Source organism: Tinamus guttatus, unplaced genomic scaffold, assembly GCF_059628265.1.
Source record: "Tinamus guttatus ecotype Peru unplaced genomic scaffold, ASM5962826v1 Tinamus_guttatus_pri_ptg000522l, whole genome shotgun sequence".
Classification (NCBI taxonomy): Eukaryota; Metazoa; Chordata; class Aves; order Tinamiformes; family Tinamidae; genus Tinamus; species Tinamus guttatus.
This window is the reverse complement of record NW_028289056.1, coordinates 98415-223993: the sequence shown is the minus strand read 5'-3', so window position 1 is coordinate 223993 and position 125579 is coordinate 98415. Positions and strand designations below refer to the sequence as shown.

The following is a 125579-nucleotide window of genomic DNA, read 5'->3' as shown; positions in this document are numbered from 1 at the left end:
GCGTATGCGCAGCGCAGCCCCGTGCCTCGGCGTGTGAGGAGGGCGCATGCGCAGCGTAGCCCCTCTCCTCGGCGTGTGGGGAGGGCGCATGCGCAGCGTAGCCCCTCTCCTCGGCGTGTGGGGAGGGCGCATGCGCAGCGTAGCCCCTCTCCTCGGCGTGTGGGGAGGGCGCATGCGCAGCGTAGCCCCTCTCCTCGGCGTGTGGGGAGGGCGCATGCGCAGCGCAGCCCCTCTCCTCGGCGTGTGGGGAGGGCGCATGCGCAGCTCTCGTCCACCCTTCGGCGTGTGGGGAGGGCGCATGCGCAGCGCAGCCCGCGCCTCGGCGTGCGGGGAGCGCATGCGCAGCCCTCGTTCCTCAGCGCGCGGTGCGCATGGCCAGGGCGGCGCGTTGGCGGGAAGGGCGGGCGCCGCTCCGGGGCGCTCAGAGCGGCTCCCTCGGGGCGGCTGGAGCTGGACGGGGGCTCCGGTCCCGGGGCTGGAGGACCGAGAGGAGGCTGGGGTGCAGAGCCCCCCTCCAGGGCACCCGGGGCTCCCCCGGGCCGTTACAACGGGGCCGCTCCTGTGCTTCCCCCAGGAATCACCTCCCCGCCCCTCACATCAGTTACCGACGAACACAATGTTTATCTTTACTTTTTAATCATTAAAGCAGTAAGATGGGAAGCGCTCAGTTTCCCCCATAAGGCAAAGAATGGGTATTGACAGCAGGCAAGTCTTAAAGATTTATGCTCACTATCCCATCAGCTTTTTTAGCCCTTGCCTGATTTTATACTTTTAAAAGGGGATGGACTGCTTTTAGTGGTTGGCAAGCTGTCTCCTCTCTTTTTGCTCACATATGCATGAGCTTTCAGATAAGCAGCTGAAAAAACTGTTACAGTTTCCATGGGTAGACAGTGGAATATTTTAAGTTCGACAAATAAAAAGGCACAGAGTGAGCATACAGAATTTTATTGTATTACATTCTTTATAAATAATGTACAAGTTGGTTCACTTCTGAGCTTTACCTGATTTCATAAGGACAATATATTACACTGAAACAAAACAAACTTGGTAGAAAAAAATATACAGTTTTTGTTTATACATAAGTCATTTATCATTAATGACAGCATGGACAGGGAAAATAGGAGACTAACGGGACGTGAGAGACAGCACAGCATGGTCACGACAGAGATGTCATTTGCTGAAAGCTAAATAACCTGTGACAGCCCAGCGGTCCCCTTCTGCACCTCACAGTCTCTAAATTGATAATATCAAATGTGTCACAATCCCCTTCTGCATCAGAATTACAAGAATTTAGGTTTTTTTGAATTTAGTAATTGGCAAATGCGTGGCAACGTGTACTTTTAAACCGTTCTCAGTGGACAGGTACTACTTGAGCTGTGTAGATTTAACTCACATAGATGTGACTTGGGCATACGCTGCCCCTGCCTCTTCCACCTCCTCGCTCAAAATCCCAACGCCGAACACCCATGTGCTTCTATTTTCACAGTGATTCAAAAAGCAACAGTTAACAAACATCTAAAACACCTTTCAGTAATACAGCAGTTAATAACTTAATTGGCAAGACCTCTTGTGTGAACGAGGCTTAGGAATTCAATAGGGGTTTTTTTTGACTGCATGTTATGATACTGTTAAATACTTTGGTATTGTTAAAATGCATTTATTGCATAGGAGACACTCATGCATGAATGTTCGCAAATGCCTAAGAGTTTGTGTGTTTAAATATTTATTGTTGCTAGCTTGGACTTTGTAATACCAGCTGCTTAACTTCTGAGCTGACATATTCCACTTATATACAACATAACACTGGTTTGTAAGCAGCACTGTCCTCTGAGTTCACCCCGTTTTGGAAAGGATTGTCCTGAATTGCTCTGTAGCAACAGAAAATACAGTACAGAAAGACTCTATCTCACATAATTACAAAAGGCACTTTTGAGAATTAATTCACAGAAATATTCTACAGAAAGTGGAATTTGGTCTAAAAAATATTTACCAAACGTGATTCTCCTCCTCTGTCCTTCTCCCCCTGTTCTCTTCTATGATCAGTTTAATTTTTTAAAGCTAAATGAAAGAAATGTAGGGCAAGATAGAACAAGATGAGAGCAGGAGAAATCAAGTTCCCTTTTCTGTGTTTCTCCTCAGTATTCTGCTGTTAACCTCTTATTACGGTTCCCTTTTTGGCATCATATTTTAGAAATGTCTGTGTGTTTGGTTAAAAACTAAAGCTAAAAACTAAAAACATGAGGTGAGTAGTCTGCTCTTTATAATGAGTTATTTCAACTTAATTCCACAGTAGTTTAAGCAAATACTCATTCTCTCTGTTCAGTTTTCAGACGTTGGTCCCATGTGGGTATTAGAAATAAACCTAGGTCAAGAAGTGAAATGCTCTTTAAGAGTATTAACGTTTGTTAACGTTTGAGATTACTCTGAAAAACAGTCATTACAGGTATTTAGAATAACCCAGTTGTGATACATTGTACAGAGATTTGTTACTCCAAGGTAATTTTCCATTATGCTTTTGATAAATCTTCAGGGTTTTTTTTTTTTGAAAAAAGATTTGTTTGGTGTAAATATATCCCAGTATACTCACTGTGACCTTTCGATGACAATAAAAATAGCAGAGATTCCTTACGATTACTCTTTCCACCTGCATCTTTATGATCCATTCTTGCATGGATCTTAAATCATTGCAAAAAAAAAAGAAAACCCTGAAACTGAAACTATTCAGTTATTCTTTTAATAGGCCTTAGATGGTGTCCAGAGGGGGAGCAGGGAAGGGAGACGGAGGTCGTACCCAGATGTACAGTTGGGTTCCTTGAGTCTCTCGTTAGCAGGTGCCCTTTAGACTTTAATAGCATCCGTAGAGCCCCGTGGAACCGGGACCAAGCGCCCCACTTGCCGTGGGTTCCTCAGCAGTCCCGGGACAGAGCGTTTTACCCTCTTCCTCTGCATACGCTCCTTGTGCAGCATATAGAGAGGGCCAGTTTCAAGTACTGCCCGTGCAGACCCTTTCTCCAGTTTTATTTACAGCTAACGTGTCTTATTACTGCCCTGAGAGGGGCAAGGAGTTCGCAGAGGGGGCGACAGCATCTCTGGTCAGACTGCAGCAATGGTTTCTACAAGCATACGAGCTCTCTTGCAGCTGCTGCTCTCTCAGGCCTGTCTCAAATCTCAAGGATGTTCCCAGAAAACTCACATTCTGTAGTCTCATAAATTGCTCCCATGGGAAATATTACCCATCACAAAGCAGGCTGTTCTTTGACCATCCTGCTGCACCATTAGTGCATGTTCATCTAGGAGCATTGTCGGGTAATACTCAACCAAACACAATTTGGTTTATCTTCCTTTTCCTGATGCGTGACTTTTTTCATCCATGGACACTGATATCCATGTTCATAACAGTGCAGGAAACTAGTTTAGTTATATCAAATAACTAGTTGTTACTCCCTGAGTTGTTCATATTCACCTTGAATACGTTTCCTCACAATTAATTACAAACTTAGATCAGCATCTAATACAGTTTAACATTTCCTGGAAACAACAGGCACGACCCGAATGGCAAAGGGCCCTCTGGAAACCCTCACGGCAGGATCCACCAAAGAAATCCTGCAGATCCCTCCCTCCTCCTAGGACTTGTTTAACAAACATACCCCACTGCTTTAGGGAATTTACAGGAATCTCTTGGCTTCGGTTTGGCCATTCTTCCGTTGTTTAGGATAACTTATTTCCACATGCAGAAACTTTAAGGCCTCTACAGTTTAAGTTGTCTGGCAGTGCAGTTGAAAACAAAAACACGAACAGAAAAAACCCCAGTGATCTCTTGTTTGCCAGCTGGGTAATTTCTTCAGATGAAATGCTGTTGTGTTTAGTGGGAGGCAGTAGTCTATTTACATATTTCTAAGCAAACTCTTTCTTTTTTCCTGAACTCTGCAGAAATGCAGAAGCCTAATGCATATTTCAGAGCATATTGCTTCAGATGAATAATAGTTTGCAGGATATGGACATCAAGGAAGGCTGGTTTTCAATAACAGTTATACTGACAGGGCTCAAATTAATCCATCAATATTAGTAGATTTGAACTACAAAGTACCCTAGGCATCCAGAAATATTTTTAAGCATTAAATTCATTGACTTCTGTTTGCTTTAGAGCCTAGTTTCAATCTAGATTGGAATAACAAATTCAGCACAGTAAAATCACGTTTCAAAGTCTATTTTCAAAGGAAAAACAAAATATCAGAATAAATTAACCTGTCCTTTTGCACATCTTGAAGATCACTTTTAGGCAAAATTTAGAAGAATAGTTGGGGAATAAACAGAAGTTGGCAGTGACCCGTTTGGAATTTAGCTCTGTCCTCTCCTGTTAACTAAAATCCAGCAGTACAAAAGGCAAAACTGTGAAGAGCTGAAATACTAAAATTTCAGTAAAGTGCATGGGCCTGTGGCATACTCACGGCTTTGCTACGGCCTTAACTCAGATGCTGAATTGAAGGAGGGGGAAGCCAGGTTCTTTACTATTTTATTGAGGTTAGCAATCTTTTCTTCTAATAAATAGTTCTTCTTTTCTGCGGTTTTCTGCCGCTGTTCGGTCATCTCCAGCGCCTTCAGCAGTTGTGCGTTCTCAACATAGAGATCCTTGACCATTGCATCTGCTTTAGTGTTTTTGGAAAGCTAAATTGCAAATAAAACATAATTACGCAGAGATAAAAGGAAAAAAAAATAGTTCTGGGAAAAGCAGGTGACTTTACTGTAACAAATACCACAAGGGAGGCAGTAGTGGGAAATGCACATGGATTAATCCTGTCAGTAATCTTTAGGAATCATTTCCTCTCCTTCCTAATCTAAGGACAGCTCTTTCCAGTTAAGATAATTGGCCCAAATTTAATTTTTTCTTCCTGACCTGAAGGATACCAGCATGGCAAACAAGCATCAATTTTGGAAAATAGGCAGTAGAACCAGTTCTCAAGTTGGGATTTTTAGGAATCTAGGGGCAGACATGCTGTATTTTAGCTCTAAAACCCTAAAAGCAAAAGGAAAAACACCTTTTACTCAAATCAAAACCCTGCCTTAGTGGCTTTTGCTGGTTTAGCTATTTACAGAAGTTACAGATAGAATTTAGGGAAGAGTAAGACTGCTTACTTGTTCTTTCAGCTGATTTACTTTATCTTGGAGAAGCCTCTTGACAAGCCTGAGTTTCTGTTCTACATCCATCATACGTTCTTCCATCATTTTTAGAAGCTGCTCATGACCCCCCTAGAAAGCAACATTCATGTGAGAACCAGTTAACAAAAAATAAAAATAAAATAATAATAAAAATCAGTTCACAGGTGCCAGTCTCCTCTTTTCAGTCCATGCTTTCGAGAAGAGCTGGGACTCCACATTGGGGTCTGTTTTAAAGAGGGGACTAAGTGCACAGCTCATGCAAGCACAGCCTTACAGCAACACTTAAAGAACACACACAGCATTAAAACAGCTTTCCAAGCCCGTGCAAATCACCCTTTAGATTACCAGGTCAAAGACAAAGTGATATAGAATTAAATTCAGGTTGGACTGCAATAATCAGATCTAGACCATTCCCTTTGCTGGTTGTGAGGTGTTGCTACCAATTGGTTGCATTTGGGAAACAAAGTACTAATTGAGAGCTTAATCACTTTAGAAAAAAAATTAAGGGAAAGCCCTAAAGGCAGGTTAATTTGATAGGATAACTCTTCCATGTCGAAGAGTAACTCAGGCATGAGTGTGCTTTTTATACCACTGAGTTTTCCCTAAATAATTGGAAATATCAAGAAATAGAAGGAAGCTTGTTTGCAGTGGGAACACCAGAGCATGAGTGCAAGGGAAAGGGGCTCTTTTAATGCTGTGTTGTTACCCTGATTCTAGGAAATCATCCCAAAAGAGTAGCATTCATAAGGCACTGCCCCTCTCAAGCAGCCCACACAAACAAAGCACCTTTATTGTTGTGGGGGGTGATAAATTTAAAAGCAAAACAAGCAGGAAACTTTTAGCTAATTAGTTGTTCATCTAAACCACTGTAGAAAAATCCTGAGGTTTACTCAACATTTCATTTAAGGGGGCACCAGAAAGTATATGTATAGGGTTATATGTCCTTATAGGTTGTAAGGAATTTTAAAAAGTTAATTTTGAGACACATAGAAAGCAGTTTTACAGAATTGGACAGGATGTTTTACCAGATTAGAGAAATACAGTACTAAGTAGAGCTTGCAGTACTTCAGCCAAGTTATTCTCTGCTATCTTCTGTAACTTGATTGGAATTTGAAATCCTGGCCAAATAAGTTTCATTTGGTTGCAGGAGCTCCAAGTAGGTGAGTGGAAACTTTAAGAATTGGTAGTGTCAAGCTTTGCAAGTCCCTTTTTTGGAGCCAAAGTTAATTTGACAATGTTTTACCCAACCATTTTATTCTTTCATGTTTATTAGAAGAAACTAACTCAAGCATTAGATAATTAAAAACACGAACTAAAATACCTTTGTAAGTAGAAAACTGACAAGGCTTATTGAGAAAAATGAGAAGCTGTGTTTTGCTGATCTCTTAAAATATTAAAAAAGAAAGCTTAGCGTAGTAATTTGAGACAAAAGAAAGAACACCAAGGGATTGTTATTGGAGAAAGTAATCAGAGTAATTTCCCCCTTTGCAGGCCTTCCCCTTGGTACTTTATAGTCACAGTAACAGGGCACATCCATGTCCTGGGAAAATTCTGTTCGCAAATACACAGGCCCAAATCCTGCTGAAAAGCAGTTGAAAGCAGCACAAGTTTGTCCTAAAAATCCTGATGTGACCATTCTCAGCATCAAAAAAAGTCTCAGATCATCTAGCTGTATTTTTCCATAAAGCCGGAATTAATACTAGTAAGACAAGAGACATTGTTTAAAAAAATTTTATTTCTCATTTACATCAAAAGTGTCATTTTTCCCTTTTAAAAAGTTTATACATCTCATACAAAAAAGCAGTATAAATACCCCAGATTTTCTCCAAATCTCTTATAAAATTAGTACCATTTGAGAAAAAAATAGTTTATCTCTTTCCACCGTGAACAAACCCACTTTTTAAATAACATAAATAAAAATGCTTTGTAACAAATTAAAAAGGACAGGCGTGACCTTCCACAAAATAGCTTCTGGACAAATAAATAGGAAATAACACTGGAAAAACAGATAGGAAGTGCACGGAATCATTGGATCCTTGAGTTTCTCAGCTTATGCCAGTTCGTGTGTGTGTGTCAGGGGAAGCAGCGGGATCGTGAGCAGCCAAGCGGTCAGAGGTGCCCGATCCTCCTGCAGGAATCTGCATGCACTGCTCGCTGCTCCGGGAGCGAGGCCTAGGGAAAGAAGGGAAGGGGGATACTTCACCCTGATATCACCATTTTAATAGAAATAAAAACTGCACGCACTTTGTTAAAGCAAACCACAAACGCGAGCGAAGCAAGCAAAGCGGGACAAGCGAAAACACACGCAAGAGAAAGCATGCAGAGCACCACGGGTTGTATTTCTCTAAATATTAGTATTGGCACTAATGTGCAGCAGAGGAGATGCTCAAAATGCGTTTTCTAGATGCAAGGACTCTTTGGAGGGCTTGTCAACACGTTGGGGTATTTAACTAAGGCCAGGTAACCTTAGGAGATGATTAACTGCAGTTAGCAAAGCTGTTTAATTTCCTCTAAGAAATTTTCAGGAATTACCTAAAACCTTAACTCGTTGAATAACATTTATGAAAGCCTAACTGACCTCCTCTGGAAAAGGAAAAACCTCACTTGCATTTCTACTTTAAACAAGGTTACAAGTCTTTTTTTGTTGTTTAAGGGCAGGTGAATAGACTGTGGGCCAGAGGGGCTGCCATAAAGTGTTATTTGAATTAAATAAGAGGACTAGCAACTCCAGGTGCTTTGAATACAAAGTATATCTGTTTTCAAAGGGTCTAATAGGTAGCACTTTTAAAACTAAATGGGGTAACAGGTCTCAAGTCTAGTTACAGAGTAGGGAAAATGAAAACAAGGGTAGTGATAGTTACTGTGTGGCAGGAAAGTATCTTAAGACAAGAGAACAGAAAAAAATACCTAGAATTCAAAGAGTCCAGACAGATTAAAACAGCAGAAAAGGGTCAGGAGTTTCAGTTCAGTGAAACTTGAACTTATGACAGACCAGCACAGGGTGATTGCTCAAGGATGAGTGGGAAATGGATGAGAACACAGACCAAAGCTGTGACCGAGAGGCAATGAAAGCTGCAAGGCATGAAGAACACACAATATTTCCAGAAAGGAGGAGATCACTTTGGATACCTCTTTATACAGGAGGACTTGCGACCCAGGAGAGCTGCAAAGTACAAAGCAGCAGCAGCAAAACTAGGTGGTTAAATTGACATGGAAAGCAAGGATAACCTCACATGGTACTCACTGGCAAAAGGATGAGGAGGAGGGATTAGGATGCAATTTTTCAAGATGCTAAAGGGGACATTAAAATGGACATAAGCGCAACTAAATGTTAATCCTAGAGGTCAAGATGACTAAATAAAAGTAACAGTAATGACAATTAAAGCAAGATATGCTGGCAGAAGCGCTTTAGTTTGTACCCTACTAAAAGCACTGACAAATTTGGCCCTGTTCGGAGTGATATAATATATAAATATATATGTAACAACAGGGATTGTAGACAGTTATCTAGAAAGCCCATGAAAACAACTGTAGCAGATGTCACTAACAAGAATCTTGTTAATATCCATTCACTTTCTTTTTAATATTGATTTTAAAGTTCAAAGCTATAAGGACATTGACAGTAAATATTTACAAAGACTCTAGAATGATTTTTAAAATCAAACCTTTCCAAGACAAAAGCTTTTATTTTATTTAACATGGGGCACATAAGTCATCTGCAGAACAACAGTTCCAGGATGTGACTAGTTTGTAAATGGATTCTCAGGCTTTCAAAGGCAAAATTGCTAAATCATTGCTCTTAATGCAGTGCACAGCACATTTATCTGCAGATGCTGTTGCTGCAATATGGCTCTTATTGATTTCCAAATTAAGCCACACACTTTACTTTTCATTGCAAGTAACCAAGTGCATCAGCCAGTGATAATGCACTTTGATTGGGACTCAACTGAGACACTTGTATTTATTGTTACTAATCCTCTATTTGCTGTCTTTTGGGGGGAACTTTTTTGATTTGAAGGCATAAAATCAACGACAACGATTCTTACTCCAAGTTTAAAACACTTCAGAAAATATCGCTATATATAGTGGCTCCATAATATCCTTTTCTCAAAATATCTATTGGCCTCTCCAGAGATTTTTGACCTTCAAAGTCTTGGACTCTGAAATAATGTGTTTTAAAATTTCCTGTTAGGAAAAAAATAAAATACTGCAAGCCACTAAACCCAGTATGTGCCACGTCTGCATTTTTTCTTGGCATTAGATTGTTTTTCCCCTCTGAAAATGTCAGTGTTGAAATTTTTGTATAATAGTGTCTCCAAACAAAGCCCTACCATGACCAAATAATAAAGACAGGCCGCCCTTATAAAAAAAGGTTGTTTGGTTGTATTATTCTTTACTGCATCTGATACAGCAGAAATCCATGAGACAGCCATGGCCTGAATTTATATTTTGTGTCTCAGGTATGTGTGCTTGTGCAATATCATTGTATTTTTAAAAGACAAGTATTTTCAGATATGAACATTAGGTAAAGAAAAAAGCTTTAAAGAGTTATTGCACAAGGATCAGAGGGAGAAAAGCCAGTTAAGTGTGGATAGGAGTGTTTACTGGAAGAAAATTAAGAGGACTGCAGATTAAGCTGTGGCTCCAGCTAAACAGCAAAGGTTGTGCTGAAGATGTACACAAAGCAAAAGAATTTTAATTTTTGAACTGGCATAAACAGAGAAAGGATCTCAGAATTCAAAAAAAAAAAAAAAAACACACAAAAAAAGAAACTTAACCAAATGCCCTTTCAAAGGGGTAAGGTGCAGAGTAAAGGGAGCTTTACCTGGGGCACGTTTGTGTCCGAGGGTCCGTTTTGGAGCTCCTCCTGAAGGCGCTGGCTCCTCCTCTCCGCGTGCAGGAGCTGCTGCTGGAGCTGCCGGAGCTGCTCCGCGGGCACCGCCGCGCAGCCCGGCCCGCGCGCGGACGGGCTAAGCATCACGCTGGCGCTCGCCTGGAGCATCTGAACGGCAAAAGAAACCCGTCCTCAGCAGCGGGCAGCGCTGCGTCCAAAACACCTTCCCGAGCTTCGCCCTGGTCATTTACTGCTATCAACTCAGCCTTGAGCGGTTTCTTGTAAGCAAGGGGCAGGCTTGGGCGCAGGAGCTAAAAAAGACGACTTCTCTTTCCAATGATAAAGACTTATCTTTATGTGCAGCTTAAGTCTAAAGGAAGCTGAGTTTTCTGTAATAACTTCAGCCCTCAACTGTAACGCACTGAATTGAATGAATTCTATAGCATTCACTATAGCATGTTCCCTATAGCATGACTTTTTAATTTTAATCATAGAATGATCAAGGTTGGAAGGGACCTCTCGAGGTCATCTAGTCCAACCCCCTGCACACGCAGGGTCACCTAGAGCACGTGGCACAGGACTGCGTCCAAGCGGGTTTGGAAGATCTCCAGAGAAGGAGGAATCTTCATCTTTGGAGCCGTTATGAATATAGAGTCCAGTTACAAATTAAAGTGCTCGCATGAGGTGGCTTGTCTAAAAGTGTTATTCTTTTCTAGCCTTTCATCTAGGGTGGGAAAATACATTCCTAAAAGCAAAACAAGTTTTCAGTTATGATGATTTTAGTAATTGGATGCTATTCTGATCAGAGTTCAATATTTAGAATCTCTTATCTCTCTTCATCCAGTCTTATATCTATAGATTAATAGCAGAATTTGACACGTCAATTTATTATTATTATTATTTTTAGTCATGCCACAAGCAGAGCTTGATAGCAAGTCTTCACACCTTATGCCCATCGGTGCTACATAGCCAGAAGTACAGGCCTGCAGGGGCCCTAGAGATATGGGTGCATTTAGTAGGCTGAAGCAGATAGAGCTTAAATTTGGAACTGCTTTCATTAAAAAAATGCTTATCTAATGAAATCAGCAAGTCTACAGAAAAGTTTTCATGCCAAAGCATATAGTGGCTGTCCCCTGTGAGATGAGCTATACCAGCAAAAGAGCTTCTGTGACAGTAAAACCAGGACTCGGGTGGAAGGACAAAAGGATCACATTCCTAGATGTCCTTTCTGTAGCGAAGCACCAAACCTGCCACCACAGAACAGACTTGTCCCCAGAGGTTTAGCTGCCCCTCGCTTTAATGCTCCTGCTCCCTGGCAATGATCTGACAGCTACGGGATGAAGGTGACTAGAAAAGAGCGAGGCATTTCTGGCGTCACCTTCTTCTGGTAATGATCCAACCATGAGAGCCCAGTGCTTGATGAACTCCCACAGGGGTAGAGGACCTGTCAGACAGCACTGGGAGCTGAAAACGAGTTGTTTGATGGGACTATTAGCATTTTTGTAGACTAATATGAAAAGATCCAGGAAAGCCTAGTCCACAGCTATACTAGGTTATAATACTATCCCCCCAAGAAGTGATGTTTCAGATATGCCAGTCTGCATCTAGAATGTGCAGAAGATTAAAACTTCCTATAAAAAAATCTGCTAGCCATATCAAAATTCTCACCTGAAATCTCACAACCTTTAGTCTGTTCCTGTAGGAAAAGGTATCTGAGATTATGCTAGTGGTTTTACTTTCTTTCCCACATGGCATCATTAGGGCCTTAACTAGCAATTGTACTTTAGGTATTGAGGACATCTAGAATGGAAATGGTTGTAAGGTCATAGCAGTCCACCTCTGTCAGAGTGACAGAGTATCAGCCTGTTGCTGATGCTATGGTCTTGTTGAACCCATTCCTGATGGCCCAGCTAAACAGAACGTATGCTTGCATGTAGTTAAAAAACAACAACAAAGTCTGATTAAAAAGCCTATCAAAAGGTTGGTGTATCAACTTGTCTATCAGTAAAATACTAATAGCTCCTTTACAATGTAACCAGAAGTAATGCTGAATTTATCTAGGGTTTCTTATGATATCATGAAATACATTAATAAGGTGAAGGAACTGAAGAGACAGTCATTAAGTATTAACAGCATCTGAATACCAATTGCATCACTGAGGAAAAACATAATGTTGCCATGCTCATCTGTAGGAGAAAAACAGTAATGAACTTGCTAAGCTATTAGGGATGACGTTGACTCTGATCACACACCAGCTAATATTAAAGAAACATTTGGCAGTCCAGTGAAAAGCATGCAGGATTATCAGAGGTAAGTATGAAAACTTTAAGTGTCACAGTCAATGGGTTAGAAGGAAGGGGTTGAGCCACTTTTCATTTTGTTATAGTTCAGTATTTTTGAATGAATTTTATTGTTTCTCCATTTCCATAGCACAGCCTTAAGATAAGGCCTCTTCTTGGCCTACAGGATCAATCTCCTAATACATTAGCTGCAGAAGAGATGTTAGTGCAGCTGCCAAAGAATGAACATTAGAGTAAAATGAATAGTGGCTCCTTGACTTAAAAGGATGCATGGAATAATAAAATAAAAATGCTCTCTAAAAGAAATAAATGTATTTTCTCCATGCTGTGGTGGTACATTGAAAATGATTGCTCTACCTTCGCACACTATTTCAGAAAGAGAACTGCACCCTTCTCTGCTAGTTCCAACCACTGAGTTCTAGACAGGTTAGCCATGAACAAAAGGAGAACAGGCACAAAAGAGAAAAGTTAGAAAGCACTAACCGAGCATTACACACACCTGCTGGGAAAAGGTTATCACGAGCAACAAAAATCTCTCATGTTGTGAAACACGCATTTCGGGAGAAAATGCATTTCCATGCTTGATACTTATAGGAACAGGTTTAACTGTTGGGAATTTCCCCACAGCTTAACTGAGACAGTTAAGCATAAAGACACAGGGCAGATAGGCAATATTTTCAATAACTTTTCAGTCTCATCTCTTCTAACAAAACTTCACTTCTAATTACATAATTATAGGGTTTAGCATAAACACATTGCTCATTCTCATTTGATGAAAACCAAGTCTTTTAAAAGAAGAAATGTTGTAAAAGACTCATCTGAAACATTTTCATTTATGGAACAAATTTTGGTTTGTCTAACTCAAATTCAAGGCACCAAGTTTAAGCAAGAGTGGAGAGAACCCGTTCCGACCTTTAGATATACACTAGCCTAATATCTTTAAGTATGCCTATTTTTGTAGACAAGGGTACCTGAGAAAGACAGTAATTTAGTATCCAGCACAATTTGACTCTAGTAATAAGAAACAAGCATCTATTTAAGGCTGGTTTCTTGGGAAGAAACTCAATTAAGTTTCCATTCATGCCTTTGGACTAACAACAAGCTGCCCAACGTGTTATTCTACCATGCTCTAGGTAAGAGAGGTTTAAACTCACCAAAGCATTCCCATAAGGGCAATTTTCTACACAGAAGCAAATTTCTTTGCTATCTGATTTCTGAATCTAAAGCCTTAAATGAATTATGATAAACCACAATGTGCTTCACAGAAGCATCTTTGTCACACTACAGCATCTTGATTGTTAAGGGTGATGAGATTAGATGATGTTAGAAGAGATTAATTTGTCTGGCTTTTCCTATGTTTCTACACATTTAGAAAAAATGAAAATTCATCGATTCAGCAAGATCTCCACACCATGCAGTTCACATGATTGAAAGTACCTCCATTAACTGATCATCCAGCTTGACTTGCTTTTTTCTTAGCCCTTCATTTTCTGAGCTGGTTTCCAGTTCACGTTCAAGGGAATTCATCTGACTGATCTATTAGAGACAAGAACTTTCCTTAGAAAAGCAACAGTTTCTCCTTTTGCCCATTTTATTCAGTACAAGAGTCATGAATCACAGCCCATCAAGACAATACATGATTATAAGCGAACATTTGGACAAGTGTAACATGTTTTGCTAAAAGCGATATCCAAGACTAAATGCAGACAGCGTGTTTGATACAAGTGCCAGAGACTAGGCAGGGCAACTGCTTCTGAATGTGAAAACAGAGCATATGGGAATCAGTGCAGCATATGGGAGCTGTGCATTGCAGAGCGCTTGGAAAGAGCCTGCATTTTGTTTACAGGTCCCACGTTCTGCTCCTGAACTGTTTGTACTGGCAGGAACTACTAGAGCATATTGCATAGACAGAGCACGTTACTGCAGGGCTGCAAAGGTGCAAAACAAGAGATTGCAGCTTGAGACAGAGATTCACAGTAAGAGACACAGCACAAGACTGAGTAAAAGAAGAAAATTACCATATTAGCTCTCAGAAAAAGCTGCACTACATTGAGGCCATGGCCAGATTTACCAGCCAAAACTAACCTTCCTGTTTGCAGAGGACAGCTCTTTCTGAAGCTGCTCACATTCTCTCTTCAAGCTCAGTTTCTCCTGTTCTATGGCTTTGACGATACCCGACTGGCTTTGGTGCTTTTGGTGCTTCAGAGAAAGGACAGTAGATTCCAGCTGTCGGATCTAAAGAGACCACAGATGAGAAAACACAGAAAGTCCATTGAGCAACAGTTTCATAGTGAGGTTTCCAACGTATAAATATGTTAGATATAGCTTTATAATACATTGTGAAAATGAAGTAAAACCAAATGACTAAGGAAATAAGAAACTAAGGAAGTCAGAAAGTGTTTCTCCAGGTTGAATAGTTTTGAAATGTTCATGTTGAAATTGCCCAACTCAAAAATGACAGTCTGCTACAAATCAAACAGCATCTACTTCATCTAAAATATCAAGTACCAGCTTCCATTTGTAGCAGTTTCTAGTATTTTTTGGCATTTAGCTTTGAGCACTGTGTCATTCTTTCCTTTTTTCCTCCCCATAATTCGCCTAACACTGAAAGCCAAAAAAAGGAAAAAAAAAGCCTGAAGGATGCTAGGAATATTAAGAATCTTTTAAAAATGTGCTAACCAAAATCTAGACCAGAACCTTCCTTGAGTTACACTCAGGTTTTTCTTTTTAAAAGAGCCATTGTGTGAAATGTCCTAAGAGCATCTGCTCTCTGATGAACACAGTGCAAATACAGAAGAAAGCTTTCTTGTTATGCCATCTTTCTGCAGGCATTTCTGCTCCCGACTATGAACACCGCTACTCTTCTGTGTCATTTACTGCAAAAAAAGGAATTGTTCAGGTTTGCCCAACATGCAGGGACCTCCGGTTGGGGTCTGGTAGCTTGTTCTAGTTACCTTCTCCCTGGAATGGGTTAGATCTGCTTTAGTGTTCTGCACTTCCCTCTGCAACCTCTCGTTCTCCTGTTTTAGCAGCTGCTGCTCCTGTTTCATCAGCTGGTCCAGTTGATCCCAGTGCAATTTCTTCTGTGGCTCCTGCAGCCCTGAGGAAGGCACAGCCAGTGCTAGAACCCGGTTCTTAAGACAGACAGAATTGCAGGGTTAGGCCTTAAAGAAAGCAGCAGACATTTTTATCTATTCAGAGGGGGCTTTTTAGGCTTCCAGTAACTGAACTCTTAAGTTAAAGGCATCCCGTCTTCCCCCCAGCCTACAGATGGTTTTTCAGCAAGGGACCCCATTAGCTAATCACAGTGCAAATCCAAAGCAGTTCCCTTAGCCAAAATCATAGATAATAGCTAAATGCCAGAATGGTTAATATGAGCGCACATAGCTCAACAATATAAAAAAGCAATTTGCACTCTATTTCACAGCCTCATCAACTAAATAATAGAACTCAGTATTATGTATTATTCAGTAATAGCTGTAATTTAGCTCCTGTTATACAACTCTGAAACAGCCTCTTTTCCGTGTGCACATTAAATATTCCTTAATTACATGGCAAACAAGCATAATTACTATCTGAATTCATAATACTAATCACGAGATTGCAGTCTACAACCTCCTTCGGTTATAGCTGCTCATCAATTAAAAGCTGTTATAATACTGTGCTCTTCATCTCCCTGTCAGCCACTAGTTTGGTTGTTGGGATGTTTATAGACCGACATCTGTGAATTCACATTTTGTCTACAGATATTTAGGGGAAAGGCTTATTTTGAAGAAGCATAAACACTTGCAGAGAAAGCAAGAGTTAAAATGTAAGAGATTGATCACGACTGCCCTAACATCTGGAGAGAGTTTTTTTTTTTTTTTTTTTAAGACTAAGTTATATATATATAATGTGCAGATTTATAATAATCTTGCAAGTTAACTTTTTTAAAAATGGAAAAATTAATAAATCCAGAAAACAGGATTAAAATAGGACTTTTCTGTACCCATCTCCTTCTAGCTCTATGAGGCTATTCATCACTCGTGTTTACAAGACAACCTAAAAAACCTAAAAATACAGCAAGAGGCTACAGAAAAGCAGCCGTTAACATATCCACAAGTTCTGGCACGCAGAGCTGCCCAACTTTGAGGCAGTTCCATTCAAAGGCAGTGCCAATTCAGCACGCCAGGCTCCTGAGAAGTCGGAATTACCTTTTCCTGGGCGTTCTGCAGTTGCTTGTGCAAGGACACGGCCTCCTGCCGCAGGGTCTCCTTCTCCTGCTGCGTCACCCGTACGTCTGCTTTTAGCCGGGACATTTGGAGGTTGGCATTTTGCAGCGTTTCATCTAGACTCTGAGCCTGCAACAGAGGAATGCAGCTTTGCATGTGCTGTACGGAGATTCCTTGTGATTGACTCATTTGAAGGAAAAAAAATGGTTCTATTATACCAACTACTTCAATGGTAACTAAGTTGAGTAAGTGGTTTTATATGCCAGGATATGCATATAACAAAAAAACCCCACACAAATATTTAGGATCTCTCTGCTAAAAAGAATGAAGAAATTGGTGCCAGCCTCCTAAAAAAATGCTGAATGATTCTCTGAAATCATCTTCCAAAATTACCAGCCGTACAGGCTTTGTAATGGCAGAAATGCTGCTTTCAACAAATATACATCTCCTACTCTGGGCTATTTCATGTGATAATTTAAGAGAAACAGAATTATCTTGAATTTTTATTCTTTTCAGCAGCCTCATGGCCACCAAGGAACCCCAAAACAGCCAAGCAGAAGGCCATTCCTTCCTCTCCTTTCACCGTTAGGAAACAAGCTATGAAAAAATTCTTCAAGAGATTAAAAAAAGCTTTTAATCCAGAACTATAAAAACTCACTATTATACCTTTTCTTGTGAAACTGTGAGCTGCGTTTTCAACATCTGACTCTGTTGTTCCCAGGACTTCTGCTCCTGCTTCAGACTGGCAATTGCGTTCTCTAAGAAGCTTACTTTGGCTACCTGAAATAAGATTACATCCGTAAACCAGAATCATCCAGGATTTTCTAACTCAGTTTGAGTGTTAAGCTAGATGGAGTAACAGCTATGCAAAGGAAAAGCAGGAGAACCCTCGACTCCCCTTTCTTCCCCAGTTTCCACACAACAGGATTAGCTATGATCCACGCTAGAAATCACTGCTTAAGTTTAGAATTAGGAATTTATAGCACATGAGGGTTGCAATAGAAATGTGAGAACACAGTCTTCCTCGTCCTGTTACAATATTTGTATCCAGCCTTATGTTCCTTTGCAGTGTTTGGAAGTTGCTACCTAATGAAATTATAGTAAAGCTGTACTCTGGGTTTTAAGCTTCCTCTAAGATCAGCTAGGAAAAAAAGGAGGAGATTAGGCATTTATTGGTGTGTAGGTAAGAAAAAAAGTAGTTTTACAGCTAAGTGATACAGATAGTGGTATAAAGATTTAACAGTTTGTAGAATTAAGTAGCTCATTTAAGAGCATGCAGACAGGGACGTGACTTTGCAGAGCTTTCCTACCTTGTCAATGCACCTGTTTAATTCCTCACTCAGGGCTTCTTTTTCTTTCAGCAGCTTTTCATTTTTAGCAAGTAAACTAGAAACTTCATTTTGAAGGTCGGAGAGATCAGAACATCTGGGCAGCTGTAGAGAACAAACCTCTCAGTTACATTTCTGTGCCATTTCTGAATTTTACTTAAAAGTGCTATAAAAGGCTTTTTCCTGCTCCCAGGACAAATGTGACACTGGAGAGCATTAGAAGGTAGGAACATGGGGCATATTCGTGCCCCATTCATATGATCCAAGACATCACTCCAGGACATCCTTCATATGATCCCTGACCAAGCCTAAGGCTTCCCCCAGGTGCTCGTGTCACCACTCAGCTCAACCTCCGAGGCAGAGGCGGATTCAGATACCAATTTCCAAGGAAGAGGGGAGAGAAGTCCCTGCACCGGTCACTTCTTCGCTTCTAAACGAGTCCCTTTCCCATTTAATGCTCAGCCCTTCAGCTTAACGCTGTGCCTCCTCCTGCACTGTCTTCGCTCAATCTTCTGTCTTTAATTACACACAAGCCCCAATTCCCTCTGCACTGAAGGGCCTCATCTGCTTTTGCTTTTTAAGGCCATTATCAATCCTCAGCACTGGGTACATCAAATTAGCGCTTTGCTCTAAAGAAAATTACTTTGTGGAGCCCTAATAAGGGGGACGAAAACTCATTTGTAGTCTTGTATTATCTATGATTATTAACATATATTCCCAGCTTACTGATCCAAGCTCATATCATCTCCCAAACACACCATGAAGTTTTCCTTCTGAAGTGAAGAGACAACAGTGTCTTCAGATGGATGGCAGCAGCAGGAATGCTCCCTTAAAGGACATGCTGGAAGGGAGCACCATGTCCTTCTTCAAAAAACCCTAAAATCCACCCAGGCAAGAGAGCAGGGCACATTGAGAGCCACATCCCTGCTGGCTGTCCAAGGAATAAACCCAGTATCTAACTATATGTAGCCAGATAAGCTGTACCTGTTTTGCTTTCTCCAGCTCCTGCTTGAGGATATGGTTTTCCTGCTCCAACATATGAGCTTGGACTTTCATTTTGGACAGCTCCATCTCCAAAGACGACACTAAATTTGAAGACTGGGAAAAAAAGGGGAAAAAAGGCTCAGATTGAAGACAGGCAGAGATTAATCAGGGCAAGCTCCAGCCTGTGACATGAACTAATGCTGGGATGGCCCCAAACTGAGCAGAACAGACAGGCTGGAACACAGGGGTGGAAGTATTTAGCACTGCAGAGATCCATTTGCAAAACAGAGCTGCATACTTCTGTTTCCCTTCCTAACAGCACCCAGAAAGCAGCCTCTGCCTTCCCTTCCCATCCCTGTGGGCACCTACATTTGCAGTTAGCACTTGGAAAATTTCGAATTGGAAAGCCCATGCACAGTTTGAGAAGGGGCTGACATCTATTCATACTTAAATGCTAGTTTTTGATACCATTAGCAACAGTTATTTTGAATTTTACATATATATACCTTTATTTTAGAGTTTTCCAGTTCCTCTTTCAGCAGCAATCTCTCCTTTTCCCATTCTTCCAAGGAACACTTTCCTGCTTCCCTTTCCTTTTGTTTGAGCACCTTTGCCAGCTGTTGATTGAGATCCTGCACATCCGCCTGGTTTTTGGAATTCCTCTGGCTAAGCTCTGTATTTTCCGAATCCAGCTGCTGGTTCCTTGTTTTCAGATCCACTACCTGGATTCAGACAGCAGGGGCAGTTATGAGCACTTTCCCACCAAGTCCTTTTACAGATTTTAAGCATTTCAATTAAAGCAATTAAGAAGAAATACACTGGCCAGAGTCATTAGGGTTTGATACCTGGCCAAGGAGGCCCACATTAACTATATTCCACGTGGAAGCTGCATGCCTAGCAGCCTCCATTGCTTTTCTTGCCTATTCCACTTGCTCCATGCCCCATTTTTAAGGCAAATCAAGCAGTACCACGTCCAAGAGTAGGAGGCTCTTATGCTGCATGCATAAAGGCAGCCTCAAACTGTCAGATTTTCAGGATTAGCCTCAATTATAGCAGTTATGGTATCAGTCATGCAGCACATCCCTCAGGTCCTGCTCCCCTTTGCCGTGCTGTGTATAGCTCAAGGGTTATGCTGGTGAACCAGTAGATTATTCTGAGCGAGTGCAATCTCACTAGCTGTTACTAAAATACAAATATGAGCATAAGAGTAGCTTAAATCTGCTATTATTTGCCTAGCACAAAACTCCCCTAAAAGAAGGACGGTAAAATACGGATAGGTGCAAAGGATCTGGCAGCATTCCTAGACCAACTAACTGGGAAGTAAGAGAAGGCTGAGTCACAACCTCTATTTCCCATGGGCTACTGCAGAGCATTACCCAGAAAGATTACAAAGGAAAGATTTTAATATTTCCATTAAGTATAATTCTCAAGTTCACAAAGGAAATGCTCTCAGGTCTGCAAGCTCAATGGTTACAGTAGCACTGATATTCGAATCAGGTCAGAAAGCCTCATATCCACCCAAACCACTTACTGAGAACGTACAGTTATGGCCAAGGTGTTTGAACAAAGAATTATCATTTTATGCCACCTTTGCTGCATGAAAAGCTTTATCTGGTCACAAAGATTGCTACAGAGAATATTACAGATTCAGTCTATATACCTGCTTTTTCAGGTTGTCAACCATCTTCTGTACAGCCACTTTCTCCTTTCTTACTGCCTCTATTTTTTGCCTAAGAAAAAGGGAAAGCTTATTAACATTAGCAAAGCTAATTACCAAAGCGCATTACTAGTATACATAAGCAGCAAGAACGGGCTGCTTTTTGACATCTCATCAGTACAACTGGTCCTTCTGGAAATTTTAATTTTGAGGATTTTTTTTTTTTGCTTAGCATCACCATTTTATGTAGGCTTGGTGAGCACTCACTTTTTAGAGGTACCCATGTATTTCTTTTACTAGAGGGCTAAGATCATGGCAAAAGACACTGCAGAAGCACAGATCCCTGCAGCATGCCCAGCCTTTTCCAAGGATAACGTGCCTAGCAAGCTCTGCCTTTGCTGAAGTGACCATAGGAATCACCTTAACTCTGCTCACAGGTAGGTCCATGTTGCTGCCAGGTCAGTCATGTATGTGATATATGGGCATTGGACCTCCTATCGATTAAGTCCCTGCTTTAGATCTAGGAATGGGCAGAACAAGCCAAAGCGAGTCAAAAAACCCAAAGACCAGCCTGGAAGCTGGCTGGATCCCTGATGGCACCAGGAGATGATTCTGTTCCAAGTTCTGTGCGATATCTAGCAAACAAGAGCTTTGAGCAGGGCTGCAACTACCCCGTCTGATGGCAAAGGAAGCCCAAATCCCACGCACGATCCGTGCCCCACGCAGCTCTTACCGCATTTCTTCTCGCGACCCGCTCAGCTCCCGCAGTTTCAGGTTGGAAGCGCTGCCTTCCTCATTTAATAAAGTCACCTCGTTTTTCAGCAGGGCATTTTCTTCTCTCAGCTTCTCAGCTTCACACCTGTGGCAGGAAGGAGACAACTGAAAACCATTGCTGTCTTGGGCCCGCAGGGAGAAGAGTTGCAAAAAAAGTCAAATGACCTGTGATGATCTAAAAACAGAGCTACTCCTAAGTAATTCTGGACATCAACTGCATATGGATTTTACATTTCACTTAGAGTACCTCTCAGACCATGGAAAAGGGCCTTTCTGCTTGCCTCAAAAAGCTGCACCAAGTTAATTAAAAAATAAGATACTTGGTAAAAGTCTAAAGCTTTAACATTCCACTATGCCTTTTACTCCCTAGATTACAGGCAACAGACATAATTTTTTAAGCAGCTTAACCACCCAATATGCAAAGTGCTACAACATGAGCACTTTCCCTGGCTGTTTCAGGAGTCCAAGCTGGGGATCCCAGCATGGAAACAGCAGAATTCAAAAATCCCTTTTCTCCCCCAAGGTAGAGAAATAATTTAGGCATGGTGTAATTCTTGAGAACAAACTCTTACAGGAAGCCGCTGTTGAACAAAATTAGTCATTTCCAACCACTTTACAGTCTTCAAGAAACACTTACTGAAACCCTGCAGTTAAGAGCACAGGTAATCTATTATATTCTGCTTGCTGTAATGGTATTTACCATATTACACATTATAATGGATTCCTAGCACTAAGTGCTCCTCCTACTAGGAAAAAAATACTCATTTCCTAGCCTTAACTTGAACATCTAGAAAACTGAGGAGCTTTCAACATTCCAAGTTATCAAGACAACAGAAGGCAAAGGCAATATTAGTATGAAGATTAAAAGCACTCTGGAAGTGTTATGTTATATATGCGATGTGTAATTTAGGTCTCCAATTTACCATCGGCTACGCATGGCAAGGATGACTGTCCACAGCACAACTCAACGAGCTGCTCTTCTTTTGCTATCGCTCCCATTCGAGCGCGTTCCCAGACGAGCCGCACGCGCGTATCCGCCTCTCCGCATCCTCCTCGCGAGCGGTTAGGATCCAAGGCACCGTTTTCTACTCAAAGCTAAACTACTCGGTAACGCAGCACGGAAGGCAGTAGAAGTTAAAGCCATGGGGATTGCTAGGTTAGTTTCTAAGCGGTGCAAGCGGCGAGGTGGATTAACGGGGGCCGTCACGTCCCCCCGGAGGCCCAGCGTACTTTACCTCAACAGATCCACCTTGTGCTGCAGCTCGCTGCAGGTGCTTTGCAAGCCGTGCGTCACGCTGCTCCGCTCCTCTGTCCCTTGGCCAGGCCGCGTGGCATTTTGGCTACCCAGAGCTGCAGCTTTCGGCTTTCTGTTGAGCTCCTGCTGCTCCTTCTTCTCCCCAGAGCTCTCTTGCACGGGGGTATCACGTTGGCCGCGCTTGTCCTGCAAGTCAGTGCAAGCCCTCGGTGTCACTGAGGGCTCTTCCACCTTCCCAAACTGGCATTGGGGTCTTAGCTTCTCACCAGACGCCTCTGTTTTCCCCTGTGCATATTGATCTTGGATGTCTTCCAATTCTTCAGCTTTCCTGAGGGGCTGGGCTTTTTCCTCTATGAGTTCAATCGTTTCCAGGTCACTTTCTTCCAGCTTGCAATGAAGGCTTCTCAGCTCTTGTAAGTCACCTTCTAGTGCTTTATTTTTTTCCATCAACTCTCCCAGTTTAGACCTCAGCCCTTCATTTTCCACCTGGATTTCTTCCTGTAAAGACAGAAGCTTAGCTTGGGCCACTGATCTTTCTTCTAACTCTTCAATCCTCTTCCAAAACTGAGGTATTAGGTTTTTCAGGTCACCCTTCTCCTTGGCTAGTGCAGAAACCTGCTCCAGCTGCAGAGAAGCACCAGTCAGTTCTTCAGCCTCTTCAAGCTCAGTCTGCAGCTTAGAAGCATCCAGAAAAAAGCCTTTGTTTTTGGTTGCTATTCTGTTATTCACCAGATGCGTGTTCTGCCTGATATCATGGGGTAAGAGCTTTAGTCGGGGAACTCTTGAAAGGGTTCTCTCAAGATCCCTCAGTTTCTTTTGTGCCAGGGGCACTAGAGAAATCAGCTCTTGCATCTTCTCCGACTCGTGGCTACAAGCAGCATCCAGGACCATCGAACTTCCCGGCGTGTTAGCCCCCGGCAATGGGCAGACATCCGAGTCCGCTCCCTTATCCGTGTCACTGGACAGCCCTTCCGCAAGGGGATCGAGCGCGTCCCGCGCCTGGGACCGCTCCGAGTCGGAGGTTCCGTGGTCGGAAGCGTCGTGTCGCGCTGGCTCTCGCTCCACCCTCTGCAGCCTCTGCTGCAGCCTGACGATCTCGGAGGCCATTCGCACGTTTTCCTTCACGGCTTGCTCGTGCACTTTCTGCAGGCTCCTGAGAACGTCTGCGTCATCTCCTGGATGCTCCATAGCAGAGAAGGAAGCGATTTTTCTTTTGGCTTTTGCATACTCACTTTCCAATACCCTGTAATGATTTTGCAGCATAGAAAAGTTGACGGCTTCCCACTGCAACTTCTGTATTTTCTCTTGAAGATCTGAGATTTCCAAGTTCATCTCTGCCTTCTCTCTTTCTGCCCTTGCACGGAGGTCATTGTTTAAGCTCTCTAAAGCAAGAAGTTTGGAGTTGAGTTCTTCTTTCTCCTGCTTATGCTCCCTGTCGAGCCTCTCCAGCTCCTGGCTGGCCAGCCTCCTGTCCTCCTCCATCACAGACATACACTCCTCCTTGTTCTTCAGCTCTTTCTCATGGTCACTTTGGAGTTGCAATATTTTCTCATTCAACTCAATCTCCTGCTTTTCGGTAGCATTTCTCAGCTCTTGCAGCTCTTTCTGAAGCTGTTCCTTTTCACACACCAGCTTGTTCACTTCCTCCTTCAAGCTTTTCTCCAGGAGCTCCTTCTCCTGGCTTAGAGCAAGAGAAAGAGCCTTCTCATTTGCCAGCCTTTCCTTCAGTTGCTCTTGGCTTTCAGCAACCTCCTGGAAAATCTCATCCTTCTCAAACTCCCACTGAGACCTTTCTTCTCTCTGCTGCTCGGCAAGCTCATGCAACTCCCGTTGGTAGCGGCCTTCCAGATTTTGGATCGTTTCTTCATATTTATTTGTAAGCGTTTGTGTGTTGACAGAAAACTCAGTTTCTGCATGAGATGCTCTTCTGTTATAGTCACTTTCCATTTTTTTCCTAAACACGGTTAACATAATAATATTACTAAACCCTAGGTTCACTCAGAGAAAGATTCAAATGGCTGTCTAAGCTACTTAAGAAAACATTTTCACAGAGTTTTAGGTAAACCTGTCAAATAGCTCTTCTGAGAGCCAAAATTAAATCTAAGACAATCTGTTGAAACGTCAAAAAAATAAAAGCTTAATTGCCTTGAAATGTGTGCAACTTGCGAAGTGTCCTTAGAAATAGTTTCTTATGCAATATATGCCCTTCTAGACAGGTAATGGGATTTATGGAGGTAGAGGTTCTCCTCCTTGAAGGGTCTCAATTGCTTTGGTACCATGTTCTAGCCAAATGTGTTCATCTTTCACCCATTTATATCTTTGGTAAGAAAAGCGTTTGGATTTCTACATTTGTTAAGCACAAAGGATTGTGCTGCACAGGGATATTGAGCAGAGCTCGCATCAGCCATAGCTGCTTATGCTCTAGCAGTATCAGTCCCTCTGGGTGAGTTAAAAATCAATATAAATATCTGCTTGGGAAAGGTCAAGATGAAAAAGCCTTTGGATACCTGCCTGGTGTTCTGGGATAAAGCCGGTAATGGCACCGTGGAGCTACTGCCCTGGAATCCAGAATCTGGAGCCATTTCTGCACTAGCTTGGCCTTGCTCAACACGGCGAGCAACGGAGGCCTGGCAAGCTCGTTGCACTCACCTTTCCTCCTCCAGCTCCTGCTTGTGCCTCCTCAGCAGCTCCTGCTGCAGCTCCTCTTTCTCCAGGACGTGCATTTCCGTCACCCTCTTCAGCTGCTCCTGGAAGCCGCGTTCCAGCTCTCCCTTCTCTTCCTGCAGAGTCTGCACCAAAACCCTCATCTTTTCCTCCATCCAGGCACCCTTTTCAATCAGTTCTTCCCGTTCTCGGCTAAATCTCTCGGTTGCCTCCTCCAGCTTAACTCGAACGTCTGCTTCGTGTCCCTGCCTGAGTAGTTCTTGCAGATTAGCTTTTTCCTCATTGAAGCTCATTTGCAACCTGTTTTTCTCATCGTTATGGTCACAGCCAAGCTGCTCTTGCTGTTTGCGGAGCGCTGCTGCTTCTCCCTGCAGTTCTGCAATTTGGCTTTTAAGGCCAGTTATTTGCTTTTCCATGACATGCATCTCTTCAGAGCACTTTTTCCTCATGTCTTCTTGCTCCTTTTCACAGTGGATTTTTGTCTCATTTAGTTGCTTTTCATAATGGCTCACCTAGAAGAAGGGAAATCATTCATTTTCTACAAAATATATAAAGATTTTCTACAGAGTTATACATAACCTGTTCTACAGAAGTGTTCTCTCTATGCCTTTCTTGATACTTTATAGAATATTTTTGATTCACACATTAGCATCATCTTACACTTGGCTTTCCCTGCAAAGAATGCTGATGCACGTGAATGCTCAGCTTAATTTTTTACTGAAGTAAAAATGATTTTTGCATACAAAGCAGTGAAATTCATGCTTACCCATTAAGGAAATACGGGACAGCAGAGAGAAGCCAGGAACAATTTAAGTCCTGATTAGCTTCACAACTTGCCAGGGTGGGCACTGGTGTGACAGAAATGAGGAGAGCCCGAAAGGGGCCTCTGCTCCTGGTGCTGAGCTGACCCGCACAGAACAAGCCCGGGCACCTCTCTAGCAGCACCCGTGACTGCTGGGAAAGCAGCCTCATTTGCTAGAAAAACGGTAATTTTGGGGTTGGAGGCCCCATGCTAAGCAAGCCAGCCCTCCAGGGCTGCATGCAGTGGGACACTCACCCTGCAGAGGGACAGACTTTGCAGGCACTGCTCCCAAAACCTGGATTTGCAGCCAGCACAGCACATACATCCCGAGCTGCACCGGCCTCATAAGTCCATTTTGATCCACCTCCAGCTGGGTATTTTGGCACGCGCGGCAAGATCAACCCCAGAGCCACGAGATCCCCACACAGAAGGTGGGGAACTGACCATGCGTCTTCACCGGGACGGGTGTTGCCCCAACAGCATTTCCAGCAGTCCAGATCTGTGCTGTCCAGCAGCACAGATCTCATTTCAACACCACCAGACCGCACCAATGTTGCGCTCACCGGCACCAACTCCCGCCGGCAGCTTTTCCATCCCACGGCTATTCCAAACCCGTGCGAACGGAGTGACTAATGGAGCACGCCAGGCTTTTAGGACAGGAAACACAACCCTAGGTCTCTCGGACTCGCTCCTCTTTCATTAGCTGGCGGCAGATAGAGCACAGCATTCGCCCAGCCCCATGCAGAGGAGCGGGGAAGGTGCCGACTGCCCCAGGCTCACCAAAACACAAAGCCAGGCCCTTTTCCCAAGGGCATCCCGCTCGTGGGAAGAGGCTGCAAGGGTTGCGGAGCTTGGTGCCAAGTTCAAACAACTTACAGTCTCTTCGAGCTCCTGCTTGAGGTGACATACGTCCCGGTGATGCTGCTCCTTCATTTGCTCAATAACCATTTCTGCTTCTATGCTCATGTTGAGTGGATTGCAGTCCTCTGATCCAAGTCCTTAGAAAATAATTATATATGCTCTTGAAATCTGAAGAGCTACAACTACAACCGAATTATTTCATCACTTTATTTTTGTTTAGGCAGCTCCTACAGCTCTCAAATTCCATTGGCACATACCTAAGTAGAAACTATAAACACTAATTTTGGCCTTAATTATATTACAGCAGCCACACTCCACCTGGTATTAAACAGCAAAATGGAGGTGTTGTTGAAGGAGTCTCACTATGAAAGTTTCGGAAAGTTTACCTAATTGTACCCCAAACCTATATATCCAAATAAATATCCATAGATGGACGTTTCCCCTATAGGAAAGAAGCTTTACCTTGGTCAGGCTCAATGCCGCTATTACCATGGCTTTTAATATCCATGTCGAACTCCTCGGACAGCGAGTTCCGCAGAGGGGGCCTGAAGCCTTTCCCTTGAGCACGGAACTCCTCCAGCTCGGACTGCAGCTCGTCTATTCGGTCCTGCAGCTCCTGCGGGAGGGAAAAGAGCCACCCGGATGAGAGAAACCCGGACACGTGAGCGCCGGCGACGAGGCGCTCCGAGGGCATCGCTGCGGGGAAAGCCTCCGCAATAACATTTTAGCAGCCGCACAACAACATCCTTCTCCAGGTTCCCACCCGTGCAAGGGGCACAGATGTGTCTGCTCGCCAAAACAGCAGAATGGTATCATATTTTAGCATATATTTTGCATTTGAAGCATACCATGCTCCAGCACCTCTCACTATATCCTTTCTCCCACTGTCTTTTTATAGGCAGCAGCTTAGGAACATTTTGAACATATCTGAGAAACACCTCAAACACCTTTCTACTTATATAAAATAAATCAAATCAACAGCAAGAGATTGATTTGGGAAAGAGGTACCCTCATTACTGTGATCTGCCATCTGGCACTTCTGCCCATTGCCAAGGAGAATATCCCAAGTGCCTGTGCCAAATGTGATGAGCTGAGTTCAATGAACAGTGTTTACTAAGGAAAATGAATCCATGAATTTGTAAACACAGTTTGGCAGATTGGGAGGGTTCAAGGAAAAAAAAGCCTTCAGGATTGAATCATATCTGCCAATACTCACAAAAATGCAGTTGCATTTTCAAGCAAATTCTTATTCAGGTGTATGGAACTCAACAACTAGTTTCAGAAAAAGTCTTTGGTCTTTAACTGCAGCTTCTTGGCAGAGCTGCTGTGTTGCATTACACACAATGATTTCTCAAGATAGTCCTTTTCCAAGTAGAAAGGATAACGCAGAATAGATGGGCTGCATGCATACGACACGCAACCATATTGGCATCAGGAAAGAGATACATAGGTAGGTACTTGCAGGGCTACGTTAGAGTACTTGGCTGCGCAGGATTCGGGAGGAGCAGAAGACAAACTTGAAGTTTTTAGCTTTATTTACCTAAAACGCTCCTGCTCTAGAAACCACCACCTGTGCATCATATTTCTGCTGTCACCCTCTTACATCTTTGACTCCAAACTAGGGCAAAGCTATTTCACAAGCGGGAAAACAGCTCGTGCATAACTATATATTAAGTAAGTTAACTTAGCATCTGTTAATCAAAGGAGGCTCCGTAAGTCCTGTCCCAGTCCACCCTCAAGGCACCTCAGCCCGGGCATTTGCCTCTGCAGAAAGGGCTTTCTCCATCCAAAGCTTGGGTTAAAGCAAGAAAGAGCCATCGGGCAGGGGCAAAACAGCAGCAGTGCCCGCGTGCACGGGCTGTTGTTTGCAGCAGGAACGTTTGCAGCAAACCCCAGTGCGCTGGGCTGCTCACCCGGCATTGCAGCTCGTACTCGCTCTTCATCTGCGCCAGCCGCTCCTCCTGCAGAAAGAACTCGGCGCTGCTGGGGTCCAGGTCGCCAAACTGGAAAGCACAAAAACAGCCCAGTTACTCCTCCAAATATCCCAGGCTTGCAGCCACAATGCAACTCTACAGCAATCTTGCAGCGAATGCAATGCAAGTCAATGCAAACAATGCAAATCTACAGCAATCTTCTCCCTCTTTCCTCTATTTGTTTTAAATTATTTTTTAAATACAGAAGCTCTGCTGACCTTCTGGTGGGGGCAACAGCTTTCCTACCAAATACTATCTGTTTTTTTCCACCACAGTTCTCATGCTAGCTATTAAGTTTGATTCCATACGACACCTTTCTAATTTAAGGCAAGGAACTGCAGTTTGTTGAACAATTCCAACCTTAAAGAAATTTGGAAAACAGGTATTGGGCAAGAGCCCCAGGATGTGCACATTTGCCCAGAGATGCACATAACCAGAAATGCCTTTTCAGAAGGTGATATTTGGAACAGTTTATCATAACCCCACCAAGCTCAGTGCCTCCAGAGCCTCCTCTTCTGGAGGGGGCACCTGGAATGGAGCAATTCCAAAGAGGTTTAACTGTGAGTGCATAAGGGAGAAGAGGGATTTACCTTCTCCGTCAGGACATTTTCCAAGTTCCGCTGCAGTTTGCTCGCTAGACTTTCGTACTCGGCCAGTTTTTCTCCAGTTTCCAAGAGCTCGTTTTCCAAACGGCTGTTCTCCTGCATGAAACCAAACCCACCTCACCATTTACTGCTGTGTTCCTTTTCAAAGTGATAACTCATAGCAATGGTCTCCTGATCAAGTCAGGACATTAAAAATTTCCGCTAGTGATAAGAACTGCGATTTTTTTTTCTATTCTCCATGCAAAGGCCATTCCTCTTGGGACATTAAAATAACATGCACGAAGCTCAGGCTTGCAGCCTCCACAGCATGCGCTAGCTGCATCCTGCACCAAATCCTGCACCTCCTCAGTCTTCAAATCACTGCTTCAGAAAGAATATTTCTGTTTTCCTAGCACTCATGGAATGTCCAATGCCTTTAAAAACTGCGCTCCTGAGCATCTTTAAAAGGTACATGGCCTCCCGCTATTAGGACTTCTGGGATTGTTTAAAACAACACTGTTACCTTCATCTTTTGAAGAGAGCAAAAGTTAAGATAAGGCAGCTGTCACCTTCAAAAGAGTCATTAGGCAGCAGGCCACTTTAGAAAGCAGTCTTGCTTTAGAGATGTTTAAGACAGTGCTTTAAACTCTGCCAAGATGTGTTATGTTCTAGCATTGCTGGCAAGGCAAACCATCCCTCCAAGAGCTGTATCCATGCATATGCTGCACACAACAGCAATGGAAACCCCAAGGAATAACCTAGCGAGGCGATCCCAAAAATCTCTTACAGATACGCCTCTACCTTGCAGCTAACATTACTTTCAACAAGCACAAGGTGCAGTAACAGATTGCCTCAACAAGCACTAAATTGCAAGTGCTGCTCCCCACTCCTTGGCATCCCAGTCTTTTGGGGGAAAATCCCATTTGCGTTTAGTCCCGGTACCTTCATGGAAAGGGTGAGGCGGTCACGGACGTAGTTCTCCTCCGTTTTCAGCTTTTCAATCTCCTGCTCCAGCTCCAGACGCTGCTTATTGGCCTGCTGCAGGATTTGCTCCCGCTCTTTCCGCAGCTCGTTCTTTAGAGCCGCGACTCGGTCTTTGTACTCCTCATCCAGCTTCCTAGGGAGGCATCAAAGGTAAGAAAAACCCATGAAAAGAAGCAGGCGGCAAATACCTCTGTGAATTAAGCTCCGTGGCGGCGGTCAGCGCATGCAAAGCTGTCTGCTATCAGCACTGGCACTTGGCAGCCTGAAAAGACCTCTTGGGAGAAATGCAGCAATGCTCGGATTAGTGGCACAGATCAGCCATGTGCTGCTTGGGGAGTTTTAGCTATACAACCCGCTCTGGTAAGAGATGCTGTTTTAGGATGAAACCTGCTTTTTCCGCCAGCAGCGTAATTAATATTTTCAATTTCACAGCAGCACCCCCACCTCCTAACTGGGAAGGCAAAGTGAATGCAAGGACACCGAGGGGAGCAGAGCAAGGGCTGAGATGCTGCAAGAGAGATGGAAACTGGGCCTGGGTGGCCCTGGGACCTGCAGGTCAAATCTGGCAAGTGGGGCAAGCACAGAATGGCTTTAAATTGGCCAAACATACTCCAAACCAAGGACAGGCTCCAACCAACTTTCAGCTAAGCTGCAAATACTCACAAGCACGTGCTTTGCGCCCAGTCCCATCCCATGCACCGCGCACCGGCTCGCGGCATCGTTGCCTACCTGAGGTTGTACTCGTTCCGGCGCTCTATGGCAGCGTGGTGGTCGTCCACCTCAGAGGCCATGAGGGATTTCAGCTTTTCTGCCTTTTCCAGGTCCGACCGCAGCTTCTCCTTCTCTCTGGCCACTTGGTCGACCCGCTCCCTAGAGTAAGTGCAACCCCATTAGCTCGCCTTGCCCAGCTCCCCCGGACCCAACGCTGCTGCCCACAGGAGGCTCAGCACAGAGCAGCGTCTCTGGGGGTGATTCCTCATGAGCTGTGTTCAGTCATGAGCTGTGAACTTGCACGTGCTTCTCCTTTCTGACCTGCCTCGATACCCTCCTACATCTTGAGCACTCAGCATCTGCCCCATTCACTCGTTCTCACCATTTTGTCACCTTTGCCACTTCTATCCTCACACTGCAACCAACCTGCTTTTAATTGCAAGCTCATAAGGCAGCTTTCTTCATCTTCAATCTATGTGCATTAAGAGTTGCTCAGACAGAGACCTAAAGAGCCCCCAAAATCTCTCCTGGGACCTCTTGCAAAGAAGCACAAATGATAAAAGGAGATGCAGAGCATTTTAGTAACTCTCAAACACATCCCCATCACATGCTGCCGGAGCAAGAAAGCTTTTAGCATTCAGGGTACTGCTCAAACCAGCCTCCGTCATAGCAGATTTACCTCCCTCAGCCATTAATGACCATTTCCAGACAGGAAAACAGGGCTAGAAACAGCCCGCTGCTTTGATTTGTTTTTGTATTCATATTTTCCTGGGATAGCTGGCTTTTTCCTAGTGTTTTCACTGTGCAAAATGAAATAATAAAGAGTTCACAGTTTCCAACCAAGAAAAATCCAAAGCTAGAAACTCGCCATGCAGCTGCAGCCTTTGCCTGGGCCCCATTGAAACCATCACAAATCACAATTAATCAGCAGCTCCTTAAGCTCCCGCTTGGCAAAACCCCTAGGAGGGCAGTGAGGAAGCAACGTTGATGGGAATTCTGACAACTTACAGCAAATGTCTTATCTCTGTCTTGAAGCTTGCCAGTGCTGCTTGATAGATCCCATTCTTGGTCATCAAAAGCTCATTTTCCAGAGCCAGCGTCAGCTCCGTCAGGTTCACCTTCCCGTCCAAGCTGAAATCCAGAGCCTGTAAAACAGTGAGTCATGGCAACAGTGCAACCTTTATGTCTGCAGGGCCTGAGGGCATTGGAACCTTAAAATAAGGGAATAGGCAAAGAGGCTCCAGAAGGATCTGGGCTTGCTGATGGATCTGCTATGGGCAGATTTGGGGCCCATGCACATCCTCTCAGCTGCCTCCCTGCATTAGAGAGCCGCTTCCAGCTACGGAGATGGAAAACACCATGCCCATAGTGCAAGACTAGCAGGGAAGAAAGGCTAATATATTAAAGTATTAACTGTGGAGTGAGCTCAACTGGCCTTTGGAAAGGTCCAGGTGCTGCAAGGAGGCGACTGAAAACGACCGAGTTAAACAAATGCAAGTCTTGTAATACAGGCAGTGCAGAAGTCTCATAGGAGGTAGCTCAGAGTAAAGATCTCACCACCTTTAGAATAAAGACACACACATAAAAAGAAAATTCTTATTTTGGTGATTCTGATGGCAATTTCCTTCAAAGCCCAACTCAGCATGGCACAAAACAGACCCCACCTGAGCTGGGGGTCTAACCCGAGGGCTCCACACACTACCAAACACACAGTACTGATAACAGAGCAGGCAAAGCTGCCACTAGAGCCACCAACACGAGGTAAGTTAAGGCACACCATGAGACTCATGTTAAAATAAACCCAGGATATCAAACCTGACTGCATGAGCCCAAAATACAAGTATATTTTATTGCCTAAGAGCAGTGAATTTTGCATTGAGTGTTTATGGCAGTCTCAACACCCAAAATGCATATGGCCATCAGGTGACAAGAAAAATATGTCATTACCATTGCTGGTATCCCCGAGAAGCCCTGAGAATAGACACGTTAAATGGTCCTTTAGCTTGACCACAGCTTATAGGGAGGCAGGTGGAAAAGTGGTTCTCTTCAAATAGTAGTACACCCCATTTGCAATGTTATGCTGTTACTCTATAATAAAACTATATTACACTAATATCTGGGCAGGTTTAAATCCAGGCCCCACTTCAGCACACGCAATAATTCAGATCAGTACGAGGTTTGCGAGAGCATCTATTGAGCAAGGTGAAGGAATTAAATTACTTTCTATAAATATAGGTGACCTCCACACGCCTTGCTGCAAGTCACATTAGATTTTTATCAGAAATTTTTAGCTCTCTGGGATGCATCATCATTTCCATAATGGAAACTGGAAGCTCCCAAGAACAGCTACACTCCCGTTGGGAATTTCAGAGGGGAACTAAAAACCAAACTCAACTCCCAACTGCAACCCAGAAGGCCGCAAAAAGAAAGAAGCATCAGAGCAATGGCCAGGCTGAGCTACCTTGAGGATGTCCTGGCTGTTCTCGATGCCCTCCTCGTGCCACGTGTCCAGGATGCCCTCCACGCAGGCGTAGCCCATGCCGTCGTCCAGGCTGGAGAAGACGCGGAAGCCGGTGGTGCCGCTCATGGCCGGCGCGGTCGTGCGCCGCCCGCTCTCGTCAAAGGACTGCGGGAGAGGGCACAGCATGCACAGCGTCCCCAGCAGCATTAAGGGTTAAGGTCCTCTTTTCCCTCGCAGCCATGCAAGTAGTGGTGGGAGCACTGCTGCTGACCGTGACAGAGCCACCAGGCACTTTGGATTTAAGATAAATCCAAGGAGGAGCCATTTCAGAGCTGTCCTGACACCAGTCAGGTGTTTTCCCCTGCTCAGCTACAAGCATGGGATATTTTGGTTTTTAAAGCATCGCCTGCAGCAGCAGGCCCACACAGGAGCATCCTTCCCACCTGCACGCCAGCTGCAGCGGTCCCCGACAGCCCAGCTTTCCTTTGAGAAAAAAGCTAATGCTGGCAGAGAGGCTGCTTTTATGGGCTAAGGTGCATAAATCCAGAGCAGATGGGTGACCTCGAGTGCCAGCAGATGCTCAGCAGCACTTGGGAAGGAGGCTGGCCGCACTCCGAAGCATTTGGACCTATTTCAGTGTCTATTAACCAGCAGACTGGCTTGCATTCATCAAGGAGCTGCAAGAGCGATGCTTTGTAATGCTAGCATGATGCGACAGAATTGAGACAGGACTGAAAAAAAAAATCTGTTGGAAAACTTGGGTTGTCACCCATTACTTAAAGCTTATTCAGTCCAGCACATCTCTGAGCTCTCGGCCTCACAAGAGCCACGGGCTGCTCTGCTCAGCACTTCCACGTGCTGGTCCCAGAAAGCTCCTCACCTGCATGGAGAGGTGTCTCTTGAGCTGCCTGTACGGGGTGGAGGCCGAGGGTGTGAGCGACCTGCCGTTCCCAAACAGGCTGTAGAAGAAGTCTTCCACGCTCATGGTGCCGTCCTGCTCCAGGTTGTGGAACACCTCCTCGAGCACCTGGAAGCAGCCGGGGGGAAAAAGGCACATCTGGGGCAGCCGAATAGCAGCCACCGCCGCAGCCTAGTGATTAGGGTTGGCAAGGCTCGGCTCTCTAGGTCTTTATGAAGGAAGAAACGCAGTAAAGCAAATCTCTTTTCAGTGGTGGCCACTGATAGGACTAGAGGAAATGGCCGGAAACTGAAACATCAAAAATTCCATAGGAACTTAAGGAAAAAATTCTTAACAGTGAGGGTGACAGAGCACTGGAACAGGCTGCCCAGAGAGGTTGTGGAGTCTCCTTCTCTGGAGATCTTCAAAACCCGCTTGGATGCAGTCCTGTGCCACGTGCTCTAGGTGACCCTGCGTGTGCAGGGGGTTGGACTAGATGATCTCTAGAGGTCCCTTCCAACCCTAAGCATTCTATGATTCTATGATTCTAACTGGTGCAGAGACTGCAGCATCCCAGCACCAGGAGAGCAAGCAGCTGGAGACGATGCCAGCCGATTGCATCATCTGTTTATATAGAAAAATATAAAGAAAACTGCAGAGCCGCCTGCACTCCCCAGCCTTGCGTGTGCGGACACGCCAGCTCCCGGCTCCGGGAGCAGCTCTGGGAGCAGCTCTGCCCCAGAGGCAGCAGGAAATGCCCCGTTTCTCTGGGATCTCCAGCCCAGGTGGCCTCAGGAATTCAGCGCTTGTCAGTGCACGAAAAGCACTAAAAACACAGCGGTTTGTGCAGCGACTGAACCAAACACGACATCACCACTAGGTTACAGTAAATATGTTCAACTTCAAGGCTTTTTTTTTTTTTTTTAATTAAAGGAAGGAGCCAAGCCTACCAGGATTAGATCTATTAATCCCTTCCTGTCCCTTTGTCTTTAGTTTCCTTTTTTGTTGTTGTTATTCTTTAATTTTCAATCCCCCTTGTAACATACTGAAAATATTTTGCTGCAAGTGCTGAAAAAAGATAACCCCCTCAGAAACAAACTTTAGGAAAAAAAGAACATTTAAAAATATTATTCTAATATTATTCTAATATTATTCTAAGATGCAATTCCTACAAAACTGAATCTTAAATTGACAAGAGAACATTCTGTTAAAAATTTACCCGCAGACTCTTTCTGGATCATAGAAATAGCCCTGAGGCCTTTACAAACAAAGCCAAAGCAACTGCCTGTGAATATTTTAATAGATACCTGCTTCCTACAGCATTCCTGGGATCAAGGAGACACGCTGAGAATCTGATGCATTTTTAAGCAGCAGTTGGCTCAGCAGAGGACACTCGCCCAGTACGGGGCCAGGAAGTCACCAGGAAGGCCGGTGACTGCCTTTATCCAAGCAGGATTGCCCATTTGATGGTTGAAAGCCAATAAAGTCTTTGGAAAGCCACAAATCTGCTCTCCAAAGAGTGGAAATCCTGCTAATCAGCACTTGCTTTTTAGGCTTATGGGCAACAGCACGATGCATTTCACCGGGTGCATAAAATGCAGGACGATGCAGGGATGCCCGCGGGGTTTGGGCAGCCCCGGGCGCCCTCCCGGCAGCGGCGCTCACCTCCCCGTCCACGTTTTGCAGGCCGTACTGCTCGCAGATGGAGAGGAGCTTCTCCCTGTGCAGGCGGCCGCGGCGGGCGACGCCGAGGCGCTCGCAGACCTCCTGCAGCTTCTCCTCCACCCAGTCGGGCGCGGGCAGCGCCGCGCTCGGCGAGGCCGCCGGGTCGTCCGGGTTCCAGAAGCGCAGCTGCCCTGGAACAGCAGCACCCGGGATCATCGGGAATTAGCAAAGCAAAAGTGTAGGGGGAACTTGGTGCTTATGTGGTCGTGGTCCCCAGAAACCTTGTGCACCAGGGCATGTGCACCGGGCACCAGTGTCTAGAAGTACCTCAAGGGAGGCAGTGAGGAGGATGGGGCCGGCCTCTTTTCACTGGTGGCCACCGACAGAACTAGAGGTAATGGCCACAAACTGAAGCACCAAAAGTTCCACAGGAACTTAAGGAAAAATTTCTTCCCAGTGAGGGTGCCAGAGCCCTGGAACAGGCTGCCCAGAGAGGTTGTGGAGTCTCCTTCTCTGGAGATCTTCAAACCCGCTTGGACGCAGTCCTGTGCCACGTGCTCTAGGTGACCCTGCGTGTGCAGGGGGTTGGACTAGATGACCTCTAGACGTTCCTTCCAACCTTGAGCATTCTATGATTCTATGTTGTCCAGAGGTGGGGAGTCTCCATCCTTGGAGATAGTCCAGCCCCTTGGACACAGTCTTGGGTAAGCTGCGCTGGGTGACCCTGCTTGAGCAGGGGCTGGACTGGGCCATCTCCAGAGGTCCTGTCTCTGATGTTTGCCTTAACCCATGTGGCATGGAGCACAGCTTGTAATTTTAGGGTAGAAGGCACAGATGGAGAACGGCATCTCAGCCGCATGCTCCATCACCCGCCCAGGTGCCTCCAGGCCAAGCTTGGACAAGGCTGCAGTTGACCCACAGCCCCAAGGCGCTTGAGACATCTGGAAGGCTGGCATCTGTCAAGGGCAGGATAGGGCAAACCATGTGCCAGCATGGAGCAGCTTTCAAGCAGGTCTCAGGCCCCTGAGTGAGGAGATTTAGGGTCTCTCCCTGGAACAACCCCTGTGTGAACCCTCCTGGAGCTGAGGGAGGAAACTAGGGATCAAATTGTGATGACATCTAGTGACTGTTGTGTCCTTCTACAGCTGGCCACCCTGCATTGCCCATCCTGGCTGCAGTGGAAGCTTGGGACCATCCATAGCCACCCCTCACACCATCCTTAACCAGGGACCCTCCTTATTCCAACTGGGCAGATGGAGGAAACAGGTCCTTGCTCTTACCCTCGGCCTCATATTCCTCGCTGTCCCGCGTCTTCCAGTGCTGAGGAGAAAACAGAGGATCCCCACGTTATCCTGCGGCATTGCCCATATGGAAGAGCCCACGATGGACATCAGCCGAGCTCCTGGGCTCCTGCTGCCTTTCACCCAGGTCTCCATGGGTGTTTTGGGGATGTTTGTGGCTCATGCAGCATTCCAGCCCCAGGGATCACAGCAGAGCCCTAAAACCTCGTGCGTGATGGAGATGCAGGTGGCCAGGAGACCGGTGGTAACAGGGGAAGGGGGTCGCTGCTTTTAAACCATCCAAGTGAGCCAGGGTGGCAAGAACGCCCGCGCGCCGCCGTGTCGAGGACACGGGCTCGTCCCCGCGGAGGGCGGCCGGGGTCCGAACGCAGCCGCCGCTGCCTGGTCCCCTTTCAGCAGCGCGGGCAGATGCTGCTCCGCGCTCGCGGCGCCGCTCCGCGTCACCGGCGGATTTCAGCTCAAAGTCACCCAGGACATAAAGGGGCTCTAAATCATCACATAAAAGTTCAGCGCGCCTCATTCAGCTTACTGCTAAAAGCCATTAATCTGCCCCGTTGCCATGGGAACTGGATTAGGTCATGCTAAGGTTTTTCTTTTTAAAGCTCTGCTCTTGGCTTCTGTTTCATCATATCCCGGCTGGCGGAACAGCAGCTCGGTGCCCGCGCATGCCCGCTGCTTCCCGCAGGGACCGCGGCCAGGGAAGCGCGTGCCCAGCACGGATGTGGGCACAGACCCCGTTGGACCCAGCAGCTTCTTCAGACAGGTTGTTTAGCCCTGGGCAAAGCCCAGATCACATCAAGCCCTGTGCGGAGTGACACGCTTGGGCCCAAGCGAGCGCCATCCCTGCGCTTCTGCAAGTGGCACCGCCACAGTGCCAGCGTGCCCCAGTTTCCCAATAAGCCATCGGAGAGGCTAAAGACACCCAAGCAGCAGGTCCCCCCCAAGTCCCACGTGCAGGAGCAAATCAGCCCGCGTGCTCGGAGCGTGTCCCAGGTTGTATCCCCTGCAACAGCTCACTCTGCTCCAGGAGAAGGGGATTCAGGGCAGGAGAGGCTGCGGTGTGTCCTGCTGTGTCCCCTTGCCCCTCCACCACGGGAGGGGGTCACACGCGGCCCGGCCGCGCACGGGGCCGCGCGTGCGGCGGGGGCACCGGTGTCACGCGCCGCATTGTGGCTCCAGCTGCACGGGGGTCACGGACACAGGGATTTCGGGAATGCATTATCCGGCTGGGCGGGTGGCCGCCCGCGCGGCAGATGGCCGGGCCTTTCAATGCGCCCCGCGCCGAGGCCGGGGGAGCATCTGCGGCCCGCGCCGCTCGCCGGGGCCTCTGCCCATAATAACTTAGCAGCCTCTCCCTCCCTGCCATCTGCTCCAGTGCGACGGACCTTTGTTCCCCACCAGAATATATGGCTAATTAAAATGGTGATCAGGAGCGCACCCCGGGTCTATTGAAGTAGACACATGGCGAGGTGATCTCTCGCACCCGTGTTTATGGCCCCGATTCTTTCCCCCCACCTCTGGCACACTTGCTGGGGGACTGGCATGCTCATCCAGCTGGGACACAGCTCCTGGGAAAGCAACAGAGCCCTGCAGCACAAGGAGGCACCGTTCCCGGAGCCCTTGTATCCGGCACAGGACATCTCCCACGGCTGGAAATCTGTGCAAATCAGTGCAAATCAGCGCAGCCGCTTTGGGTCAGGCCCTGCTTGCTCCCTGGCTCTGCAAGGCGAGACGGCAGCGGGAGCCTCTCCAGCACGCCCGGGCCCTTCTGCTTGGCACGGGTTGAAAGCGACACCAATTAAGCGGGTGTCCCCGTTCCCAGGGCCTGGCAGGGCTCCCCGAGCCAGGGCAGAGCCGGCGACACGGGACGAGGCTGGGAAAAGGCCGGCGGTTTGTTGGGGCTGGAGCCTCCGGCGCCGCTGGCGTTTCAGCCCAAACGGGACCTCGATGGGCACCAAGGGGCCGGCGCGGATGCCCTCGGACGGACCGGGTCGGCGCTCACCTCGTGGCCGCGGGTGACGCGCGGCGAGTCCTCGCGGGGCGGCTCGATGACGGCGCGCGGGGCCGGCGGCGGCTGCGGCGACTCGGGCAGCGAGCGGCGCCCGTAGCGCTTGCCGCCCTTGACGAACTTGGGCTGCGCCTGCGGGGAGGAACCTGCGAGGGGAGAGCAGAGCGTGAGCAGCAGGGACCAGAAATAACCTCGTGCATCGGGGCTGCTTCTAGAGGCTCATCGGGTGCCCGGAGCACGGGGGAAATTCCTCCGATGTCCAAATTAGCCGGGGATTCAATTAGGGAAAGGCTCTTTCACCGCTAGCTAACCGGGCTGTCAAAGCTCCCCCCAGGACCTGATCATCAGTATCATCATCTGCTGCTCTGAGACAGCATCAGGAGCAACATCTCTTTAAAATTTTATTTGCAAAGGTGCAAAAAAATCAATGCAAACAGCCAGCGCTAACAAGGAGCAGGGAAGCCGGGGTCTGCAACCCCTCGGCTCTTCCCAGCTCGTATTCCTCGGGATGCAAAAGGAGGCTTCAAGCTTGTCAGAAAGGGGAAGAAAAAGAAACCGCCTGCAACTTAGCTATGCAATGAATTATAAAACACACAGGCCTGGCAGGGCTTTGATTGTGCAGCCTGCGTTGCTCCCGTGCACGGTGGCTCCAGGGACCGAGCCCAGCACCCCTGTTTGAACAGGGCCCCTTTGACAAGCTCTGCCGCGGCCGGAACTCAGTTGGACAAGGAGGGATAGGGATAGGGAACAAAAATCCCGCCGAGGCAGCCTGATTAAGAGGCAGCCCCAGAACAAAAGCCAACCTTATCGCTCCTATTAAAGCTGCCTGGTGGTGAGCAATCTGCAGCGAGCAGCTCCCTCTGAAATGCTAATATTTGTGGCTCCCCCCCAACACATATTTATTCTCCTTTGCACAAGAGGGTTGCAGGGAAGTTTACATCTTTCCATAGAGAAGAAATATCTCTTCCCAAACACAAGGATGTTCCTCTGCTGCCAGGATTTCAGGGAAAAATAAGTAGGAACTTTGCAATAATGGAATTATTGCTAAAGTGTTCCTGGATTTCCATATGCTCACACATTCCCAAGCTAATTTAACCTCATGTAAGCATGTGTAAGCACTGCAGAGCTGCAAAAATCACAGTGCACGTGGAAACACAGGTGCCTTTATACCATGCTGTAGTGCCTTTTGCCTGCCAAAAGGAAGGGCTTCTTTGCTGCTTTTGTTTCCAAGTGCTCCGAGGTTGGCAAGCGCTGGCACCTCTGCCTTGCTCTGCATACGCAGCCCTGGCACCAAGTGCTTGCTGCAAGGTAGAGCCTTCTGCAGCCCCGACCTGCTCTGGATGGGGAACCCGGTCTCCCATCACCATCCGAGTGGGAAGGATGGTTGAAAACTGCTAAAACACCCCAGGTTTTCAGCGGTGCGCGGGGAAACAGGAGGGATGCAGGGGCATGCAGAGCGGCCCCCGGTTCACACTCTGCACACTTGAGCTATTGCAGCGCTAGCCAGGAACCAAAGAGGGAGGGAGGGATGGGAATAAAGCAGGGAAAGAGAAAATAGGTCGAACCCTCCCTGCTTTGCTCAGCCCCTGGCAAGCCACAGGCTCAGCAAGGCGGTGCTGGAGCCGGCGCCTAATTAGGCAGCAGGGTCTGGTCTCCTCTTTCCACCTTAAACATTAAACACGCGCTTAAACATTTGCCCTCGATTCGCTGCCTTTTTGCACTGGGTCAGTCATTCCCAAGACCCACGAAGCTGGGGATGGTTCTGATCCTCCCTGTCACAGGGGACCGAGCATCCAAGCCCAGCATTTCAGCAGTGCTCAGAGACCTCAGATACACCCTGGGAGCCAACAGCAGCATTAAGGCAGAACGTGATTTTTTCCACACTGTTTGCAAATTAGATTTTCATTTAATTTGCCCCATTTTGAGCTCTTAATTTCGTCCCCTCCCCCTAGACCCGGGGCTGGCTGCTTCCGCAGCCGCTGACAGTTTGACACCGGCGACACAAAGCAGCTTGTTCCCCAAATCTCCAGTTTGATCTAAATGAAAGGCAAAAACAGCTCCTGCGTTGAGCAACCTGTCAAAACACATTAAAAATAAATGCCCGGTGGGCCCGAGCCTCCCCACCTGCAGCACCAAAACCACGCGGGAGCATCAGCCCATCAGGGAGCTCACCCCAAGCTCAGCCCTTCTGCAAGGATTTAGTTATATTTAATAAAGCTGGAGCTCCTCAGCAGGAAGAGACACCCTGGAGCGCGACACATGGATTAGCTCCGGCATGCCGGGCTGCCTTCCCTCCCGGCGCGCTCCGAGGGGCTCAGCAAAATCCCGGCCAAGGTGCCCGCTCGCTCCGGCCGGCACGCACAGAGCAACACGAGGAGCTTGGAAAATAAGAGCGAAAATGGGAAATCCATCGTTTGCATCTCGGGGGTGCCGGGGGCTGTGCAGTCTGGCTTGGGGGACACTGTGTTTGCTGCCCATGAGCCCCGGTGTGGGGATGGGGCCAGGAAGAGGACGGCACGAGCCGCCCTGTCCCTCGCTAAGCCCCTCCGGGGGGACAGGCAGGATTAGGGATTTACATACAGGTGCGACGGCAGCTCCAGCTGGAGCCCTCCCCGCCACCGAGGCCGGAGCGGCTCCTTCGGAGCTAGGAGAGAGTCTCGAAAAAACCCCAAATTAAATAAATAAAAGGCAAGCGGGAACAAAGGGAGGAGCGGGCAGGGCTGGCGACTCGCGGCAGGCGCCAGACCGAGCGTCTCCAGGGAGACACGGGCACCTCGGAGAAGCTTCCCGCGGGATTGAGGTCACCCTGCCCGCGGCAGACGAGGCGGCAGGGAGGGCGCAAGGGCTTCTCCCCCCGCCGCCTTCCGCATTTCCATCATTTCCATCCCCGGCAGCTGCCGCGCTCGGCACAGCTGCCGCCAGCCGGGGGCTTTTCCTGCATCCCGACAGCTCCTTCCCAAACACCACGGGTACGGAGCAGTCGGGCAAGGGGCTCCTGCAGCTTCTTGAAAGACTTTTGCAAAAGCCAGCAAGTTTCTAGCTAAAGCAGCCCCAGCACGGACCTGCTCCTGCTGCCCCTGGAAAGGGGAGAGGGGCCTCGAGCCAAAAACCCGGCCGAGGAGGAGAGCAAAGCCTGGGACACATGAGCAGGAAGGAGCCAGGAGGCCAAGGAGCTCGTGGTGGCCTTGGGGAACAAGTAGCTGGAGCTGCTGCGGTGGCACCGGGGCTGCATCGCGCTGGCGTCATCCTCCTGCTCCAAGGACACACAGGGAGCAAGGACACATGAGCCCTGTCCCCAGCTGTGACGGCAGCGCTGGAGCACCTGGAGCATCCCTGGTTTCCACGAGCAGCCAGGAGACTCCAGCCCACCCAGGACGCACCTGCAGCATCCCAAACCACGCGAGGCGCCTACACAGGACACGCAAATCCCAAACCCTGGCTAATGTTGCAGCGAAGCACAACCCTCCCCTGCGTCCCCCTCCAAACGACTCAGCAGGTCTTGAGCTTTCCAGCAAGCTGCTCCAGGAAGCCTACGCGCTGCGGTACCTCCTGTCCACCCCACGGCCTTCCAAGGCAGCACAGGGCTCTCCAGGCATCTCCATCACGGAGACGGGATGTAAAGATTTACCAGCTCAGAAGATGCAATCGCACAAGGCTCCAGCACCAGCCACAACCCCCACTATGGCCAAGCATCTGCTCACCCAGAGCAAGAGAAACACCCATTTGGTGCCCAAGAAGCATTTGCTCCTCTACGTTCCTGCATAAAACCCACCCAAGGCCTTTTCTCCAAACGAAACTTATGATTGCTACCTGGTTCTTGGAAGGGCTCTTCGTTTGACAGGGTCCTGGAGAGGATGAGGATAAGGGCTTCTTTGAACTGGGCAAAGTGGACCTGGGGAAAAAGCCAAGAAAGGAGGAGATGAGCTGGCGCATGAAACACCGGGCAGATATCCCAACACCAAGACAGTCTGCAGAGCACATAACTCCCTGGAGCAGCAGTGGCACCCTGAGCAGAGATGCCATGTGCACCAGGGACCTCAGTGAGGGACACAGATGTGTCTCGGCTCACCCAGCTTGTGAGGCTGGAGAAGACACTGGAGCAATGTCCTGGCATGGCCAGCACTTGCTTGGGTGCTTGGGAAAAGAGTCATCATCACAGAGTGACCCAAAGGCACCGTTTCCTCCCAAGGAGGATGATGGAGCCGCAATAGCCCCGGAGCATCCCGGGGAACATCTCCGTGGCTCCAGCACAAGTCCCTGTCCCCTATGCACTGGCCCCAGCTCCAAGGGAAGACATTGGCCACACTGGTGGAGGCCACCTGAGCTGTCCCAGTGTGTGGCATGTCCAGATGAGCTGAGGGCTCCCCATGCCTCTGTTAGGAGCGAAACACGAGGACCTGCAGGAGATGCACATTGTGAAACTGCCCTCACGAAGCTTCAGGAGCCGGTGGGAAGCAGCTCCCTCTCCGGCACGGTGCAGACCTGCCTCCAGGCCAGCGCCGGGCTGGAAACACCAGGTTTGGAGTGTGGCTGCAGGAAAAGCGACACGAGTGACCCAAACGCAGACAGCCCCGCGGGCCTCGGCTGGCCGAGCTTCCCAGAGAGCCTCTTCCAGCGCAGCCGCGCCAGCCATGCCGAGCTCGCGCACCGGGAAAATCCCCGGACAGCTGGGGAAGCCATCCGACCCGGCGGATCCGGCTCCCCAATTTCCCCTGCAGCTAAATGCGTCTTCAGAGAATTTTTAGCATCAAAGAGAGCTGGAAAGGGGCTCAGCAAAGCTGCTGCCTGCTTTCGTGATGGCTGCTGCCCCTTTCAGGACCCTCTCCCTGTGCTAGGACCATGTTAGCCCTAGAAAACAAGTGTGCAAGTGCCAAGAGACCCCTGCCCACACTGCTCACTCTGACCTTGCTTTGAGCACCAATAAAGCCACCCCGGAGTCTTATGGTCACACACAGCATCCCTGGAACAGCACCCATAGGGCTCCTTCAGGGCAAGCTGGACCAGTTCTGGGGTGCCAAACCCCCTGGGGACACCAGGGTCACCCCCATTGCCACCTTGTCCATGTGCCACCGCCGCAGCTGCTCGTGAGCAGCAGTTGCCTCCCGGCGCCCAGACACCAAGGCAGCGTCTGCAGCCAGCGGCTATTTGCAGAGCCCGTGGAAGCGGCCCGGCTGCTGGAATCCCGGGAATTACCATTCCCAGTGTCGCCTCCGGGCGGAATCGCGTGCGGAGGAGGTATGCAGGGCCAGGCCAGCCCCGCTGCAGGGCAGGCAGCAGGATTTAGATAAGCACGCTGAATTAAAGATAGCACGTGCCAGCTGGTCGCCCAGCACCACGCGAGGCCATCACGGAGCCACAGCTGCAAGAACCACCCCCAAATGCAAGATGGGGAGGTCCTGGGCAAGGTGGCCCTGCTGGGGCAGGGGGCCTGGACCCTCCTGTGGCCAGCTCAGGCTTCCTGCAACGCCTTGCCAGGATGGGATGCTGCGATGGGACCTCATCTTTGGGATGCTCCGGCAGGAGCTTTTGGGGGGTCACTTGGGTATTTATGGGTTCAGCTTCACCTTCCACCTGCTCCACAGCAGCCTCGAGGGTGGTCACATCTTCAGCAGTGGTCACCAGCTGTGGCACCTGGCTTCTCTTGGGACTGCTTTTCCTTATACCTTCTTGGTCCCATATCAAAGAGCAAGGAAGAGGGCACTTGCTCAGCAAGGCGATCGCTCTGCTCTATGAAAGCTGCAGCTCCACAAGGAACTTGAGACAAGACGGCTGCCTCAGCCACCTTCAGCACAGCAGCCTCTGCTCTTGTGTCCTATTTGAGCTGTTATTGTCACTTTAATTGTTATTGTGTCTCAGGGGCCGTGCTGGAGAATGGAGTTTGGAGGCCCTAGTTGCAGCTCGAAGGCAGCCCACGGACCGACGGCCCACGCAGACCAGACAGTCGAGCCCCAGAGATCCAGCCATGCTTGTCCCCGCTTGTCACCACAGGCCATCACAGACCCTGGCGGCTTCCCCAGCCTGCAGGCAGCTCCGGTTACAGCTCCAAGGGCCAGGGAGCCGAGTGGGTCAGAGCCGCATCCCAAGGCAGCCCCGGCTCTCCATGATGGGGATGCAAGGCTGCATTGAACCTCTGCAGGATCTCCTGCACGGAGGCTTTGCCCCACTCCCCCCCCAAAAAAAAGATCCAAAAATGGGTGCATGTGGGGGAAAAATTTACATGAAGCAGGAAGTTAAGCAATAGCAAAAGTGAAACCAAGCCTTCATTCACAGGAAAAGTTACCCAAGTTCTCCACACACAAGGGCAGATCCTCAGCCTGCTTCTATATTGAGAGCTTGGGGTAAAGCGTGGGAGAAACCCATGGTGTGGTCTGCGGAAGGGCATCACCAAGGGATTTAAAGCCCCTGCACACAGATACCAGCTACCAGGGATAGATCCACTGCACCATGGGTGACTCCTGGGGCCAGCGCATCCCCTGCCCAGGGCAGGGTGCCCACCCAGCAAACCCGTGCCCACATCCCCATCCTTACCCTGCCTAGGAGATTGCCCTGCAGCAGCGTCTGCTGCAGCACCGGGGCCACCTCCTCGAGGTGCAGCACGTGGCAGAGGTCGGCGAGCTCCTCCTGGCCCAGCGAGCCGGTGCCGGTGCTGTCGAAGCTGTCGAAGAGCTCCTTGAGGCGCGCTTCATACTGGTCCTGCTCCGCTTCGTCCATCCCATAGCCTGCCGCGCTCGCCTGCGGGGAGAGAGGCGGCTCCTGAGGCTGCTCCGCCAGGAAAGCGCCCGCGGGAGCATCGCCGGTCCCGGGGGCTTTGGGCAACGCTCAGGCTGCATCGGCAAGGAGGAAAACAGCCTCGCAGCTCGGCAGCGACGCGGAGCCCGCGGGGATGAGCTCAGCGCCACGGGGAGTCTCCGTGTCTCTTATCCAGCCGGGAGCAACTGGCTCCACAGCATCCGTCGCTAACCCGGGTAACGCTGGCAGCGGAGGGGTGAGATCTCCCCTGTGCTGTGCAATGGGCTCGGCGGTGCCTGCGCTCCGGCATCCCTTGCAGGAGGCCACCCCCGGAGTGTCCCCTCCCGCCTGGAGCGAGGCGGTCACAAAGTGGCCTTTGTGCATGGGGCTGCCCAAGGCACCCGCGCTCCTGGGCCAGGCCCCATCTCCTTGTCCCCGCACCCGTCCCCTTCCCTACGCTTCCCATGCGCCAACGCTGCCAGATTAACCTCAGCGGGCGCTCAGCAGCAGGATTTAGTTGGAAAACGCTGCCCCAAGAGCACAGCCAGATAATTAGGTCTGGGAGTCCCAGGGGAAGCCCCTGTTGCAGCGGACACGCTGTGTCCTTGGTGCCGCGGTGCCCGTTTGCACCACATAGCAACTCCAGCCCCAGCTGCTTTTCACTCTCTGCCCACAGGTGACAAGGACCGGGGAGCTCCCAAGCCTGGCATTTGGGGTGAGGATTGGCCAGGCAGGACACAGAGGGGCTGCAGGGAGAGAAGGGCCTCCTGCCACCACTGCAGGCCTCAGAATAGCTCAGGAGCCCATGGATAACAGAAACATGCCCTGCGCAACAGCCCTTGCTTCACACAGAGGTATCCAACAAGCTCAGCATCACCCCAAAACCACCTGCAAATGGCTCCAAGGAAAACTGGCTCAGGGAAACTCTCCAGAGTTATAAACCCCCTGCAGTCCCTCCATGCCAGGCTACCTGTCCTCCCTAGGAAGGGGCTGTGGAGGCCAAGCCCTCACTCGCATGACAAGAAAAGGAGCTTTTCACTAGCATTTCTTTGCCTCCTTTTTGCCTGGCCTCCCAGGAGGCCGGCAAGTCCTTGCAGCTAAATTTAACTCCAAGAGCACAGGCTGAAGTGGCAGCCACAGCTCAGGCCTGGCCTCAACAGCAGCCTCCAAGGTCCCCAAGGACACAGATCACCTGCTCTGTGAGCAGCATGACCAAGCAAAGCCAGCGCAGGCTGCATGGCACTTTCTTGTGCCAAAACGCAAAACGCAAGCAGTGCACGGGCTGCTTTTTGGTGGGATGAGCTTTCCAGCAAGGCTTGCAGGAGAGAGGGAGGCTCTGCCCGCATCCCGCCCAGCACAGCGACGCTGCTCCCAAAACATCTCTGGAGCCCTGCACCGAAACACAAAGCTAATGCCAGGGGGGCCTCACCTGCCTCGTTAGCTCCTCTCCTTAACGAGCTGCCTCATTTGTCCCGGCTGCGTCTGCTTGCTCCAGCCCCTGGGAATTTCCGCACTAAGCCCCACATTAAAGCTTTTCCTCTCAGCCCTGGCCTGGCCCCCATAATGCAGACAGGCCGGGAGGCTGATCCGGAGCACAAGGTGTCTGGGGGGCTGCAAGGAGCCCTGAAAGGCCGAGCCCCCCCAAACCAGCCCCTTGGTGCTTGCATCGCAATGGAGCCTGCAAGGAGGGGGTCCAGGGGTCCCTGCACTAACAGGAGTCGCAGGGAGCAGCGCCGGAGGTTCCGCATCCGTGTCCACATCGCGACCCACTTTCCCCATGCCCCGAGGGCCGCCCCGGCTGCCACCGCGGGGGCGATGAGGCACAGGCGGAACCGGGACGCGGCAGCCGGAGTTTCCCTCCCTCCACCTCCGCGTTTGGGGGAACTCGGGGCGTTTTAAGCACCTCTCGTAAGAGAAAGGCCCCAGGGAGAGAGGCAGGGGGCCGCGGATAAGGCGCTATTTTTACCAGGAAGCTGCGATCAGCCCCGGGAGGACGGAGCGGCTGCACGGGAGGCACCAGCCCGCGGCGCTGCCGGGGACACGGCGGGCTCGGGGAGCGCCCCCCGGCTCCAGCGCAGCCGCCTGCACCCCCGGGCCCCACACAGCCCCCCCAGGGCACCCCAAAACCCCCTTCCTCCAGCCCACCCCAGCGCACCCCGCTAACCCGCACCCCCGCAAACGCGGGGCCCGGGGCCGCTCCCCGCCGCGGGGCCCGGTAACCCCGCCGCCCCCTCCATCCCCGCGGTGCTCGGCGCTGTCCCCGGCGCGGGGCTCACCGGGCGCGGGGCCTCCCGCTGCGCAGTGAGGCGGAGGGGAGCGGAGCTTCCCGGTGCGCGGACGCGGAGCCCCCCGGTGCGCGGTGCCGCGGCCGGGCGCGGCTCGCGGGGAGGCGTCCGGTTCAAATGCGGCCGCGTTTATTGGGCAGCGGCGGAGGCGGCCCCGGGGCGGGGGCGGGAGCGGAGGCGGCCCCGGGAGGGGGGCGGCCCCGGTCTTTGTGCGGCGCCGCCGCCCCCGCCACCCGGTGCCGCCGCCGCCGCCCCCGCCGTCCGCCGCACTCGGGGTGACATCGCTGGGGTCCCCACCGCCCTGCCCCGCACGGTGGCGTCCATGGTCCCCGCTGTCCTGCCCCCAGGGTGGCATCACCCTGAGATGTCCCCTGCTGTCCTGGCTCATGACCCTGCAGCTCGCTGCTGCCCCCAACCCCGGGGCCACGTCTTCCTCCCACCCCAACCGGTTCAATGCATGATCCGGCTGGAAGCCACCGGCCTGTCACCATGATGACCCGGCTGGTGGGTGCTCCCACATCTCCCCAGGACTGTGTTTCCAGGTCTCATCACTCTGGGACGCTGTTTCTGGGTCTGTCCTTTCCCTGGAAAGGCACTTATAGGCCTGCCTGTCTCCTGGGAGGGCACTTTGGGGTCCACTTGTCCCCTGGGATGGTGTTTCAGGGTCTGCTTATCCCTGGGGTGCCATTTTGAGGCCTACATGCTGTTTCTATGTCCCTCCATTCCCTGAGATGGCACCTCGGGGTCTGTTCGTGGCGCAGGACAACGTTCCTGGCGCATCGCTCGGCCCCTCCACCCGTGTCTGTCCAGCAAACAGAAGAGAGGGTGGCTGGGATGGCCGTGTCCCCACCGGAGCGCGTGCCCGCCGGCCGGGCCGCACAGATGTTCGCGTGGCCGCTTTGTGCCGGGGGAGGGCTCAGCGCTTTGTTTTCCAACACTTGCCATTTTTCTCGGCGCTTTCTTCTGCTCTGACACTCGCCGAGGGCTTTTTTTTTTCAGTCCCCCGCTTCCCCCTCTCCGCGCTCGCACGGCCGGTGCCAGCCCCTCCGCGCGCATTGTGCCGCCGGGGCGGCCATCTGGCGCTTTGTTCGGCGGCCAGCGGGACCTTCCTCCCCTCGCCCCGTCCTCCTCCTCTTCCTCCTCCTCCTCGTGCGGGGCCGGGGCCGAGCCGCCCACGCGCCCCGGTTGGAGCCCGTTTGCAGCCCCGGGGTGCCCGGGCTCGCGGCCCCGGGCGCGGATCGCGGCGCCTCCCGCGCGCATCAAGCGGCGGGTGGCGGCGGCGGCGGCTCCTCGGGGGCGGCCCGGTGCTGCCATCGCCCGGCCGGCCCCGCGCGGCACCGGGAGGCTCCGGGGCTACAGCGGCTATGAGGGCTCTAGGGGCTCGGGGGCTATGGGTGTTACGAGAGCTATAGGGACTCCAGGGACTCTGAGGCTATAGGAGCTTATAGGGGTTATGGGGCTATAGCGGCTTTGGGGCCGTAGGCATTATAAGGGCTCTGAAGCTATAGGGCTATGGAGCTATAGGGACTATGGGCTATAGTAACGCTGGGGCTATAGGAGCCCCGTATGGGGGTTACGGAGGCTGTAGGCGCTATAGGGGATCTGGGAGTAGAGGAGCTCTGCGGGCTATGGGGCTATAGGCGCTATAGAAGCTCCGCCGCAATAAGGGCTCTGGGGCTATAGGGGCTATGGGACTATAGGCGTTATCTGGGCTACGGGCGGCGGCGGGGCCGGGCCCGCAGCGACCTCCGCTGCCGGGACGGGAGGGACCCGCCGGCACATTACGTCAGGAGGGGGCGTGGCCTGAGGATTGGGGCGTGGCCGCGTGGGTGACGAGACTCGGGGAGGAGGTGGGGCCTTGAGGGCAAGGGGCGGGGCCAGAGGGAGGGGCGGGGCTTGATGCCGGCGGCGGCGGGCGTGTCCCGCGAAGGGGCGTGGCCGGCGGGGGGCGTGGCCGGCGGAGGGGGCGTGGCCGGCGGAGGGGGCGTGGCCGGCGGAGGGGCGTGGCCGGCGGAGGGGCGTGGCCTGCGCGGCGCGCGCGGCCGTGGCAGGAGCGGCGCGGGCGCCATGCGGCGGCGCGGGGAGCCGGGCGGCGCGGCGGCCCCGGCGGGCGGCGGCGGGAGGGCCGCGATGGCGGCGGCGGCGGCCAAGGCCGGCAGGGCCCTGGCGGAGCGGTGAGTCCCGTCCCGCGGCCCCGCGTGCCCCCGGCAGGGCCGCGCTGTGTCCCCGCGAGCCCTTCGCCCTGTCACCCGGCGGCCTCGCGTCACCTCTCTGTGGCCATGATCCCGGGCCGTGTCCCCGTGCTCCCCTGCCACCGCGTGTCCCTGCCATGGCCAAGCCACCCGTCACGGGCACAGCCCCATGCCACCCACCAGGGCCATGTGCCCTTGGCCATATGCCAGCACCTCATACCGTGTCCCCATGCTGTGTCCCCATGCCCCCCTGCCACGTCCATGACCCCCATGCCCCGTCCCTATGCCATGCCACCTACCAGGGCCATGTGCCCTGGGCCATGTGCCAGCACCTCATACCATGTCCCCATGCTGTGCCCCCATGCCTTGGCCACGTCCTTAGCACAACCATGCCAACCCCTCCGTGACCATGTCCCCATGCCGCCCACCACAGCCATGTCCCCATGTGCGTACCCCAGCCCCCCATGCCACGTCCATGACTCCCATGCCCCATCCCTATGCCCCCGTGCCATGACCACGTCCCTACCACGACAATGCCACGCGCTATGGCCATGTCCCTGTGCCACCCCCGCACAGCCATACCCCCTGCCGTGTCCCTACACCCCCGCTGTGTCCCCGTGTCCCCGTGCCATGGCCGCCACCCCGGCGCGGGCGGCGTTGGGCAAGGCCGGGCGTGCGCTCGCCCCGTGTTTGCTCACCAGGCGCAGCCACCCAGCGCACCCCGTAATTAACCCTGCGGACGGGGGCGCAGCGGGACCGGCTCCCTCCCACCGGGGCCGCGTGCCCGGAGCCTCAGCCCGCAATGCGGCTGGTGACACCGGGGTGTGACACTGGTTGGTGACACTGGCTGTGTCCGCAGGCGCTGGCCGGCCTGGCGACCCCGGCTCCGCACGCTGCTGCTCGACGTCGTCCTCCTCTACCTGGCGCTGCCCTTCCTCATCCGCCTCTTCCCCGGGCTGCTCACCAAGTTCGTCTTCCTCAACTTCCGTGAGTGCCGGGGCGGATAGGCGGGGAGCACCGGGAAAACGTGCGGAATGCAGCACGTGGCGCTGCCGCTGTGCCAGCGGGATCCTCGCGGCTCGCGCCGGGGTGTTGCAAGCCTCGCTGGCGAGGGGGCGTTTTGCCAAGGAGGCTCCGTGCCCCGGGTTGCGACAGCCGGGCGCCGCGGCGGTGGCATGTGGGAGCTGCCAGGCGCCTGGACGCGGCTGAGCCGCTTCCCAAGCTGGGAATGCCGGAGGTGTTTCCGCAAGGGGCTAGAGTGGAGCCCCATATGTCCCGGGACACTGGCCGGGGGTGGCCCCGGTGGCTCGCTGAGACCCGCGCCATCCCCTGCAGTCGCCTTCCCCTTCTTCGTGGACCTGCGGCGCCCGGAGGTGCTGCTCAACAACACGGTCAGCTTCTACCTCGCCACTGAGCCCGGCGTCACCGTCGGCGTCTGGTGCGTGGCGGAGACGCCAACCATCCCATTCCCGCTTATTGCGCTGGAGCGGCTGCCGCTCCGGGCGCCCTTCCCGGTGGAGCCCAACGCTCGTGTCCCACCCCTGTCCCTGCAGGCACACGGTGCCAGGTCGCAGGGCGGCCGAGGCTCGTGGCAAGGACAGAGCCTGGTACGAGGCGGCGCTGGGGGACGCTCATCCCGTTATCATCTACCTGCACGGCAATGGGGGCACCAGGTGAGTGGGATCCGGCAGCGGGAACATGGGCAGTCTGGCGGGAGAAGTGACACTGTGAGGGCGAGGGGCCACCGCTGAGCGCCCGTGTGGCACCTCGGTGGCTGCAGTGACACCTCTGCGCAAACCTCTTTCCCACAGGGCGGCCAGTCACCGCGTGCAGTTCATGAAGGTGAGTGGCCCCATACGGGGCAGCTGGGGAGAGCCTGGCCATGCACACCGGCACCGTGCTGTGCACCCTGGCATCATGCCATGCACCCTGGTGTTGCCCCGTGCACCCTGGCAGCACACCGTGCACCATGGTGTTGCACCATGCACCCGGCATCATGCTGTGCACCCCAGTGTTGCCCCGTGCACCCTGGCAACACACCGTGCACCACGGTGTTGCACCATGCACCTGGCATCATGCTGTGCACCACGGTGTTGCACCATGCACCTGGCATCATGCCATGCACCCTGGTGTTGCCCCGTGCACCCTGGCAGCACACCGTGCACCATGGTGTTGCACCATGCACCCGGCATCATGCCGTGCACCCCAGTGTTGCCCCGTGCACCCTGGCAGCACACTGTGCACCACGGTGTTGCACCATGCACCTGGCATCATGCTGTGCACCCTGGTGTTGCCCCGTGCACCCTGGCAGCACACTGTGCACCATGGTGTTGCACCATGCACCCCAGCATCATGCCGTGCACCCCAGTGTTGCCCCGTGCACCCTGGCAGCACACCATGCACCATGGTGTTGCACCATGCACCTGGCATCATGCCGTGCACCCCAGTGTTGCCCCGTGCACCCTGGCAGCACACCATGCACCATGGTGTTGCGCCATGCACCTGGCATCATGCCGTGCACCCCAGTGTTGCCCCGTGCACCCTGGCAGCACACCATGCACCCTGGTGTTGCCCCGTGCACCCTGGCAGCACACTGTGCACCATGGTGTTGCACCATGCACCCGGCATCATGCTGTGCACCCTGGTGTTGCCCCGTGCACCCTGGCAGCACACTGTGCACCACGGTGTTGCACCATGCACCTGGCATCATGCCGTGCACCCCAGTGTTGCCCCGTGCACCCTGGCAGCACACCGTGCACCCCAGCATCACGCTGTGCACCTCGCCTTGGCCTCGTGCACCGCAGCATCACCCTGTGCCTCTTCTGTGACAGCTCATGGGCGCTGCCAACTTCCACATCCTGGCCCTGGACTACCGAGGTAAAGTCGCCGCTTGCTCCTTCCTCCTGCCGAGCGAGCGCAGGCGGCCGCTCCGCACGTTGCTGATCCCGGTGCCACCCTCGCAGGCTACGGGGACTCCAGCGGCCACCCCACTGAGAACGGCTTCACCACCGACGTCCTGGCCCTCTACGACTGGGCGAAGGCCCGGAGCGGCGACAGCCCCGTCATCTTCTGGGGACACTCGCTGGGCACGGGGTGGGTGCCGCTGTGCCGCGCCGGCACCCGCCGAGCGAGCCCGGCACCCGCAGCCTCCCGTTTCCTTCCTTCTTTTTGCAGGATAGCGACGAACGCCGCCAGGAAGCTGCACGAAGAGAGAGGTAACGTCCCCGGTCCCCGGCGCAGGGCAGGCGGCAGCGCTCGCGCTCCCTGTCCCCTGCCAACGCGTGCTCTGCTCCCAGGGGTGCAGGTTGACGCCGTGGTGCTGGAGTCGCCCTACACCAGCATCCGCGACGCGGCCGCCCACGTCCCCATCACCAAGGTGAGGCAGGACCCCCCGGCTGCGGTTTTGGGGCAGGAGGAGGGCGGAGGCTCCAGCGCCGCCCGGGGTGGCCCTGGTGGCTTCCGCGTGCCGGATCCGCGCGAGCGCTCCCGCCTCGCTCTGCCACAGATCTACCGCCTGTTCCCGGGATTTGAGTCCCTCATCCTGGATTCGATGGCTCGGGGCGGCATGTTCTTCCGCAGCGACGAAAAGTGAGTGCCGGGACGCCCGCGTCCCCCCTGTCTGCACGCTGCATCCCTCCCCTGTGCAATCGCAGCGGGACGGCGATGCCGCCGGCCTCCTCCTTCCCGGGAAGAAGGATCCGTGCCCGGATCCGGCTTGCCGGGTGCCAGCGTGCCGCCCTGCCCGCAGCGTGAAGGTGCTGTCGTGCCCGCTGCTCATCCTGCACGCGGAGGACGACGCCGTGCTCCCTCCGCGGCTCGGCCGCCAGGTCGGTGCCGCTCCGCGGCCTCGCGGGGAGGCCGAGGCCAAGGCCGGGCCTTGACGGGCCGCTCGCCTCCCCGCAGCTCTTCGAGGCCGCGCGCGGCGCCTACGCCGACAAGGCCAAGGTGAAGCTCGTCACCTTCCCCAAGGAGCTGGGCCTGGGCCACGACTACATCTCCTCCAACGCGGAGCTGCCTGCCCTGGTCAAGTGAGCCCGTTGCTCCCGCCCGGCTCCCTTCCCGGCCCGGCTCCCTTCCCAGCCTGGCTGTAAACGCAGGCCGGGGGATGGAGGTGTGTTGAGAAGTGAGGATTTCTGGGTCTCGTTGCAGGGACTTCTTGAACATCAAGTGATGCTCAGGGATCAGCGAGCGCGCAAGCCTCGACGGCCTCCCCGAGGACACATCATGGCACTGAACCTCCTCCTGAACGCAATAAAAACCAAACTACTGAGGACTTGCTAAGCTCCAGGATGCTGCTGCTCGCTCCGGCTGGCTGCCAGCAGGGCCAGAGCTGCTGCGATTTGGGTAGTGGCCCTGGGAAGGCTGGGAGCCGGGCAGGGTTTTGCAAGCCAGCTGGCACCAGGCCCAGCCTCAGTAGCAGCTTGGCTTGGGCAGGGCTGCTGTGGAGGTGGCAGTGCACAGGGATTGGGAATTGCAACCGCTGACGGCCCACGGGGCAGATTGCGACGGCTGATAGTGCACGGGGGTGATTGCAAATGCTGAGGGTGCACAGGGGCGATTGCAACTGCCAATGATGCACGGGGGTGATTGCAAGTGCCAATTGTGCATGAGGGTGATTGCAAGTGCCAATTGTGCATGAGGGTGATTGCAACCACCAATGATGCATGGGGGTGATTGCAACTGCCAATGGCGCATGAGGGTGATTGCAACTGCCAATGGCACATGAGGGTGATTGCAACTGCCAATGGTGCATGAGGGTGATTGCAATCACTGATGGTGCATAAGGGTGATTTCAACCACCAATGGTGTGCAGGGGTGATTGCAACCACCAATGGTGCGCGGGGGTGATTGCAAGTGCTAAAGGTGCATGAGGGTGATTGCAACTGCCAATGGTGCACAGGGTTGATTGCAACCACCGATGGTGCACGGGGGTGATTGCAACTGCCAATGGTGCACAGGGTTGATTGCAACTGCTAATGGTGCACGGGAGTGATTGCAACCACTGATGGTGTATGAGGGTGATTGCCACTGCCGATAGTGCACAGGGGTGATGGCAAATATCCCCGTCTGCCCTTCACCTCCTGCTGAGCTGCTCCCTTGGGAGCAGCAAGAGCGTTTCTGCCCTCTGCGCATCCCAGTGCGGAAGGGCCGGCCCTGCCGGCTGTGGTGGCTTCCTGCGAAACTAAGTTGAGGCTCTGGTGAGAGAGCAGAGCGAGGTCAGCCCTTCCAGCTCCCCATTGGCACTTTTATTTTTAGCACCCACCGCAAGCAGCAGGTTGAAACCGTTTCGCTTTCTGCACCCCGTGCGTGTTATATATTATACATATATATATATAAAAAAAAAAGGAAATCCCCTCGCCCCGTCCCTAGAGCAGCCGGCAGCAGCGGGGCCGCAGGGCTACGCGGTGGCCTTGGCCACGGTGCCGTTGGCGGTGGCGGCGCCGTCGCGGGGCTCGTTGGGCGGCGGGATGCGGACGTCTGACGGCTCCACAGCCCAGATGTCCCGGGCGTACTCCTTGATGGTCCTGTCGCTGGAGAACTTGCCCGAGGCGGCGATGTTCCTGACGGCCATCCTGGTCCACGCCTTGGCGTCCTGCGGAGCGGCCGGGATGTCGGTGTGGGATGCCCTGTGCCAGCACCCCGTAGGATGCCTGGGATGTGCGTCCCCCCGCTGGGTCCTGTCCCCGTCCCCACTCACCAGGTAGAGCTCGCTGACCTTCTCCTGACACTTGACGTAAGCCTCGTAGTCGGCAAAAACCTTAAACCTGTCGGAGCAAGGAAAGGACAGGCTGGAGCGGGTGGGCGGCCGTGTGGCCCCTTCCCTTAGTATCCAGCACCCGGAGACGCCGGGCTGGGTGCTCAGGGCTGGGCTGTCCCCATGGGAAGGCATCAAGCTCCAAGTCACCCTGCTCCTGGATGCCACCGAGCACGTCCCGCTCCACCATGGAGCCCGTGGCTGCTCAATGCTCCGGCCATAGAGCCCGGGGGTGACCTAAGGGCAGCTCCATGCCAGCCTCGATGTCCCCGGCCATGAAGGCAGCCAGCACCTGTGGGACCATGCGCAGGGATGTGCTGTGCCAGTCCTGGGGCTGGGAAAGGGCACTGTGGAAGGCGAGTGGTGGCTTGCGCAGGGGCTGGGGTTGGTGGTGGCTCCCGGGGTTGGGAAGGTGACGGGGAGCCCTGCCGCGCTGCCGGGCCTCACCGGTCGTGGTGGAAGAGCATGTTCACCACGTCCTTGAAGAGCTCGGGCTCCTGGGGCGAGAAGAAGCCGCTCTGGATCTGGTCCACGGCCTGCTTGAGCTCCGGGAGCTTCTCGTAGTACTCGCGGGCGTTGTACCTGGGGGTGAGGACGCGGTGGGACCTCCGCGCCCCGGCCAGCCCCGCGGCCCGGCCGCCCGGCCCTCACCCCTTGCGGTCCAGCTCGGCCACGTCCTCCACCCTCATGCCGAAGATGAACAGATTCTCCTCCCCGGCCTCCTCGGCCATCTCCACGTTGGCTCCGTCCATGGTGCCGATGGTGAGCGCCCCGTTGAGCATGAACTTCATGTTGCCCGTGCCCGACGCTTCGGTGCCCGCCGTGGAGATCTGCTCCGACAGGTCCGTGGCAGGAATCACTGCCGGAAAAACACAGGGAAAGGGGTGGAGGTTACCAGCACTGGATCATGGCGGCCTCCTCTATGCCCGGGGAGATGCAAAGCCCCCGGCTACCAGGAGGACTTCCACCTTCCTCAACGTGGCCCATGACATTAAAGCAGCTCTGGGTCATGGTGGCCTCCTCTATGCCCGGGGAGATGCCAAGCCCCCGGCTACCAGGAGAACTTCCACCTTCCTCAATGTGGCCCATGACATTAAAGCAGCTCTGGGGCATCAGCTCCCACAGGAGCCTTGGCTGGGTTTCAAGCAAGGTGGAGATGCTCAACACCTTCTCCCCGGGCACAGCCCCGGCCCCACTACCTTTCTCGGCCAGTGACACTCGGTAGTTCTCCAGGAAGATGACCTTCAGCTTGCTTCCCACCGCGGGGTCGCTGTTCACCACGTGCGCCACCGCGTTGATGAGCTTGATGATCATCTTGGCCATGTGATAGCCGGGGGCGGCCTGGGAGAAAAGCTTTCCCTGAGGAACCCCTTGCTCCCGCGTGCCCAGGTCGGTGCTGCTCAGCCCTGCTCCCATCCAACCCACGCGTCGCACCGTCTGCCCGGCACATCCCCCTGCCAGCACGAAGCCTTCGGGGCTTGCACAGCTCCAGGTAATAGGATCTAGCCTGGGTTGAGGCCACCAAGAGCTGCCCCTTGTGTCAGCCTGGTGGGCTCAGGGCGCACATCCCCACAGGACGTCACCCTTAGGACATCTCCACGGGCTTCCTTCCGAGTGCCTGAACTCCCCATCTGACTTACTTTGCCTCCAATGATGACTGTTCTGGGCACAAAGAGCTTTGCAGGGTCCCTCCGGATGCCTGGGGAAGAAAGAAGTGCTGGTGTCACCTGTTCTCCTAAGTACAACCCCAGCAGGGGCTCGCACACCCGCGGGCGCGCGGCGGTGCCTTACGGTTGTACATGGTGATGATGTGCAGGCAGTTCATGAGCTGCCGCTTGTACTCGTGGATGCGCTTGACGTGCACGTCAAACATGGACGACGGGTTGATCTTCACCTTGTACTCCTTCTCCAGGAAGAGCGCGAACTTCACCTTGTTCTCCTGGCGAGGCGGGCGCTGCGTCAGGAGCCGCGCGCGGCCCGCGCCGCCCGCGCCGCCCCGCGCCCCTCACCTGCTTCACTTTGGACACCTCCCGGATGAAGAGGTCGTCGTCCACGAAGGCGTGCAGCTTGGCGAGCTGGCTCAGGTCCTTCACGTAGTCCTCGCCTATTTTCTGCGGGATAGAGCCCGGGCGGGCGCTGAGCGCGGGCACCCGCACGCTGCGCCGGCGCCTTCCCGGCGGGAAGCTGCGAAGGACCCGCTGGAGACGCGAGGGGTGTCTGGCCACTGAAGGGACCCTAAATGTTCATGTCACAGCGGCTCTCCTTGCACGCCGCGGACGGTACCTCGGCGATGAGCTCCGCCAGCCCCGGGTTGCAGAGCAGCAGCCAGCGCCGCGGCGTGATGCCGTTGGTCTTGTTCTGGAATTTGCCCGGCTCCAGCTCCGCAAAGTCCTTGAAGCTGAGGGCGCCGGGGGCGGCTGCGTTACGACCACGTGCCCGCGGGATCCCCGAGGCAGCTCCACGCGTCCCCTTCCCGCTCCCGGCCTGCCCCGTGCCCTGCTCACACTTGGGTCCTGACGATCTCGGAGTGGATCTTGGCGACGCCGTTGACGGCGTGGGAGCCCACGATGCACAGATGGGCCATGTTGATCCTCTTGGTGCCCCCTTCCTCTATGAGGGACATGCGGCGCAGGCGCTCCACGTCGTTGGGGAAGAGGGCCGCAATGTGCTGTGGGGGGACACGCGGGCCGAGACGATGTCAGCACCGGGGGCTCTGCTAGTGCGGGACACGGGGAGCAACAGGCCTTGCCCCTGCCATCCCACCCTGTGCCAAACCCACCCAAGACAGCCCCCAGTGCCACCCAGCCAGGGCCCAGTGCCCCCAGCCATCCCTTGGCGCCACACGTGTCCCCATTGCCCTTCCACGGCGCTCCGCTCACGTCCAGGTGCCTCTGGTTGATCTCGTAGATGATCTGCAGGTGCCGGGGCAGCAGCTTCTCCACGAGGTCGACGGGCCAGCGCTCGAGGGCCTCGGGCAGCACCGTGTGGTTGGTGTAGGCGAAGGTCTGCGTGGTGAGGAGCCAGGCCTGCGCGCGGGGGGGACGCACAGGCTTGGCTGTGCGCCTCGTTACGGAAAGGGAGGCGCCTGCCCACGTCGATACCGCTTAGACCCAACCCGGCGCCTCCAGCTGCCGCCGCGCGCCCGGAGCGCCGGGACGCCCGCAAGGCCCATTGCACAAACAGGGCCCCGGCCCTCACCTTGCTCCAGGGCAGCTTCTCGATGTCCACGAAGATCCTCATGAGCTCGGGGATGGCCATGGCGGGGTGGGTGTCGTTGAGCTGGATGGCGACCTGCGGGGAGCGCCGCTGAGCGCCGGGGGGCCGCGGCCCGCGCCGCCCGCGCGCCCGGCGCCTCCCACCTGCTCCGGGAAGGAGTCGAAGTCCGTGCGGACGCTCTCGGTGCTGCCGAACTTGGAGGCTTTGAAGCGGCGGATGATGTCCTGGAGCGTGGCGGCCACCACGAAGTACTCCTGCTTCAGCCGCAGCTCCTTGCCCTCGAAGAACTGCGGGCGACAGGCGGCAACGGGGGGAAACGGGGAGCTCGGGGGGACGGGGGGAACCCAAGGAGATCGTCCTTGCTCCTATCAGCGCGAGGCCTGAACCATGGGGTGCTCTGCAGGACCCAGCTCATCGCCACATCTGCACGGCCAAGCGCTCCACCCCACCACGGTTGGCGCCATTTCCCTTCGGGAAGCTACGGGAATGTTTGCACCCCAGGAGGCTTCCCCGGGGAAGGGGCTGGGGTGACTCACGTTGTCGTTGGGGTAGAGCACGCGTGAGATGTTCTCCGCCAGGTTCCGGTCCAGCACGGCCTGGATGTAGTCACCGACGTTGACTGTGGCAGAGGAGCGGGTGGGTGTCAGTGGGACCCCGACGCCATGTGCCCGCAGAGCCACAGAACGGCTGAGCTTGGAAGGGACCTCTAGGGATCATCCAGTCCAGCCCCTGCTCCAGCAGGGACACCCAGAGCAGGGGCACAGGGCGGCATCCAGGCGGGTTGGAAGATCTCCAGAGAAGGAGCCTCCACAGCCTCTCTGGGCAGCCCGTGCCAGCGCCCCGTCCCCGGTGCCACTCACAGTCGCGGAGGTTGAAGTCGTTGGGCGCCCGCGCCGACCACAGCCGCATGGTGTTCACCGTGTTGTTCATGTAGCCGGGCACCGGCGTGTCGTAGGGCAGAGCCAGCACCACCTAGGAGGGGGCCGAGCGTGGGGACACGGCCACCACCGCCACCGTCCCGCACCCACCGTCCCCAGGCCCCCGTACAGCGACGGGGCCCGTTTGCCAGCATCCCTCGCGGGGCAGACGCTCCGTTGCAGCTCGACGCGCCATGGGGATGAGCGGGGTCCCCATGGGGGGGTCCCCCCGGCCCCTCACCTGCGTGTCGACCCACTTGGCGCCGCCGGGGCCGTGCTCCACCCTGCCGTAGAAGTGCACGGGCAGCATGTACTCGGGACGCGCCTTCTCCCAGGGGTTCCCGTGCCGCAGCCAGTCGTCGGCCTCCTCCACCTGCCGCGGGAGCCCAGCCGGTTCGGCCCCGCCACCCTCCGCGGGCCACGGGACGAGCTCCGGGCCCCGGGGGACCGTGCAAAGCGCTTGCGCCAGCTCGGGCGGTCAGACGGGTTCGGGGAAGCATCGGAGCGTCCTCCGCGCGCGGCGCCGCCTCCCTACCTGCCAGCCGTCGCGGATCCTCTGGTTGAAGATGCCGTACTCGTAGCGGATGCCGTAGCCGTAGGCCGCCAGCCCCAGCGTGGCCATGGAGTCGAGGAAACAGGCTGCGCGGGAGGAGCGCGCTGAGCGGGCGCCCGCCGCCGGCGCCGGCCTCGGGGACGGCGTCACTCACCAGCCAGCCGGCCCAGGCCGCCGTTGCCCAGTCCCGCGTCCTCCTCGATCTCCTCCAGCTCCTCAATGTCCAGCCCCAGCTGTTGGTGCAGGAGACAGCGATGGGGCCGGAGGCGTCGTTAGCGCCTGGCTCAGGTGTCTCCGTGCACACGGGGACGCGCCGTGTCCCAGTCCCACGGCACGGAGTCCCCTTTCCTCCTGGACTCGCATCAGCGGCCGCTTTTGCCCAGGACATCTCTTTATTTTGGGGCTCACAGGGACCACGTGCATCCAGCACAGAGCATCTCCTGCCACCCACACCCCAGGGACACCCCGCGGCTGGCAACCCATCCCCAACGCTCTGGGGCCTTGCTCTTTGCGAGGACAACAGGGGAAAAAAACGAGGAACAAAACAGCGCTGCCTTTGGACCCGCTTGTTTGAGGGCTCTTGTGCAACCGCCCCGGCCGGCGGCGTTTTGCAAAGGCGCCAGCGAGCGCGGCTGCTTCCCGCTCGGCGCCGCTCCGCACCTGGTAGACGGCCTCGTCGCAGGCGTTCTGCAGCCCCAGGTTGATCATGGTGTTCTGCAGCGTGCGCCCCATGTAGAACTCCAGCGACAGGTAGTAGATCCTCTGCAAGGGGAGAGCGGCGCCGCGGGGGAGCTCGCGGGAGCTCCGGATCGCCGGGAAAGGCCCCGCGGCTCCTTCTGGAGCCGGACGCGGGGCCGAGCGCGCGTCAGGGCGCCGCGGGGCGCTCACCGCCCGGGCACCCGCTGTGCGGGGTTAAACTTTAAAGAGGAGCCGCTGCCCGGGCCGTGCGCGCGAGGCGGCACCGGGCAGGCGAGCAAACAGGCTGCCGGGTCAGCAGGGGCTGCCAAAATGCCCGCGCTCACTCCGGGGTGCCGGGGTACGCGGCCGGGAGCGCGCAGGGATGCCAGGAGCGCACGGGGGGCCGGGAACAGTGATCCCCGTGCATCAGCACCGGCGGGTTTAGGGATGGACTGAGGCTGGAGGAAGGCGCTGACTCGGGCGCTCCCCGGGGTGGCTCCGGATGGAGCAGCGGCCGCGTTGCTGACCGGCCGCGGGAGCCGGCCCCACGGCGCGCGGGTGACCTTGCGGGCGCCGGCCGGGGATTATCTCTTAATCCGCTCCCCACGCGCCCGCCCGGCGCTGGCCATGCAAAAGCCGCCTCCGTTTTGCAACGCGAAGGGGACGGAAGTCCGATAACTCCGCCGAGTTACCAGAAACAGCCCCCAAATGCAGAACCGTCCCCCGTCTTTGCACTGTGCACCGCAGGGGGGTCCCCCCTGCGCCGCCGTCCCCGCGCGCGGTCGCACCTTGGGGTCCTTCTCGTAGTAGTGCTGCTGCGTGCGGATCCAGCGGCCCACGAGGTGGTCGCGCACGGTGTGCGCCAGCGCAAAGTAGTAGTCGCGGGGGGTGGCCACGTTGCGGTCCTTGACGAGCGTGAAGTGCAGGTGCCGGTTGAAGCCCTTCTTGAGCTCGGCCACGTTCTCGACGCCCACGATGCCGCGGATGCTGATCTGCTTCCTCTTCTCCTGGTCCGACAGCGGCCGCGACATCTTGGCGGCGGCGGCGGGAGGGACGGGACGGGAGAGCTGCGACAGGGACAGCGCGTTGCCGCAGCGGGAGGGACAGGCGCGCGGGGACGGGAGGGACGGGACGGGACGGGACGGGACGGGACAGGACGGGACGGGACGGGACGGGACGGGGACGCCCGTGTCCTTTCCGCCTCCGCCCGCGCTGGCGCCTCCCCGGGCCGGACCAGCCTTTCCGGGGCCGGGGCTGGGCAGGGACAGGGACGGGGCCACCCCCGGCGGGGGACAGCGACGGGAACGCCCCCCCCCGCCCCCCCGCGCCAAGGGGAGGTGCCGGGGGGTGCGTGCGGGGGGGGGGGGATCCCGGGGACGTGCGGGGAAGGGAGGGATGTGCGGGCGGGAGGCGGAAATCCCGGGCCGGGCCGGGGGGGACGCGGGGAGGTGCGGGCGCAAAGAGGGGCGGGGAAGGGGGTTTTCCCGGGATTTGCAAGGGGGGGTGAGCAAGGAAGGGCACCCCGGGAAACCACAGGGTGAGCAAGGGGGGTCCCGGGGCCGGGCAATGTGGGGGGGAACGCGGGGAGCTGCAAAGGGGGATCCCGGGGCCGTGCGGAAGAGAAGCGCAAACGGGGGGGGATCCCGGGGCCGTGCAAGGGGGAAGCGCAAGGGGGGGATCCCGGGCTGTGCGGGGGGATCCCGGGCTGCAGGAGGGATCCCGGGCTGTGCGGGAGGATCCCGGGCTGTGCGGGAGGATCCCGGGCTGCAGGGAGGATCCCGGGCTGTGCGGGGGGATCCCCGGCTGCAGGGGGGACGCGCCGGGTCCCGGTACCTGCGCGGCCGCTGCGGCCCCTCCGCTCCGCTCCGCTCCGCTCGCCCCGGCGCGGCCGCCCCGCCCCGCGCCGCCCCGCCCGGCTCCGCCCCCGAGGCCGCGGGTTCGAGGCCCGGGCCCGGCGGCCCCGGCGCTCGGGGCGGCGGGGACGGCGGCTCCGTCCGCGCGACCCTCCCGCTCTGCGGGGATGACCGACAAGCGGCGGCTGCACCGCGGCACCTTAAACGCAGCAGCGACACCGTCCTAAGGGTCTCGAAGCGGCCTCAGCCCCTCCCCGGTGCAGCCTGCGGCCCCGTTTCCGAGCCCGCCGGTGTCCCGGATGAAGGGATCATCCCTGCAGCCAGCCCGCCATTGGGTTTCCGGGAGCGCGGGACACGATTTCCCGCGTGTCCCGAAGGTTCCCCCTCGGAAAGGGCGAGCAGCAGCCTGAGCCATTAATGCAATTAATGCAAGCGCTCCCTGCGGCAGCGTTTTGCTTTAGCCCTGGACTCAATCCCATAATGAGCTCAGAGGCCTCGCGATCCCGCCTCGCTTGTAAACCTCCCCGCCAGCCCCGTTTTCCCTCCTGCCCGCCCTGAGCTTCCCAGCCGGTGGATATTTTCCCCCCCGTCTCTGGGACCCCGCAGAGGCGCAGAGATGCTCGGCAGAGCCCGGCCACTCTCTTGTAAAAGTCCTTTATTAGAACAGCAAACATGACACTGGGTGTAGTAGAGCGGCCGCGCGCAGCTGTCCCGGCGCTACAGCGGGACGACGGGTTACAAGTCACTAGGAGTCTAAGAAGCACCATGAACATCATCGAGGACCGGAGGGACGGCTGAGAAACGAGTCCCGACGTGGCGGCCGCTGCGGCGGCTCCGCGGAGCTGCCGGCGTCGTCCCGCAACGCGGCTGCTCCGCGGCCCCGCGAGCCCGGCCCGCGGCCACGGACCACATAGCACCCATTCAATAAATTAGGGAAACCTGGCGCTGGAGCGAGGGGGGCCGGACGGGGCGGAGGGAAGGCCGGGTGTTCCGCAGGGAAAGCTGGTATTCCGCAGGGAAAGCTGGTATTCCGCAGGGAAAGCCGGGTGTTGGCGCCAGGCGCATCCCCCCGCCGCAATCCCGGCTCCGGGAGCGCATCCCGAGCCGCTCCGCAGGGAGGCGGGGAATGAGGGCGAAGCAAAGTGAGGGGGATGCGCATGCAGCCCGCGCCCTGCAGCCCGGCGAGGCTTCCTCGCACCGAGCGCTTCCATGAAAAAAAGGACACTATCAGGTAGTCGTTAAGGCTAGATTTTTTTTTTTTTAATATATATATATACGGCAACTATAAAAAAATAAACGCTAATCTCCGAAGAGCCGCGTGGCCCCGTGGCCTATGGCTGTGGCGTTGGCTGGCCAGGGAGCCGGGCGCGAGGCGGCCGGGTCGGGGGCGCCCTGGTCCCGCCGGCGGCGCTGGGACGAGTGGCCGGAGCGGCCGCGCGGGAGCAGCCGGGGACGGTCGCAACGAGCGTGGAGGGATTATCCCGTTGGCAAGCGCGCGGGAATGGGGGGAACGCCGGCAAGCGGCCGCCGGGACTCACCGCTGGCCCCGGAGCGACGGCCGCGACGGCGGCGGGGAAGGGGACGGGCTGCAACGTAACGCGCGGGCGGCCGCGCGCGAGGGAACCCAGCGCTCTCCTCAAACCCACACTGCCCCCACCTCCCCCCCGAAAACTCCCAAATAAATAAAACCGAACCTAAAAGCGGACACAGAGCAACATCTCAGGCTACCTAGGTACTTGATCAGCCAAAAGAGCGAAAGAGCGAAGCGGACACACACGGGACAGCGCTGGCGGCGCTGCAGGGCGCACGGCGAGGGCGGCAGGAGCCACAAGCTGCTGCTTTCCCTCCTGCTTTCCCCTGCTCTCCAGACGGCGGCCGAGCGCGGCTCCTCGGCGAGGCGCTTCCCGAGGGAGGGAATGTCCGGAGGGGAGGCAGCGGCCCCGCTCCCTACGGCCCGGCCGAGCGGGACGTGTAGAACTCGGGCACGGGCAGCCCCGTGTGCAGCGTCACCTGCAGCGACAGCGGGTTAGTGGCACCCCCTTGCACTCAACGCACAGAAAACTGTCCAAAACACATTTTTTCCCATCTAATTTAGAGTCACTGTAATTACTCGCACACCTTTGAAGGGTAATGGGTGAATTGGGTTTCTTGGCTCTTATCAGCCTCCCGCAGGATGTCCCTGTTCCCCGGGAATTTGGGGCGCTCTCTTGCTATGGGACTGTCAGGGAGCAGAGGGGCTCTATAAACGCGCCCGTCTCTTCGGTTATCCCGAGACTGCGGTGGGAATTAAACCCGTCAAGGAGCAGGACGGACGTGTCTGCTCTATGAATGAATACACAGACACCTAAAAGCAGAGCGAGACGGGCCGCTCCGATGGCTGCTAATGAACCGGGAGGTGGAGGGCCGGGTGTGCGGCCCCGTTCCAAGCCCGTCTCCCACGGGAGCGCGTCCCGGTGCGTCCCAGCGGGTGCAGAGGTGGCACGAGGGGCCCCGGAGCCCCCTCCTTCACCCCGGCCCGCTTGGCGCCTACCTGCACGTTCCTGTTGAGGCTCACGGCGGGGAAGAAGAGGCCCTCGAGGTTCTCGAACGCCACCGGCCCTTGCTGGTCCTCGTTGATGGAGAAGGTCAGGGTTCTCCGGGTCAGATCCAGCAGCACTCCCACCGTGGCGCCTTTCGTTATCCCGCCCTCCGTCCTGCAGGGGTGAGAGGAAAATGAGGGCATCTCTGCGGCTTCACGCACGTCCCACCATCCTGCCAAGGCACGGATAAATCTGCAGCGACCACAACTCTGTGCCTAGGAAACCTGCCGGGCACGTGTGGCCTGTGCAGGACAGTGACCTAGAGAGGAAGCGGCCGCGCTCCGGCCCCCGCACGTCCCAGGCTCCCCGTGCTGGAGGGATTTCCCATCTCATGGCACTGCCAGCTCGGCTGAGCTGTGTAGATCATAGAATCACCGAATGCTCAAGGTTGGAAGGGACCTCTCGAGGTCACCTAGTCCAACTCCCTGCACACGCAGGGTCACCTAGAGCACGTGGCACAGGACTGCGTCCAAGCGGGTTTGAAGATCTCCAGAGAAGGAGACTCCACAACCTCTCTGGGCAGCCTGTTCCAGAGCTCTGGCACCCTCATTGGGAAGAAATTTTTCCTTAAGTTCCTGTGGAACTTTTGGTGCTTCAGTTTGTGGCCATTACTTCTAGTTCTGCCAGTGGCCGCCACTGAAAAAAGACCAGCACCATCCTCTTCAACCCTCCCTTGAGGTAATTATAGACACTATGGGGCTCAGTCCCATAGTGTGATGGGACAGTGAGATGGGCTCAGTCCACGGGCTCTTTCGTTACCGCAAAACTGCAGTCCACGAGGTGGCAAGAGGAGCCTGCGGGAGCTCGTCTGGCTGAGAACAGAGTAGGAATCGCCCGATCTGAGAGCAGCAGAGAGTCACGTTCTCTCTGACAACGGGAACCTCTGCGTGAGTAGCTCCAGGCCTAACATGAGGGTTCTGCTGTCCCCCAAAACACCCCTCTGGCTCTACCGCCAGCTCCTCTGAAAGGTTTATGATTGACGAAGAGCGTCAATACCCAAGTGACCACAAGCCCCAGATCCACTGGCCCATGGGGAAGGCGAGGATGAGCAGCGGCACAAGGATACATCACAGAATGGCTGAGGTTGGCAGGGACCTCTAGGGATCATCCAGTCCAGCCCCTGCTCCAGCAGGGACACCCAGAGCAGGGGCACAGGGTCCATCCAGGCGGGTTGGAAGATCTCCAGAGAAGGAGCCTCCACAGCCTCTCTGGGCAGCCTGTGCCAGGGCTCTGGCACCCTCACAGCCAGCAAAGAAGCTCTTCCTCACATGGAGATGGAACCTCCTGGGTTTCAGCTTGTACCCGTTACCCCTTGTCCTGTCACTGGCCACCAAGAAGAGCCTGGCCCCATCCTCCTGCATTCCCCCCTCAGGTACTTGAACATGTTGGTCAGATCCCTCTCAGCCTCACTGGGTGGAGGGCCAGCGTGACAACAGGTCACAGCGTGCACGGAAGAGCGAGCTGGAGCAGGACACAGCCACACAGGGACCGTCCCGTGCGTGGGGCAAGCGCAGGGGCTGCAGGACAGGGGCTATCCCAGCCCTCCTGCGTGTCCTGGGGGGCTCTCCAGGGGACAACCCCGGGGCGGGTGACGTACCTGTTGGTGTGCGAGTTGTTGTGCATGAACCAGCTCCGGTTGTTGTCCACGTACATGGCCCAGGCCTTGTCATCCTTGCCCAGCATGGCATCCTTGAGGACGTCCACGCGCGCCACGCCGAAGGCCGGGTCGGGGTGGTTATCGTAACGATCGATCGACAGCTCCCAGTAATGGAGCCCTTTGGAAAAGCCCGTTTTCCCCAGCACAACCCTGTCATCGTAGCTGTTGCAGGTGACAGTCAGGTTGTCATTAGAAAAGATGATGTCGGCGTGCGCGGAGGCAGGGTCGAAAGAGAACCAAGCAACTGGAACACACAAACGGGAGCGGGTCAGCGCGGCGCCGGCGAGCGGGGCCGGCGGTGCCGGCGGTGCCGGCGGCAGCGCATGCTCCATGCAGGACGCGCAGGCGGGAGAGGCCGCTCCAGGGACGGCCGCGCGGGGACGGAGGCTCCCGCCGGGATCACGGGTGGCCCTGCTGCCTGTCCCTGCCTGCGGGCGCGCGGGGACGTCCCCTCCCGGCACGTCCGTCTCGGCTAGCTGATCCCCGGGATCCTCACGATCTCCTAAAATTTCACAGGATCCCAGAATGGCTGAGGTTGGCAGGGACCTCTAGGGCTCATCCAGTCCAACCCGTGCTCCAGCAGGGACACCCAGGGCATAGGGTGGCATCCAGGCGGGTTGGGAGATCTCCAGAGAAGGAGCCTCCACAGCCTCTCTGGGCCTCTGTTCCGGGCTAAATTCGGCCCCATCCGGAGCCTTGCGACTCCGCTCAGCCCCGCAGGTCCCTTAGGCTGATCCCGGGGCTGGGGGTCACTCCTGGCAGCACCGGAGTGCGCAGGAAGGGGCTGTGGATGAGGGACAGACGGTGCCCGCAGGACTCGCAGGCAGCTCCGCGCTCACGGAGCCGGGACGCAGCGCCGGGGAACCTCCCTAGGGAGCAGCCGGCCGCACGGAACGCGAGGGAACGCCGGGAAGCGCTCCGGAACCTCGGCCACCCAACACAGCTGCGGTTTTCAGCGCACGGGACTCGGCTCCTGGCAAAGTGACAGACACGGGGCCGTGTTCCTGACAACACAGAGGCACGGGGGTTCACAAGCCACTATCCCACTTTCACGGGGGGTTTTCTCCAGCGGACACATCCACACGACACGCTCACGACTGCAACGGGAAAGACGCCTTGGAAAACAGAACCCTGGCGAGATGGCTGGGCGGTCTATCGGCTCGCTTCACGAGGCAGCTCGCATGCACCGGGCGCCCTTGTGCCGCAAGGGAAGCGATTCCGTACCTGCCACCATTTTTTTAATGTCAACTGTTGTCATTCCGGTGAAAGGCATGCGGGAGAGAAAACAGGGAGTCAAGTCGGCATTCAGTAAAAGCAGGAATCAGAGGTGGGTTTTGCTGCTTCTCCGGCGGGCGCTCGGGTCTCTGGGCGTTCTGCAAACACCGTTGTGCAGAGAGGGCCCCGCGCGCGCAGCCTGCGGCACGCAGCGGGATGCGCTGCTGCGTGCGGCGGGAAGCGGCCGGGCTGGTTTGCAGGCTGCCGGGCACTGCTTCTCCCGGGAATGGCCGGGGAAATGCAGGTTTCCGCGCCGGATAATCGGATAATCAAGAGGGTCAGTGGGACACATGCATCGACCCGGAGCGCTGCACGAGCTGCAGAGAGGCCGATCACCCCTGGGTGTCTGGCAAACGTTCCAGCACCCTTAGTGAGTTGGGGGACACACGTGGAAGGATCCGTTCTTAATTACGGGGCCTTTTCCACGGTGCTGCCCTCGGGCTGCTCTTAAAAAGCGCGAAGGGGAAACGCTCGGAATGCCCCGAGCCATGGAGGGCCCTGCGAGCAGGGTGCGTGCAGGGCGCAAGGAAAAGATGCAATGGGAAAAGGATGAGCAACACAGAGCATGCGCCACCGAATTGCAATAAATATACTTGCCTAATTGAGAGTAAGGCGTTGCTTGTGTGTCAAAAGTGCATCCTATAAAGAGATACTACATTTCACACATCAAAGCTGAGAAAGGACAACCGTGCTCCTGAAAAACACTCCTGAGACTCAGCCGCTAGCGAAGCACCCGGCGGCCGCTGCAGGCCTGATTCATTAAAAGCCAAAGAGCAGGGAGCAGAGCTGCAAATGTGCCCCGTGATTTTGGGTGCTGACCGTTGGGCTTGTTGAAATATCAGTCTTTCATGGCCAGACACTGTTAGAGCCTTCCAGAGCAGGAAATTGGATTTCTCTATGCTCCGGATTGGACTCTCCTCCAGAAAAGAGAGAGCGACTTTTAGCTACGCCAGAATATTTTGGCTGCTTGGTAGCTGTTCTCTAGATTGAACCAAATCACCCCAAACACACTCCCCTGGGCAAAGGGGTGGACAAAAGGCAGCAGCCGCTGGCACCCTGCGTGGGACGGGGACCACCTGGTTGTCCTGGGCAGTCCCCTCTCGGCTGCAGGATGCTCCGGGGCGCCCCGTCCTCCTCCCGAGACGGCTCCACGTCCCGGCTGCCGCCAGGGACATCTCCAGGGGCCCAAACTGCGGCGAGGGACATCGCGAGAGCCGGTCCTCGCGGGAGGAGAGGGCAGCGGGAAGCCCCAAGCTGGCCCTGCATGGAAGCCCCGGCCAGGGCATCCACAGAGGGTGCTGCTTTTAAAGGGCTCCTGTCTAATTTGGTGATTTTTTTTATAATGGGACAAAAAAATTAAAAAAACAGGTGTTTTTCCCTGCGTGGCAGGTGAGACCACGGGGTTTGCTCCCGCTGCAGAGGCCGTTTTAATGAATCGCGCCCCTTCCCAAGGAGTGGTTTTCCAGGCGTCGGTGCTCCGCCGGGATACGGGCAGCTCGCTGCAGACCGGCACGGCCACCCCGGCCCCACCGCCCCGGCCCGTGCGCAGGGACGTGCTCCACACACAGGGACGGCTCCGAGCGGGCACGGCGGCCCCGGACACCGCGCACGGAGCAGGGACCGTCCCAGGACGAAACAGAGGCGAAGCCATTAGCGCACAGCGGTGCAATGGGAGAGAACATAAAAAGCACAAAGGAAATAAAGTCGCTGACGGAGGGCAGAGCCCCCGGTTATTCTGGCAATGCTCATGCTGCAGCATTCCTCATTCCGGGTTATGGGATGGCAACGGGGCAATCGGGGACCCCCATTCTTCCTGGGCTTACACCAGAGCAAGCCGCGCGGAGTCACTCCACTGGCGCCCATGGAGCGGTGTAAATCCAGCGTGGCAGAAGAATCAGGGCCCAGGATCTTTAGCAACGGCAGATGCGCAAAGGTTGGTTAGAAAACAGCTCCGCGAGACGCGCCGGGGCCGGCGCTCCGTGGTCCCTGCGTCCCGCCTGGGCGCGAGCAAAGCTCGGGCGCTTCCCGATGGATACGGGGCCGCTGGAGGGGCTTCCTGCGCTCCGTGGAAAACGCGGCTCCCAAGCGAGCGCGGCCGCTGCTCCGCAGCGGGAATGAGCGCTGGCAGCTCCGGAGAAGCCCGACCGGAGCAGGTCTGCACGCGGGACACTGGTTGGACCGTGCTGGCATCTGGGCTCGCTCCTCTCTGCCGGGTCTAGTTTAGCGGGGTGAACTCGTCCCGCAGAGCGGGATCGCGCAGCAGACGCTGCGTTTTCTGGCTGCGCAGGAGAGCCCCCGGCCAGAACGTCCCCACGGGCTCCTCCCGGGTGGCGGCTGCTCTTCCGACTGCGCCTAAACACAGGATCAACGGCAGCTCCGGAGGGGGAATCGGCTCTGCTGGCTGCCTCTGCAGAACAGTCTTGGCCTCGCCAGCACCAAAATGCCAATGGGGATGCGGCCCTGCAAAGAGCAGCGCTCCCGGACGGGACTGCCGGGTCCCCCCGCGCCGCGCTGGCACACACAGATGGACACACACGGGAGCTGCACCCTCGACACCCTGGCGCCAGCAGCAGGCACTGACAAACAGGACGAGTCCCCCCCGCCACCCGCATGTCATGGGAAAAACAAACAGAGCGCGACAGAACAAACAAATACTCCGGAGACGGGCGGCAGCACGGATCGAGGGGGAATGCCCGAGGGGCTCAGCTCACCGGCTGAATTCAGGGACTGTAAGGAAGAGTGCAAGCTCAGCTGGTGGGCCGAAGATCTTAGCTCAAAGTAGGATCTCCCCGAGAAGCTGGGTTGCAGGTTAAGGGTGGAGGAGAAAGGACTCATCCTACGAAGCTGCAATCTTTCCAAAGGCACTGGGAAAGGGAGGCTCTGCTCTTCTGACTGCGTGTCTAAACGTAAGATCAAGGCAAACTAGAGATCAGAAGGGGTCCCGCACGGCCGGAGCGCGGGTCGGACCCGTGCGGCCCGGCGGTACCGCCGAGGAGGGCCTGGCCTGCGAGCGGGCCAGCGACAAACATGTTTGCATCTTCCACAACATCCCCGGGCCACCAAGACAAACTCAATATGCTTTTCCTTAACACGAGCCCGGCGACTAATATTGAAATGCACCTAAAAAATTCACAAGTTACCATGCATACTTCCCCTTTTTCTTTAATAAAGGCCTCGTACCTTCTTTGTGCACAATATATTGGTATAAAGGCTGGATGTGGCATTTTGCTAGTGAGCTGGTCACTCTGCAAAGGTGTGTTGCAGGACTGTGCTAAATCGCATTACCCTACGTACCACCAAGCACCCACCTTACTCAAAGGCTGTTCGGGATGTTGTGTTCTTGGTATCTCTTTGTACCTGTTAAAACATATCTGAGCCTTACAATAAGAATTTAACCCACGTGAGTCACAGCAAAACGTCAGGCTGGAGGGAACCTCCTGGGTCATCAAATGTCCCCCACTGTCACAGCTACCTCCTGTAGCTCCTCTAGACTTTGTCAAGTTTTGTTTTACCTTGAAAATGCAGAATCCACCATCTTCCACACATTAAAATCAGATTAACTCCCAGACACTATATTCCCAGCCTTCCTGTCTCTCTCAGCTGTGAACATGGACTTGAGCTGAAAATCATGTTTCAATACATAAAAGAACATATTTCCTTGCACACAGTGGGTTGTAACTCTGGAACTTACTACTGTGGGCTCAGAAAGGGGTTAGAAACTTTGCTGCACAGCAGGTCACTAAGCAGAGGGCTAGACCAGGTAGGGATGTGCCTCTAACATCGAATGAGAGCGAGGGGAACAGAACCGAGCCAGGACCTCTGACTGTCCCCAGCTGAGTGTGGTCACTGGGCTCCTGGCCCGACCCAGCAGGACAATCCTTGTGTTCCGATTGCTCTTTGCAATGTGATTCCCCTTGTGTTGTTCAGCCCTTTCCAATCAGCTCTTGTTGCTGTTGAAGGCCACTCCACAGCTTTAGGTGACTACGTGGAGCCCTGGGTGACGGATTGGGTTTTACACAGCTTGAGAAAGACCCTGAAAGAAGAGGAAAGCTTCTGGTGCTCGACTAGTCTGCGGAAGGCCTCTCCAACCATGGTGCCCACGCTGGTTTTCCACATCTCCATCCCAGGCCAGTGCAGAACCAGCTGGGAGCTGCTGCTGGAGAGACTGGCAGAGCTAAGTAAGTTTGGGAACTCGAGAGAGGGACCAGCAGGGACACACTGTGACAATCCAGGTGTTCCTCCCTCATTCTTTGCTCCTAGATCTCTTAGGTTTGTATCTCACCAAGGGCAGCACCTGAAGCCAAAGCCTTGGAACTCTGCAGCCACGTTCAGAGCTGGAGACCCAGCGTGGCTGAGAGAAGGGTGAGGGACTCCAGGCTCTCCCCTTGCACCCAAACCACCCTGCAGTCACAGCCTCCTTTGGCTTTAGCACCCGTGTTATGGTGTCTGCAAGCTGCTGCTGACCATGCTTTGGGCTGCTTGGAGGAAGGTGTCACACGAGGCTTTGAGCACCCATCCCAAGAGCTGCTGAGCCCGGAGACATCCACTGGCAGACAGCCCAAGTGGGACCTTCTAGATGCTGGGGATCATCTGCTCCAAAATGCAGGATCTGCGCAGGCCTGGCAGCTGCTCCTTCCCCAGCTGCTGCTTTCATTTCCTCACCTTTCCTGGGGTTTGCCTGTCTTCTCCATGGGAACGGCCCAGCAGTGCATTCAGAGCCAGCAGGAAGGGAGGCAGCTCTTCCCAGCGCGGATCCCGGTGTGATGGCTACGGAAAGGCAAGAAGGACGCGGAGGGGTTCAGCAGCAGGAGAGCCCCTCGGCCAGCCAGACCAGCAAGAGCGGAGATGGGGACGGGGGAGCCGGTGGGGACAGGCCCCGCCAGGGTCTCAGAGCTCCTCTGCCTTCACGTGGGAAGAGTTTATCCTTCAGGCTCAATATCCAGATGCTGAACAGCCCATGGAGAGAGGTGACACGCGAGGGACTCGGGAGCTGCATGAGGAACCTTGTAGCCATGAGCAGGCTCTGGTATCACTGGGAGCATCTCTGCTGCGTGGTCTGTGCGGGCTTGTGTTGGGCAAGCGGGAGTCTCCTGGAAGCGGCTGGTGGTACCTCCGTGTGGGCAGCACCTCAGGGCCAGAGCCCTCCGGCTGCCCTCGCTGCAGCTGAACAGGGAGCAGGAAGACAGAGAAGCGCTGCCAGGAACTACGAGCGCAGGACGGAGCCCAAAGGCAGCCTGAGACTGGCCAGAGGCTGGAAAACCTGGCAGATGAAGGAAGACCAAGAGAGCCGGGGCTGGCTGGTCTAGGGAAGAAGAGGCCAAGGGGAGACCTGGCGTCTCTGGGGGGCGAGGGCAGCCCGCAGTGTTGTCACCAGCTGCCGGTGCCTTAGGACAGCAAATAACGTGGCATCAGCTAGGGAGATGCCAAGCTATAGGTAAGGACCATCACCTTCGGCTCCTGGCTGCCATTTGGCTGGGCAGAGGATGAAGATCTTCATCTCCAGGAAAGCCTAGAGCTGCAGAGAGCCCAGCCGGTGGGAATGGCTGCTGGCAAAGACCTCCTCCCCGCTGCCAGCCACCTCAGCCCTTGCCCTGTTGGTGGCACCAAGGATCTGATTTTAAAGAGTGAACTGGAACTTCCTCAACTGGAAAACGCGGTTTCCTGTGGGATGAGCGGGAAGAGCGCGGCCCTGCTGCAGGCTGGGATGGTGCTTGGCAGATGCCTTCCCTGGGGACAGTCCCATGCTCTCTGGCTGCTCAGCTGGGGAGGACTACAGAGATACAAGATACAACTTTGCATTTTTCTAATCCTTGCTCTCAGACGCTGAGAACTTGTGAGATGCTTCACACCCCTCCATCCTCTCCAGTGTGTTTCACTGCTCGCAGGAGGCAAACGAAAGACTCCAGTTAACTTCCACAGAGGCTGGATCGGGATTCCGCGTGCTAGGGCTGGAAGCCAACTCTTAAAAACATGCAGGATTTCTCATAACCACTCACAAAGGGACGACCAATTCAGAAGGATCTTCTCTTCATATTGAGTCTTCCTCTTATTTTGTCCCCTCCTGCTCTGTTACACAAGCACTTTGCAGCAAGCTGTAGAGTGCTGTAGAGCTTCAGACCAAACTGCACTTCAGGCCTAATGCTGCTATATATTCCAGAAATAAAAGCCTGACCAGACAGGGATGTGTGAGGCGGCTCCATTCAGCAGGTCACTCGGATATCTGGAAGCTGCACGCAGACGTCATTTACTTCACTTTGAGTGCAGAAAGCTCTGACGGCCTCCAAGAGCTGAAAATGCCTCCGGTCTACTTGACTTTTTTTTTTTTTCTGTGCTGCAATAACAAATGTAAAAGCCTGTTCACTAAAAAGACTGAGTGCAGCAAACTTTTGTTCAATGCACGAAGGAGTAAGTTTTGTTGTGGAAAATCCATTTCCTGGCACAGCTCAGACACAGAGCTCCAAGTGCAATCCAGCCCGCTGCGTCCTTGAAGAGACATCATCTCATGGATTGCTTCGTATTTGGGAACTGCATGATAGATGGGCTTGGAATGACAGAGAAAACGTCTAGCGAGAGGAAAGCAGGCCTGGAAAGATCCCACAGGGAACCCCTGCAAAGGTCTGGTTTGGACAACTTAAACCAGTTTTGGCTAGGAAGCTATGGCTCAAATGCAGCTTCTGAGACACAAATGGGAGGAGAAGCAAAAGCCCTGTTACCTCCTGCAGAGCTTGTAGGAGTGAAGTTGGTGAGAACTGCTGATCTCCAGGCTCGGGGAGCTGCCCTGGCCATCCCAGAGCAGCCCTGGGCTTGGGCTGTCCGGGTTCTGGAACTTCAGAGCAACGTTGCAGCTTCCTTGAAGCTCAGCTTTGCAAATCCCCATGCAGCTCCCACATGGATGTGCTATGGCCTTTGTGGCCTGAGTTTTCAACAGAGAACCCATTTTTTCTCCTTTCTCAAAGCCCTCAAAGGTGCTCTGTGGCAAGCAGGAACTCACCTGCTTTCTGCCCTACCAAAAGCCTCCCGAGTCCTGTTCATTCTCTTCTGAGCCCAAACTGGGTCTACTGGCAACTGCTCAGGGCTGAAGGAGCACGATGTCGTTCGAGAGCCAGCTCTGAGCCTTGGCTCTACAACCAAGGTCTTGTTACGCTGGAGTCCAACAAAATCTTGACGTGGTTTAGAAAACAGAGAGATTTTAGTCTGGAATTTATGGAAAAATAGTTCCTGTACATGCAGAGAACTCCTAAAAAAGGCTTCTTCTGCTAATAACTTTGAGGGGTGGCTGTGGTGGGGATGTGCTGTGGTGGGGACGATTCCCCTTCTCGCAGCTGAATCACCCACTGCTTTAACTCCCGCCTCACTGCTCTGCACCAGCCCCATGACTCTCGACCTGCATGTCAGAATCAAGCCAATTTTCCAAATGGATTAAGTGTCTGGTGTGACAAATGCACTTAAAGTCGGGCGGGGAGACTGCCCCATGGCCTGTACCAGGTTGGTTAGTGTTCTAACTGAGTGCCTGCAGCCGGGGAGGAATCGGCTCCGCTGACAACGCTGGCACGGCTGTTTGTACACCCTGACGGCCACGTGTTTCCACGGTCCCCCTGATCTCCAACGCACCATCCCAGGGCTTAAGGAGACATCGTCCGGCTACGTCGTAGCGCAGCTGCACGCAACGCGCAGTCAGCGACCCTCAGTCAATGCGGAGCGACGGTGGCAGTCGTTTTATTTATTTATTTATTTTTAAAGGGAATTAGCAGAGACGCCAGAGCTTCCCCTGCACGTACTGTAAGTCAGCGTAAATCTCTTGCAAAACCCTGCTGCGACCGGATATCAAATATCTCTCCGGAACGCCTCTCACTGCACCCACATCGCTCCTCCCCACAGAACGTCTTCTGCAAAGAAAAGGGGTGAGGGAGAGACATTCCGGCACCGTTCAAGGCTCCTGGCATCCCCTGCCCTCGGCGCTGGCTTCGCCGTCACGACTGCTCGGCTACGAGCGGCGCAGCGGAGCGCAGGGCGAAGCTGGGGGTGCTGCCCGGGCCCCCCGCGTGCGCGCGCGCCGCGAGCAGGGCCTTACCCTCGGCGGTCTGCAGGACCAGCGTCTTGCTGTAGGGGCTGACGCCCGCCTTGTTGAAGGCCTTGACGCGCGCGCTGTACGTGCTGTTGAAGTGCAGCCCGTCCACGGTGCACATGGTCTCCTTGCCCACGTACACCTCCTGCAAACGAGCACGGGAAGGCGCTGTGAGCCCGGAGCCGCATTCCCAGTCCACGGCATAGCCCGGAGCCGCCGGGGCGGCTGCGCTGAGCCTCGCTGATCCCGTCCCACACAACCTCCTGCTCCTGCATCCCACCCAAACCCGCCCCAGTTACCTCTTCTCTGCCTCAGTTTTGCTCTGGCTGCTGCCCAAGGGAGTTTCTCTTGGCTGAATTCAGGAAATGTGATGTGTTGGTTCTTGCGCCTGCTCTCAGTGGATGTGAACACGCCAGGATAATTATCAGCATGTCGGATCCGAGAAAAATCATATTTTAATTGTGTAATTACAGCAATTTAAAAGCCCCCAGGCCTTAAGCACCTCCACTTGCTGGCAGCCGGCAGACTCTGAGTCTTTCACGGGGATTAGCACACCTCGCATGAAATACTTGGCAACTTTAAATGATGGGGCTTTAAATGTGTTCTTTGCATTTGCAAATAACGTGGGCCACTGGGAAGGTTCTTAACAGAAATGTTCCCCTCCCCAGATTGCCCCAAAAAGCAGCCTGCAGCTCGCCTGCCCCATCAGCTTCCCCGAGCATCCTCCAGGCACAAGGCTCATGTGCCATGGGCATGGAAGGACCTGCAAAGAGCTGGGGGACGTGTTGGTCACCTCATGGCAGGGCAATACCCACTTTAGCAGCCCTCAGGCAACAAGGGGGCAGTCCCCTCCGCTCCGAGCAAGAGCTGAAGGGCTCAGTGCTCACATGAGGCTCCTGGTACAAGAAGCAACACTCAGCTCAGGCCAAATCCTGCACTCAGGAATGATGGGGAACGAAAGGTGGATACCACAGGGTTCTCCGTTCTGGTGTGTTATTGCAGCACTGAGTCACCTGGGAGCAGCCTGGGCCGTGGGGAGTTGTGGTCCCATAACAAGTCCTTTCCAGCGCTGCTGGAGCCTGTTTCCCACAGCAAGCAGCACCTCTTCCTGCACTGTTCCAGCTACGGATGTGGATGCGGAGCTGCCTGAGCTCAGAGAGCCCCAAACCCTCACTGCCCACACAGGAGGTCACTCCAAGGGCCCTTGGGGATGGAGCTCAGGCCAGCTCCTCTGCCGATGTCGGTCATGAGGATGTGAGCAGCTAAGATGGGATGGGAGGAAGGAACAGGGACTACTGACACTGCATGAGGGCCGTCCAGAGAAGGGGGCACCTCTTGAAGTGTGGGGCACTGCCTGAGCCCTTCCCACAGGCCAATGCAGCTGGGTCACCCTTCAGCAACCTCTGGGGAGCCTCCCACACGTGGGAAGGGGAGGAAATTTGGGCTCGAGTCCAGGCCCATGGGCTATTGCCAGGCACAAAGCCCATGCTTGCACCATGCCCATCAGCACGGGGCTGCTCTGCAGCTCTGGAGGCAGGAGCTCTGCCTGGCACCACGACCGGCTCCTGCGGGTGCTCCGAGCACCTACCCTGAACTGGCCGCCGTTGCCGTCGTCGAGCTCCAGGATGTAGCCTTCCACCTGCACCGTGGACAGCGGGGGCTGCTTCCAGGACAAGGTGGCACTGTTGTTGCGGGTGCAACACTCCTCCAGCTGCAGGATCGGCGGTGCCGGCACTGGAGAGGAAACTAAACACCAATTAGTGCAACCCTGGCTGCTAGGATCACAGAGCAGAAGGGGGAAGACTACAGCAACGTGCACGCTTCTTGTGGAGCATGGAGGACACGTTCAGTGCCTCAGTGCCAAGCCAAAACTGCACAAGGGATGCAACCGCGATCTCACGGGCATAAGGCACTGAGGAGGCAAAAAGGAGCCTTCTCCAAACAAGCTGCACCTCAGCCCTGCTGCCTGCGGAAGCTGCCATTTCCCCAGAGCTTCTCTGCGTTCTGCCTGCTTCTTTCTGACACATTACTGAGCAATTTGGCAGCTGAACAACATACCGAGCACATAACTGCCTGGCTCCTCTGCACGAGCCAGCCCCAGCGCCGTGGAACTCTCCAGGCACCCTTTGCAGAGCGGGAGAAGGTCTCCAGGATCCTCTGCAGAGTGGGAGCAGGTCTCCAGGATCCTCTGCAGCAGTCGTGGTGCTGCCAGCCCAAAGCAATGCTTGGCCTTACCTACAACCCCTGGGAAAGCGCTGTCCTACCTGGCACCCTGGGCTGGTTCCTCAGAGCCTGCGCAGCGGGAGGGATGCTGCACGAGGGACCCCCTGTGTGTGTTCCTCTGCTCATTATTAAGACCTCTAGTAATGTCACAGAATCACAGAATCACAGAATGCTCAAGGTTGGAAGGGACCTCTCGAGGTCACCTAGTCCAACCCCCTGCACACGCAGGGTCACCTAGAGCACGTGGCACAGGACTGCGTCCAAGCGGGTTTGAAGATCTCCAGAGAAGGAGACTCCACAACCTCTCTGGGCAGCCTGTTCCAGGGCTCTGGCACCCTCATTATTAATAAATTTTTCCTGGCTGTCCCTTGGAGCTGTGACATGTGGGACCCAATGACAACCGTTCTGCAAAATCTACAAAACTCACCATCCCACGTGCACAGCGAGGGTGGAACGGGAGGACAGCCTATCCTGCCCACTGCCACGGAGGAGGCAGGCAGCTGAACTAACAGCAGATTTGCTCTTATGAATTAAAAATAACCCCCGGGGCTAAATTCAAACAAGGAAGGGCAGGAATATGCCTACGTCTCCATGAGCTGTGTGGAAGCAAAACGTGAATCCAGCTCTCAGTAGGTTCTGGCTCCCCTATTAAAAATGTTACTGACGCTTCAAAATAACGGCCTGGTTAATGATGGGCAACCAAGAGCGCGGGCGGTAGCAGCGCCCAGCGCGTCCCCCTCCTGGCAGCTGGCACCAACGGGGCCGTTATTTGAAGACTTTCATCATCGTTGCAGAGGAAGCGTGTGATTAACAACCTTTCTGTGCCCAACTACTGAGAAAGGCAGGTGTGTATAAATAAATGTCTCCTACGTAGGGAAATCCAGCTGCGCTGGCAATGAAGAGTCATGCCAAGCCCTCAGCTGTGTGTGAGCACGGGCATGGGAAGCCCTTTCTGCTGCTTCTGAGGCCACCCCTGGACCACAGATGTGAGATAGAGATGCCTGGACAAGGGTGCAGGGTTGAGTCCGAACGCACAGAAACAGGCACAGCTCTGGATTTGGGGATGACCTTGCCCAAAAGCAGATCCACAAAGGTCTATCCATGCTGCACTGCTGCTTCCTTAGCCGGAGTCAGGGGCCAGATCTCACAGGAGAGTTGAGGCTGGCAGGGACCTCAGGGATGTCACCCCATGGTGAGGGCTTCATCTCCTGTGGGCTGCCCTCGTGCAGATGCATCTGATGCTCATACAGACATTTGCCTCCTGTTTTCCTGACTTTGCAGGACTGCAGGCAGCTCCATGCGATGCACATCCATCACCATGTGATGGTCTCAGGCCCTGTGCTCATCCTTTTGCATCGCAAAGGTTAGTTTTGACACCTCCTTAGGCAGCGGTCCTTACTGTGGTGCAGTGAATACACATCTAGCACAGAAAGACTGCTCCCTGCTCCCCAAAACCTCACAGTCCAGAAGCACGGAGCAATGGGAAGTGGGGACAAGCGATTATCTGCATTGTACAAACATGAAATGGAGGCGAGAGAGGCCTCCTCAAGGTCACAGAGGAAGCTCAACTCTGATCCCTGGGCTTTCCAGTCTTTCTGCTTGCTGGGAAGAAGCTAAAGCCTCCGCTCCGCTGCCCCCTCCCCATGATGAGCGGGTGGAAAGCGCTCGGCACGGCGAGAAGCTGCTCGCGGGGCCTTGGAAGGACGCTGGAGATAGACCCTTACCTTTCATCTGCACGAAGTCCAGCTGATGGATGGACTGCAGCAGAGGGGCGTTGTCAAGGTTTAGGTCGAAGTCTGTGGTCATCCGGGGGGTGAGTGTCCCCTTCCCCCACTGGTCCTCAGTTAAGTGCACTCTCCTGATCAAAGCGTCCGAGATCTGGGGACAAGGAGCAGCGTCAGCTACCGAGGGCCACCTGGGCCATGGGCAGCGTGCTGGGCCTTGTAGCTACCCTGCTCCCTGCCTTCCCTGCACTTCCAGGGCACGAGATCTGCCCACCAAGGACCGGGACATCGCACATGATTCCCAGGGATGCCTTTGGCAGCCTCAGACTGGCAGAGGAACCCCAGGAGCCTTGGGGACTATTACAAAGACAGGGGCTCAGCCCAGGAATGAAGAGGAGGCTCTCGAGTGCTGCAGAGCCACGAGACGGCCCGTTATCATCTCTGCTTTGCACATACATGGCCATGTGCTGCAACCATCCACTTCTCCAGTTAGGATGAGCAAATGCCCCTGGCCTGTGCCTGCTTCTGTCCTGCTGTGAACCTGCAGGCAATTAGATTGATTTTAGGAGTGGGAGGGCCTGAAATATGGGATAAATCTGTCACTCATCTAGACTGCAGTGGGCAGGAAGAACATCCTCCTCCAAGCCCCTCCTGGGCCTCATCCTCTTGGCCACCTTGGCCCATCTGGCCCCGAAGTGGTGGAGCAGAAACTGCCTGGTCACATTTCCTCTGCATGGCCACACCTGGACACCTCCCTGTGACGGGGGCAGTGAAAGAAGGCAGGGAAGGAAACTTAAATAATATATTATATGATATTTTTATGTATTGACTACTTTTTTAGTACTGAACAGTAAAATAACATGCAGTTTGAAGAGATTTTGCTATTCTGCCTGCGAGGGGACAAGCTGGGTATAACTGCCTGCCCTTGCGGGTCAGCCCGGCGCTCCGGGCCGTGCGGAGCGGCTCCGAGAGCAGCTCAACGCGCACCTGCAGGAAGCCGCTGGGGTCGTTCTCCTTGATCACCTCCAGGCAATACTCCATGAGGCCCGTGGTCTGCCGCAGCTTCACGGTGCAGTGGGAGATCTGGTCTCGCACCACCTGCCACGAGACGAGAAGAGCAGGATTAAAGAGCTGCGGAGAAAAGGGGCTCTGGGGCCGCGTCGGCATGAGGACGGGGTCCGGGAAGGGAGATGAACGTTCCAGGGAATAGCAAAGGCCAGAAACAGGCAGGACTCATGTGCTGGGGTGTAGCACTTGGCAAACCTCGGTTGACTCCTAACCAGGCACCGAGGCAGGCACAAGGGGGAGCTCCCACGCGGCTCCTGCGGATGCAGCGTGCGGAGGTGACGGGTGGCATGGGGACACGTCCGTCTCCAGTCTCCGGCCTTCACTGCCGCAAGCAGGAGATCGTTTGGGTGTGAAGCCGAGCGGCTCCATGGGGATGCGGCAGCGCCCGCGGCCAGGGCAGGGCGTCCCGGCATCCCCGCTCCCACCTCGGCTTCCGCTGCCTCTTCTGGCTCGGCCCCGGCAAGGGCGGGAATGTCACCCTGGCCGCACGGAGAGCAGCCACCCCCTTCCCCGCGGCTGCCTCCCGGGGAAACGCAGCAAGGATGGATCAGCTAAACAATCTTCTTATCGTCTTTGCGGCTTAAACCTCGCTCTGCTTTGCCTGGGATACTGAATTTATGGGCCACTCCCTGCCGGGGAGACGCAGGGAAGTGCGACCAGCAAAACAGCCCTCTGGCACGGCCAGCCCGGCGCGCACGGCCACGAGGAACGGCCCTCGCCGTGCCAGGATGGGCACCGTGTCCCGGCACGGCGCCGCGGCTCCCTGCAGCAAGGGACACCCCTGCATGCAAGGAGGGAGCCGCATCCCCGCTCTGTCCTCCGTCGCGGGGTCACGCGAGGCCGGAGCAGCCGGCACCTCCTGCCCCGGCCCTGCGGAAAGGCCGATTAGCAGCGGAGCCGCCGGTGGGTCATTCCCGCTCCCGAGGGGCTGCAGATGGGAGAGCCCTCCCGAGCCTCCTCCTCCTCCCTCGCTGCAAGGAGATGCGGTGCTGAACGGGGCGTGAGGCCAGGATGGCGCCTGTGGCTCCTCCGCTCTCTCTCCAGCTGCTTTGGAAGCTCGGGAGCGTTTTGGGACACGGGTGACGCACCCGGATCACGCTGCGATCCGTGTCAGCCGGGCAGCGGCTCCTCCGGAGCCACCCGGTGCTGAGCAGGGCCACTAAAGGCTCCTATGGGGCTGGAGGCCCTGCCTCCCATGTTGCCTCCGTGCACTGCATCCCTATCCGATGGGAATACTCCAGGAACATTCACAGCTGGTGCTGTCAACAGCATGAGGGCAACAAGGGGCTTCGACAGGGTCACCTCCCCCCTCAGTGGGGGTCTTGGCCTTCAGGGCCAGCTCGGTGGCAGGAGGGAGGTCCCTGTCTCCATCGGGTTGGCAGGAGGCCCTGGCACCGCATCCCGGAGCTCCTCTCTCTTGTGACCTCTGCAGACCCACGCCGGGAAGCGGCTCGGCAGGAGGAGGGATCACCGGCGAGCTGCTAATCCGGACGGGGACGTGCGGATTTGCTATTAATTACTGCTCCCTGGGACACAACGAGTGAGGCCGTGCAGATCTGCTGGCATACAAAGATGGGACTCAGTGGCTGTACGGGCACCGTTCCAGCCCTGGGAAAAATGGGAGCTTAGCGGGATGCTTGGAGGCTCCAGCAGCTCGTGCTGGGGTCGGGAGCCTATTAATGTGGAGAAGTAGAGCATGAAAGGGCAGCGTAATTGCTCCGTGCAGACGGAGCTGGCAGCGGAAGGCGCTTTTCCCCTCGCTACCCACAAATGTGTGTTGGAGCCAAGAGGAAGGACCTTCGTGTGGGACCTAACGGGGCTTCATGGCTCGGAGCAGCTGATGCCAGCTTCTGTGCTGCCCACAGAGGAGGCAGGGTGCAGCCAGCGCTGCCGTTAGGGAAGCGAGACGTTTTAAACGTAAACATTCCCCACAGCCCTGAGGTCAGGATCTAAAACCCACTGGAGCCAGGGAAAGGGGCAGGACGGGGCCTTGGCCAGCAGGGGGACTGGGGAAGCTCCATACGTTCTGTTTACAAGTTGCCTTTATTTCCCTGTAGGTCACAGAATGCTCAAGGTTGGAAGGGACCTCTCAAGGTCATCTAGTCCAACCCCCCTGCACACACAGGGTCACCTAGAGCACTTGGCACAGGACTGCGTCCAAGCGGGTTTGGAAGATCTCCAGAGAAGGAGACTCCACAACCTCTCTGGGCAGCCTGTTCCAGTGCTCTGGCACCCTCACTGGGAAGAAATTTTTCCTTAAGTTCCTGTGGAACTTTTGGTGTTTCAGTTTGTGGCCATTACCTCTAGTTCTGTCAGTGGCCACCAGTGAAAAGAGGCTGGCCCCATCCTCCTCACTGCCTCCCTTGAGGTACTTCTAGACACTGCTCAGGTCCCCTCTCAGCCTTCTCTTCTCCAGCTGAACAGGCCCAGCTCCCTCAGCCTCTCCTCATAGGGCAGATGTTCCAGGCCCCTGATCATCCTTGTGGCCCTGCGCTGGACTCTCTCCAGCAGCTCCACATCCCTCTTGTCCTGTGGAGCCCAGAACTGGACACAATACTCCAGATGTGGCCTCACCAGGGCTGAGTAGAGGAAGGGTTTTAAAGAAGGCAGCAGCGGTTGCTAATTACAGCCTATGAAGAGGCTGCTTGTGGCACACACAGCAGCTCGCTACTACCTTAAAATAAGAAATTTGTCTCCGGAGCTTTTCTTCCTGGCGAGATGACATTAACTATATCTACATTTTAATACAGCTCCTAGAAGGCAATAACACCTGCCCTCATCTCTGCTTAAATGTCTTCCTCACCTTCCTCCTGGTTTTAGCACTGGGCTTGGTGCCGAGTTTCCAGGCTCTGCTCTTCACTCGGCCCTGGCGTGGGGAAACAGGCACCGTTTGGGCAGAGCTCTGGTGCTGGGAAGTTCTGCTCAGGGGGAGGGATGGACACGCAAACGGGTTCCACCTCCTCCACCTCGGCATCACCGCAGCCGGGATGCACTTCCAGGTGCACGTTTCCATGGCGACTGAGACGGCTCTAGCCGGGATCTGCATTAACAACCTCCAATGACGCCGCTGACCTGCGTGATGTGGAGCCACTGGAGACCCCAGCACGTGGGAGAACACACCGGGAAGAGATTTCACCCAGCTACTTAACACAACGACAGAAGGCCAAGGGACACTGCAGAACTTCATCGTGAAGGGACAGCTCTGGGTAAAAGCCATCATCATAAAAGGGCCGCTTGCACGTTAACTTCTCAGAGGGTGTAGGGATTTGTAAGAGAAGATGGGCTTCCTACGGACACAGTTTGGTACAGGAAAGCAACCTACGTGGAAAAATTTGGACTGTAATCCCGTAATGTGGGAGGGCAACGGAGCAGCAGGTCCTCCCTGGAGAGCCTGTCACGCTTGGGGCTATGGCCAGGAGTCCCAGAGGCTCCTGGGCCCCGGCACGGCCCTCGAGGAGCTTTTCCTGCAGTAAATTCCTGCAGCAAATGTGCCGGCTGCTGCGCAGGCACCAGGGCTTTGTGGCTGAAGCAGAGCATGGGGCAAAGGCCTCCCATGACTCAAAGGGCTGGAGAACAGCAGGAATGTCCCCAGCACTGCTGAGAGCTTAAACTAGACACACAAAGAGCTCACGCCATGCCCATGGAGTGGGAAGAGGTGTTTTCCTAGGACAAAACAGGAACTTAAGGAAAAATTTCTTACCAGCGAGGGTGCCAGAGCCCTGGAACAGGCTGCCCAGAGAGGTTGTGGAGTCTCCTTCTCTGGAGATCTTCAAACCCGCTTGGACGCAGTCCTGTGCCACGTGCTCTAGGTGACCCTGCGTGTGCAGGGGGTTGGACTAGGTGACTTCTAGAGGTCCCTGCCAAACTTGAGCATTCTGTGATTCTATGAAAACTTCAGGGAAGCCTCAATGCTGGGCCTTTGGAAGCATCATATGGGTCCTTTGGAAAGCAGGCCAGCAACGAGCAGTTGAAATGCAGACAAGGGAGCTTGTCCTGAGGCAGAACAGGCATCTGGGCATGGAATGTAGAACCTGGCTCTGGATGCTTCTCCCTGAGACATTCCGAAGCTTTTGCTCTCAGTGTGAAGCTAAGTTAGGGGGAGGCTCAGACGAGGCTGGGAAATGCCCCTTCCAGGTTCATGTGCTCCCCAAACCTTCACCCCTGGAGCCAGCAGTGCTGCCCGCAGACAAACCTGGGCTTGAGCCGGTCTCCACGAAATGTGTGTCAGGCCAAAGTAGGTCAGTCCTGAAGCGGCGCTGACCCGAATTCCGGATGCCGCGTGGGAATGGGAACGCGGGCTCCCCGCTGCAAGGCACCGTGGCACGGAGCCAGCAGCCAGCTCCGTCCCCGTCACCTGCCACCCATCACCCTGAGCACTGCCACGCTGCGAGGGGCACGAGGGGCAGCCCACGGGGACGCCGGCTGCACCCACCAGCCAAGGAACTTGGGTCTCCAGAGGCTCTAGAGGAGCGTTGGCAGCGGGCGAGGGAGGGGATCCTGCCCTCTGCTCAGCTCTGGGGGGGCATGTGGAGTATTGGGGGCAGTTCTGGGCTCCCCAGGACAGGAGGGACGTGGAGCTGCTAGAGAGGGGCCAACATACGGCCACAAAGATGATGAAGGGACTGGAGCATCTATCGTGTGAGGAAAGACTGAGCAAGCTGGGCCTCTTTACCTGGAGAAGAGAGGGCTGAGAGGGATCTGATCAACATGTGCAAGTACCTGAGAGGGAAATGCAGGAGAATGGGGCCAAACTCTTCTTGGTGACCAGTGACAGGACAAGGGGTAATGGATACAAGCTGAACCCCAGGCAGTTCCATCTCCATGTGAGGAAGAACCTCTTTGCTGTGAGGGTGCCAGAGCCCTGGCACAGGCTGCCCAGAGAGGCTGTGGAGGCTCCTTCTCTGGAGATCTTCCAACCTGCCTGGATGCCGCCCTGTGCCCCTGCTCTGGGTGTCCCTGCTGGAGCAGGGGCTGGACTGGATGAGCCCTAGAGGTCCCTGCCAACCTCAGCTGTTCTGGGATTCTGTGATCTTGCAGGATGAGGCTGGTGGCTCAAAAGCCACACAGGACATGGAAAAGGGTCACTTTACAGCCTGTGGATGCTCTCTGCACAGCTCTGTTGACCTGATCCCTCGTAACTGGCCCTGTAATGGAGTAATTCCACGGAGTGGGCACAAGTGCAGCTACCTGGGGCAGCTCTGCTCAGCGCACTCCACACCGGGAGCAGCCTGGGCCTCTGCAGCAACACGGAATTCAGCTTGTGGAAATGCAGGTGGGAAGAAGGGCCTTCCGGAGCACTCCCTGCCCCTAAGGCGCTTCGCCTTGCTCTGCAAGGAGCAGCCCCATGGTCCCCACAGCCCGTGTCCCCGCGGAGCTCACCTTCAGCTTGTGCTCGTGCTCCTTGTTGACGCGGGACAGCAGCTGGGCTTTCCTGCGGTTCAGCGCGTCGATGAGGGCGTCGCACTGCGCCACCAGGCAGGCCTCGAACTCCACGCTGTTCTCCTGCGGGACGGGGCAGGGCAGAGCGTCAGGGCACGGCCAGAGCCACCCCGCGGCCACGTGGACAGCGCCTGGGGGCTGCAGGGCACGAGGCCACCGTCCTCGTGGTGTCCTCGGTGGCTGGGATCAGCCTGGGGATTGCCCAGCTCGCGCCGCCTCCGTCCCAGGGGACGTTGGAGGGGACATCCCCCCGGCTCACGCAAGGGGTCTCGGAGCAGTGGGGACCCTCTCACCTGGGGAAGGACCAAATACGTCCCCAGCCCAGCAGGGCCAAACGCCAGCCCCCAAGGGAAGCCTGTAGGGAATGGGGTGAGGATGGGCAGCTCCTCCCTGCTGACAGCCCCTCTTCCTCCCGGTCTCCAGCAGAGAAGGCACCATCCTCATTCATTAATTTCCCTCCTGGGCCTGGAGCCTGTCCCTTTTGAATCCATGGGTGTTTTGGGCTCCTTGGGGCCACCAGGACGTCCCCCATCCTCTCCTTTGCTGGTTGCAGCCGCCCGCTCCATGGATGGCTGAGGAAGCAGCAGTTGCAGGAAGGGCTGCAGCAGGGGGAATGCGCAGGGGCAGGGGGTTCCCCTTGGGAGAGCCTCGTCCGATGCAGCTGGGAATTGCAGGCAACGCCATACCTGGATTTGCTGCACCATGTTGCGGAGCTGGACCAGGAACTCCTTGGCCTCCTTGGCTCTGTCTGACAGGCCGTTGAGGGCCTGGGAGAGCTGGCTCTGCAGGGGGAGAAAGAGACGGTTGTGAGGGAGGAGCAGGGACATGGCTGCATCCCAGGCACCACTGCAAGTGCCACCTCCTCTGCAAGTGCCACTTGTCCCTGTGGCTGCAGCGCCGCCGTGGGCATCCGGCACGGAAACTCACCCCGAGATCCCTCCTTGCGCTGCCCTGCAAGGATGCAGAGCCGGAGTCCTGCACCCCTGCCTTTAATTAAAGCACTGGCCCCACAGTCTGAAGTTCACTGCACGCGGCGCCTGGCTAATTAAAACGGGGGTGTTTAATTAAAACTTCCATTAAATCGTCAAGCTGATGAAGCTAGACTGCTGCTAATTGGCTTCCCGTTCCGGGCACGACTCGGAATTCGGGGCTTCCCATGGGCAGATCACGGGAGCTCCATGTGGGAGCTGCTGCTGTCGCAAACACAGAAACCTCCTCCCCAAAACACTCACCTGCTGCAAACCCGCTGTCCCCAACCACGAGCAGCACCGGTACCAGCACCGGCACCGGCCCACACGCTCCCTTCCCTGCCCTCCCGCTCCGCAGCGTTGGCCATGGCGGTGGGATTCGGGGGTGACTTTGTTGCTTGCTCGTGGTCGGGGAGCCCCAAACTACCGTGCTCATCCCTGGAACGTCGGTGCTGGAGCTGCAGGAGCGGCGCTTCCCGCTGCCCGCCGGGTGCTGCTTCCCTGCCGGCCTCCTTCGGCACACAGGGAGCCCCGGAGGATGTCGGGGATGGAGAGGACTCATTGCCATGAGTTATCCGCCCGCTGCCGGCTCTGCGGGAAGGAGCCAGGCGGCACAGGGCCAATATTAAGAGCAATAACGTTCATCAGCGCAAGGTAATCAGGGCAGCTGATCTATAATCAGCGTCAGAAAGCACTGAGCTCAGCTCCCTGCGCAACGCTCTGCAGGTCGGAGGAAGAGGCTCATCAAGCACCATCCTCTGCATCCAGGCGGCCCCTGAAATAGCCTTGTTGTTGTTGTGAAAAGCAACAAATTCACTGCAGAGCCTTCGGCAGAGAGAAGAGCAGCTCTGTCCCATGGGAGCCGTGGTGACAGGGCTCCTCGCGCGCGGATGCTCTGCTTGATCCTCCTCCTGCTTCGGGTCCAGGGAGCGCCGGGGGCTCGAGCCGGCTCGACGGGGCTCTGTGAAATGCCCTGACTTAGCAGGACACGGAGAGGGGAAGGGCTCCGGGGAGGGCCAGGGAGCTTCAAACCACTTCTGAGTGCATGGAGAGCCAGGGATGGCTGGAGGACACATCCCAACCCCGCACGGACACCGCATGCGGCAGCCCCTGACCTGGCGCAGACCCTAAAACAACCCCCCGTTTGCCCTGAAAACACCCCCCGTTTGCCACAGTGCAGTTGCTGCCTCCTTGGCTGCTCACATTCTAGCTCTGCCACCCCATTATTGCACTAAATCTTTAAATCTCATTATATTGTTTGGAGTTAAATATAAACCCGATTAGCTGCATAAACAATGACTTTTACCAGTCCTAGCCCAAAGCCGAGAATATTTGGGGAAGCAGGTGGAAAGCCCTACGAGGCCACCCTTTTATCGCCTATTCTTTGTTTTTCCCCCGCTTATGGCCTGAATAACCATCTGTGCTGCAGCCCGGGATGGTCCCAACCCGGCAGGGCAGCCAGCCAGCACCTTGACTTTGCTTTGCCACGTCGCCGCCTGCACCCGCCGCGTTCGTCCTTCTCGTGGCTCCCGAAGCCGCCGCGGTCACGGAACGTCCCCGCATGGATCAGTGTGTCCGCAGCGGCAGCAACCCGGCGTCACCGCCGCGCGTGACCGCGAAGCAGCCGGCGCTATCCGTGATCCACAGCCCCCGGCCTCCTTGGCTGCAGGCCAAAGGGAGCATTTCATGGAATGAACAGCAGGAGCACAAGGATATCGCTCGGGGGAGCGCAGATGGGAGCTGCATCCCTCTCCCTTGGCAGGAGGCCGCTTTCTCTTGCTCAAACGGGATTTGGGGCTGCCCGGGGATGGCCCAGGCTCAAGCTCGTTCCTGTCCCTTGTTGATCCGGGATTCGGCTCCGGACTGAGGAGCGGAGGCGCGTGGAGAAGCGGGAGAGCTGGCTTGGAAGCACCGCTTCGAAATCCCTCCCATCACCATGGATACCGGCGCACGGAGAAGGCGCCGCTCGCGCAACAGCCGCTCGCGCAACAGCCGCTCGCGACAGGCGGAGGAAGCCCAGGGAGAAACCCCTTCATCCTCCTGCAGCTCCTGGCCGGGCAAAGCAGCCCGAGGCCCTAAAGCTGCATCCACGTTTCCAACCCAGCCCCAATTCCAGAACACCTCGTGCAAAGCAAATCCCTTCTACTCCTGCTCCAAGAGGCTCCTCCTTTGGGAATGCTCCGCTGCTCGGGTCTCCCCGATGGTGCCGGGCCCGGAGCACAGTTGGGAAGCGGGAGACGGGCAGGGCACAAGGTGGAAGCGCAGCCGGGCGGATGGGTTCCCACCAGAACCGCAGATCCTGGCCCAACGTGGCCAAGCCTTGAAGGAAGAGAAAGGAGATTCAGGTGGGGACTCAAATAGGCACAAAACTCCTGAGGGTTTCAGCTCCCAGCCCTCCAGGAACACATCCTTTGGGAATTGCCCTCCCTCGCCCTCTTGAGTGCCTGTTCCAAGCGAAATAAACCATGAGGAAAGCACCCATGGCCAAAGCACCAGGGAGCAGCGGGGAGCAAGGAAGGAGTGAGGAAGGAAGGAGCGAGGAAGGAAGGAGCGAGGAAGGAAGGAGCGGGAAGAGCCCCGGGGAGGGGGAGAGCCGCTAAGGGAGAGGCCGAGCAATGAACAGGAGGGATTACAGGACCCATTAATAAAAGAAGGAAGAATAAATCAATAACCCTGGACGAGCTGAGGTAATGAGAGCCTTTAAGAAATTATTCTTTAATAAGAAAGGATGTATGGCTAATTAGGAAGTAATGAAGAACTTGGCGGTGTCTCCAGAGCGAGCAGGGGGGCGAGGGGCTCAGCACCCGGAGCTGGAGGATATCCCTGTCCCCGAAGCCGGGCACTGTATCCGAGTGTCCCAGGAAAGCCGTTAACGGGCTCAGTGAATCATTCATGGGGATTTATGAAGAAGTGAAGAATCCGGGAAGCACCCAGGGATGAGGTCACGTGTGCGTCGGGAATCGCTTTCCACGGGAATGAGAGAAGAGCTCCCGAGGCCCTAAAGTGTCACCGGCCTGAGGTGAGGAGGACACCGAAATACAGGAAATCCCTCCAGACCGTCCTGCAGGAGAAGGGCACGGACACACCGGGGCTCCGCAAGGAATTCAGGCACGGGCAGTGGGATGTGCACAGAGCCGGGCGCATGGAAAGGCAAGGGAAGGGAAGGCAAGGGAATGGAAAGGCAAGGGAAGAGGGAAGAGCAACGCCTGGCACCATGCGGAGGGGGAGCATCCCGCTCGGCAAACCCTGCGGGAGCGCCCAGCAGCAGCGGTCGGAACGGCTCATCCGCGTCTTCCTGGCGGGAAGCTCACAGGCAGGAAGAAAATCAGAGGATTCGCACAGCGTGACCACCTCCAGTTAGCGGGAAGTGAAAGGGGAAATGACAAAGGATACTTGGGAAATAGCAGCGCGAGACAAAAGCCGAGGTGGCAGGAGGATGTGCGAGGAGTCACAGCACGGCCTGGGGACGGGTGTTGTTCGGACACGGAGAAGGTGACGATGCTGCTGCACCCCTGCATCCTACGCAAACCTCATCGTTTCCAGGATTTCCTTCAGCCCCTTCATCCACAGACACCCACAGTGTCCTTATCCGGAATATCCCTCACCTGACCCCTTTCCTGGGATTAGGAACACACGGGATGAGAACGGGCAGAAGCCTGGGACTGCTAGGAGCCGGGATGCAGCCAAGGAGCTGCCAGGAGCGGGGCCATCTCCGGGTGCCATCCCGGAGGACCTGGCAGGACCCTTCCTGCTGGGACCCGGCAGGAAGGTCCCCGGGGCACCGCAGGGACACGCGGGCTCTGCCGGCAGCTCTAATTCCGACTCGCGAGCAGGGAAGGATGAAGCGGGGCAGGTTTCCTTTGCAGAGGGGCATCCAAAGGCGTCTCGCCTGCTAAGCTGCTTTGGGAAAAGCCACGGGCAGGATTAGCAGGCAGGGCTCGACCCCCGGCCAGGGCTTTGCAGGATTCAGCTTCCAGCACAACGGATGAAGAAAAGTCCTTGCAAACCACAAAAGTACAAGCGCGTTTGAAGGGGTAACTCTGATATCTGTTTTACTGACTTGTTTTCTGAATAAAAGGTCTCTGGAGACCCTGTGCAATGTGTTTTTGACAGGCAAAGACCCCTATTTCATGACTTCAGCCCCACTCTCCATCATTTTTTTTCCACTTAGGTGAGGGTTTTTTAAAGCCACTGCTTTAACAGAGCAGAAGAGAAGCCTCTCAAGCTGCAATTCCATCCTGAAGGCAAGGCAGGAATTTGGGAATATTTACATGTGCAGCTTCCAACGATGCCAGAGGCTGCAGTGCTGGTGCCTCCGAATTCCCGCGTCCTGCTCCGCCGCAACACAAACCAGCTTTAACGGGAATGGGAAAGGAGCTACCGGCTGCATCCAAGGGCTGGAAAGCACCAGGCCGAGGGGTGCGCACGTGCACCCGGGACATCCAAAACTCCCACTGAAACCCTGCGGCAAAGGGCATCTCCCCTCCGCACCGACTCTGTGTCTCTCCTCCACGTCTTTCCTGCAGGATCCAGCAGGAATTCCTGCTCGCGTGGCCCTCACAAGGGATCCATGCCTGGCCTTTTGCTCCGGTTGCTGCTGGCGCTGCAGGTTCCGGAGTGCCGGGAGCGGGAAGAGGCTGCGGGTGCTGCTTGCAATAGGAGCAGGAAAGGACCAGGGCTCTGAGCCCAAATGCTGGGGAAAAGGGGGTTTCTAATGCAGGGCTAAAACGCCAAATTTGGGTATTTTAATTAAAAGCCCTTTGCCAAGCTGGGTGGTAAATTAAGGAAGGATGAACGCGTTTCAAGAAGGGAGGTGGCAGAATCTGGCCTCAAGCTGCACTCAGCGCCCACGGGTGACATTCCTGTCCCCACGGGGCTCTGGGCTCCTTCACGTCATCACCACAAATCACCTCGGATCCCCCAAGCCAAACTGCCCACTTAAATAGAGTGACGGCAGCGCAATAAAAATTGATTTTTGCGAGCTGAGGCTAAAAGCTTCTCACGGAGACGGTCCCTAGGCACGCGACCCCGCTCCAAAGCCCGGGTAAGCAGGGATTTATTAAGAGCTCCCACGTTGCTGCGGAGCCTCCGACGCCGCGGACGAGCACAGCGCCCGGCGCTGACACCGGCCCTGCAAGCTTCGTTAGGCTTCATTTGCATCAGATTTGGGGGCGCATTTCAACACGAGGGAAGCGGCTCCCGGCACAGCTCAGCACGCGGCGACCGCCTCAATGCAACCTGCTCCTTCCAGGCTGCAGTTATTTTGCTGTTTAGCATTTCCCACCGGGCGAGAGATGCTCACCAGAAGAGAGTAACTCCACGACCACCTCGCCCTCCTGAAGGCGATAATAAACCTCTAAATAAATAAATCAGAGTGAATTACCCGGCCTGGCAACCTCCAGCCAACCTGGGCGAGCTCTGCTGGGAAGCCCCGGGGGGACGGGGAGCTGCTCCAGCATCCCGGCCTCCCCGTTAAGGACGAGTCCAGCTCGCTTGTTTGCGGGCTGGCCCCTTCCGTTGGACAGCAGAATTGCTCTCTGCCGTGGGGAATTTTCACTCAGTTAAATGGAAGCAAACCAAGGGGTGTCTGCACATGCAGGGGATGATGAAGCCACTGAGGAGCCACCGAGGTCCCTGGCAATGGATGGACACAACCCCCACGAGGCCCCAGCTGCATCTTGACCATGGTAAGTGCTGCACCTTTGGCGTGTGCAGCCCCATCTGGCTGACACCAAACACCCCAAACCCCCAGGGCTGGTCCTGCGGAGCCCACGGCTCTCAGACGTGCTGGGATTCATGACAACTCTCACAATTTGTGGCTTTATGGCAGCCAGGCTGCCAGGCAGTGGCAGGAGGGACCTTTACTGGGCCACGTGCTGCAGGAGAAACATCAGGAAACGGCCCCAGGTCTCCACTGAGCGACACTGCTAACAGGGGCAGCCTGTTCTTCCCCCTTGTTACGGGGAGAGCTCTAATTCCAACGGGGAATTTACAGGGAGAGGTCATAGGGAAGGGTCACATGGGGGGAATGAGGCACTTACACCAATGAATTTATGTCAGCTCACTCCAGAAACAAGAAATACGGCGGGAGCCCAGGGTAGGAGCGCTCGGTTGTGGCACGCGGCCTCCCGGCTGCATCCGCAGCACTTCCCGCGAGGCCCAAAGCAGCCGCGCGTCGCTCCCCCGAAACACCAGGAACCGAACCGGGAAACACGAGCGGGAAGCCGGAGCGCAGGGATCCCGGCGGCCACCTGGGCTCTGCCGTGTTTCCAAAGCCACCTACCGGGTCCTGGAGCCAGCCGGCCTGCCCAAACCGAGCGTCGCTTCAGCTCAAGAAGGTCCAGGCGGAGCTTTGGTCCCCACAGGCAGAGCCTCATCTCCCTTTACAGGGGAATGAGGAACGTTTCTCCCGAGGGCAGCTAGGAAAGGAGTCAAACTCGCCCAGCAAAGCACTGCAGGGAGCCGGCGCTCTCCTGATGTTCCTGATGGGATTCCACAGGTTCCGGAGCCCTCCACGTGGCTGGGAGCCCTCAGCGAGTGTCAGCACTTAGCAGGAAGCCCCTGGTTATTAATTTCCATTAGGCAACAGACGGATGAAGCGGGAAATGCCAAACGTGCACGTGTTGGAAGAGACACCTCGGGACAGGCTAACGCAAAGGGACAGGGCTGTCCCCAGAGCCAGGAGTCTGGAAAATCCCTTCAAGCCCTAGGAAAAAAAATGAATGCATCCCAAGAGACACGTGCTGAATCCTTGGAAAGTATAAGACTACTCTAACGCTCTATTTTTTCTTTTACCAAACATTAAAGCTATGAAATTATAGTTATTAAAATCATCGCGCTTTACTGTGGTGGCACATATGGGATTTTGTAAGAAAGTGACCCCAAGCAAGGTTTTCCCTTCAAAGATCTGCACTTTGGGGCCTGGTTTATTCAGAAGAGCGGGAAGAAGCTCCACAGGCAGCAGCAGCAGAAGTGTCTCGAGAAGGTCGTGCTCCCGAACAGGACCCACCTGCACCCCTCTTAGCTCTCCTAGCAATCTCATGAAACTTAAAAAATAATCAGTGATTAATTTCTCACTTCAGTGCCATTTACTTAACGGCAGATTGCAGCGTTTGCTCCAGTTGCTAATTCTCCTGGCACCTGGGGAGCAGGGGACTCCCTGGGTGACACTGTCACCCGCTGACATCTCCAGGAGCAGATGACAAGAGGCACCTCCATGGGCATAGGGGAACCCCGAGGTTCCCCTATTAACCACAATAAACACTGCAAAACACATCCCAAAAGGGGAAAATTGGATTCTTTGCTCTTAAAGCAGCCAGGAAAAGGAACATATATATATATATAGTTAAAACTGTGGTGGAGGGGAATGGAAAGGGGTAGATAGATATTGGAGGGACAGGGCAGAGAAGGGCAGACCCCGCTGGCAGCAGAAGCCTTTGGAGGGCTGCGCTGGGTGTCTAACACAGCACGTGCCCCCGGCCGGCGGCTCCCTGGGCTCCCCGCGGCAGCTCCGCGGCTCCCGACATGGCCCTGGGCCCATTCCCAGTTGCAAAGAGGCGGGAGGCCTCTCGGGATCCCCACGGGATCTGCCAAACTGCCTTTGATTAACGGCATCTCCGGGGCGCCCGGGGTTTACTCGGCCGCGGGTGAGCGCGGGGGCAAGCGCTGGGCTCCGTATAAAGACCAGCCAAACACAGCAAGCAGCATCTTCCGGACACGGATTGCTGCAAATCCGCCGACCTCATAGACATTTGCTTTTCTCTGGCTTCAGAGCCGCTCGGCATCGCTGCAGACGGGAGATGCCCAAGCCGGGGTGAGGAGCAGGCGGGATGCGGGATGCAGCGAGGCCGGGGCTCGGGCGAGCGCGCTGCTCGCAACAGGGCCGCACTCAGCACTGCGGCTCCTTCCGTGAAAAAAACACTTCACTTCTCCATGCAAACAGATCTTTGTCACGTAGCGGCTCCCGGATAGCCCCGGCAAGCCCCTGGGGCTGGAGGAATTCCCATGGACCCAGCAGCAGCAAGTTCATCGTGCCACGAGAAAGCAAATCCCCCCCAGCAGCTCTGCAGCTTGCACGGAGCAGCCCAGCCAACCTGTTCCTTGGAGCCCTGGACATATATATGTATGCCTGCCTGTAAATACATATGTATATATATATATATATAAAATCATTAGTGAGCTGCCGAGCTCACTACCCGCTTTCCAACACAAGTGAGGGGCTCCAGAGCGCAGAGAGCACTTGACTCAGCTCCATCTTGTGTTTCTGCTTTTGACACGACAAGTGGCACTACAGCTCGGGAGGATAAAACCCAGACAGCTGCGAAACACGGATAAAAGCAGGACGATTCAGATTAAAAACCCATTTTCCTCTGCGTTTCTCTGAATACCTACCCCTCTCCCAACAGCTGTCCTGCATGGAAGATAGCAAAAAGAGAGGATTTCTCATCATCTCCGGCTGGCTTGGAAATCCTAGCTGCTTGAATTATGCCTTATTGTGCCTCGGTGCAGATTATTTTGAAATAATCACCCGCGGGAAGTGTGCAATCAGCACCGCTCTGGGGAAGAGAGAAACGGGGTCAGCAAGAAGCGCTGCCCTCGGGTCAAAAATCAAGAGCTGAACCCCAGGGAATACTGCGGGGTGCGATGACAGAAGAGCAGCCGCTGGCATTGTTCTTGGGAGCTGCGGGTGCTCGTTGCAACCTCGCGGCAGCCCAAGAAGCTCCCGCGCAGGAGCAGGCGCCGCGGGTCGGCGTGAGGCCGGTCCGCGAGCCGGTTCCTGCCCTGCAACGGGAACGTGAAGAGGAATCGCAGCCCCACGGCGCAGCCCCATGGCACGGCGAATTCTGCCTCCTGGAAAGGCGCGTGGAAGGAAAAGCCGCGAGCTCCTCGCAGGCCACGGCACCCTACGGCGGGTCACGGTGGTTTTATATACCCGAGTGTGCGCCCAGGTACCAACAGGCTCCCCGAGCCACCCCAAGGGCTGCAGCCGGCTCCTCTCCTGCTCCATGTCGGCCTCCACGGAGCGCAGGAGGAGGATGAGGAGGAGGAGGAAGGGGCGCTGACACCTACACCCGCGCGCAGGGCAGGTTTTGCAGCGGAGGAAGGCGCTGGCAGCAGCCGGCGGCTCCTGGTTCACAAGAGAGGAGCCGCGGTTTGGCGGGCGGGATGGCGCAGGGACAACCCCGAGGCTGGGACAGCAGCGGCACGACAAGCGATGGCCTGTCCCCGCCTGCAGCCACACGGCCTCCGTGCCCGGGATGGCCACGGTCGCGGCCACCTCCGCGGGGCCGTCCCTGCTCCCGGGCACGGAGGGGACGCGGTCGCGTCCCCTCCGTGCCCGGGAGCAGGGACGGCCCCGCGGAGGTGGCAGTGGCCATGTCCCCTCCTGCAGCGCCGGCCGCGCAGCTCATCAGCATTCAGCACCCAGCGCTGCCTCCCCTCCTCCTCCTCCTCCTCCTGCTGCTGCTGCTGCCGGTGACTCAGTGCGCAGAGGCGCAGCCTCCCCACGCTCCGGCCCCGCTGCCACCCCCGCGGCCTTCGCGCCTCCCTCCTCGCGGCGCGGGCGGCCCGGGAACGGGCTCCGGAGCCCGCAGCGCCCTGCAACGCCGGAGGGTGGCACCTGGGGATGCCCTAGTGCTGGTCACCTGCGGAGCAGCACCTTGAGCCCCGCTCCATGAGGTGACCTGAGGTGGCTTGTTCCGAGTGCCCCAAGGTGGCCCGCACGGCTCCAAGCATGAGGACCCCCCGCCACGTGTGCTCTGAACCTGTCCAAGCGGGGACACCCCGCATCAAGCGTGGTCTGAACATCTCCAACCGCGGAGACTCCGCACCAGACACGTCCTGAACGTCTCCAAGCATGGAGTCCCTGCACCACATACAGCCTGAACCTCTCCAAGCATGGAAACCCCACATCATACAGAATCCCAGAACGGCTGAGGTTGGCAGGGACCTCTAGGGATCATCCAGTCCAGCCCCTGCGCCAGCAGGGACACCCAGAGCAGGGGCACAGGGCAGCATCCAGGCGGGTTGGAAGATCTCCAGAGAAGGAGCCTCCACAGCCTCTCTGGGCAGTCTGTTCCACATGATGTGTGGTCTGAACCTCTCCAAGCGCAGAGACCCCCCACCAGCCATGCCCTGAATGTCTCCAAGCATGGAGACCCTGCACCACATGGGATCCGAACCTCTCCAAGCGCAGAGACCCCACAGCAGTCATGTCCTGAATGTCTCCAAGCATGGAGACCCTACACCACACGGGGTCCGAACCTCTCCACGCGTGCAAGCTCCACAACCCCTCCGAGCAAGCTCCTCGCCCGCGTGCCCCGAGCCCGGGTGGCCCCCGTGCACGGGCCGGCGGCTCCATCTCACCTTGTGCAGCTTCCACATGGCGCCCAGCGCCTTGACCTCGTGGCTCGAGTGCTTGCCCTCCTCGAGGCACTGGTAGCACACGGGGCTCTTGCACTGCACGCAGTACATGCTGTGGTTCTCCAGCTCGTGGTCCGTGCACGTGGAGATCTTGCGGGGGCTCAGGCGGCGGCTCACGCGGCCCTGGGCCGGCGGCACCAGGCGGTGCTTGGCCAGCGGCCCGCGGGGCGGGTGGCAGCGCAGGCGGCAGGGCTCGCAGTAGAAGACGTCGCACTGCTCGCACATGACGGCCGCCTCCTTGGGCGCCTTCTCGCAGAGCTGGCAGCGCAGCGCCGCCGCCTTGCCCTGCTGGTAGCGGTCGATGACGGCCTCGAGCAGGCGGTTGCGCGGGAAGCCGCGCAGGCCGCGCTCGTCCAGGCCCAGGCTGCGGTGGCACTGCGGGCACGTGAGGCAGGCGCTGCGCGGCGGCGGGGCCAGCGTGGCGGGCGGCGGCGGCGGCGCGGCCGGCGGGAACACGCGCACGCCGTTGGGCGACTTCTGGCACGGCGTGGTGGGCGCGCTGGCGAAGCCGCCGTAGGAGCCGTAGCCGCTGTCCGCCTCGCTGTAGAGGCTCATCTTGTCCAGGTCCAGGTAGTCGTAGTCGGAGGCGGCGGAGCCCGAGGCGCGGCGGCTCTGCGGCGACTCCGACTCGGGCGTCTGCACCAGGATGTTGCGGGCGCACGCCTGGCACAGGTTGTGCGAGCAGGGCAGGATGATGGGCTCCCGGTAGAAGGAGCCGCACACCGGGCATTTCAGCTCCTCTTCCATCTCTTCCATGGAGGGGCCGGGGGGAAGCGGCGGCGGCGCCGCGCGGCGGCCGCGGGCGGGCGAAGGAACCGGAGCGCGCACGGAACGACCCGTCGCCGCCGCCGCCTCGGCGCCGACTGCCGCCGCACCGCCCTGCCCCGCCCCGCGCCTCGCCATTGGCCCGCCCCTCGCTGGGGGGGCGGACCGCGCGCCGCTATTGGCTGCGCCGCCTGCCCGTCCCGGCCGCGGGGCGGGGCGGCGGCCGCTCGGCCCGCCCCCCGCTCGCCTCAGGGCTGCGGCGGGGCGCGGGGCCGCGCTGCCTGCGGGGCCGAGGCGGTGGAGGAGGCGGGCGAGGGGCTGCCCCGTGCGCGCTGCTGCCCGGCTCCCCCGAGCCCACGAGCCGCGAGCGGCGCCACCATCTCCTCGCCTCCCACTCGGGGCAGCCCCCGCGCGAGCCCGCGGCGACTCCCCGCGCGCCTCGCGACGCGGCGCCCCTTAACGGGCCGGCCCTCAACATGGCGCCCCCTCCATCCCCTTACCCTCCCCTCGGGCCCGGGCTCTGTGGAGGCGGCCGAGCCCTCTGGAGCGACGGTGTCACCAGTGCGGGACGAAGGAGAGGCTGTTCGAGGAGCAGCGCCCACGGGCAACACGTCCAACACGGGGGTCTCCTTGCAGCGCCAAGGGATGTCAGGCCCCGGGTTTAGCCCCTAAAGGTCCCCGGCAGCCTGTGGTGCCGCATGGCGGTTTCTTTTCAGCCAGCTGAAGAACGAGTTGAACTCGGAATGTTTCTGCCTTGCCTTTATTTCCCCTTCTCCCAAGCAGAGCGCACGAAGAGCGTTTGGGCGCTGCATGGATGGGCAGGGGGAGGAATCCACAGCTTGCAGCTTGCAAGGAAAACAGAGCTCCCCAGCACACGGGGCGAACTTAAATTTAAAAGGCATCCTGCGTCCTTCCCATGGGACACTCACCTTCCCAGGGCATCCGCAGCTTGTGGGAGGAATAGGGCATGTGTGGAGAATGCTGGGGTCTCCCAACAAACCTTTATTCCTTTTAATTTCTAGCTTTTTTCTCGCTCCTTTTGCTCCTGCGACCCGGCATTAAGTAACGCCGTGCGCACGTGTCACCGCAGGGCCTGGTTCCGTGCGCTCCTTTTGGAACAACTTTCCTCCTTGCCGCAGAGGGTCCCTGTCTGTCACTGTCCTCCCCTTCTCCAAGGCTCCTCTGCCTCTCTCCGGAGCTGCCTCCCCCTCTCCTGAGGGGCCTTTTGTTGGTCACCGCTGCCAAGACTCACTGTTAATCCAATGCTTTGGGCAAACCAAAGGGATATGGTGTGAGCAGCTATCTCAGCATTGACCTTTTTAATTTATATATATATATATATGTATTTTAATGTTTTCCTTCTGCTTTCCTGGTTTTTGCTGCCAGCGCCTCCCCCGAGTCCTGCTGAGCATCCTCCTTTGCTGCCCTTTGGAGTCTGCTCGAATTGGTCATTTTTCCCCCCATCTCCTTCCTCTAGCTGCCCTATTGCGGGGGTGAAGCCATCATTCCCGTTTGCCCTCTCACTTCATGGCTTGCTTTTCATGACGGCAGATACACGATTCTGTTTCTGCTTTAATTCTATACTTATCAGCTAAATAGGCAGAAAGAGCAAAGAGCCCTGCAGGAAGAGAAATGCAGCAGTGTATTTAGAAGCAGGGACCCTTGGTCATAAACATTTAGCTCCTTTCTTCTTGGTACAGCAGTTTGTACTCTTGTAATTATTGCAATAATTACTTGACCCACCTTCAAAATCCATTTGTTTGCCACATTTTGCGGAGTAATTTTTGGTGCAAAAGGGAGCAAAACATCTGTCTTTGGCACTTTTGCAGCCCCCGTGTGCTCCCATCCTCCTCCTCCTCGGCCGCTTTGCACCGATGAGCTCCCGGCTGGCGGCTCGAGTGCTTGTTTGCAAGTCCCTGCGTGCTCACGACCTTGAAATCCCTATTCCCTTTGTTATTCCCATCCTTCAGGTCGCTCGGCGCTACCGGGGGATCCCGGCTGCTCTCTGGCTGCAGATGCCTCCTGGCTCCGTGTCGTTAGCACCTTCCTCTCCGGTGTCAGGATCGTTAGCAGAAACGCTAGGTAAGGACACGGACAGTGCCCCCGGCCTGAAATTCCTGGGAATTCCCGCCAGGAACTGCCTTCCAGCCTGTTTTCCCATTGCATTTCCATGTAGTGATTGCGTCGTTTGCCCTGGTTGACTCTGGCACCGTTTCAGCGAAACCATTTCACCGTGCCAGCGAAAGCTCGGGAAGGTGGAATCCCCCCCGGCTTCCGAGGGCTCTGCCGGGTACTGCGGAATGACCGACCCGTGCTGGGCTGAGGTGGCACCTGTGGCAGTTTCATCCCACCGGGGCTGACTTGCCTCCACCTGAGGGATCACAGAAAAGAGAAACGTTGTCTGTCCTTGTGAAACTCCCCAAATCTCGAGCTTTTAGAGGCTGCGTTCCCCAAGGACGGTCCCCCTTTGCCCGGGATGTGCTGCTTCCCGTGTCCGAAGGACAGGGCTGGCTTTGATGTTGGTGCCTCGTGTCTGATGCTGAGGATGGCAGCGAGGCTGCGCGGGAAGCAGGGGAACTAACGGATAATGGGAATAACAGGGAAACTGGAAACCTCCAAAAACCCCTGTCCACCTGCCTGGGAGCTGCCTCGGAAATGCTCGTGCTGGTGGGATCCCATGTGTGGATAATCCTGGAGCTGGCCGGGATGCTCCGGGCGGACGAGGCTCCGGCTTGTTCCTGGTAAACGCGAGCGAGGGCTTTAGCAGTACAAGCGGTTTAAATGTTTAATGATCTTTTCCTTTCACAGCCTTTAATTACACTCACTCCGCACACACTCACGCCTTCCTTATCAAACCCAGCATGCAGGAGAAACCCAGCGGAAGGATAAAATCCCAAACGTCCAAGGGCTCCTGTTCCTCTCCGAGTGCTTCCCCTAGGTGACAAGGACACGGCGTGTGGCCGCATGGGGTGGCAGGGGCCTTATGTCCCCTCCTGGGAGAGTCACCTGAAAACACACGTGTGGGATTGAGGAAAAGGGGGCAAAAGTGCCCAGCAGCTTCATGCGGAGCCGCGCGGATCCCGGATCCTGGAGACGTTGGGCTGCCCAAGGAGACCATCCGAGCAGCGGAGCGATGCCTCGGGGTGACATGGCAAACTCCGCCAGCCCCAATTCCAGTGACTTGTACAGGCCACGTTTACTTTATTTGACATTTCTCACCCTGGGAAGCTGGTGAAAACGTTCCCATTTTAATCAAGAGACATCTAAAGCCCCGGCTCTCCGGTCGCTGCGTGCGGCAATCGCGCTGCTCTGCCACCGTGTCCTCTGCCGCCCTGAGCCTAACGCCCTGCTTTCCCATCCCGAGTCATTCCAAATATTAAACTCATCCTGACAGAGGGATGTGTCTTTCCAGCAGCGCCCGGCAATCCGCATCGCTCCTGCCTCCGGGATGGGGGATCCTGTGCATCCCTACGGAGCCGGGAGGAAGGGCCCCACAGGAAGGTCTTCATCATTAACGAGCAACCTGCTGGCTTCATTTTTTATTAATTGCAAGCCGGGGTCCAAGTTCATGGCTAATGATTTTGGGGAAACCGATTGGAGAGTTTTTGGCTGTCTCAAGTGGGAGGCCCAAACCTAACATATAGCTGAGCCTGGTGCAGATTTCTCCCTGCTGCCATGGCAACCAAACTAACTAAAAATAAGAAAAGTATTCCCATAAATGTCAAAACACACCCTGCCTTGGTGACGTCCCGAGTATCTGACCTGGAATCTGTAATCGTTATGTAACGCCGTTTAACATTACAGTAATTACATGGGAAAATCGTCTCTGGTTAGACGTTTTGCATAACTTAAGCAGTCAATCTGCTCCCCGGTATTCTTTGATATTTGTGTTGTTAACATGATAATTAGGTGCTTCGTGGGGCTGCTGAACATCTGCCGGGATCTGTCACATGCCAATGGAGACGGTTCCTCCATGAGATCCATGCTGCTGGCCGCTGCCTTGGAACACCGCGTTGCTTTTCAGGGATGCGGGTAGATATCCGGCCGCTTTTGGAGCTTTTGGGAAGCGCTGCCTGCACGTGGTGACATTCCCAGCATGGGCAGTGCCATCTGCCCATCCAGTGTTAGGTGGGATGAGTTTGGTGAGATGATTCCCACGTTTGGAGTTTTCTGTTGGGCCAAGTGGCCTTGGGGTGAGGCCAATCAGCCCCGAAACCCTCCCTGTTTCCAAGACTTCCCAAGGAGCAGGTAGGCGCTGCGCTGGGATTAGAGACAGCTCCTGGGGGCACGAACTGTGAAATCACAAGTGTTTTTGCTGCAGCCTCGCTGCAAACCCAGCAGGGAAGGTCGCAGAATCCCGGAGTCCCCGTGGCTGGAAAGGACCTTCGAGATGGCCGAGTCCTCCCGCGAGCCCTTCTGTGCCATCCTGCCGAGCCGTGTCCCCACGTGCCTCATCCGCACGGATCGTGAGCGCTGCCAGGGATGGTGGTGCCACCGCTTCCGTGGGCAGCCTGCTGCAACGCCTGGAGATTCCTCCTGTGTAGAGGATGGAGACAATGCCTGAGGATGGAGGTGATTCCCAAAGATGGGGGTGATGCCTGAGGATGGAGACGGTGCCCGAGGATGGAGACGGTGCCCGAGGATGGAGATGGTGCCTGAGGATGGAGACGGTGCCCGAGGATGGAGGTGATTCCCAAAGATGGGGGCAATGCCCCAGGATGGAGGCGATGCCAGAGGATGGAGGCGATGCCCGAGGATGGAGATGATGCTCGAGGATGGAGATGGTGGCCGAGGATGGGGGCGATGCCCAAGGATGGGAAAGATTCCCGAGGATGGAGGTGATGCCCGAGGATGGAAGTGATGCCCAAGGATGGAGATGGTGCCTGAGGATGGGGGCGATGCCTGAGGATGGAGATGGTGCTCGAGGATGGGGACGATGCCCGAGGATGGGGGCGATGCCCGAGGATAGAGATGATGCCCAAGGATGGGGGCGATGCCCGAGGATAGAGATGGTGCTGGAGGATGGGGACGATGCCCAAAGATGGGGACAATGCCCAAGGATGGGGGCGATGCCCGAGGGGCTCAGCCCCGGCTGGAGGCAGCGGCGCTCGTCCCGCAGAATCGCTACCGTCAGCACACGGAGCCGAGGCCCGTGGGCGCTCGCCCCGCTGCCGCGCGGTGCCCCAGGCCAGTGGATGCAGGCGGAGGCTGCAGGAGCTGCGGGGGAGGCAGAGCTGCAGCGGTCTCACCCCGGAGCAGCTGGAGGCCGCAGCGGCTCCCGCGGGCGCTGCATCCCCGGCGCCTCCTCTTCCTCAGCCAAGGAGCTGATCTGGGAAGCAGGAATCCTCCCTTTTGGGGTGATTTCCTTTTGGAGCGGTGCCACCCACCCAGGCATTCCCTGGGCATCTCCCAGCCTGGAAAATGGGCTGGGATCCCATCAGGTCCAGACCTCCTGGCAGCGGCTGCTGGCAGAGGCCGTCGGGCTGTGCTGGATGGGATGTGCAGGGAAGTCCTGGCAGCGCCCATGCCCGGAGGCACCGGCTCGGGGGGCCAAGGTGTCCCCACGTCCCCATCTCCGAGGCCGGAGCTGCGTCTCCTCCTGGCACTGCTGGTGACGCAGCCGCACATTTGGGAAGATGGGGGATGCGCCACCTTTCCCGGGGCTTTGTCCTCAGGGACCGCGACGGCAGCCCGGGGCTGGCGAGGGGCCGTCACCGGCCGCTGCCACACGTCTCATTTGCTCTTCCCAGCGGGACCCATATCCAAAGGGAAGCAGAGGCAAAAGGCAGGGGCCAGCCCTGCTCCGAGCAGAAGCAAAAGACGCTTCCCCTGACACGTCCTTTGACCCATTGCGGGGACAGGTCCTGGGGCATCCCAGGGGATACCGGCCTCTGGAGAGTCGGAAAGGCTGGGAAAGGAGCTCTGCTTCCACCAGCGGTTGTGGAGGCTGGGGTCTGCTCCGTGCAGGTCACCTTCCCACGGCCTCGCATTCCCCTTGGCCTCACCTTCCCGTCCTGTCCTCCCCGGCCAGCGCCAGGACCTCCCTGTTGCATTTTCAGGCTCTGCAAGGAAGGTGCTGGGATCCCGGGAATCACATCTGCCCGCGGGGAAGGTGCTGGGGTCCCAGGAATCACATTCGCCCACAGGGAAGGTCCCGGGAATGGCCCCTGCCCGGTGGTGACCCTGCTGTGTCCCCGCTCCATGCCACTGGCAGGATGCTGCGTGCTCCTCATTTCGGGAGAGGGCTTCTCCCGCACGGATTCCTTGCTTTGTTCCCCTTTTTTCTCCCCCTGCTGCCATGGCAACCTCAATAGATTCCGGTCACGCGCCGGCCTCCCCGGCTGCAGATGACCAGGGCGCCATCCGTCACGGAGCAGCCTCCTCCGCAGGCGGATGGGATGGGAACATCCCTGTCGGCATCGGGACCTGCCGCCGCCTCCGTCCCCCCGCCTGGCTGCTGCGGGTGGGAGGCCACGATTGATCCTGCCCTCGGCATCCCTGCCGGGATGAGGGGCAGCGGAACGGGAGCAAAGGCAGGATCGGAGAGGTGGGAATGTCGGGCTGCCCCATGGAGAAGCACGAAGCAGGGACACGGAGGTTCAGACCCATGGCCCTCACTGGGATGGGATATGGAGGTTCAGACCCATGGCCCTCGCTGGGATGGGACACGGAGGTTCAGATCCGTGGAGCTCACTGGGATGGGACACAGAGGTTCAGATCCATGGAACTCACTGGGATGGGACACGGAGGTTCAGATCCACGGCCCTCGCTGGAATGGGACATGGAGGTTCAGATCCACAGAGCTCACTGGGATGGGATGTGGAGGTTCAGATCCATAGAATTCACTGGGATGGGACACGGAGGTTCAGATCCACGGCCCTCGCTGGAATGGGACACGGAGGTTCAGATCCATGGAGCTCACTGGGATGGGACACGGAGGTTCAGATCCACGGCCCTCGCTGGAATGGGACACGGAGGTTCAGATCCATGGAGCTCACTGGGATGGGACACGGAGGTTCAGATCCATGGAACTCACTGGGATGGGACACGGAGGTTCAGATCCATGGAGCTCACTGGGATGGGACACGGAGGTTCAGATCCATGGAACTCACTGGGATGGGACACGGAGGTTCAGATCCATTGAACTCACTGGGATGGGACACGGAGGCTCAAACTGTTGGCCGTTTGGGGACACGGAGGATCAGGTCCAGCAGGGCCTTGCTGGCTCCCTGCTTTTCACTTGAAGCTCCTTTTGGGACCAAAGAAACCTTTCATTAAATAGATGTCATCCCATGAAAGGCTCAATCTCACCCAACAACAACAACAACAAAGAGCCAGATTTTGCCTTCTCTGTTGCTCGATATGATTTTCAGTGCTCAAATGGACCTTCAGCCCGACGTTTATTTGCATTTTAATAACCCTCCTTTGAAGGAGAAACACCTTTCTCCATTCATCAGCCACAAAAGAAGAGCGAATTAAAAACTATGTGGGAACTTCATACATTTGAAAGGAAATTGCAGGCGATGACTTGACTTCCCTGGGAAAGCTGGAGATGAAACGATCCTGGCTGCAGCAAGGAGCAGCCGTTTAGGCTGGCACCGGTGTGGGTGTTTTAGGAGCGTCTCTATGTGCCAGACCTGGGGCTGGGGGCTGCTCACAGAATCCCAGAACGGTTGAGGTTGGCAGGGACCTCTAGGGATCATCGAGTCCAACCCCTGCTCCAGCAGGGACACCCAGAGCAGGGGCACAGGGCGGCATCCAGGCCGGTTGGAAGATCTCCAGAGAAGGAGCCTCCACAGCCTCTCTGGGCAGCCTGTGCCAGGGCTCTGGCACCCTCACAGCAAAGAGGTTCTTCCTCACATGGAGATGGGACCTCCTGGATTTCACCTTGTCCCCGTTACCCCTTGTCCCGTCACCGGCCACCACCAAGAAGAGTTTGGCCCCATCCTCCCTACAGTCTCCCCTCAGGTACTTGTACATGTTGATCAGGTCCCTCTCAGCCTTCACTTCTCCAGGTAAACAGGCCCTGCTCGCTCAGTCTTTCCTCATAAGGAAGATTCCAGCGATGGCCACGGCAGAACAGGGAATACGCTCAGGAATAAAGTGTGACCCTCGTCTGCCAGGGCCTCCGCTAAGCTGCAGCCCAGGGCCACCCCAGGGCCACCTCTGGCCCCCGTGACAGACCTGCCCGCTGTGCACATGCCCAGCGCCTTCTGCCTTCAATTCTGTCCTCTGCCTCTTGGCTCTGCCAGGGCCAATCGTTCCAGGGGGCCACGAGGGTCCCGGCTGAGGCCCTGCGCTCCAAGGAGGTCGGGGAGGCGGGCGGGAGCAGCGGGGTCTTCCCTGCTCCCGTTTCCCTGCCCGCAGCCGCTCCCGGGCCCTCCGTTTATAGCCCTGCACCAGCTGCCTCTCCTGCTTTCCCACCGGGATGGGGCAACGGGCGCCCTGGGAGGCCCTTGGCCACGGCTGATCGAAGGGGAGGCGAGAATTCCCAAGCGCTCCAACGGGAGAGGTTGGTGTAGGTGCCCAAGGTGACAGAAATGTCACCACGGGGGGACGAGGTGGGACAGGGGTGCAGAGCACCGGCTGCATCTGGCCTTGGAGGGGCAGCTTTTCAGGTCATAGCTTTAACTATTCCCTAATTTAGCCCATGTTCTGGAAATATTTCCCCGCTTCCCCAAGGCTCGGTGCGAAGCCCATCCCCTCATTAAGTGCCTTACACTGGTATTCCAAATTAGCTACAAAAATCCAATTTTTAAAGCAATTTTTGGGCCTGAGCAGCACTGGTGAAGCCCACTGCAGCTGGGCTTCAGCCTTTGTGCCACAAGAAAACTGCTCCAGGATTGTGTGCAATTCATTAATTCCCAATTAATGGTGGTAATTATCTTCCCTTGCAGAAGGAAACATCTGCAGCACGAACAAGCTTACGGTGATGCACAAGGTGCTCTGAGTTGTAGAACAATAGCAGGGAATAATGAAACACTTAAAAAAAAGCCTTTATCCAACCTGGGAATAAATGAGTCGTTTGCCTTTCAGAGAAAAGATGACTTCGGAAGTGGAGAAAGATCTTCCCGAATCGGTTTGGGAAGATTTGGGGGATCATCTTTATGGGAGAAGTGCCTTCCCCTTGGGAAACCCAGGGGAAGCTCCAACCCACGGCGAGGAGACCTGGCCGGGGCCCTGTCCCTGCATCCCTCCTGGCACGAACACGCCGGAGGGTTTGGAATGGAAGTGAAGATCTCAGCGAGCGTTAAGGCCTTTTCCTCGATCGTCCAATGTGGTTGGAAAGGGGGACGAGGGGCCCACGCCACGTCCCACTGCTGCTTTGTTTGGCCTTTGTGTCTGGGCATCGCAAAGCAGAAGCCTCTTGGGCACCCAGACAGCCGGGCAGCACCCACGAGCTCCTCATCCTGCTGCACGGAGCAGGGAGAGGCGGCGCCGGCAGCTCCGCGGCCCCTCTCCCGACATCCCTACGGACCAGGAGGCTGCCCGCTGTGCCCTGCGCCCCGCTCGGCTCCGCCGTGGGCGCGCGGCGGTTACATAACCCGCCGGATGCGCCAGGGATGCGCTTCCAAACTGTACGAGATAAAAATACGCTGGGAAGACGTGTTGCTCTGACTAAAGCGCGGCCAAAATAGAAGAACATGCAAATCCCGTTTTAGCTGCAGCTTCCTGCTCTCCTGCATGCTCTCCGCAGGGCTGGAGCTGCCATAGAGCCAAGTGCTCCTTGTGGGAAGGGGCTCTGCGATCCCAGAGGCCATGAGGAGACCCCAAGGAGCGAGGCTAAGGCAGGGGATATCACGTAGCTCCTCCTGGGATCCCCTCATGCCCTGTGTCCCCCAGGGTTTGCCTGGGGGCAAGGCAGCAGCTAGGAGGGTTGGATCTGCATCCCGAGGGCAGGACGCAGCTCCCGGTGTTGGCAGGTTCCTCGTGTCCCCAAACCCTGCGGCTGCAGGCGCTCGGGCTGCTTGCGGCTTCATCTCGGGGATCATGGAAACAAACTGCCCGGCATCCAGATGAGGGGCTGGAGAAACGTCCGTGGGGTGCAGCTGGTGACGGGGCTTGGCATGTGTTTGTTTATTAACCTGATGGTTGTGAATAAATCAAACAACAGCTCCAGGCTCACTTCTGTGGGAAGGCAGGGAAAGGCACTAGGAGAACAGCCGTGCCAGCAGAGTATGGAGGAAGTGGTGGCTTTGGAGCTCTCTCCATTAGGACAGAGGGCCGGCAATTGAAAATGGCTCTGGCATCACATTTTGGAAAATGCATCCCAGGCTAGAAGACGGCTCCGTGTCTCCTGGCTGCTCTTATCCAGTAGAAAAGATCAACCGGTGCCAGCTTGGGCAACCCCAAACCCTGCCTGGAACAGGTTCCTGACAGGAAAAGCGCTCAGGCTGCTGGCCCTGCCTCCCTGCGCAGGCTGCTGGAACGGGAGCGGGTTGGACCTGCACCAGCATCGCGGATACGGTCCCTGTGCCAGCGTCACAGACAGGGTCCCTGTGCCAGTATCGCAGACAGGGTCCCTCGCAGCGCTCGCTCGGGGTGGGATGAGCGACCTGCAGCCTCGGGCGCCGCAGGATTTGTGCAGCCCCTGCCTGCTGGCCTGGGGTCACGGGCATGGCGGGGACAGCGCAGTGACAAAGGGACAGCGTGGCAAGGCGCAGGTCCCCGCTGGACCGGCCCTGAGCTCTCTGTGCCGCCCGGGAAGTGCCCTGGTGGCACCAGCAGCAGCTCCAGGGACCTTGTGCTCAGGAGCCACCAAGGAGCCTGTCCCAACCCCTGCTTGGCCTCGTTCATGTACTTGGCCCCGTGGCCTCCTGCTGCCTTTCAGTGACACCGTGTGACCCTCAGAGCATCCCCTTGGTTTCCTTGAGCCTCGCGCCTGGCTCTTGGTTCCATGTCAAAGCAAAACCCAGCAATCGTTCCTACTCCCTCGCCTCAGGCAGCTGTGATTCTGGGGGCTTTTCCCCCAAACGCCTCCCCACGTCCCTTTCCGAGGGAGATTGTTGCGGCTGGGTCTCCCCTGGAGCTGCTGCGCCAGCAAACACGAGGAAATCCGAGGGGAAGCGGGAACACAACTGTCCTCTCAGCCCTGCCTCGCCCTGCGCCTCTTCCAAAGAGCCCGGGATGCCCCACGTGGCCGAGGGATGCGATGCTTTCCTGGGAATGGGAGGCTCCAGGAGCCTCCCTCCGCACTGTGGGCACTGACCACAGCAGCCTCTTCCTGGTCGGCTCTGAAGGGAGCTGCCAAACAGGGTCCCCTGGGTGTCACAGCCAAGCTGGCCACTCGGTGATTCCGACGATGATTCAAATCAGCCCTTCAGCTTCCTTTCATTTCACCTCTCCGCAGTCCCGCTGGGCCCCGTGGAGCACAATGACATGTTACCCTGTTCCCAGGTTTATGTCCTGGGCCTGACGGTGACACTGATGGCTGCGGGGCTCTGCCTAGCCCTGCTGAAGGGATTTTGGTCATAGCCAACCTGAAGAGTAGCCCAAGAATGGCAATTGCACTTTTCCTTTGGGCTTTTGTTTATGCTCTGTGAGTTTTTTTTTTTAGTGTGACATTTCCATACGTGACTAAAGAACCTGAAAAACAGAAGGAGGAGGAGATGGCGCAGGAAGGGATGTGCTGCTGATCCAACCATGATGACAAAGCCGAGCTCCAGCTCCAGCTCCAGTGGGAACTGTTAGTATTCCCAGAGTCAGGAAATTGCCTTCACTTTTTTCCCGTGATGGCACCAGGTGATTCCTGCTTTTCCCAAGCCAGCCAGCTCCATGGAGATCACAGAGAAACCAATAGGGATGGATTCCAACTTCTCCTGGGAATTGTCCACTGCTCAGCTGCAGGAATAGCCCAGGCCTGGGAATGTTGGAGGAATCCAATTCCTGCAAGAAGCACCTCGTTAGGGGGGGATTTTCTCCCCAGCTGCCACATTTTGGAGGGCTGCCGGTCACAAACGGGCTCACTGCTGTCTCCTGCTTCCAGCAGCGGTGGCCTGGATGCGCATGGCGGTGTCACCGAGCCACTAGTGCCGACCCGCTTAGGCTGGGTCACCATGGCCTTGCCCATCACGATCCTCCCCAGGCCCCGTTAATGGGGCTGGGTGAAGCGGGCCTGGGGTCCTGGGTGCAGCTTTGCTCCCCTCGCCCAGCACCCTTCAGCTGCTCCCCTTGCAACGCTCGTCGTCCCCCCAGAGCCCTCCACCAGCTCCCACCTGCCTGGGACCTGGGGGAGCAGCCCTCGGAGCGCGTTCGCTACACACAGCACCAACGGGCACCATCTTTCTCCTTAAACCCAGCAAACGCTTTGTGAGTAAGGCTTGGAAATGATCAAGCTTGACATTATCCTAACGCAGCGCCCAGACAAACAAGGCAAACGGGAGGAGCTGCTGCAAAATGCCGCTCCCTCCGGGAGGGCTGGATCCTCAGCGCCCGCAAGGGGCAGGAACGAGCCCCCTGGCACTGCAGTTAGGACACATTTTGCCAAAGACTGGGGCTCTCCTGCATGGCATGGAGATCTCCTCCCACTACCACTGTGCTGCTAGGGAAATTAAACAGCTTCTGCTGGGGAGTATTTTGCTGTTTATTTGCTTTAAGATTAGGTTTTGGTTCTCATAGCATGCAGTGGACTGTGCTGCTTTAGACAGGGGAAGAAAGCACAAATAATGGGAAATGAGAGGCAAGACTGAAGCACAGGAAAGACTATATTCCTTCACGGTCACACTTTTTTCAAAATCCCTCTTTTCTCTTCGGCCTCTGAACTAGATGATTTAATAGGGTCCCACTTTTCCTGTGTTTGATGGTTGATCTTCAGACTCTCCCCCTCCACTTGCCTCCTCTGCCCCTGTGTGATGGGGACCCTGACCCCATAGAATGGGATTTCATTGGGCTGTTCCTCTGAATATTTAGGTTGCAAAGAAACTAGCTTGTGTTTGAGGGCATCAAATACCCACGTGGTGTTTCCTAGCCCTTGCCAGGGCCCAGATGGAGCCCAGATCCTTGGACTTCTCAGCCAAACCATAGTGCTGACACCTACCTGGTTCCTTCAAGGGCAGCACTCAACCTAAAACCAGCACAGACGGTGCTCGCCAGAAGTGCCCGGGGAAGCAGTGACTGTGCCAACCACCACCTCCCAGCAGCGCTTCTGATTCAGCCCTCGTCACCTAGTTTTAGTCAGCGTTTGCTGGCTGAAGAAAGCGTTTGTCCTGATTACAGCGGAAGCTTCTTCATGCCCACTTACACATCCCTCTCCCCTGCTGTGTTAGCAGAGGGGCTTGCTAATAAGACAGAGCTCCACCAGAGAAGCACGTTGGCTTCGAGACACTTGTTTCTGGCCCAAGGTGACCCTGGTTACCTGCAGGTGAGAAGTGGAGCAGCCTCTGAGGGCGGAAGCTTCTCTGCTGAGCATCGTTCCTTGCGCAGGCTTCTCGGTGGCATTTGAAGGCAGAGGCAGGCAGGGAGCTGTGGGAGAAGGAACATTTTGCATCAGCCTACACAGCAGTTACAGCACCCTTGGTAAGCAGTGTGTGGGCAGGTCGTACAAGGCTCCTCGCAGCAGAAACGCAGATATGTGTGCCAGAGAGAACGCCCTCCGAAGAACACAGGGCTGAGCTCTTATTCCAGAACCATTGACTCAGTTATTCCCTTAAAGCATATTAAAATGCCTGTTTTTTATTTACAAAGAGATGAATATGTTCATATTTTCTAGTGGAAATAGCTTCTACTTCAGTTTTCAGAAAGGATGCAAGACCATCCAGCCCCTGCTCTGCAGGGAGCTCTTTGTCACCCCTCAGGCCACCAGCACCAACCGAGAGCAGGGAAGTCCAAAGTGACGAACTACGTCCCACAAATGACCCAGCACGGCCGTCCCTAACACCACAGCCCCCGAGGCTCTGCTGAGAGGCTCTTTAGTGCTTGTGTTGGGGGTGTTTGCAATTTGAACCTCTCAAAGTGGAAAAGAAAGGAAGTTATGGCCATCCGAGGGAGCGTGGCAAATGCATATCCTCTATTTAAGGGCACTACAGCGAGCACACATGTGATTACAACACAGTTCTGCAAAGAACAGGACACATGGGTAAGTGCTCAGAGGGAATAATGACATATCTTATCACATAAACACTATGTTGTCACTTAAAACAGCTCAGTGGCCCGATGTTGGGCTTCTCATCATCAACAGTGGTGGGAAGGCTGGTCCAGGTGCGTGATTCATCCTGCCACCGTCACCTGGAATGAAGGACAAGGTGGAGAGGGTGTTTGCTGGTGGGATTTGTCATTAGAGACTGGCAGGGCTTGGCTTTGTGTGCGAAACCTGGGCTGCTTTCTGTGGTCATGAAGGAAATTCTCTATCAAGCCTGTGTTTCAGGTACCGTGTCAACGTTACCAGAGCTGCCCTCCACGGGGGTTACACAGGCAGCACCCCCAGCAGCTTCCTAGCAGCTTAGGTGCTTTTAAAACTCAAAATATTCTTCCGCTTTCATGGTGAGAATCGCCAGGAGGTTTGAGTTTCCAATAAGCAGTTCAACACACTCTGTGTGAGCATTCAGGGGAACTTCCCTCAGTATTTGACTGGCAGTGAGCACAGCGTGGAAACACTGAGCTCCAGAACGAGATTCAAACTTTCCCTCAGATCAGGGAGTTTGAATCTCAAGTTTATCTGGGGGCTGCACGTACATTCCTGCTCAGGAATCCCAGCCCAGGAGAGCAAACACCTATCAGCACCATCTAGCAATGGGCTAGAAAAACAGAGGAGGAATATTTAACAAATATTCTGATGTGCCATGCATACTTTTGTGGCCTGATTCAGGACTCACCAATGCCACTGTAAAGACATTTGGTTCCTTCTGGAGGAAGAGCTTTCCTCCTCATGCCACGCTACCACCGTACATCTTCAGCTGGAAAACACACAAGTCACAAGCAGAAATGTTCCCCTGTGCTCAGAGAAGAAAGCTCTGGAGGTGACTGCTCCCGTTGCTAGTGTCACGCAGGGTGAAGAATCTTGTTCTCTGTCTAGTTAGATGCTCTTGCTGATGATTTCTGTGCTGCTCTGCTCGCTCCTTTGATGCTGAGCACTCCACTCCAGAAACCTTGATAAAGAAAAAGCACAAACTTGCTTTAAAACCCTTTTCCCAGTTACCTGGCAGGGGGCCTGCTGCCGATAGCCAGCACGTGCAGGTTCCTCCTGCTCCCAAGGTGCTGCAATGCGATTTGTGGCACGGCCTGTCGGAGTGCGACTTCGTCTCAGCAGGACACGACTAGAAAGAGGCTGGTGTCAGTACCTCATTGCACGGGCTGAACTAACAGAGACCACAGTGAGGTGATACCCTACCCAAAATATATATATATATTTTTTTTCAGAATGTTATCATACTAATTCCCCCTTTCCCCATGACACTTTCTGGACTCAAAATCTAGGAAGATCAATCTAATCTATTCTACTATAATCTAATCTCATCTAATAATCCAAGATAATCTCCCGGAGTGTCATGAACTGCATCTGACCAGCATCATCTGACAGCAGGGATTATGCTGCTTCCAGGCTCCATCTGGAAGCATTATTTTTGGCCTCAAAAGCAACACCACTTCCTCATCTGCTGCCCAGGAAACCTCTTTTGAATGTTACAGTTCCTGCAAAGCTGGGACAGGCCTTCTAAGGTGGGCAGCGAGCAGGAACAGGCCCACACACAACGTGGCCACGCGGTTCCCTGCCTGGTCTCAGCTCCTCAGCAAAAGCAGCCAGAGACAAGAGTGGGTGGCAGTTTGTGCTGCTTTCCTGCTTAGCTAGTTATAGTGAGGAAGAAAATGAGTTTTATAAAGGAATTTATTGGGCTTTGTTAGGGGAATTGAACTCTAGCTCAAGAAAGAAAGATAAAGAGAAGGGATTTTGCTAGATAGATGTTTTAAAGTCTTACATCACAGCTCTGTTTTGCTATTTTGTGTATTGCCACCTGAATTAAGGTACCCGGAATGAGAGAAGAATCGGAACAGCCACATTCTGGAGAGTTTTGCATTATTCCTGCTGCGCACAGGAAAAGCAATATAAACTAGGCTGGCATCTCCCAGGGGATTTTTAAAGAGCAAAGCTGGACCCAAGCTGGAACATTTTCATTGACTGAACGTAATGAGCTAAATAAGGCCTATTTTCTGGTTTGAACAAGCTCTGTACACATCCCATCTGCAAGAGCTCCTAAGTCACAAGAATACTCACGCAGACCTTCCTCCTGCAGAAGTGACATTCTAAAAGAAAATGATTTTTTGTATCATTTCTCTCTATCTGTCCCTGCAGACCTTTAGGCAAATTCTTGTGCTGGCCTCGGGACAACTGGTTTCTTGTCACTAAAAGACAGCAAAAAAAGCAGCTGATTAGACTGATGCGGCGTGGTGTAAAAACAGAGGCCAGAAAGGATTTAGATATAGATCCGGAGTAAATACCCGAAGGCAGGATTTTGTGTGTGCAGGGCAGTAGCCGGCCTAGCTTTGCAAGCGCAGGCTTTATTTTATATTCTCAGCCATGGTTTCTGCATATGACTGATTTTGCAGTAAAATGTTGCCAGCAGAGGAGGTAGCAACACACATATTTCAGGCTGCCCAGTATTCTGCACTGCAGTTCCCTGCTTTCGGTCTCTCACCATTCTTCTGAGCTGAAATCTTGCATGCTGAGGTATTCCAGGCCATCTAGCTACGCGATATTTTGAAGACAGGTACAATGATGAGGAGGAAGAGGAGGGATCTAGGATGCTGTGGCATGGCCCTTTGGTGTGGACTGTGTACTGAAAACCAACTGTAACTGGTGCAACCAATGCATCTCCCTTAGCTGCACTTCCTACAGGGGACAGAAGTGCAGTTTGTAAAGGTTGGAAATGAGAGTACGATGCATGAAAGAGTTAAAGTAAACGAATAAACAAGGGAGAAAATATTGTCTGAAATGCAATCTGTTTGACTTTTGGTTTATAAAGATCTGTCCACTTTATCTCCCATGGTAACTATTGTGCAAAAACACACTTTTCCTAATCATCTCCACAGAGTTTAAAGTGATTTTGTAATCCAATCAGAGGTAATGTTTTTGCATTGAGAAAACGGCTACCTAATGAGCAAACAGTGACTAGGAGAGGCGAGATTTACAATTACAAATCTGGAGAGACACTTAATTACTGAATAATTAGCAGTTTGTGCAGTTTCTCAGGCTGATGGACAGCGTCTGCGAGGGCTGCAGTCGTTGTGAGGTTTCTAAGAAGTTTTCCAAAGTGTGGTGCTGCAGACCTTGCTGTGCGTGGCGTTCTCCCCAGCTGGCTCGGACGCTGCCAGGTATTAATTGCATAATAGGGACGCTGTAATGCAGAAGCTGATGCGGTAAAAATCTGCCTGATGTGCAGCAGAACCTGTCAAGAACCTAAAATTTTGTCTTCTGGACACTGTAAGACAGTGAGGGAGCCGCTCAGATGTTGGGGAGCAGAAGGACTAGGCTGTGAAAACCATTTTTGCAGGTTCTGAGCCCAATCTAGCTGCTGGGAAGTCGCTGGCACCCTCTGTGCTCTTCCATTTAGGCAGGTAGGGCTGAATCATTTTCTCTGATATGGGCGATTTTTCCTTAGGTGGAAGCACTGATGCATGGAGTGTCTTCCTGGCATGAAATTCAGAGCCACGGAAAGCAATTAGCTCTTGACTTTAATTTGTCTAATGCTGAAACCCAGAAAACCATTCTGCGTGGGATTAATAATGCCAACTTTCCCATAAGGAAACCTAGAAAACAGTCGAATAAATCAGGCAGGCTGAAGCAGCTCATGTGCCTGCAGTGGGATGAAACGCAGCGTGGGGCTTGGGCCTCTCAGCTCGGGCTGATTTCAGCCTTGATCTCCAGGACTCGAGGACTCTTCAGTTCTGCTCTCGAGGACAGTGATCTCACATCAGCGGCCACGGGAGGTTACGGGCAAGAAAGCTCTGTGCATCGTCGCTTGGCATCTCAGCAGCACCAGCTCTGCAAACGGGGTCTACTTAGGGAAAAAAAAAAAAAAAAAAAGACAAAGAAAGCAAGAAAACCAGAGCTGTTTCAGCCTGTTTGCATTTCCAATGGAGATGAATTAGCATTTTGCAAAAAAAGGGAAAAGAGTGGGTGAAAAGGGGTAGGTTTTTTTCTTTCTTCTATTTTTGGCCACCTGCAGTACAGGTTGAATTTTGAAAATTTGAACATTTTTGTGGCTTTAACTCTGGGCAAATGTTGAAACACTTGTGCATTGGGTCTTTATTTTTTCATATTAGCTGGAAAAAAAAAATAAAACCCAAAGGAAACTAAGCCTTTCTCCTCCCACTCGGCCCTGTGAGATCTGTTCTGCTGAGCCACAGATGACATCAAAAAGGGACGCTTTCTGTTTTGCTCAGGCATCTCTCACTTTAGCGTCTTTCATCCGGAATTAAAAACAAATAGCTCTGTGGGCAGCTGAATGTATCGATGTCTCACGGTTAAATCTCTCCTCATCCGCCCAGCGTTCATGCTGACTGAAGCTTCCCCTGCAGCGGAGATACTCATCACTCCTCTGTGGTTAATAATACACCCGAGTTTGCACTTCAGTCTCTTTCTGCAGGGCAGTAGTGCACAAGTAGCTGGCAAGTCTTTCCATGAGATATATAGAGACGGGCTTATTTTGGAAGCCCAACTTTGCTGAGGGTGGCCCAAATGATCAGAAGTTATTGTGCCTCTGTGCTTGTAGGAGGGTTGCTAGCAGAACCCATAATCTCACAATCCCATTTACCTAAACTCCTTAGAAAAACAAGCTAAGAGTGAGGGTATTGAAAGAAAAAAATCATGTTCATAAATATCTTGAAATACCAAACGTTCATTTAAAAAATGCAGGTCATTTCTCTACCGGAGAGCGTGATTTTTGCTTCTCTCTGTTGCAGGGTTAAAAGCAGCCTCAATCCTGCCACTGTGTGGCAGAGCTGGAGAAAGGGAATGAAAAAAATCACCACCTCTTCCTTCCCCAGAGCAGGGAGCTGATCCCACTCCAGCTCAGTGCTGTGCTTGGGATTCTTGCACGCAGGGATTTGTATCTGATGATTTCCACCGGCCAGCTCTTAATGCCACCCGAGAATGGCACTAAAGCTTCTGTCTTTTGCAGAACCGTTTGGAGATTTCCCAAAGGACCTGGATGTTTACCTGGGTTTCCTAAAGGAGGACTCGCTGCAGAGACACACCGGGTTTCTGAAGATGGGAGTTTCTCCCTACAGCTGGGAGCGTTGAGCTGAAGAGGCTGGAGGATGAGGGCATAAAAGATACGGCCAAGGTTTTCCTGTTCTCAAAAGTCTCAAAACTTTCCAAGGAAACAAGAAAATGTCAATGTAATAATAATGGAGATAAAAAAGGTAATTCACAGTAGCTACTACTCTTAAAATAATAACGGGTAACAAGGGGAAGGAGGCGTGCTTTGTTGGGAGCTGTTGAGCTGTTCCCATAAGGAGCTTGCTTGCCTTTGAAATGGTCTTTAATTACAGTGAATACACACCAGCTCCTCCCCCCTTGAATGTGGGAACATTAAACGACACAATTTGCTATCTCACAGTTCTAAATTTGCTGTCAGAGGTGGGACTTGGTCCCAAAGAGCTCTCTTGTGGTATCACCTACAAGCCGTGCTGCAACGGCACTGTCCTTGCCGGTATTTTTACTCTTTCTTTAACCTGCACACGAACCAAATCAAAATCATCCCCAATCCTCCCATTCAGGCTAACAAGTTGCATCTATTTGGGCAGCACGAAGGAAAAGAACATTTAATTGTCCTCTTCTTCAGCATCACTAAAAAGTGGGATCACTCGCTCCTGAATGCAGCTTAAATTACCAGGATGTGCACTGAGGACAACTCTTAGCATCTCATTACTGAGATATTATTGGAGCATCAATAAGGAAATTTCAAGAATCCAATTATCACTAAAATAAAACAGAAGCGAGCTGTGCTGTATATGCAACACATTACTGCTGGGCCCTGGGTAATGAGCTTCAGCAAGCCCTGAATAAGGTGTCAGTGTCCTTATTTAAAAGGAACATACACACTATAGGAACATTATCAAAATTGAAAACAAACAAAATTATTAATTTTGCTGCATTGGCTACTGCAGAAAGGATTTCTTCACCTGGCAAAGCCCTAAATTGTGGGATGTTAAATTCTGGCAAAGGTCCCCTTGGAAGGCAAAGTAAGTGCTCTGCACAGGAAAGGTGACTTGTACCCTCGCAGCCTCTCCTGCTCCAGAGCTGGAGGAGCCTTGGCAGTAGAGAAGGTAGGTGCACACAAGAGGAAGCTTCTTGCCTCTAAAAGCTTAAGCTCTCAAGAGGCTGCAGTAAAATGGTGTGGGATTTACACACTTATTAACTGTGACCTCTTCCTTGACTTCTGCTCGAGAGCTACTTATTTCTGCCACAGGGGGAAGCAGGGCTGGAGCGAGGGCAAAACATGGCACAAGATCAAGCAGCAGGAGGACCTGGGACCCTCTGTGCTCTCCATGGAGAGACAACCTCCTCCTCCAAGCAGCAGCAAGGGCAAACAGCCATGGCTGAGGCTGGCAGGGACCTCTGGAGATCATCCTGTCCAAAGCGTTGCTCAGGCTGGGCAGGTTTCCAAGCACTGTGCCCTCGTGACTTTGAGTATCTCCTGGGAAGGAGCCTCCACAGTCTCTCTGGGCAACCTTTTCCAGTGCCCACAGTAAAGGAAGTTTTTTTTTTTTTTTTTTTTTTTTCTCTCTCTCTCTCTCACGTTCAAACACAGCCTCCTGTACTTCAGTTTATGCCTGTTGCCTCTTGCTCCACTGCTGGCCACTACAGAGAAGAGCCTGACCCCATCTTCTCAACACTCTCCCTCTAGCAGCCCCAGCTCTCAGCCTCTCCTCCCGGGAGAGTCCCGGTCCCCTCCTCTTTGCAGCAGCCCTAAAGTCGCAGCTCCCTCCCGCGCTCCGGGCACTCTCTCCAGACTCCCCAGCCCCGGGGCGGGTATCGGGGCGGCGCTGTCCGCTTCAGAGCGTCCAAGGCGACTCCACGGGCACCGCGGCCGCCTCCCTTTACCTCAGGGGCCCCTTAGGGCGGAGCCTCCGAGGCGCAGGGGGGAGGGGCCCCCGCCCCTCATTGGCCGAGAGCCGGCTTGTCGAAGCTCCCGCCTCCCCGCGCCTCGACGTCCTATTGGCCGGGACGCACCCTGAGCCCGCCCCGCACCTCCGCGCACGCGCAGTGTGTGCGTGCGTGCGTGGGGGCGCGCGCGGCGCGGCAAGATGGCGGCGGGCGGGCGGTGCTGCGCCGTGCTGTGGCTGGCGCTGTGGGCCGGCGCGGCGCTGCCGCCGGCGCGGGGCGCGCGCAGCCGCGTGCAGGCGCTCACGGACGGCACGTGGCGGGCGCTGCTGCAGGGCGAGTGGATGGTGGAGTTGTGAGTGCGGAGCGGGTGGATTGGGGGGGCGCGGGTTGTCTCCGCGGGCCGCGCCTGAGGCGGCCGCGGCCCGAGCGGCGCTTCCCGGGACTGACATCTCCCTTGTGCCCCCAGCTATGCGCCCTGGTGCCCCGCCTGCCAGAGCCTGCAGCCCGAGTGGGAGAAGTTCGCCGAGTGGGGAGAGGATCTGGAGGTGAACATCGCCAAAGTGGATGTGACCGAGCAGCCAGGTGAGAGGAGCCGCCGGGACGTTTATAACATCCCCCGTCCCGTGCTGGTTTTGGTGCTTAGGCAAAGCTTCCATAAATATGCTTCTTTGAAGGTATTGTCTGTTTTTTTTTTTTTTTTTTTTTTTGATTCAGAATAATACATGAGTTCTGATGAGGGCAGGTTGCTCTGTGTGGGCTAAGTGCTCTGTTTTTTTTCTTAATACATAGAGGTTTTTCTAGAGAGTGTGTTGGGTTGGAGGACTTTAAGGAGGTGTTTGGTCTTAACTTCTAAGGCTTAAAAAGAAGGAGAATCTGGTTTTGATTATCTGGTCCTGCCTTTTATCAGCAACTCCCTTGGCTAATGGAGAGTGAACACAAGGAGTTTGGGCTCTCGGGACTGAACCTGCCTTCTGTTGGCTTCCCTCGTGTTTCTGTGGAATATGAGGGGGGAGAACAAAGCAAAACAACCCACATCTTGTCCAAGCTTGTAAAAATAACCCTGAAGTTGGTACTTCTTTCCAAAGTCACATTAGAGCTTCTGAAAATTTGTTGTACCTGGATTATTGTCTGCAAATACTGGAGGTTACAGAACGTGTGGAAGAGAGAGCCTCTTTCTCTGAAGAGCTAAGGCCGAAATAGTCAAGTTCAATGCTTGTTAGCCGCAGACATCCCCTTTTCCACAGAGTTATTTTTTCTCCCCTTATCCTGGGACGCTGCTTTTGAACTGTGCTCTATCTTGTAGATATGTGCAAGTTTGTGTGTGATCAGAATTAAAGACTGATAGCTGGAAGCAGTCATTCTTATGAACTTTAAGATGTATAAGAAAAAAATAGGGTTTTTTTTCTTACATTGGGTTGCAGCTCTATTCTGAAAATATCTGTTTTCTTACAGGATTAAGTGGGCGATTTATCATAACGGCGCTTCCTACCATCTATCAGTAAGTACTGAGTGTGGTAGTCTTTCTCAGAGAGAAAATATCGCCTTCCTTTTTTGGTACAAGTGAGTGAGATTTATCAAGCTCTGTGAGAATGTGAGTAATGTTGCACGGGGTGAACATTTTCTCGTTTTCTTATCTCACTTTACAATGTCTTTTCCCTTCAGGCCTCGTTTATTTCATCCCTTCATGGGTGTTTCTGTTTTGCAATCTTTTTTCTGTAGGCTGTTGTGTGGCAACTGTATTAAGATGATCACTATCTTTCCATGGGATGACAACCTGAAGCTAGCAAAGATGCACTGTGTTATACTGGGAGTCAAGATGCTCAGAAAACTTTCCAGAAACAGTAGCATCTAAAGCAAAAATATAACAGGAATAGGCAAAATGAAGGGAGGAAATAAGTTTGCGAATGGAAGCAAATTTTACCTGCTTTGACTAATTTTTTTTTTTTTCATTTTACAGTTGTAAAGATGGAGAGTTTAGGAGATACCAGGGCGCCAGAACGAAAACTGATTTCATAAATTTCATCAGTGATCAGGAATGGAAGTCCATTGAGCCTGTTTCATCGTGGTTCGGCCCTTCCTCTTTTCTGTAAGTCTTGGTATGATTCTTACAAAAGCCCGTGTCCAAACGTACCCGCTTGGAGGACGTGCCCAGACACATCCCTCGAGTGTCACTCGGGTGGTGCATGCGGAAGCAGTGGTGGATATTGGGCCGAGCTTGTTAGCAACTTGTTCCTCAGCTGGGAGATGTTGGCGCATGCCAGCTTAGCCAAGGGGTCCCGAGCACGGTTTGCTGTAAGGTTCCAGAAGCGTAGCTTGAGGTTTTGTTTTACTAAACTGTTTTCAGTAGCTTATTGATGCTTGAAGTTCTTGTTTTGATTGTACAGCACTGAGCTTCTTTGTCCAGGAAGTTAGTGAATAAAAACTTGAAAATAATGTAGCAACTATTAGGGGCTAGTTATTTAAGAAAGCCCTGATGTCTGCAGTAAAGTTAAAAGCAGTGGGGAGGGATTGAAGGTTGGGGTAGTGAAGTGGTGATACCCTGTAGTCCTAGAAGATGCACTCTGGAATACCCCTTGGTTTGGGGGCTGTGAAAATGCTCTCTGGAATATCCTTTGGTTTGGGGACTATGAAGTGCTTTTAGTTACTGCTGCATATGCTGTGGAGTGGGCAGAAATAAGTGATTCCAGGAGTTAAGTGGCTGGGAGTGGTGACGGACACCGGGGACACCGCTGCTTGAGGGAAGTGAACACAGTTGTTCAGTGTTTCATTTCCCAGCTGAGGGGCATTAGGCTGGCGTGCAGGTGTTCAGTTCAGGAACTCTTGCTCTGGACTGAAATTGCCCATTTTCCACGGGCAATTCTGTGGCTGCTCTGGGCAGCTCGACATTGCTACCTTGGGTACTTTTAACACCATCCTAATCTTGACTCTATATGATCGGACATAACATATTGGCCCACAGGGAGGAATTCATGAGCAGGAGCACTAATTTTAAGATTAATAAGTTTTCTATTGGAAGTGTACAGAAACCCGCATGCATTTGTGCTTAGTGAAAGATTTTGTATGCCTGTGTTCACAACTGCCTGCCACTGTGACTAATCTATTAGGCACTTAATCTAGCTTAATATTTCAAATTATTTCCTTTATGGAAAAAAAAGAACTCTTTACAAGTTTTCCTGCAGTGAAATATCAGAACTGGCAGACTGCGTATGGCAGTTAGCCCAGTTTTGTTGACCTATGTGAAAAACAAGGAATCCCTCTATTTTAAATATAACATCCAGATGCCTAAGTCTTAATTTCTTAAACAGAGTTCCAGCTGTTTCTCATAGGCTGTTCCAAGTATAATTTAGAACATAGAAGTCACTGAAATTTATATGTCAGCAGGTACAAGTTGAAGATATTTTGGAGTAGGTAATTGGCTGTTTGAAATACTGTATGATAAATAAACCTGACATTGGTACTAAAGGTTACTTCGTGGAAAGTGTGTATTTACTGAGTAAAAGACATAACATTAAAAAAGCAAAGTGGTTAGAAGGGAAACCTGGCAAGAGTGGAAAGTTCTTCAGTGTGAATGTAAACAATGACTAGCCAGGCAAATTGTAACAGATTTGTGACTGGCTTAAAAGAAAGACATTTTCAGTTCCTCTTTTCTGCTTTGTTTCAGGATGAGCAGTATGTCTGCTTTATTTCAGTTGTCAATGTGGATCAGGGTATGTGCTTAGATTTGAACTTTGTTTTCCTGTAACAGACATGATATTTAGCTATTCATGAAGTGATTCTCATGTCTTTTATTCTAGCACTGCCATAATTATTTGACAGAAAATGTTGGAATACCAGTTTGGGGTTCATATGCCATTTTTGCACTGGCAACTCTCTTCTCAGGACTGATACTGGGACTTGTAAGTAAACTCGTCGAAGTAGATTATCGTGTGACTGCTGTATTACCCTGAGGTACAGAATATTTAGAGGTTTAAATCTATCTGTCTTGGGTTTCAGCTCATGGTGTTCCTAGCAGACTGCCTCTGTCCATCCAAAAGGCACAGACAACAGCAATACCCTCATTCGAGTAAGTCCACTGTGTACTTGTAATTGTCCACTTGTCATTCAATGAAGGCTTTTGATAAATCTGTATAATAAAAATTCATTTGTAACTTGTGTCGTCAGGTAGTCAGGATAGGAAATCCAGTGTACAAGTTTCTGCTTGTGCAATATTGTAAGTGGCTGTTATTTGAAAATATTACCTGGCTTAAATTTGTACAGATTCTGATCTGGTCTGTAATTTTTTTTAAGTGTATTTCACAGGAAGACTTTTTTTTATTTGTGTGTCTACTTGTTTTCTTTTCCCCTTAAGAAAAATTGTCGCCAGAGTCAGCTCATCTATTGAAAAAGCTGGATGAAGAGCAGGAAGCAGATGAGGAAGATATTTCAGATGATGAAACAGAGGAAAAAGAGGTGTCCAACAGAAGCTCTTCAACGAATGCCGTAAGACAGCGCCCAGTGAACCCTGCTGCTACAATGGATAAATCCTAGTTTTATTTGCATGCAGGATTACTGTTTGTGAGTCACTAACTCAAAAGGAGTTGAATGTATCAAATCCTTCAGCTTGAAGAGGAGTGACTCCTGTCATGATAATATTGATGCATTTCACTAGTTCAGAAAAAAAAGATATACTGAAAATATCTTTGGCATCAGGTATCCAGAACTAAAACATGCTGTTGCAAATGGCTGGAACTTCTCCTGCCAGTGTGCAGAGAAGTGCCAAGAAAT

General features: G+C 54.7%; 5 protein-coding genes across 6 annotated transcripts in view; 2 read left to right on the top strand and 3 right to left on the bottom strand.

Annotated features, from left to right (window-relative positions):
• Positions 1–4385: 4385 nt before the first annotated feature.
• Positions 4386–46123, bottom strand: NIN (ninein). The gene is made up of 29 exons (XM_088533765.1): positions 45941–46123; positions 43223–43304; positions 39407–39558; positions 37384–37423; positions 36104–36294; positions 34421–34567; positions 33541–33705; positions 32088–32224; positions 31098–31238; positions 30327–30501; positions 29391–29501; positions 28741–28830; positions 27290–27443; positions 26843–26964; positions 25150–25676; positions 22481–24454; positions 21205–21330; positions 20475–20544; positions 19321–19536; positions 18815–18928; positions 17813–17935; positions 17169–17282; positions 16485–16631; positions 15246–15425; positions 14377–14526; positions 13729–13827; positions 9983–10159; positions 5134–5247; positions 4386–4665 (listed from the first exon to the last, which is right to left on the bottom strand). Exons 1-29 carry the CDS (start codon positions 46121–46123, stop codon positions 4456–4458), a joined length of 6231 nt encoding a protein of 2076 aa, XP_088389891.1. The 3' UTR covers positions 4386–4455.
• A 4433-nt stretch (positions 46124–50556) lies between these two features.
• On the top strand, positions 50557–54889 carry ABHD12B (abhydrolase domain containing 12B). The gene is made up of 13 exons (XM_088533790.1): positions 50557–50600; positions 51466–51605; positions 51954–52056; positions 52172–52291; positions 52430–52460; positions 53450–53495; positions 53582–53711; positions 53793–53833; positions 53915–53994; positions 54124–54206; positions 54367–54445; positions 54522–54646; positions 54768–54889. Exons 1-13 carry the CDS (start codon positions 50557–50559, stop codon positions 54787–54789), a joined length of 1044 nt encoding a protein of 347 aa, XP_088389916.1. The 3' UTR covers positions 54790–54889.
• A 1121-nt stretch (positions 54890–56010) lies between these two features.
• PYGL (glycogen phosphorylase L) lies at positions 56011–62780 on the bottom strand. Its single transcript, XM_088533788.1, has 20 exons — positions 62526–62780; positions 61720–61821; positions 61214–61292; positions 61042–61145; positions 60748–60879; positions 60450–60561; positions 60126–60208; positions 59733–59876; positions 59572–59664; positions 59253–59399; positions 58878–59041; positions 58657–58771; positions 58383–58484; positions 58165–58312; positions 58014–58072; positions 57573–57714; positions 57025–57232; positions 56821–56955; positions 56317–56383; positions 56011–56211 (listed from the first exon to the last, which is right to left on the bottom strand). The coding sequence occupies exons 1-20, from the start codon at positions 62766–62768 to the stop codon at positions 56017–56019; spliced, it is 2574 nt and encodes an 857-aa protein (XP_088389914.1). The 5' UTR covers positions 62769–62780; the 3' UTR covers positions 56011–56016.
• A 2727-nt stretch (positions 62781–65507) lies between these two features.
• On the bottom strand, positions 65508–99810 carry TRIM9 (tripartite motif containing 9). Of its 2 annotated transcripts, none has more exons than XM_088533801.1 (13): positions 98954–99810; positions 88307–88402; positions 87561–87683; positions 82101–82211; positions 81114–81267; positions 78755–78912; positions 77173–77311; positions 71813–72001; positions 69699–69740; positions 69051–69074; positions 67767–68070; positions 66121–66283; positions 65508–65600 (listed from the first exon to the last, which is right to left on the bottom strand). In XM_088533801.1, the coding sequence occupies exons 1-13, from the start codon at positions 99764–99766 to the stop codon at positions 65538–65540; spliced, it is 2379 nt and encodes a 792-aa protein (XP_088389927.1). In that variant the 5' UTR covers positions 99767–99810; the 3' UTR covers positions 65508–65537. The 2 variants fall into 2 exon arrangements, with proteins under 2 accessions (XP_088389927.1, XP_088389928.1); XM_088533802.1 differs by having other exon boundaries at positions 78755–78900.
• A 21205-nt stretch (positions 99811–121015) lies between these two features.
• The window catches only part of TMX1 (thioredoxin related transmembrane protein 1), a 5339-nt gene continuing 775 nt past the window's right edge, over positions 121016–125579 (top strand). Inside the window, exons 1-8 of the mRNA XM_088533775.1 lie at positions 121016–121167; positions 121282–121397; positions 122268–122313; positions 122773–122901; positions 124477–124522; positions 124610–124711; positions 124809–124878; positions 125164–125579. The exon at positions 125164–125579 is cut by the window's right edge and continues 775 nt beyond it. Of these exons, the coding sequence (XP_088389901.1) occupies positions 121016–121167; positions 121282–121397; positions 122268–122313; positions 122773–122901; positions 124477–124522; positions 124610–124711; positions 124809–124878; positions 125164–125342 (840 nt within the window). The 3' untranslated portion in view covers positions 125343–125579. The remainder of the gene's footprint in view (positions 121168–121281; positions 121398–122267; positions 122314–122772; positions 122902–124476; positions 124523–124609; positions 124712–124808; positions 124879–125163) is intronic.

What these genes read in the sequence shown, in the direction of transcription:
- NIN (XM_088533765.1), bottom strand. Translation starts at nt 46,123, where the DNA reads ATGGACGAAGCGGAGCAGGACCAGTATGAAGCGCGCCTCAAGGAGCTC. An exon ending in GCGTCACCCGCGGCCACGAG is followed by an intron (nt 37,424 to 39,406) that starts GTGAGCGCCGAC and finishes TTTTCTCCTCAG; the next exon opens with CACTGGAAGACGCGGGACAG. An exon ending in TAAACAGGTGCATTGACAAG is followed by an intron (nt 17,283 to 17,812) that starts GTAGGAAAGCTC and finishes ATCTTATTTCAG; the next exon opens with GTAGCCAAAGTAAGCTTCTT.
- ABHD12B (XM_088533790.1), top strand. Translation starts at nt 50,557, where the DNA reads ATGGCGGCGGCGGCGGCCAAGGCCGGCAGGGCCCTGGCGGAGCG. An exon ending in GTTCGTCTTCCTCAACTTCC is followed by an intron (nt 51,606 to 51,953) that starts GTGAGTGCCGGG and finishes CATCCCCTGCAG; the next exon opens with TCGCCTTCCCCTTCTTCGTG. An exon ending in GAAGCTGCACGAAGAGAGAG is followed by an intron (nt 53,834 to 53,914) that starts GTAACGTCCCCG and finishes CTCTGCTCCCAG; the next exon opens with GGGTGCAGGTTGACGCCGTG.
- TRIM9 (XM_088533801.1), bottom strand. Translation starts at nt 99,766, where the DNA reads ATGGAAGAGATGGAAGAGGAGCTGAAATGCCCGGTGTGCGGCTCCTTC. An exon ending in AGCACGAGCACAAGCTGAAG is followed by an intron (nt 82,212 to 87,560) that starts GTGAGCTCCGCG and finishes GTCTCGTGGCAG; the next exon opens with GTGGTGCGAGACCAGATCTC. An exon ending in ACCCCAGCGGCTTCCTGCAG is followed by an intron (nt 81,268 to 82,100) that starts GTGCGCGTTGAG and finishes CCTTGTCCCCAG; the next exon opens with ATCTCGGACGCTTTGATCAG.
- PYGL (XM_088533788.1), bottom strand. Translation starts at nt 62,768, where the DNA reads ATGTCGCGGCCGCTGTCGGACCAGGAGAAGAGGAAGCAGATCAGCATC. An exon ending in ACTACGAGAAGGACCCCAAG is followed by an intron (nt 61,822 to 62,525) that starts GTGCGACCGCGC and finishes CTCCCCTTGCAG; the next exon opens with AGGATCTACTACCTGTCGCT. An exon ending in TGCTCTACCCCAACGACAAC is followed by an intron (nt 59,877 to 60,125) that starts GTGAGTCACCCC and finishes TGTCGCCCGCAG; the next exon opens with TTCTTCGAGGGCAAGGAGCT.